The sequence below is a fragment of the Ornithodoros turicata genome, chromosome 3 (genome assembly GCF_037126465.1).
Source record: "Ornithodoros turicata isolate Travis chromosome 3, ASM3712646v1, whole genome shotgun sequence".
In the NCBI taxonomy this organism is placed as follows: Eukaryota; Metazoa; Arthropoda; class Arachnida; order Ixodida; family Argasidae; genus Ornithodoros; species Ornithodoros turicata.
In genome coordinates this window covers 92238003-92340248 of record NC_088203.1, presented here as the reverse complement: position 1 = coordinate 92340248, position 102246 = coordinate 92238003, and the positions used below count along the sequence as shown (strand labels likewise).

General features: G+C 45.1%; 5 protein-coding genes and 5 long non-coding RNA genes across 12 annotated transcripts; 6 read left to right on the top strand and 4 right to left on the bottom strand.

Moving 5' to 3' along the window:
* The first annotated feature begins 10872 nt into the window (after nucleotides 1–10872).
* Nucleotides 10873–18704, top strand: LOC135389745 (uncharacterized). The gene is made up of 13 exons (XM_064619777.1): nucleotides 10873–11082; nucleotides 11253–11309; nucleotides 11477–11533; nucleotides 11701–11757; nucleotides 11925–11981; nucleotides 12149–12205; nucleotides 12373–12429; nucleotides 12597–12653; nucleotides 13491–13547; nucleotides 15951–15987; nucleotides 16174–16230; nucleotides 17962–18018; nucleotides 18632–18704. Exons 1-13 carry the CDS (start codon nucleotides 10977–10979, stop codon nucleotides 18702–18704), a joined length of 786 nt encoding a protein of 261 aa, XP_064475847.1. The 5' UTR covers nucleotides 10873–10976.
* Nucleotides 18705–19753: 1049 nt separating this feature from the next.
* On the top strand, nucleotides 19754–20255 carry LOC135387473 (uncharacterized). The gene is made up of 3 exons (XR_010421138.1): nucleotides 19754–19805; nucleotides 19973–20029; nucleotides 20197–20255. It is a non-coding gene; the product is annotated as an uncharacterized LOC135387473 (long non-coding RNA).
* Nucleotides 20256–21540: 1285 nt separating this feature from the next.
* On the top strand, nucleotides 21541–22042 carry LOC135387472 (uncharacterized). The gene is made up of 3 exons (XR_010421137.1): nucleotides 21541–21592; nucleotides 21760–21816; nucleotides 21984–22042. It is a non-coding gene; the product is annotated as an uncharacterized LOC135387472 (long non-coding RNA).
* A 469-nt stretch (nucleotides 22043–22511) lies between these two features.
* Nucleotides 22512–30176, top strand: LOC135389744 (uncharacterized protein DKFZp434B061-like). Its single transcript, XM_064619776.1, has 14 exons — nucleotides 22512–22518; nucleotides 22653–22709; nucleotides 22876–22932; nucleotides 26647–26703; nucleotides 26870–26926; nucleotides 27093–27149; nucleotides 27317–27373; nucleotides 27541–27597; nucleotides 27764–27820; nucleotides 27987–28043; nucleotides 28211–28491; nucleotides 28662–28718; nucleotides 28889–28945; nucleotides 29963–30176. Exons 1-11 carry the CDS (start codon nucleotides 22512–22514, stop codon nucleotides 28270–28272), a joined length of 582 nt encoding a protein of 193 aa, XP_064475846.1. The 3' UTR covers nucleotides 28273–28491; nucleotides 28662–28718; nucleotides 28889–28945; nucleotides 29963–30176.
* A 10532-nt stretch (nucleotides 30177–40708) lies between these two features.
* LOC135387471 (uncharacterized) lies at nucleotides 40709–41046 on the bottom strand. Its single transcript, XR_010421136.1, has 3 exons — nucleotides 40976–41046; nucleotides 40818–40873; nucleotides 40709–40722 (listed from the first exon to the last, which is right to left on the bottom strand). It is a non-coding gene; the product is annotated as an uncharacterized LOC135387471 (long non-coding RNA).
* Nucleotides 41047–41122: 76 nt separating this feature from the next.
* LOC135387470 (uncharacterized) lies at nucleotides 41123–45597 on the bottom strand. 2 transcript variants are annotated; one of them, XR_010421135.1, is made up of 13 exons: nucleotides 45512–45597; nucleotides 43691–43821; nucleotides 43448–43585; nucleotides 43141–43194; nucleotides 42980–43035; nucleotides 42836–42884; nucleotides 42678–42733; nucleotides 42518–42573; nucleotides 42196–42332; nucleotides 41590–42085; nucleotides 41432–41487; nucleotides 41283–41351; nucleotides 41123–41180 (listed from the first exon to the last, which is right to left on the bottom strand). It is a non-coding gene; the product is annotated as an uncharacterized LOC135387470 (long non-coding RNA). The 2 variants fall into 2 exon arrangements; XR_010421134.1 differs by having other exon boundaries at nucleotides 41283–41336; nucleotides 42836–43035.
* A 1520-nt stretch (nucleotides 45598–47117) lies between these two features.
* On the top strand, nucleotides 47118–49834 carry LOC135387469 (uncharacterized). 2 transcript variants are annotated; one of them, XM_064616652.1, is made up of 4 exons: nucleotides 47118–47517; nucleotides 47939–48307; nucleotides 48590–48622; nucleotides 48911–49834. In XM_064616652.1, exons 2-4 carry the CDS (start codon nucleotides 48041–48043, stop codon nucleotides 48992–48994), a joined length of 384 nt encoding a protein of 127 aa, XP_064472722.1. In that variant the 5' UTR covers nucleotides 47118–47517; nucleotides 47939–48040; the 3' UTR covers nucleotides 48995–49834. The 2 variants fall into 2 exon arrangements, with proteins under 2 accessions (XP_064472722.1, XP_064472721.1); XM_064616651.1 differs by having other exon boundaries at nucleotides 47118–48307.
* A 5302-nt stretch (nucleotides 49835–55136) lies between these two features.
* On the bottom strand, nucleotides 55137–87035 carry LOC135387468 (uncharacterized). Its single transcript, XR_010421133.1, has 3 exons — nucleotides 86930–87035; nucleotides 55412–55685; nucleotides 55137–55343 (listed from the first exon to the last, which is right to left on the bottom strand). It is a non-coding gene; the product is annotated as an uncharacterized LOC135387468 (long non-coding RNA).
* On the bottom strand, nucleotides 62201–63962 carry LOC135387467 (G-protein coupled receptor moody-like). Its single transcript, XM_064616650.1, has one exon. The coding sequence runs from the start codon at nucleotides 63935–63937 to the stop codon at nucleotides 62801–62803; it is 1137 nt and encodes a 378-aa protein (XP_064472720.1). The 5' UTR covers nucleotides 63938–63962; the 3' UTR covers nucleotides 62201–62800.
* A 949-nt stretch (nucleotides 87036–87984) lies between the features above and the next one.
* LOC135387466 (prenylated Rab acceptor protein 1-like) lies at nucleotides 87985–88844 on the top strand. The gene has a single exon (XM_064616649.1). It carries the CDS (start codon nucleotides 88103–88105, stop codon nucleotides 88754–88756), a length of 654 nt encoding a protein of 217 aa, XP_064472719.1. The 5' UTR covers nucleotides 87985–88102; the 3' UTR covers nucleotides 88757–88844.
* Nucleotides 88845–102246: the final 13402 nt, after the last annotated feature.

Below are 102246 nucleotides of genomic sequence, written 5' to 3'. Positions count from 1 at the left end.
CGTCTGCTCCTGTCGTGCATTGCATCAAATTACACAGAAACTACTCCACTTATTCGTGTCAGAATTGATGTGAAACGGCGCTGCACAGGAAAAGCACAGCTGCATATCGACAAACTGTAAAAATATACTCTCACTCTTTGCAGTAACCTGCAGCAGCGAAACATGAGCTCATTCTCAAATGAGTTATGTGAAAACACAAAGCCAAGGAGCGACCACGAAATTTATTCCGCTGAAGCACACGCGACTTTCGTTGCAAACCATAGCACGCTTAATCAGACGGCACTGAAAGGCCATTTCCGATAGGCGTTCTGCGATGGCGCTTATCGGGGTCCGAACAAGCCATATTAGACCAATTTATATCGAGGAGATTCTAATCTCCCATGACCGTTACCCTGTAAAGCTGCTTAATGGAGTGTGACACGCAATATCGAAGGTCTGTCTCGGAGGCCGATAAGGAGCGCAGGCAATTAAAGTGGTATATCCAGTGTTAATTTCGCACCCTAGAATATTCCTGGCGGAGACAGTAACGAAGTATTGTCCGGTTTATCGTTGTATATACGAGTGTCACTCCACTCCTGCGCCAATAATCGTGGCCGTTATGAAACATTTTGTCACTCGGGGGAATCGTTCCAGAGCATGCTGTACCAGGCTACGCCAGTGTCTGCCTCGGAACTTGTGGAAGCCTACTGAGCACGGACGCTTCCTTTGACAATAGTAAAGGCACGCGAACTCAGAATATCACTCAGAGAATATAAAACGAGACAACGTTGATGTCTTTGAAGACACGCTTTTGACACTGCAGAAGTATTTTAATGTGTTAGCATAAGGAGTGCCAAAATGAAAAAAAAAAAAAAGCTATGTGTATCTGTCCGTCCGTCCGTCCGTGTATGAGATGGTGAAATCTCACCGAGGCAGCGGTCTGAGTGGACATGTAAAGGGGGTAAATGTAAATGGAGAGAAATGGTTTGAAACTGAAGTAGTCTAAGGTAATTAAGAATAAGATGTAAGAGTAATTGAAGATAATTAGAGGCAATTAAAGCAAGAAAGTTGAGTGAGAAAGGAAATGAATGTAAGATATATGTAATTAAGAGAAAGATTAAATGAAATAAAAGATTACCGAAATAACCGCACGTAACCGGAGGTAATTAAATATAATTAAAGGTAATCAACGGCAATTAAAGGAGAATTCGGAGTAACTAAAGCATGTGTAATGAGTTCAAGATTACCTCATGTAACCAGCGGTTACCTTTGGTAACTAAAGGGTAAGTTAAGTAAAAGGTACTTTAAAGTAGTTGAGGATAATTAAAGGCTAATTAAATGGACTTACATATAGTAATTGAAAGTGTCGAACCGGAAGTCAAGTATAGACGGGAAGTGGACAACCGGAAGTCAGGTTTAGACCGATAGTAGAAACCGGAAGTGGATACCGGAAGTCAAGCATGGACCGGAAAAGGCGCTTTATGTTAACGCATTTCTCTCGCATTTACCGCTAAATCCCCACTGAATTTTTTCTTCGCGTATTAACCGCTTTCAGCAGTTTCCGCTACCTTCTCGCCACAAAGATGGCGTTGTTCTCCGTTGATACATCACGTACATTCGAGTGCCGTTTCCGATCTACATATTGCGCTACTAGCTTTAAGTACGCCGGCAGAAATCCATTCCACAGAACAGAAGTAAAAACGCATGCATCATTACTTTATTTTTACTTTAACCCTTACTTTATTGCTTTAACTTTAGTGTATTCCCACACACATTCTCAGCTACAAACACGTGAACTGAAAGCTCCATATGGCCTTGTCTGCCTTCAAAGTGTGGAAGCCGTTTATTTATTTCGATATGTCTGCCTAATGCTATACAGCATTGTAACTTGGATCCTGTTGCAATTCCTGGCATATTATGAGCACAAGCATTGTCGTCAAGTGTTTGCCGTCGCTGCACAGGAAACAGTTTTAAATCGCCGCCTTATGTAAGCACTTGCATGACGATGGGTTATGCAGATATAGTGTGTTGTGCGCCTCGCAATGATATGTGCATTGTAATCTGTGTGATGTAGGACTTATTTGTTAGGCCGTAAGTGCAGTGTATTATGCAAGCTCTGCATTGTAGTTTGATTTAGTAAACTCTTGTTTGAGTAATCATGGCTTATTGTAGGTGGCGCAGTACATAAGTAATTGTTGTACGACTTCCATGTTGCAGCGCGTTGTTTGAGGCTCCGGTACTTTTTACCGAACACCGTTTCATCGAATGGTCATTGTATTTAATCAGGAGCACTGAATTCGTTAAAGATTCGTCGAGTACTTCACAGAAACTTGAACTGATGGGCCAGGTGAAATTAAATATATAAAAGAAAAATAGAAGGGATAATTGATTTGATGATTTGATTTGTAAAAGGAAAAATGGAGATGCTGTTATGAAGGTATAATTGAAGCGGGCTATTTGCTGATAAATTCTTTTACAGTCTTCCACGTGAAACGAACTACTCTGTTCGTGCGTCAACTGACTGCATCAACACTACCAATATCAACTGATATCGACAAGAAGTCGATAGCTCCTCGATGGAGCAGGGAACAGAAATTGCTGTTCTAAAGCTTATACCGAACTTGTCGCGTTATTCTAGAATGACAATACAGTAGCGTAAAGCGCCTGTTTACATACCGGCTATAGGTAACCTGATTAAGGTCGCCGGTCTCGCTAAAAAAAATGCTCCCTATTGTTTTCAACAGAGGGTCAGAAAGCGGCGACAATCAATTTAACGTACGAACCCTCATAAGCCTTCTCTATTCACAGCTGTGTCATGCGAAGCTCTAAACGAAAATCTGAAACACTGTCTTCCTGTGCGTAGCAGAAGTCCTCGTGAAATATCTCTTAGTGTCTGGGAGTGATGGCAAGCAATACCGTCGGAGCAATTGTTCACTGCGAAGTTTCCGTTCGACTGCACAGTGTCAACGGAGGGCAGGCGTAATGGTCGCTTTGTAACGGCTGTTTTTTTTTTTTTCGGTTCACAGTTATGATGACCCCAAGAAATGGTGCGTCCTTTTGTTAGAAACTTTGCTTCATGGTCAGGGTCGACGGGCATTCCATTGTCCGCGCCGGATAGATACAAAATTCTCGAGCTGTGGTGTGCGCGGTTGGTATAGCGTAATTATTCTTACATGTACACCCAGCACACGCCTTGTGAGAAATGTAATAATATACGGAAGAATAGAGATTGGACAATCAAACATCCTCGTAAGCTCACAAACTCCTGTCAATCTTCGTTCATTTGAATCAATAGCGGCTTGAATGCTTATTCATGTACCCAGTCTTTTGAAAACAATTGATCGCCTCGCCATTCTTCCCTGTTCGACTGAAAGAGGCCCAAAAATCTCGCCATTGTGCGTAGCAAGAAAGAATGAGGAGGAAGGAATGAAAAGAGACGACATTAGGACTACAATGCAGTATTTTTGCCACATGATTTGGATGGACGTATCATGTCTCTTCTGCTTCCGTTTCTCTCGACTTACTCCGTCTCTCATTGCACCGACGCCATCTTCGAGACTGTTCTTCAGCGCAAACTTATACGGACATGCTAAGTGGCACGTACTCAAAACACTGTATTTTAAATAATTTTATTAGTACCTCAGCATCATCTTCCTAGTGTTTTCTACTCGGCACTTCTTGCTGGTCTGTTTGTTTATATCATAAGTTTAGACTCACAGCAACAAGGTACCCTGCTCCCGTAGTGATGGTAAGAAGGGGGGGGGGGGGGAGGCGAGTCAATCGAACTGGCTACCCCAGTACACCCACTTCTTTCCATGGTCGTTTTCTTCCGTTCAATGAAGGACAACGATCATTCACTAACAATACAACTTTATTGCGATATGAATGGAGAGTTTCATCACCAGGGGCAATACTCTACCCCATTGCTGATGGTGATGCGGGGAATGAAATAATGAGCCCGTTTGCGCATGCCACAAACGTCGAGCGCGATGAAAATTGCATAAATGGTAAAATGAACTCCCCTATCACGGTACCATTATTAACTGCCTTGGGAGTAGTTTGTGTTGCCAACCGTGGGAAGCTAAAAGTGCAATGCATGCCTACATACTACTCTCGCCCCCCTGACAACGAAGAGCGCACTATACTTTGTCTCCCTTCCCTGCTATCATTAGAACGCAGATCTGAGATCACCACGAGGTCAGTCATGCCTGTTTCAACATTTTCGGCAACACGATAAAAACGCTCGGGTTGAGCTCAGCTTAAGTAGAACGTGCTCTTCGTTTTTCAGCTGGTATATGGAAATGGAAGAACCCGAAACTGGCCTCAGAAAACACTAAGAGGTTAGCAGATGGTCTCTAGACGGACCTCGGCTCGTTTGCCTAAGTGCGTGCTCGGTAAGGTTCTTAACCCATCCCAACGTGTCTAGCGGCAGCCATAAAGAACACAAGCAACACTCAACAACAACAATTTTATTTTTAAGATGAGGAATGGGGAGTTTCATCGCCAGGGGCGATACTCGACCCCATCGCTGGTGGTGATGTGGGGAATGCAATACTTAGTCCCTTCGTAATAAAGATAGAAGTCTTATTGTGTGCAAAAAGGTGAAATGAGCTTTGAGGGCAGAACATTCGTGGGTTGGACTTGGCCAGGGAACAAGCAATTTTGGTAAGCAACACTGGGGTTAACCAAGAGTACATTTATATGCATACCTCGCAGAAGACCCACAGCGTCGTAACCTGTCCACTGCCAGCGACAGTCATCAAGATGCATTTAACAAGCTTGAGGTTCCCTTGCAGTAGGGAAGGAAGACTGCACGTCTATAGGGGGCTCCCAGCGAAAACACCTTTCTATCACCATACTCAAATATTTTCAATCGTCTGGAAAAGTCCAATATGTTACCAGAAGGACAGTCAGCCAGGAGCTGCGGGCAGTATACTTGGACGGTCGTTTGGCAAGCGTCGCAGTCGATGAGGGAAGTCTTCTGACCTGTGGTCGCTATGTCTGGAAAGCGTCGGTACAGTCAAGTCAGGAGCAGCGGGTGTCCGAGGACTACAGAGGCAGTGCAGAGCTGTTGCGACAGTAGCGTACGGAGTTAAGTCATCTGCTGTAGCAGGTCCTGTGCCGCATGTTCGCCTCCACGGTACTGTCGAGGGAGTTGGAATTCGTCTTGTGCGGCATGACCGGCAAGACAGACGACGGGCATAAACGAAACGCAAAGAAAAAACAAGGATGAAACACTAGCGAAAACCGCTAACATCTATAGTTCCTCATGTTCCCTGCATAAGCCAGCCCCAGAAAGCACTAGCAACATTCAGGTTAACCCGCATGAAATAGCATAATTATTCGCTTACATCGACGTTCCCTGCACTAGACTACTGCCGTAACCTCTAGAAGGAATCCCTCCGCCGCTCGCTGCTTGATTGCTGATGCTGTAAACACAAGTCGTCTGGACGGCTGTCCTTTCTGGGCAGGTACCGCTGCAGGTTATATATGCTTCGAGTTCCCTTGCAGGAAAGAGGGAAACAGCATGTGTCGGACCACTATCGGTGACAACACCATGCTACTGCCACGCGCCTTATCTAGTTGGAGATAATTCTGAAAGATATTTCGGCTTTTGAGAATAAATGCGCGCATTATTTTTTCTGCACGGATCTCCTCCCGGTACCACCCCTTCCCCTGGTGAGTTGCCCAAGGATGAAACGTCAGATTTCGAAGCAATGCAAATCATGCATTGTATTTTCATTTTCACTTTATTTCATATAACATACAACAAAAAAAAAAGAACAAAAGGCTACAGGATACTGAGGAAGAAAGCTACATTATGTAGCTCGACATGCCCCAGTCCTGCTTTTCAGCCAACACAGCAATGGGTAAATGAGAGAGAGAGAGAGAGAGATTACGTACATTTCATGATATCGTAATATAAACGATAAAATAAACGATTAAATAAATAAACGATAAACGATAAAATATATACGAACAGAAATGGAAGAATACGCGCAATATAACACTAATCACAGCAACTCATGTTCGCAGAGAGAGTAAGGCAAAGACTATGGACATAACATGATGGATGCGTAATGATAGAAGATTGTGTAACTGATACGCATTTAATAATGGTAGTAAGGTGAGTGACAGTTCCAGTTTATTATACGAGAAAAAGAACATCATGGAACAACTGGGTCTGCAAGGCAAGACAATAACTCTGTGACCGCATTTCGTTCGCGGTCTTTGAATTTACCAAGTTGGTAATGTGCGCAAACATCCTAATTGATCATTCATTACTAGTTTTTCTAGGCCGTGGAAGTCAGGATAAATTAGGTAATGTGCGCGTCTATAAAGAGTTGCCGATAATCATACTGCTCTATCACCCTTATGAAGGATAAGCCTGTGATAAGTATTGTTTCTTTCTTGTTGTAAGACTACCTCCTGTAGTATTCAGCCTTGGGTCGAGAAGGCAAGGCAGAACACCATAGTTACCGAGTATTCCTGATTGTGTGTGGTTGATTTCGTTTTCTCTCTTTTTTTTTTCTTTTTAAGAGCACGTTCCCGTCCTTATTGTGAAGATGATGGCTGTGATGTCAGTGCTTTATTACCCTTCACCTTACTGGCTGCTACTTCTACAGCTTCTACAGTTACCCTTCCTGGGCTAACAAGAGTAGAAGTATCAAATAAAATATGAGGAACGGATGCTAGCTCTAAGGATGCCATTACATGCCCTTAAGTTCCCTTGTCATTACACGATTGGTCTTCCTCCCTGTCTTTGTAAAACATGGCATTTGTTAGTATCCTGTTCGCCTACTGTTCGTGCTGAAGTAGTCTTTTAAATCACTCAATGCTTTCACACTTCAAGCGTCATGAAACAGCTGGGCGCACCATTTTCCTTTTTTTTTCTTTCTACTTCTAATATCTAATCCGCTGTTTCTAAGGACGCCGGTAATTTGGTGGCCAGTTTGCTTAGAGACATGGTTCTTTTCGATTTGATGCACTGGTAGTCTTACGGCGCTGTGTGTGGGTCCTGTATAATGTCTATAGCCATGCTCTATTCTTGCGTGTAGCCGCATAGCAGCAGTTATCGCGTGTACGCACCTTCAGGCTATTGCCTGCTTATTCCCTTATAAGGCTTTACGCATTCGACGCAGGCGCTGAATTGAACATGGAAAAACCATTTAGTGTCTCATGGCATCGTCATTGCAATAAACCCATCTGAGCAAAAACATATAGGAAATGTATGGTATGGCAAAGCATATTTGGCAAACTTTCAGCTCCTACAAAGCATTTCGTCTTTTTCGCTCCATCTCTTTACGAAGGTTATCAGCAGGTTCACCCGAAAGGTTTCACAGGGCATTGTCGGGTTGTTATCTCGACGTGCGTGATCTTAATTGATTTGACAGGGCGTTTTGCGCGATTCTGTTATCTTTCTTCAGTCTGGCAAAGAACGGGACATGGGAACATGCGCAGTTAATACGTTTGTAGTACAGAAAATAATCCTCTGCACTGCCTCGGCGCACCTTCCAGCACAACAGGGAAAGCACTGATGTTTGGAGGTATTCTCTCGTTTTTTTTTTTTTTCGCATAACCAACACGGAATGGTCTGAAAGGCCTTCCGGACGCCATCATGTAGTCGTCCTTCTTCGCCTAATGGAAAGGCATATACCCTGTTCACCTGATGTCTAGACTAAGCCTAGCGTAAACCAATGCTGGCATATCAACGTTGTCCAGCCCATTTGGGAAAGTAATCTGTGTACCAAATCAACAGTGGGCGTAACCACAAATCTTGTGCCAATAATAAGAATCTTGCTAAACTCGTTCAAATGGCAGTAACTTTATAGGGCTGTCAGGAATGGCAATATATGTCACAGCGTCACGTGGTCATACGATGCACGTCAAGGTGGCTGTCAATAAAAGTATCTGTCAAATCCAGAATTCAAAATTGAAACAGAAGATAGTAGTAACATCAGGAAGCCCTCAAACTCGAGGAAATGTCGCCGTTTATTTCAGGGAGTTGTGTTGAAAGAGAGAAGAAAGAAATTGAAGAAAAGGGCACTCATTACAAGAGCCGGCAACTCCAGATCGCTTAAGGTGCTGTCACACTGGACCGACACGACACCGACACTGACACGGCGCCGACGCCCACGGAAGACAGACGTTGTCACCATACATTGCATTGCCAAGCACACCTGTCGCACTGCGCCGACGGACAGCGGCAGACGCAAGTCGACAAAATGTCGCTACAGTGTGACAGATTTCGATAACAAAATCGGCAGGCAGACAGTGTCTGACGACATGTCAACAGCAGTTTGATCGTTGCTCAAAAATGCGATGACCGACATACGACATCCACTGCGCGAAAAGATAATATTTTTTGAAAAATCCACGTTGTGGGTGTTGCGATTATTATTTAAACAGTCAGCGCCTCTGACGGAGGTGTGTTCGCGAAAACCGTTGTCTTTTGGAAAGCTTTCGCTGCGCGCGTCGTGTTGCCCCTCATCTATGGAGTTCACAACGGAAGATGAGAAAACGTTGATATCTACAATGGAGACAAAGCATGAGATTCTCGTAGCATCCCATGCTTTTTCGTCGCACGAGCCACTTCCTACTCCACAATGATCGTGGCTTTTTACTAGTTTCATCGTCGTCGTCCGAGTCGAGCGCAAGATAAAACGCCACGGCGCACATTCCCATACGCTTCTGCTGTGCAGGACGCCATCTTCGAACAAAGTGGTGGCGGCAGTAGCGATGTTGCTGTCGTTCAGTGTGACAGGCATGTTTGTCAGCGGCGGGTGCCGACAGCGTCCAGCCGTGACGGCCGGCAGACAGACAGACGCGTCGCCCGTCTTTGGTCTGTGCAGTGTGACAGGTGCAAGGACACCGTGTCTTTCGATGTCGGCATACAAATTTTGTCGGCTGTCGGCCCAGTGTGACAGCACCTTTAGAAAAACAAAGAGGTTGTACTCTATCCCATTCCTCGCTCATGATTTCGTTGTTGTTGTGACTTTCCCATTCATTATCATCAGTGTATTTGTTGTTGTTCGTTGATGAGCCAGACTATAAGGACCAATGTATCAGGTTCTCCAAAAGATTAGCTGTGCATGCTTTGGGCAGAGGGTTTGCAGGCAAGATTTGACCATGGAACAAGTAATTTGGTCATAGCGAGAGGGCGGGAGCTTAGTTGATTTAGAGGCACTGTAGTGGTCGAGAAAAATTGGAAGCGTGGGCGATAGAGAAGCATGTGTTCTATATTCTCCAAATCGCCACAATGACGGCATCTTGGAGAGTCAATTTGTCGCAGACGGTAACGCCACAGAACTGTAAAAGTCACGTTGAGTCATATCCAATGAGTTCATGCAGCATCCTGACGAAGTATTTCGTGGCATCCGAAAAGCGAGTGTTGGATCACTGTGGTTGGAGCGTTGGTGAATGGACACATATACCAGAAATTCACACAAGTAATAAAAGTCAGAAACAATCGGGAAGCAGTATCGGTAGACAGAAAACTCTACTCTGGAAGTAGAAATACTTGTAAGGATACATTGAAGTACAGAATAGAAAAATAAAGTATCCATGGTATCCATCGGAATGCAAGAAGGTATAAAACATCGGAAACAGTTAGAAGTGATCGTCAGAAACTGTCACACTCAATGGTCCATCAATGGTAAAATTGTAGATAAAACGAGCCAGACAGGTTGCTCGAAGCTCTCAGAGATAATAGTCAAAAGACAGTACCAATGTTGTAGTGGCAGTTAGAAATATCTTATTGGGGCTGTCAGAAAGTGGCCTGTACTATATGATCAACGGGGCCCAGCTAACCCCTTGACTGGTGCTTTGCTTTGACAACAGCACCCTTTCAACAACGTTCGTCATGGTCTTCCCCCCTCAAAAATGCGTCCCACCATGTTATACTAGCGAGTTTGTTACATCCGAAAGTGTTCACGGTGACAGTTCCGATGACATGATAAGCCTTCGCCGTGTTTCTTTGAAGTGGGTGACGTGGGACTAAGCTTCGATTTGATAACTTCACTTATCGTATCGTTTTCGTAGAGTTCCTTCGTCTGGCTGACCATTCCTTTCTTTTTCTTAATACACATATTCCCCCTTCCTTTTTTTTCCTGGTAAATAAATCACTCCATACTTGCCCCGCACGGCTGCACCACGTCCCAACGACCATATAGCCAAGGACACTGCCCTGCTAGGTATATTGGTCATTGCCGCAAAGAGCATCATGAGTTGTCCTAAAATTCGTTGATCTGCCAAGACGCGCGTCATCCGAAACCCAGGAACGGGTCACTTTATCGAGGACGAAAAAAAAATATTTATCCTGTATTTCTATGAACTGCCTCGATAATTCTACTGTGACAACAACTTTATTTCGAGCCTAATTTTAATGTTAACGCACTGTAATATCAACGAGTATGACACACATAGGATTGACATTGGCATGGAATGAATTCGGAACAGAACGGCTATAATACGAAGGTGTCAGGTTATGTGTATTTGGTGTCGCGCTTTCATAACAGGTGTACGAGCAAATATATTGCATATCTTTAAAAATTTTAGTTCATACTATATTCGCCATCTCACAATAAAGTTGTTGTTGTAGTTCATAGTTGCATGCATATTTCAGGAGCTTTTAGTGCACTTATCTGCACTGTAGTGAACACACTGTGCACACGCTATTAAAAACCTGTGTTCCTGGTAAGAGCAAACTTTTTGGGGACATTTTGTTTTCTCATCGACCTTTTCTACAGGAAACTTTCCTCCGGGGACATATTCTCATACACCCTGGTTGTACCACATGCATGTCACATATATATGACAAAGCTATAGAAACTTCTCCTTTCAGACCTCTCTAGAAAGCTAAGTGGTGGTTCCGTCTTTCTTTTTTCTTTCATTAAAACAAATCATCCGGCAGTCTTGCATTTCGTTTCATTTTAAAAGGGAAAATATACGAGCCACCCTAACACAAATTAATCAGTTTTGGCTCTGCTCAGTAAAAGATGCATTTTATTCTGCATGTGGCTAGGAAGCAGAAACTCCGAAGCACAGGTCTATCGAGAACGAGGAGGAGGACCTCCGGTATTGGGCCTGAGAAAACACCAAGAAGTTAGTCTTTTGTCCTAATTATCTTGATGGAAAGTAATTGTTCTGAGGCTGCAACATACAAAAGGAAAAACCCAACAGAAGCCTCAAGTTGCCTGGGAACATTAACAGTGCTTATATTGAGCTGAAATTAAGCACACAATGCTCCATAAAAGTTCCTCTTTATACTGCAGGTCTACTTAGAACAGGAAGGAGGACCTCCAGCATCAGGCCTCCAAAAACACCAAGAGGTTAGTCTTATCCTAATTACCCTCATGGAAAGTAATTGTTCTGAAGCTGGAACATACAGAAGGAAAACCGAACACAAGCTTCAACGTGCCTGGGAACACTAACTGTGCTTCTATGGAGCTGAAATTAAGCACACAATGCTCAAAAAATGTTCCTCTTTATTCTGCAGGTTTACTGAGAATAGGAAGGAGGACCTCCGGAATCAGGCCTCCAAAAACACCAAGAGGTTAGTCTTATCCTAATTACCCTGATGGAAAGTAATTGTTCTGAAGCTGGAACATACAAAGGAAAAACCCAACAGAAGCCTCAAGTTGCCTGGTAACATTAGCAGTGCTTCTATTGAGCTGAAATTAAGCACACAATGCTCAATAAAAGTTCCTCTTTATTCTGCAGGTCTACTTAGAACAGGAAGGAGGACCTCCAGCATCAGGCCTCCAAAAACACCAAGAAGTTAGTCTTATCCTAGTTACCCTCATGGAAAGTAATTGTTCTGAAGCTGGAACATACAAAAGGAAATCCCAACACAAGCCTCAAGTTGCTTGGGAACATTAACAGTGCTTCTATTGAGCTGAAATTAAGCACACAATGCTCAATCAAAGTTCCTCTTTATTCTGCAGATCTACTGAGAACAGGAAGGAGGACCTCCGGAATCAGGCCTCCAAAAACACCAAGAGGTTAGTCTTATCCTAATTACCCCCATGGAAAGTAATTGTTCTGAAGCTGGAACATACAAAAGGAAAACCCAACACAAGCTTCAAGGTGCCTGCGAACATTAACAGTGCTTCTCGTGAGCTGAAATTAAGCACACAATGCTCAATAAAAGTTCCTCTTTATTCTGCAGGTCTACTTAGAACAGGAAGGAGGACCTCCAGCATCAGGCCTCCAAAAACACCAAGAAGTTAGTCTTATCCTAATTATCCTCATGAAAAGTAATTGTTCTGAAGCTGGAACATACAAAAGGAAAACCCAACACAAGCCTCAAGTTGCTTGGGAACATTCACAGTGCTCCTATTGAGCTGAAATTAAGCACACAATGCTCAATAAAAGGTCCTCTTTATTCTGCAGGTCTACTGAGAACAGGAAGGAGGACCTCCAGAATCAGGCCTCCAAAAACACCAAGAGGTTAGTCTTATCCTAATTACCCTGATGGAAAGTAATTGTTCTGAGGCTGGAACATACAAAGGAAAAACCCAACAGAAGCCTCAAGTTACCTGGGAACGTTAACAGTGCTTCTATTGAGCTGAAATGAAGCACACAATGCTCCATAAAGGTTCCTCTTTATTCTGCAGGTCTACTTAGAACAGGAAGGAGGACCTCCAGCATCAGGCCTCCAAAAACACCAAGAGGTTAGTCTTATCCTAATTACCCTCATGGAAAGTAATTGTTCTGAAGCTGGAACATACAAAAGGAAAACCGAACACAAGCTTCAACGTGCCTGGGAACACTAACTGTGCTTCTATGGAGCTGAAATTAAGCACACAATGCTCAAAAAAGTTCCTCTTTATTCTGCAGGTCTACTGAGAACAGGAAGGAGGACCTCCGGAATCAGGCCTCCAAAAACACCAAGAGGTTAGTCTTATCCTTATTACCCTCATGGAAAGTAATTGTTCTGAAGCTGGAACATACAAAAGGAAAACCCAACACAAGCTTCAACGTGATTGGGAACACTAACAGTGCTTCTATTGAGCTGAAATTAAGCACACAATGCTCAAAAAATGTTCCTCTTTATTCTGCAGGTTTACTGAGAACAGGAAGGAGGACCTCCGGAATCAGGCCTCCAAAAACACCAAGAGGTTAGTCTTATCCTAATTACCCTGATGGAAAGTAATTGTTCTGAGGCTGGAACATACAAAGGAAAAACCCAACAGAAGCCTCAAGTTGCCTGGTAACATTAGCAGTGCTTCTATTGAGCTGAAATTAAGCACACAATGCTCAATAAAATTTCCTCTTTATTCTGCAGGTCTACTTAGAATAGGAAGGAGGACCTCCAGCATCAGGCCTCCAAAAACACCAAGAAGTTAGTCTTATCCTAATTACCCTCATGAAAAGTAATTGTTCTGAAGCTGGAACATACAAAAGGAAAACCCAACACAAGCTTCAACGTGCCTGGGAACACTAACAGTGCTTCTATGGAGCTGAAATTAAGCACACAATGCTCAACAAAGTTCCTCTTTATTCTGCAGGTCTACTGAGAACAGGAAGGAAGACCTCCGGAATCAGGTCTCCAAAAACACCAAGAGGTTAGTCTTATCCTAATTACCATCATGAAAGTAATTGTTCTGAAGCTGGAACATACAGAATGAAAACCCAACACAAGCCTCAAGTTGCTTGGAAACATTAACAGTGCTTCTATTGAGCTGAAATTAAGCACACAATGCTCAATAAAACTTCCTCTTTATTCTGCAGGTCTACTGAGAACAGGAAGGAGGACCTCCGGAATCAGGCCTCCAAAAACACCAAGAGGTTAGTCTTATCCTAATTACCCTCATGGAAAGTAATTGTTCGGAAGCAGGAACATACAAAAGGAAAACCCAACACAAGCCTCAAGTTGCCTGGGAACATTAACAGTGCTTCTATTGAGCTGAAATTAAGCACACAATGCTCAATAAAAGTTCCTCTTTATTCTGCAGGTCTACTGAGAACAGGAAGGAGGACCTCCGGAATCAGGCCTCCAAAAACACCAAGAGGTTAGTCTTATCCTAATTACCCCCATGGAAAGTAATTGTTCTGAAGCTGGAACATACAAAATGAAAACCCAACACAAGCTTCAAGGTGCCTGCGAACATTAACAGTGCTTCTATTGAGCTGAAATTAAGCACACAATGCTCAATAAAACTTCCTCTTTATTCTGCAGGTCTACTGAGAACAGGAAGGAGGACCTCCGGAATCAGGCCTCCAAAAACACCAAAAGGTTAGTCTTATCCTAATTACCCTCATGGAAAGTAATTGTTCGGAAGCAGGAACATACAAAAGGAAAACCCAACACAAGCCTCAAGTTGCCTGGGAACATTAACAGTGCTTCTATTGAGCTGAAATTAAGCACACAATGCTCAATAAAAGTTCCTCTTTATTCTGCAGGTCTACTGAGAACAGGAAGGAGGACCTCCGGAATCAGGCCTCCAAAAACACCAAGAGGTTAGTCTTATCCTAATTACCCCCATGGAAAGTAATTGTTCTGAAGCTGGAACATACAAAAGGAAAACCCAACACAAGCTTCAAGGTGCCTGCGAACATTAACAGTGCTTCTATTGAGCTGAAATTAAGCACACAATGCTCAATAAAAGTTCCTCTTTATTCTGCAGGTCTACTGAGAACAGGAAGGAAGACCTCCGGAATCAGGTCTCCAAAAACACCAAGAGGTTTGTCTTATCCTAATTACCATCATGAAAGTAATTGTTCTGAAGCTGGAAGATACAGAATGAAAACCCAACACAAGCCTCAAGTTGCTTGGGAACATTAACAGTGCTTCTATTGAGCTGAAATTAAGCACACAATGCTCAATAAAACTTCCTCTTTATTCTGCAGGTCTACTGAGAACAGGAAGGAGGACCTCCGGAATCAGGCCTCCAAAAACACCAAGAGGTTAGTCTTATCCTAATTACCCTCATGGAAAGTAATTGTTCGGAAGCAGGAACATACAAAAGGAAAACCCAACACAAGCCTCAAGTTGCCTGGGAACATTAACAGTGCTTCTATTGAGCTGAAATTAAGCACACAATGCTCAATAAAAGTTCCTCTTTATTCTGCAGGTCTACTGAGAACAGGAAGGAGGACCTCCGGAATCAGGCCTCCAAAAACACCAAGAGGTTAGTCTTATCCTAATTACCCCCATGGAAAGTAATTGTTCTGAAGCTGGAACATACAAAAGGAAAACCCAACACAAGCTTCAAGGTGCCTGCGAACATTAACAGTGCTTCTATTGAGCTGAAATTAAGCACACAATGCTCAATAAAAGTTCCTCTTTATTCTGCAGGTCTACTGAGAACAGGAAGGAAGACCTCCGGAATCAGGTCTCCAAAAACACCAAGAGGTTTGTCTTATCCTAATTACCATCATGAAAGTAATTGTTCTGAAGCTGGAAGATACAGAATGAAAACCCAACACAAGCCTCAAGTTGCTTGGGAACATTAACAGTGCTTCTATTGAGCTGAAATTAAGCACACAATGCTCAATAAAACTTCCTCTTTATTCTGCAGGTCTACTGAGAACAGGAAGGAGGACCTCCGGAATCAGGCCTCCAAAAACACCAAGAGGTTAGTCTTATCCTAATTACCCTCATGGAAAGTAATTGTTCGGAAGCAGGAACATACAAAAGGAAAACCCAACACAAGCCTCAAGTTGCCTGGGAACATTAACAGTGCTTCTATTGAGCTGAAATTAAGCACACAATGCTCAATAAAAGTTCCTCTTTATTCTGCAGGTCTACTGAGAACAGGAAGGAGGACCTCCGGAATCAGGCCTCCAAAAACACCAAGAGGTTAGTCTTATCCTAATTACCCCCATGGAAAGTAATTGTTCTGAAGCTGGAACATACAAAATGAAAACCCAACACAAGCTTCAAGGTGCCTGCGAACATTAACAGTGCTTCTATTGAGCTGAAATTAAGCACACAATGCTCAAAAAAGTTCCTCTTTATTCTGCAGGTCTACTGAGAACAGGAAGGAAGACCTCCGGAATCAGGTCTCCAAAAACACCAAGAGGTTTGTCTTACCCTAATTACCATCATGAAAGTAATTGTTCTGAAGCTGGAACATACAGAATGAAAACCCAACACAAGCCTCAAGTTGCTTGGGAACATTAACAGTGCTTCTATTGAGCTGAAATTAAGCACACAATGCTCAATAAAACTTCCTCTTTATTCTGCAGGTCTACTGAGAACAGGAAGGAGGACCTCCAGAATCAGGTCTCCAAAAACACCAAGAGGTTAGTCTTATCCTAATTACCATCATGAAAGTAATTGTTCTGAAGCTGGAACATACAGAATGAAAACCCAACACAAGCCTCAAGTTGCTTGGGAACATTAACAGTGCTTCTATTGAGCTGAAATTAAGCACACAATGCTCAATAAAACTTCCTCTTTATTCTGCAGGTCTACTGAGAACAGGAAGGAGGACCTCCGGAATCAGGCCTCCAAAAACACCAAAAGGTTAGTCTTATCCTAATTACCCTCATGGAAAGTAATTGTTCGGAAGCAGGAACATACAAAAGGAAAACCCAACACAAGCCTCAAGTTGCCTGGGAACATTAACAGTGCTTCTATTGAGCTGAAATTAAGCACACAATGCTCAATAAAAGTTCCTCTTTATTCTGCAGGTCTACTGAGTACAGGAAGGAGGACCTCCGGAATCAGGCCTCCAAAAACACCAAGAGGTTAGTCTTATCCTAATTACCCCCATGGAAAGTAATTGTTCTGAAGCTGGAACATGCAAAAGGAAAACCCAACACAAGCTTCAAGGTGCCTGCGTACATTAACAGTGCTTCTATTGAGCTGAAATTAAGCACACGATGCTCAATAAAAGTTCCTCTTTATTCTGCAGGTCTACTGAGAACAGGAAGGAAGACCTCCGGAATCAGGTCTCCAAAAACACCAAGAGGTTTGTCTTATCCTAATTACCATCATGAAAGTAATTGTTCTGAAGCTGGAACATACAGAATGAAAACGCAACACAAGCCTCAAGTTGCTTGGGAACATTAACAGTGCTTCTATTGAGCTGAAATTAAGCACACAATGCTCAATAAAACTTCCTCTTTATTCTGCAGGTCTACTGAGAACAGGAAGGAGGACCTCCGGAATCAGGCCTCCAAAAACACCAAGAGGTTAGTCTTATCCTAATTACCATCATGAAAGTAATTGTTCTGAAGCTGGAACATACAGAATGAAAACCCAACACAAGCCTCAAGTTGCTTGGGAACATTAACAGTGCTTCTATTGAGCTGAAATTAAGCACACAATGCTCAATAAAACTTCCTCTTTATTCTGCAGGTCTACTGAGAACAGGAAGGAGGACCTCCGGAATCAGGCCTCCAAAAACACCAAAAGGTTAGTCTTATCCTAATTACCCTCATGGAAAGTAATTGTTCGGAAGCAGGAACATACAAAAGGAAAACCCAACACAAGCCTCAAGTTGCCTGGGAACATTAACAGTGCTTCTATTGAGCTGAAATTAAGCACACAATGCTCAATAAAAGTTCCTCTTTATTCTGCAGGTCTACTGAGAACAGGAAGGAGGACCTCCGGAATCAGGCCTCCAAAAACACCAAGAGGTTAGTCTTATCCTAATTACCCCCATGGAAAGTAATTGTTCTGAAGCTGGAACATACAAAAGGAAAACCCAACACAAGCTTCAAGGTGCCTGCGAACATTAACAGTGCTTCTATTGAGCTGAAATTAAGCACACGATGCTCAATAAAAGTTCCTCTTTATTCTGCAGGTCTACTGAGAACAGGAAGGAAGACCTCCGGAATCAGGTCTCCAAAAACACCAAGAGGTTTGTCTTATCCTAATTACCATCATGAAAGTAATTGTTCTGAAGCTGGAACATACAGAATGAAAACCCAACACAAGCCTCAAGTTGCTTGGGAACATTAACAGTGCTTCTATTGAGCTGAAATTAAGCACACAATGCTCAATAAAACTTCCTCTTTATTCTGCAGGTCTACTGAGAACAGGAAGGAGGACCTCCGGAATCAGGCCTCCAAAAACACCAAGAGGTTAGCCTTATCCTAATTACCCTCATGGAAAGTAATTGTTCGGAAGCAGGAACATACAAAAGGAAAACCCAACACAAGCCTCAAGTTGCCTGGGAACATTAACAGTGCTTCTATTGAGCTGAAATTAAGCACACAATGCTCAATAAAAGTTCCTCTTTATTCTGCAGGTCTACTGAGAACAGGAAGGAGGACCTCCGGAATCAGGCCTCCAAAAACACCAAGAGGTTAGTCTTATCCTAATTACCCCCATGGAAAGTAATTGTTCTGAAGCTGGAACATACAAAATGAAAACCCAACACAAGCTTCAAGGTGCCTGCGAACATTAACAGTGCTTCTATTGAGCTGAAATTAAGCACACAATGCTCAAAAAAGTTCCTCTTTATTCTGCAGGTCTACTGAGAACAGGAAGGAAGACCTCCGGAATCAGGTCTCCAAAAACACCAAGAGGTTTGTCTTATCCTAATTACCATCATGAAAGTAATTGTTCTGAAGCTGGAACATACAGAATGAAAACCCAACACAAGCCTCAAGTTGCTTGGGAACATTAACAGTGCTTCTATTGAGCTGAAATTAAGCACACGATGCTCAATAAAACTTCCTCTTTATTCTGCAGGTCTACTGAGAACAGGAAGGAGGACCTCCAGAATCAGGTCTCCAAAAACACCAAGAGGTTAGTCTTATCCTAATTACCATCATGAAAGTAATTGTTCTGAAGCTGGAACATACAGAATGAAAACCCAACACAAGCCTCAAGTTGCTTGGGAACATTAACAGTGCTTCTATTGAGCTGAAATTAAGCACACAATGCTCAATAAAACTTCCTCTTTATTCTGCAGGTCTACTGAGAACAGGAAGGAGGACCTCCGGAATCAGGCCTCCAAAAACACCAAAAGGTTAGTCTTATCCTAATTACCCTCATGGAAAGTAATTGTTCGGAAGCAGGAACATACAAAAGGAAAACCCAACACAAGCCTCAAGTTGCCTGGGAACATTAACAGTGCTTCTATTGAGCTGAAATTAAGCACACAATGCTCAATAAAAGTTCCTCTTTATTCTGCAGGTCTACTGAGAACAGGAAGGAGGACCTCCGGAATCAGGCCTCCAAAAACACCAAGAGGTTAGTCTTATCCTAATTACCCCCATGGAAAGTAATTGTTCTGAAGCTGGAACATACAAAAGGAAAACCCAACACAAGCTTCAAGGTGCCTGCGAACATTAACAGTGCTTCTATTGAGCTGAAATTAAGCACACGATGCTCAATAAAAGTTCCTCTTTATTCTGCAGGTCTACTGAGAACAGGAAGGAAGACCTCCGGAATCAGGTCTCCAAAAACACCAAGAGGTTTGTCTTATCCTAATTACCATCATGAAAGTAATTGTTCTGAAGCTGGAACATACAGAATGAAAACCCAACACAAGCCTCAAGTTGCTTGGGAACATTAACAGTGCTTCTATTGAGCTGAAATTAAGCACACAATGCTCAATAAAACTTCCTCTTTATTCTGCAGGTCTACTGAGAACAGGAAGGAGGACCTCCGGAATCAGGCCTCCAAAAACACCAAGAGGTTAGTCTTATCCTAATTACCATCATGAAAGTAATTGTTCTGAAGCTGGAACATACAGAATGAAAACCCAACACAAGCCTCAAGTTGCTTGGGAACATTAACAGTGCTTCTATTGAGCTGAAATTAAGCACACAATGCTCAATAAAACTTCCTCTTTATTCTGCAGGTCTACTGAGAACAGGAAGGAGGACCTCCGGAATCAGGCCTCCAAAAACACCAAAAGGTTAGTCTTATCCTAATTACCCTCATGGAAAGTAATTGTTCGGAAGCAGGAACATACAAAAGGAAAACCCAACACAAGCCTCAAGTTGCCTGGGAACATTAACAGTGCTTCTATTGAGCTGAAATTAAGCACACAATGCTCAATAAAAGTTCCTCTTTATTCTGCAGGTCTACTGAGAACAGGAAGGAGGACCTCCGAAATCAGGCCTCCAAAAACACCAAGAGGTTAGTCTTATCCTAATTACCCCCATGGAAAGTAATTGTTCTGAAGCTGGAACATACAAAAGGAAAACCCAACACAAGCTTCAAGGTGCCTGCGAACATTAACAGTGCTTCTATTGAGCTGAAATTAAGCACACGATGCTCAATAAAAGTTCCTCTTTATTCTGCAGGTCTACTGAGAACAGGAAGGAAGACCTCCGGAATCAGGTCTCCAAAAACACCAAGAGGTTTGTCTTATCCTAATTACCATCATGAAAGTAATTGTTCTGAAGCTGGAACATACAGAATGAAAACCCAACACAAGCCTCAAGTTGCTTGGGAACATTAACAGTGCTTCTATTGAGCTGAAATTAAGCACACAATGCTCAATAAAACTTCCTCTTTATTCTGCAGGTCTACTGAGAACAGGAAGGAGGACCTCCGGAATCAGGCCTCCAAAAACACCAAGAGGTTAGTCTTATCCTAATTACCCTCATGGAAAGTAATTGTTCGGAAGCAGGAACATACAAAAGGAAAACCCAACACAAGCCTCAAGTTGCCTGGGAACATTAACAGTGCTTCTATTGAGCTGAAATTAAGCACACAATGCTCAATAAAAGTTACTCTTTATTCTGCAGGTCTACTGAGAACAGGAAGGAGGACCTCCGGAATCAGGCCTCCAAAAACACCAAGAGGTTAGTCTTATCCTAATTACCCCCATGGAAAGTAATTGTTCTGAAGCTGGAACATACAAAATGAAAACCCAACACAAGCTTCAAGGTGCCTGCGAACATAACAGTGCTTCTATTGAGCTGAAATTAAGCACACAATGCTCAAAAAAGTTCCTCTTTATTCTGCAGGTCTACTGAGAACAGGAAGGAGGACCTCCGGAATCAGGCCTCCAAAAACACCAAGAGGTTAGTCTTATCCTAATTACCCCCATGGAAAGTAATTGTTCTGAAGCTGGAACATACAAAAGGAAAACCCAACACAAGCTTCAAGGTGCCTGCGAACATTAACAGTGCTTCTATTGAGCTGAAATTAAGCACACGATGCTCAATAAAAGTTCCTCTTTATTCTGCAGGTCTACTGAGAACAGGAAGGAAGACCTCCGGAATCAGGTCTCCAAAAACACCAAGAGGTTTGTCTTATCCTAATTACCATCATGAAAGTAATTGTTCTGAAGCTGGAACATACAGAATGAAAACCCAACACAAGCCTCAAGTTGCTTGGGAACATTAACAGTGCTTCTATTGAGCTGAAATTAAGCACACAATGCTCAATAAAACTTCCTCTTTATTCTGCAGGTCTACTGAGAACAGGAAGGAGGACCTCCGGAATCAGGCCTCCAAAAACACCAAGAGGTTAGTCTTATCCTAATTACCATCATGAAAGTAATTGTTCTGAAGCTGGAACATACAGAATGAAAACCCAACACAAGCCTCAAGTTGCTTGGGAACATTAACAGTGCTTCTATTGAGCTGAAATTAAGCACACAATGCTCAATAAAACTTCCTCTTTATTCTGCAGGTCTACTGAGAACAGGAAGGAGGACCTCCGGAATCAGGCCTCCAAAAACACCAAAAGGTTAGTCTTATCCTAATTACCCTCATGGAAAGTAATTGTTCGGAAGCAGGAACATACAAAAGGAAAACCCAACACAAGCCTCAAGTTGCCTGGGAACATTAACAGTGCTTCTATTGAGCTGAAATTAAGCACACAATGCTCAATAAAAGTTCCTCTTTATTCTGCAGGTCTACTGAGAACAGGAAGGAGGACCTCCGAAATCAGGCCTCCAAAAACACCAAGAGGTTAGTCTTATCCTAATTACCCCCATGGAAAGTAATTGTTCTGAAGCTGGAACATACAAAAGGAAAACCCAACACAAGCTTCAAGGTGCCTGCGAACATTAACAGTGCTTCTATTGAGCTGAAATTAAGCACACGATGCTCAATAAAAGTTCCTCTTTATTCTGCAGGTCTACTGAGAACAGGAAGGAAGACCTCCGGAATCAGGTCTCCAAAAACACCAAGAGGTTTGTCTTATCCTAATTACCATCATGAAAGTAATTGTTCTGAAGCTGGAACATACAGAATGAAAACCCAACACAAGCCTCAAGTTGCTTGGGAACATTAACAGTGCTTCTATTGAGCTGAAATTAAGCACACAATGCTCAATAAAACTTCCTCTTTATTCTGCAGGTCTACTGAGAACAGGAAGGAGGACCTCCGGAATCAGGCCTCCAAAAACACCAAGAGGTTAGTCTTATCCTAATTACCCTCATGGAAAGTAATTGTTCGGAAGCAGGAACATACAAAAGGAAAACCCAACACAAGCCTCAAGTTGCCTGGGAACATTAACAGTGCTTCTATTGAGCTGAAATTAAGCACACAATGCTCAATAAAAGTTACTCTTTATTCTGCAGGTCTACTGAGAACAGGAAGGAGGACCTCCGGAATCAGGCCTCCAAAAACACCAAGAGGTTAGTCTTATCCTAATTACCCCCATGGAAAGTAATTGTTCTGAAGCTGGAACATACAAAATGAAAACCCAACACAAGCTTCAAGGTGCCTGCGAACATAACAGTGCTTCTATTGAGCTGAAATTAAGCACACAATGCTCAAAAAAGTTCCTCTTTATTCTGCAGGTCTACTGAGAACAGGAAGGAAGACCTCCGGAATCAGGTCTCCAAAAACACCAAGAGGTTTGTCTTATCCTAATTACCATCATGAAAGTAATTGTTCTGAAGCTGGAACATACAGAATGAAAACCCAACACAAGCCTCAAGTTGCTTGGGAACATTAACAGTGCTTCTATTGAGCTGAAATTAAGCACACAATGCTCAATAAAACTTCCTCTTTATTCTGCAGGTCTACTGAGAACAGGAAGGAGGACCTCCAGAATCAGGCCTCCAAAAACACCAAGAGGTTAGTCTTATCCTAATTACCCTCATGGAAAGTAATTGTTCTGAAGCTGGAACATACAAAAGGAAAACCGAACACAAGCTTCAACGTGCCTGGGAACACTAACTGTGCTTCTATGGAGCTGAAATTAAGCACACAATGCTCAAAAAATGAAGAAGTAAGAGCGCAGTGCGGCAGTGCGAAACAACAGGTTTAATGACAGGCTACGACAGGCTAGAATGAGTGCGCGAGACACAGTGCTCATGCGCCACAAGGCTGTTGTCGCCCTCTTCTAACACCCCCCCTCGACAACTAATGCTCAAAGAGACCCATGTGCTCCCTCAGAAGCAGTAGTCGCGGTCGCGGGATGGGTTTGGTTAATGCGTCGGCGACCATCCTGGCTGTTTCGCAGTATTGCAGGTGTATGACTCCGCGTTGGACCAAATCTCTGAGATGATGATGTCGCACGTCAATGTGTTTTGTTCGCGCGCTGTGTCCCTCGCGAAGTGCAAGCTTGATGCAGCCTTGGTTGTCCTCGTAAAGGCAGGTCGGCTGAAGTTGGTCATAACCAAAAACTTGTAAGAGCTGTCGAAGCCACAAAACTTCTTGTGACGCGTGTGCCGCTGCGACATATTCGGCCTCTGTAGATGACAATGCTACAGACATCTGTTTCCTCGTGGACCAGGAGACGGGACTGCCTCCCAGCTGGACGAAGTACCCGCTAGTCGATTTGCGGTCCGACACATCTCCTGCCCAATCCGCATCCACGTAGCACTCCAGCTTCATACCTGGCTGCCCGGAGAGCTTCAGCTTTAAGCTCCTGGTGTACTTCAAGTAACGTAAAAGCTTTTTCACGGCATTCCAGTCTTGCTGGCGTGGCTTACTCACGCGACGACAAAGAATTCCGATGGCACAAGCAATGTCCGGTCGCGTAGTTGTGCTCAAGTACAGCAGCTCCCCGACAGCTTGACGGTACTGATCGTTGGTCGGCAGTAAGCTGTGATCCCCACTAAATTTCAGGTAGTCGGGGTCCATAGGTGTGTGACTAGGCTTGACGTCCATGAGCTGGTATTTTTCCAGAAGGGTGTCGATCTTTTTAGCTTGGTGGATGTAGAAGCAACCATCTTCTGATCTCTCTATTTCGATTCCTAGGTACCGGCTGACATGCCCAAGGTCCTTGAGCTCGAAATGCTTGTTCAAACTTTTCCAGACTCCAGTAATGACTGAATCATCCTTGTGGCAAATCAGCATATCGTCAACATAGAGAAGGATATATATGCGACTGCCTTTTTCTGTCTTGAAGTAGAGGCAGGGGTCTGCCTCGCTACGGCTGAAGCCCTCTTCAAGAAAGACTTCGTTTGCCTTGATGTTCCATGCCCTTGCGGCCTGCTTGAGCCCATAGAGGGATCTCTGCAGCTTGCAGACTAGATGCTCTTTACCCACCGAAACGAAACCTTCGGGCTGTCTCATGTATATGTCTTCTTCAATCACTCCATTGAGGAAAGCAGTCTTCACATCGTAGTGACGAACCTGCAACTTTCGTGAAGCTGATACCGTGAGAAGAACCCGCAAGGTCGTAAGCTTTGCAACGGGGGCGAAAGTAGCGTCGTAGTCCTCTCCGTATTTTTGAGAGTACCCCTGGGCAACGAGCCTTGCCTTGTATCTCTCAACATTGCCGTCTTTGTCTCTCTTTGTTTTGAAAACCCATTTGCAACCGAATGGTCGTTTTCCAGGGGGAAGCTCCACAAGAGCCCACGTGTTAAGTTGGTGAAGTGAAGCAATCTCTTCGTTTGCAGCCTCAATCCACTTCACTCTCTCACAAGCTGGCAATGCTTGAACTTCTTTCCAGCTCCCAGGATCAGCAGTTGGCGCGGCCTGAGCGATGTAGGAAAATCGGTCTGGCGGGACGCCCTTATTGCTCCTAGCCGAACGCCGAAGCTCAGCTACGGCTGTCCCTCGATCCTCTCCCGGTGTACCACTGACCTCTTCTTCCCCGGGTGAAGATATGCTCGGCCACATCTCTACTTCTATCTCGCTGGGACTATCTGCACCCGCTTCATGACGTAGCCGGTGATCTCCTGATTCTTCGTGACATGGTGGAGACGATTCCGAGCAGAACTTCTGTATGATTGGAGCTTCATCGATTACCGCGTCCCGAGTCACCTTTATCTTATGACTCCCCTTGAGAAGTACTCGGTATCCCTTCTGAGTTTCTCCGTAGCCAACCAGTCTCCCTTCGACAGCACGAGCATCCCATTTAGACCGTTTTTCCTTTGGAACATGCACGAAGACGTGACTCCCAAACATCCTGAGATGTTCCAAGCTCGGCTTTTTGCCGTACCACAGCTCGTAAGGTGTTCTGTGAACTGCTCTGCCTGGTAGACGGTTTTGGAGGTAGCACGCCGTCACGATGGCTTCGCTCCAAAAAGTCGTTGGCATATCCGCTCCAAAAAGCATGCGCCTGGCACTCTCACACAGTGTGCGGTTTTTCCTTTCTGCTACACCGTTTTGCTGAGGGCTATACGGAACGGTGGTCTGAAGCTCAACCCCACAGTCTCGCAGAATCAGTCGAGATGTACTGCCAGTGTACTCGGTTCCGTTGTCCCCACGCAGGACCTTCGGGTACGTGCCAAACTTAGTCTTTACTAATGCAAGGTACTCTTTAAGTTTCGAAGGTACCTCGTCCTTGGACTTTAGCAAGTATAACACAGTGTACCGAGAGTAGTCATCGATAAACGTTACAAAGTACTTGTTCTTGCTCGGCGTAAGAACCCTCATGGGCCCGCAAACGTCCGTATGTACCAGGTCCAGTACGCCTTCCGCTCTTGAACCGCTCACTTTTGGGAAGGATGCCCGCTTCATTTTTCCTTTTATACAGCTTGTGCATTTGAGCAGCCGGTCGCAGTCTTCAATAAGGATTCCGTCTGCCAAACCATCCCTGTACAATTGCTTTACGGCTTGTGCATCTCGGTGCCCTAACCGATGGTGCCAAATGTGGATGCAATTCCTATGATGCGAAGCTTGTGTAATGTTAGCCACTTCGGTCTTAGCTGTCACAAGCCGGTAAAGGTCCCGCTCGAGCTTTCCTGTAGCCAAGACCTGCTTATTCTTAGCAACCGTGCACCGGTCTCCCCGGAAGGTCACCACGTTGCCGAGACCAGTTAATCTCTTCACGGAAAGGAGGTTACCCTCCAGAGAAGGCACGTAAAGGACTTCTGTCACAGGAACAGTCTTGACTACCGACGGCGATATCCGACACTGCAGGGTGCCATCTCGCACGCCTTGAGAAGAAACGTGCTGACCATTCGCAACTGTAACCACTTCTGTCTTCTCCCTGAAGTTCCGCGTGAAAAAGTTCAGGTCGTTGCACATATGACTTGTGGCGCCTGAGTCGATGTACCAATCCTTGGCAGAAGAATTTCTCGATAAAAGAAAAGCAATCTCCGACGAAGACGAGTGCTGAGATACTGCCGTCTTAGCACGCTGTCTGCTTCTTTGTTTCTGCGATTTTCTCTGCGCCTTCCAAGCAGCGCAGTTCCTTCTGATGTGTCCATTCTTCTTACAATAGAAGCACTCTCTTGTATCGCTGGACGTATTCGTGTCACGGGAGCAGTGCGAAACAACAGGTTTAATGACAGGCTACGACAGGCTAGAATGAGTGCGCGAGACACAGTGCTCATGCGCCACAAGGCTGTTGTCGCCCTCTTCTAACAAAAAATGTTCCTCTTTATTCTGCAGGTCTACTGAGAACAGGAAGGAGGACCTCCAGCATCAGGCCTCCAAAAACACCAAGAGGTTAGTCTTATCCTAATTACCCTCATGGAAAGTAATTGTTCTGAAGCTGGAACATACAAAAGGAAAACCCAACACAAGCTTCAACGTGCCTGGGAACACTAACTGTGCTTCTATGGAGCTGAAATTAAGCACACAATGCTCAAAAAAGTTTCTCTTTATTCTGCAGGTCTACTGAGAACAGGAAGGAAGACCTCCGGAATCAGGTCTCCAAAAACACCAAGAGGTTAGTCTTATCCTAATTACCCTCATGAAAGTAATTGTTCTGAAGCCGGAACATACAAAAGGAAAACCCAACAGAAGCCTCAAGTTTCTTGGGAACATTAACAGTGCTTCTATTGAGCTGAAATTAAGCATACAATGCTCAATAAAAGTTTCTCTTTATCCTACAGGTCTACTGAGAACAGGAAGGAGGACCTCCGGAATTAGGCCTCCAAAAACACCAAGAGGTTAGTCTTATCCTAATTACCCTGATGGAAAGTAATTGTTCTGAGGCTGGAACATACAAAGGAAAAACCCAACAGAAGCCTCAAGTTACCTGGGAACGTTAACAGTGCTTATATGGAGCTGAAATTAAGCACACAATGCTCAAAAAATGTTCCTCTTTGTTCTGCAGGTTTACTGAGAACAGGAAGGAGGACCTCCGGAATCAGGCCTCCAAAAACACCAAGAGGTTAGTCTTATCCTAATTACCCTGATGGAAAGTAATTGTTCTGAGGCTGGAACATACAAAGGAAAAACCCAACAGAAGCCTCAAGTTGCCTGGTAACATTAGCAGTGCTTCTATTGAGCTGAAATTAAGCACACAATGCTCAATAAAAGTTCATCTTTATTGTGCAGGTCTACTTAGAACAGGAAGGATTTCCTCCAGCATCAGGCCTCCAAAACCACCAAGAAGTTAGTCTTATCCTAATTACCCTCATGAAAAGTAATTGTTCTGAAGCTGGAACATACAAAAGGAAAACCCAACACAAGCTTCAACGTGCCTGGGAACACTAACAGTGCTTCTATGGAGCTGAAATTAAGCACACAATGCTCAAAAAAGTTCCTCTTTGTTCTGCAGGTCTACTGAGAACAGGAAGGAAGACCTTCGGAATCAGGTCTCCAAAAACAGCAAGAGGTTAGTCTTATCCTAATTACCCTCATGAAAGTAATTGTTCTGAAGCTGGAACATACAGAAGGAAAACCCAACAGAAGCCTCAAGTTGCGTGGGAACATTAACAGGGCTTCTATTGAGCTGAAATTAAGCACACAATGCTCAATAAAAGTTCCTCTTTATTCTGCAGGTCTACTTAGAACAGGAAGGAGGACCTCCAGCATCAGGCCTCCAAAAACACCAAGAAGTTAGTCTTATCCTAATTACCCTCATGAAAAGTAATTGTTCTGAAGCTGGAACATACAAAAAGAAAACCCACCACAAGCCTTTAGTTGCCTGGGGACATTACCAGTGCTTCTATTGAGCTGAAATTAAGCACGCAATGCTCAATAAAAGTTCCTCTTAATTCTGCAGGTCTACTGAGAACGGGAAGGAGGACCTCCGGAATCAGGCCTCCAAGAACACCACGAGGCTAGTCTTATCCTAATTATCCTGATGGGAAGTAATTGTTCTGAAGCTGGAACATACAAAAGGAAAACCCAACGCAAGCCTCAAGTTGCCTGGGAACATTAACAGTGCTTCTATTGAGCTGGAAGTAAGCACACAGTGCTCAATAAATGTTCCTCTTTATTATGCGGGTCTACTGACAACAGGAAGGAGGACCTCCGGAATTTGACCTGATAAAATACTAAGCGGTTAGTCTTATATCCTAATTTTCTTGATGGAAAGTGATTGTTCTGAGGCTGGAACATACAAATGGAAAAACCCAACACAACCCTCAAGGTGCCTGGGAGCATTAACCTTGCTTCTATTGAGATGAAATTAAGCACACAGTGCTCAATAAATGTTCCTCTTTATTCTGCAGGTCTACTGAGAACAGGAAGGAGGACCTCCGGAATTTGGCCTGAGAAAATACCAAGAGGTTAGTCTTATATCCTAATTTTCTTGATAGAAAGTGATTGTTCTGAGGCTGGAACATACAAAAGGAAAAACCCAACACTAGCCTCAAGTTGCCTGGGAACATTAACAGTGCTTCTATTGAGGTGAAATTAAGCACACATTGCTCAATAAAAGTTCCTCTTTATTCTGCAGATCTACTGAGCACAGGAAGGAGGACCTCCGGAAATAAAAGTGCATAGATTGCTTACAGTAGGTACACACAACCAGTTGAAGATACTTCTTATTGCACAGGTTGCGTGGGACTTGAAATTCGGCCTCAGAGAACACAAATGGGTCAGGCATATCCGTTTTAAGCAGTCTTGGGTAGTAACTACAAGTTCCAAGTAACTTGTAACTGTATCGAATTACTATTCTAGAAAAGTAACTTCGAACTGTAATGAGTTAATGGTTGCGGTTAAAGTAACTGCAAAATGAAGCCAATTTACTCAGGTACGGTAATATTTTGCGTGGACCTAGGCTTGAAGTACATTGCCACTTTTCCTAATCAGGGATTCCATGAATGTTGTTACCTCATACACGCCCAGTATGACCTAGACCAGTGCTTCCCACACTCTACCCTACTACCTCTCACCCAAAATATAAGGCACCGTGGAACCCCTCCTTCCCCCCACCTCCCAAACGAGCTTTTCGATTTTAATGCATCAGCAGTAGCAACGAAAGTTGTCGCTGAAATGTAATTTGGCGGTTAATATGGTGAGATATTAAAGTTATGTACTCAGCTGGGCTACAAGTCATTGCACGAAGAAAACTTAAGTATCTCAACAGGAATGGCTGTTCCTATTCGAGAAGTGACTTTGTTTGCTCCCAGGAGCTCTTCTGTAACGCATACTAGTGGTCAGATCATGGTCTATGGACATTATTTGTGTCTTTCTCTTCGTGCTCTCTGCCCCCCCCCCCCTTTGCTGAGTCTGTCGCGAAGCACAGTTGGGGAAACATTGACCTAGACTAAATCCCACCGTGCAAAAACTGATTTTTGCGTTTATTCGACTTTTTTTCCTTAGAAGTTACCAGTAGAGCATCCAAGTTACTTTACTAGTTACATTTCAAAAACAGTAACTGCAACTCAGTTGTCTTTGCAGGCTACCACTAACTTACTTACTTTTTGTAGTAACTTAGCCATTACTAGTTTTAAGTGCTTATATCGCGTTGTAATCATGCACATAGACTCAATAGAGGGTGCTCTTTATTTTGCATGTGGAAATGAAGGGAACGAAGGACCTTGGGTGCACAGGGTGAAACTACAGGTTCGTGGAATGAAGGACGAGAGGGGGAGGGAGTTTGAATGCTTTCTCCATTCTCCCCTTTGATTATGTCGGTTAGAGTTTCAGTTGTTCAGAAGCGTGAGTGTACATATGTTGGATTCTGCGAGGAATGCGAATGAATAAATAATGCGAATAAATATCTGGGTTCACACGTTGCAGTTTCGTTGTTATTCTCTGTCATCCATCTGTACTACATACGCTCATCTCAAGAGCGGGGAAGGACTTTGGAAATTTGGCTTCAGAAAACTCCGAGAGCTCTGTATTGCTGTATATATTGCTCGATAGTTTCTGCAGTTGGAATTATGCAGGAAGGGCTACAAAGACGTGCCATTACAAACTTCATTTGTCCGTTTTATTTTCTAGTAATGAATAAAATTTATTCGTAACACCGTGATGCCAAAGAAGATTTGCATAATTCAGAATGCTGGAAAGGTAAGCGGCTCTTGCCTATAGATTGCGCTAAAACTACTCCTGAAAAGTTCGCCCCGTAAAAGACTACGAGAAGGGCGAGAAGGATAGCACGACCCCTCTCCCATAGGACATTCTAGACTTTTTTCTAACCTGAAAATCTTGTTCGGATCCATTAAGTGAAATGGACTCGTCCTGCAGGGGTGTAAAGCACACCCCCATTGGACGAGTCCATTGATGTGCTCAGTAGAATAGGCAAAACTGGCAGTTCTCGCGCCCAAAATCCTGAATTTCCTGCGCAAAGTGCAGCGCCCCCTAGCGGGAACGTCCGGAACTAATTCAAGGCCACGTTTGAGGTCAAGCAAGGTTATTCAAGGTCAAACAAGGTCAAACGGGATTAATTTTTTTGGGCCGTTTTTCGACAAACTGTTCAGAGTTTGAAGGTCGCTTTAGAGGTCATGTAGAGGTCAGATAGAGGTCGTTCAGGGTCGTTCAAGGTCGTCCAAAGTGACTTCTAGGGAGTGGACTCGTCCGGGGAGGGAAAGGCCACCCCTTGGACGAGTTCATGAATGGACTCGTCTGAGGGGTGTCCTTTCCATCCCCGGACGAGTCCATTAATGAACTCGTCCAAGGAAAACCCTGACGCTGGAAGAGTCCATTTTTTCGCGTTTCTTTTGCAGGATTTTGTGCACAATTTTTGTAAACGGAGGCGCTGCAGTTCCGTATGAGTAGACTTTACAAAATTTGATTATGGGACACTCCAGGTGTTTAAAAAGTCCGGTTAGAGCTTCCTACAACCAGCACTGCTTAATATTAAATTCTGTAGGCCATCTACGATCAGATAGCTTACCTTTGATCGCTTACCGATTCTGCACTGTTTCGTCAAAACCATGCTTTATATGGCTTGGATTAATTTTATTAAACACTGAATCAAAGAGACACAGAGTTGAATGGCATATTAAATGAAACTGAATAAAGAACGAATTGACACCCGACAAAGGGTCTTCCGCCGTCAAATTCTCGTGGTACCACCGTCCTGTCCCTTTTGACAGTGTTTGCTGCGGCCAAATGTCTGCAGTTGTTATTCCTCTCGAATTCCATCTGCAGAATAAAGAGCACGTTTCACTGAGCATGTGCGCTTAGTTTCAGCTCAATAGGATAATTTTTACTATTTCACTAAACAGGTGAGAGTTTTCGGAGGCCAAATTTCGGCTCTCGTTCGTCCTCTCCCACTCTACCCGCAGAATAAGCAACACCTTTTACTTAGTATTTGTGCGTACTTTCTGCTCAATAGCAGCATTTTTATTATTCACTGAATATGTGAAAGGTAAGAAGAGTTTTCTGAGGGCAAATTTCGGCTCTCGTTCGTCCTCTCCCATTCTACCCACAGAACAAATAGCAGCCTTTACTGAGCATCTGTGCTTAGTCTCAGCTCAATAGGAACATTTTTTATTATTTCACTGAGCATGGAATAGAAGGTAAGACTAACCTCAGGGTGTTTCCTGAGGCCTAGTTTCGGCGGTTGTTTTTCCTATACCAGTCCATGTGCAGATTTTACCAAATATATGTGGCCATTTTCAGCTCAATAGGATAATTTCTCATTTCACTGAACCTGGAAAAGAATGCAAGACGAACCTCATGGTGTTTTCTGATGCTCAATTTCGCCTGTCCTTCTAGGTCTCACTCCACCTGCAGAATGAACAACCATACCTCCGTGCATGTGGGTTAGTATATGAGTGGGATGACGATGAAAAAGATGAGGCATACGCACTCGCACACACACATGAGATATCACACACGCAGGAGCTTCGTAACTGATGGGGATAGTAAATCATCCGGTCGGAGATGAAATGCTGTGAAGATCACATCGCCGCATTCATGGCAACAGCTCTGATGTCAGAGGAGTTCAAGCAGGTTAGAAAACGTCAGGAACACATAGAATGAGTGCAGGCGTTGACGGTGCTGCACAGGGTTAGAACAAGGACCCAAGATTGCTGCAAGGCTGAGCGGCTTTTTGTTGATACGGGTCAGTTGGGACTGGAGCATTGCTCTCTCCGAACTGTATAGAGTGCAGTCGATAAGGACGTGTCGAATGCTTGCCACTATACCGCAGTTGGAACACAAAGCAGGTTGAAGCATAACCTAGTCTGTGTCTGAACAGCGGGGTGAAGACCACATTGAGGAAGAAGAGCTGCAGAATGAAGGGTTGAATATGTGTGCTTAGTTTGAGTAGTTTGAGCTCAGTAGGTGCATCTTTATTGTTTCAATGATCATGGAAAAGAAGGTGAGACTAACCTCATGGTGTTTTCTGACGCCAAATTTCGGCGGTCGTTCTTCCTCTCATTCTACCTGCGCAACAAAGAGCTGAATGTGTGTGCTTAGTTTCGGCTCAGTGGGAGCATGTTCGCTATTGCACAGGGCATGGAAAAGAAGGTAAGACGCCTTGGTGTTTTCTGAGGCAAAATTTCGGCGGTTGTTTTTCCTGTACCATCCAGCTGCCGAACAAGGACCACATTTTACCAAATATGTGTGGCTAGCCTCAGCTCAATAGGGTCATTTCTTATTATTTCACTGAACATGGAAAAGAAGGTAAGACCAACCTCTTGCTCTTTTCTGACGCCAAATTTCGGCGGTCGTTCTTCCTCTCATTCTACCTGCGCAACAAAGAGCTGAATGTGTGTGCTTAGTTTCGGCTCAGTGGGAGCATGTTCGCTATTGCACAGGGCATGGAAAAGAAGGTAAGACGCCTTGGTGTTTTCTGAGGCAAAATTTCGGCGGTTGTTTTTCCTGTACCATCCAGCTGCCGAACAAGGACCACATTTTACCAAATATGTGTGGCTAGCCTCAGCTCAATAGGGTCATTTCTTATTATTTCACTGAACATGGAAAAGAAGGTAAGACCAACCTCTTGCTCTTTTCTGACGCCAAATTTCGGCGGTCGTTCTTCCTCTCATTCTACCTGCGCAACAAAGAGCTGAATGTGTGTGCTTAGTTTCGGCTCAGTGGGAGCATGTTCGCTATTGCACAGGGCATGGAAAAGAAGGTAAGACGCCTTGGTGTTTTCTGAGGCAAAATTTCGGCGGTTGTTTTTCCTGTACCATCCAGCTGCCGAACAAGGACCACATTTTACCAAATATGTGTGGCTAGCCTCAGCTCAATAGGGTCATTTCTTATTATTTCACTGAACATGGAAAAGAAGGTAAGACCAACCTCTTGCTCTTTTCTGACGCCAAATTTCGGCTGTCGTTCTTCCTCTCATTCTACCTGCGCAACAAAGAGCTGAATGTGTGTGCTTAGTTTCGGCTCAGTGGGAGCATGTTCGCTATTGCACAGGGCATGGAAAAGAAGGTAAGACGCCTTGGTGTTTTCTGAGGCAAAATTTCGGCGGTTGTTTTTCCTGTACCATCCAGCTGTCGAACAAGGACCACATTTTACCAAATATGTGTGGCTAGCCTCAGCTCAATAGGGTCATTTCTTATTATTTCACTGAACATGGAAAAGAAGGTAAGACCAACCTCTTGCTCTTTTCTGACGCCAAATTTCGGCGGTCGTTCTTCCTCTCATTCTACCTGCGCAACAAAGAGCTGAATGTGTGTGCTTAGTTTCGGCTCAGTGGGAGCATGTTCGCTATTGCACAGGGCATGGAAAAGAAGGTAAGACGCCTTGGTGTTTTCTGAGGCAAAATTTCGGCGGTTGTTTTTCCTGTACCATCCAGCTGCCGAACAAGGACCACATTTTACCAAATATGTGTGGCTAGCCTCAGCTCAATAGGGTCATTTCTTATTATTTCACTGAACATGGAAAAGAAGGTAAGACCAACCTCTTGCTCTTTTCTGACGCCAAATTTCGGCGGTCGTTCTTCCTCTCATTCTACCTGCGCAACAAAGAGCTGAATGTGTGTGCTTAGTTTCGGCTCAGTGGGAGCATGTTCGCTATTGCACAGGGCATGGAAAAGAAGGTAAGACGCCTTGGTGTTTTCTGAGGCAAAATTTCGGCGGTTGTTTTTCCTGTACCATCCAGCTGCCGAACAAGGACCACATTTTACCAAATATGTGTGGCTAGCCTCAGCTCAATAGGGTCATTTCTTATTATTTCACTGAACATGGAAAAGAAGGTAAGACCAACCTCTTGCTCTTTTCTGACGCCAAATTTCGGCGGTCGTTCTTCCTCTCATTCTACCTGCGCAACAAAGAGCTGAATGTGTGTGCTTAGTTTCGGCTCAGTGGGAGCATGTTCGCTATTGCACAGGGCATGGAAAAGAAGGTAAGACGCCTTGGTGTTTTCTGAGGCAAAATTTCGGCGGTTGTTTTTCCTGTACCATCCAGCTGCCGAACAAGGACCACATTTTACCAAATATGTGTGGCTAGCCTCAGCTCAATAGGGTCATTTCTTATTATTTCACTGAACATGGAAAAGAAGGTAAGACCAACCTCTTGCTCTTTTCTGACGCCAAATTTCGGCGGTCGTTCTTCCTCTCATTCTACCTGCGCAACAAAGAGCTGAATGTGTGTGCTTAGTTTCGGCTCAGTGGGAGCATGTTCGCTATTGCACAGGGCATGGAAAAGAAGGTAAGACGCCTTGGTGTTTTCTGAGGCAAAATTTCGGCGGTTGTTTTTCCTGTACCATCCAGCTGCCGAACAAGGACCACATTTTACCAAATATGTGTGGCTAGCCTCAGCTCAATAGGGTCATTTCTTATTATTTCACTGAACATGGAAAAGAAGGTAAGACCAACCTCTTGCTCTTTTCTGACGCCAAATTTCGGCGGTCGTTCTTCCTCTCATTCTACCTGCGCAACAAAGAGCTGAATGTGTGTGCTTAGTTTCGGCTCAGTGGGAGCATGTTCGCTATTGCACAGGGCATGGAAAAGAAGGTAAGACGCCTTGGTGTTTTCTGAGGCAAAATTTCGGCGGTTGTTTTTCCTGTACCATCCAGCTGCCGAACAAGGACCACATTTTACCAAATATGTGTGGCTAGCCTCAGCTCAATAGGGTCATTTCTTATTATTTCACTGAACATGGAAAAGAAGGTAAGACCAACCTCTTGCTCTTTTCTGACGCCAAATTTCGGCGGTCGTTCTTCCTCTCATTCTACCTGCGCAACAAAGAGCTGAATGTGTGTGCTTAGTTTCGGCTCAGTGGGAGCATGTTCGCTATTGCACAGGGCATGGAAAAGAAGGTAAGACGCCTTGGTGTTTTCTGAGGCAAAATTTCGGCGGTTGTTTTTCCTGTACCATCCAGCTGCCGAACAAGGACCACATTTTACCAAATATGTGTGGCTAGCCTCAGCTCAATAGGGTCATTTCTTATTATTTCACTGAACATGGAAAAGAAGGTAAGACCAACCTCTTGCTCTTTTCTGACGCCAAATTTCGGCGGTCGTTCTTCCTCTCATTCTACCTGCGCAACAAAGAGCTGAATGTGTGTGCTTAGTTTCGGCTCAGTGGGAGCATGTTCGCTATTGCACAGGGCATGGAAAAGAAGGTAAGACGCCTTGGTGTTTTCTGAGGCAAAATTTCGGCGGTTGTTTTTCCTGTACCATCCAGCTGCCGAACAAGGACCACATTTTACCAAATATGTGTGGCTAGCCTCAGCTCAATAGGGTCATTTCTTATTATTTCACTGAACATGGAAAAGAAGGTAAGACCAACCTCTTGCTCTTTTCTGACGCCAAATTTCGGCGGTCGTTCTTCCTCTCATTCTACCTGCGCAACAAAGAGCTGAATGTGTGTGCTTAGTTTCGGCTCAGTGGGAGCATGTTCGCTATTGCACAGGGCATGGAAAAGAAGGTAAGACGCCTTGGTGTTTTCTGAGGCAAAATTTCGGCGGTTGTTTTTCCTGTACCATCCAGCTGCCGAACAAGGACCACATTTTACCAAATATGTGTGGCTAGCCTCAGCTCAATAGGGTCATTTCTTATTATTTCACTGAACATGGAAAAGAAGGTAAGACCAACCTCTTGCTCTTTTCTGACGCCAAATTTCGGCGGTCGTTCTTCCTCTCATTCTACCTGCGCAACAAAGAGCTGAATGTGTGTGCTTAGTTTCGGCTCAGTGGGAGCATGTTCGCTATTGCACAGGGCATGGAAAAGAAGGTAAGACTAACCTCTTGGTGTTTTCTGAGGCAAAATTTCGGCGGTTGTTTTTCCTGTACCATCCAGCTGCCGAACAAGGACCACATTTTACCAAATATGTGTGGCTAGCCTCAGCTCAATAGGGTCATTGCTTATTTCACTGATCATGGAAAAGAAGATACGGCTAACCTCTTGGTGTTTTCTGATGCTCAATTTCGCCGGTCGTTCTTCCTCTCATTCTACCTGCGGAACAAAGAGCTGAATGTGTGTGCTTAGTTTCGGCTCAATGGGAGCATGTTCGCTGTTGCACAGAGCATGGAAAAGAAGGTAAGACTAACCTCTTGGTGTTTTCTGAGGCCAAATTTCGGCGGTTGTTTTTCCTGTCCCATTCCACCTGCAGAACAAGGAGCACATTTTACCAAATATGTGTGGCTACCCTCAGCTCAATAGGGTCATTTCTTATTATTTCACTGAACATGGAAAAGAAGGTAAGACCAACCTCTTGCTCTTTTCTGACGCCAAATTTCGGCGGTCGTTCTTCCTCTCATTCTACCTGCGCAACAAAGAGCTGAATGTGTGTGCTTAGTTTCGGCTCAGTGGGAGCATGTTCGCTATTGCACAGGGCATGGAAAAGAAGGTAAGACTAACCTCTTGGTGTTTTCTGAGGCAAAATTTCGGCGGTTGTTTTTCCTGTACCATCCAGCTGCCGAACAAGGACCACATTTTACCAAATATGTGTGGCTAGCCTCAGCTCAATAGGGTCATTTCTTATTACAGTCAACCCCCGTTTATCCGGACTTCATTTATCCGGATCCCGCGGTATCCGGACAAAAGGCACGGGAACGGATTTTCCTCCATGTATTTTGTTCTCGTTTATCCGGACTTCAGCTTCCGGACTCGGACAAGAATTCCAGGGAACGAAAGTCGAAAATTCTTGTAATCCAGCTTCAGATATCCGGACTACCGTGAGTAAAAGGAGACGCTGACCCCGCTTCGTCACCCTTTTCGCCGTGTTGGGGTTATTCCCGCCACACGTCAGGGACCTACATTCCTCCGTAGGGGAGACAACCGTGCACGATGACCCCCTTTTCTATTTGTGTGCGTTGGGTAACGTTGACCAGTCGAGTCATTTGGAAATATCTCGAGCACTGTGCGGTTCTAGAGGGGAAAACTCCAACCCGACGGCCTGCTGCTTACGGCCCGTTGGCCGATGAAGACATTCCCTAGCTGAGCTGCGATCCCTGATGCAGAGGCTCACTGCGACTGCCGTAGATGATGCTGCGATTTCTGACTACGTTGACGATGATAAGGATGATGATGCGTGTGCAGCTATGACTGATGACTGTGTGATTGCTGCTGTTGCCTCCGATGATGTGCAGCAAGACGGTGCCGATGACGCCAGTGAGAAACAAGGCTCCGACATTGACACTTTGCGTCTGTACTGACATTCTTCGAGCAGCGCAACAGCGTGGCTCAACTCTATGCAATTAGCAAAAGTCTGCAGGAATCGAGTGCCTACACTACTATGTAACAGCTGTCATTGACGAGATCTCTGTGTTTTAATTAAACCTTGCTCTGTAGGACGTTTCTATTCGGTCGTTTCATTTATCCGGATGCCCCGGTATCCGGACGATTTCGCCGGGAACGGCACCGTCCGGATAAACGGGGGTCGACTGTATTTCACTGAACATGGAAAAGAAGGTAAGACCAACCTCTTGCTCTTTTCTGACGCCAAATTTCGGCGGTCGTTCTTCCTCTCATTCTACCCGCGCAACAAAGAGCTGAATGTGTGTGCTTAGTTTCGGCTCAGTGGGAGCATGTTCGCTATTGCACAGGGCATGGAAAAGAAGGTAAGACTAACCTCTTGGTGTTTTCTGAGGCAAAATTTCGGCGGTTGTTTTTCCTGTCCCATTCCACCTGCAGAACAAGGAGCACATTTTACTAAATATGTGTGGCTATTTTCAGCTCAATAGGATCATTGCTTATTTCACTGATCATGGAAAAGAAGATAAGGCTAACCTCTTGGTGTTTTCTGATGCTCAATTTCGCCGGTCGTTCTTCCTCTCATTCTACCTGCGGAACAAAGAGCTGAATGTGTGTGCTTAGTTTCGGCTCAGTGGGAGCATGTTCGCTATTGCACAGGGCATGGAAAAGAAGGTAAGACTAACCTCTTGGTGTTTTCTGAGGCAAAATTTCGGCGGTTGTTTTTCCTGTACCATCCAGCTGCCGAACAAGGACCACATTTTACCAAATATGTGTGGCTAGCCTCAGCTCAATAGGGTCATTTCTTATTATTTCACTGAACATGGAAAAGAAGGTAAGACCAACCTCTTGCTCTTTTCTGACGCCAAATTTCGGCGGTCGTTCTTCCTCTCATTCTACCTGCGCAACAAAGAGCTGAATGTGTGTGCTTAGTTTCGGCTCAATGGGAGCATGTTCGCTGTTTCACAGAGCATGGAAAAGAAGGTAAGACTAACCTCTTGGTGTTTTCTGAGGCCAAATTTCGGCGGTTGTTTTTCCTGCACCATTCCACCTGCAGAACAAGGAGCACATTTTACTAAATATGTGTGGCTATTTTCAGCTCCATAGGATCATTGCTTATTTCACTGATCATGGAAAAGAAGATACGGCTAACCTCTTGGTGTTTTCTGATGCTCAATTTCGCCGGTCGTTCTTCCTCTCATTCTACCTGCGGAACAAAGAGCTGAATGTGTGTGCTTAGTTTCGGCTCAATGGGAGCATGTTCGCTGTTGCACAGAGCATGGAAAAGAAGGTAAGACTAACCTCTTGGTGTTTTCTGAGGCCAAATTTCGGCGGTTGTTTTTCCTGCACCATTCCACCTGCAGAACAAGGAGCACATTTTACTAAATATGTGTGGCTATTTTCAGCTCCATAGGATCATTGCTTATTTCACTGATCATGGAAAAGAAGATACGGCTAACCTCTTGGTGTTTTCTGATGCTCAATTTCGCCGGTCGTTCTTCCTCTCATTCTACCTGCGGAACAAAGAGCTGAATGTGTGTGCTTAGTTTCGGCTCAATGGGAGCATGTTCGCTGTTGCACAGAGCATGGAAAAGAAGGTAAGACTAACCTCTTGGTGTTTTCTGAGGCCAAATTTCGGCGGTTGTTTTTCCTGCACCATTCCACCTGCAGAACAAGGAGCACATTTTACTAAATATGTGTGGCTATTTTCAGCTCCATAGGATCATTGCTTATTTCACTGATCATGGAAAAGAAGATACGGCTAACCTCTTGGTGTTTTCTGATGCTCAATTTCGCCGGTCGTTCTTCCTCTCATTCTACCTGCGGAACAAAGAGCTGAATGTGTGTGCTTAGTTTCGGCTCAATGGGAGCATGTTCGCTGTTTCACAGAGCATGGAAAAGAAGGTAAGACTAACCTCTTGGTGTTTTCTGAGGCCAAATTTCGGCGGTTGTTTTTCCTGCACCATTCCACCTGCAGAACAAGGAGCACATTTTACTAAATATGTGTGGCTATTTTCAGCTCCATAGGATCATTGCTTATTTCACTGATCATGGAAAAGAAGATACGGCTAACCTCTTGGTGTTTTCTGATGCTCAATTTCGCCGGTCGTTCTTCCTCTCATTCTACCTGCGGAACAAAGAGCTGAATGTGTGTGCTTAGTTTCGGCTCAATGGGAGCATGTTCGCGGTTGCACAGAGCATGGAAAAGAAGGTAAGACTAACCTCTTGGTGTTTTCTGAGGCCAAATTTCGGCGGTTGTTTTTCCTGCACCATTCCACCTGCAGAACAAGGAGCACATTTTACTAAATATGTGTGGCTATTTTCAGCTCCATAGGATCATTGCTTATTTCACTGATCATGGAAAAGAAGATACGGCTAACCTCTTGGTGTTTTCTGATGCTCAATTTCGCCGGTCGTTCTTCCTCTCATTCTACCTGCGGAACAAAGAGCTGAATGTGTGTGCTTAGTTTCGGCTCAATGGGAGCATGTTCGCTGTTGCAGAGAGCATGGAAAAGAAGGTAAGACTAACCTCTTGGTGTTTTCTGAGGCCAAATTTCGGCGGTTGTTTTTCCTGCACCATTCCACCTGCAGAACAAGGAGCACATTTTACTAAATATGTGCGGCTATTTTCAGCTCCATAGGATCATTGCTTATTTCACTGATCATGGAAAAGAAGATACGGCTAACCTCTTGGTGTTTTCTGATGCTCAATTTCGCCGGTCGTTCTTCCTCTCATTCCACCTGCGGAACAAAGAGCTGACTGTGTGTGCTTAGTTTCGGCTCAATGGGAGCATTTTTGCTATTGCACAGAGCATGGAAAAGAAGGTAAGACTAACCTCTTGGTGTTTTCTGAGGCCAAATTTCGGCGGTTGTTTTTCCTGCACCATTCCACCTGCAGAACAAGGAGCACATTTTACTAAATATGTGTGGCTATTTTCAGCTCCATAGGATCATTGCTTATTTCACTGATCATGGAAAAGAAGATACGGCTAACCTCTTGGTGTTTTCTGATGCTCAATTTCGCCGGTCGTTCTTCCTCTCATTCTACCTGCGGAACAAAGAGCTGAATGTGTGTGCTTAGTTTCGGCTCAATGGGAGCATGTTCGCTGTTGCACAGAGCATGGAAAAGAAGGTAAGACTAACCTCTTGGTGTTTTCTGAGGCCAAATTTCGGCGGTTGTTTTTCCTGCACCATTCCACCTGCAGAACAAGGAGCACATTTTACTAAATATGTGTGGCTATTTTCAGCTCCACAGGATCATTGCTTATTTCACTGATCATGGAAAAGAAGATACGGCTAACCTCTTGGTGTTTTCTGATGCTCAATTTCGCCGGTCGTTCTTCCTCTCATTCTACCTGCGGAACAAAGAGCTGAATGTGTGTGCTTAGTTTCGGCTCAATGGGAGCATGTTCGCTGTTGCACAGAGCATGGAAAAGAAGGTAAGACTAACCTCTTGGTGTTTTCTGAGGCCAAATTTCGGCGGTTGTTTTTCCTGCACCATTCCACCTGCAGAACAAGGAGCACATTTTACTAAATATGTGCGGCTATTTTCAGCTCCATAGGATCATTGCTTATTTCACTGATCATGGAAAAGAAGATACGGCTAACCTCTTGGTGTTTTCTGATGCTCAATTTCGCCGGTCGTTCTTCCTCTCATTCCACCTGCGGAACAAAGAGCTGACTGTGTGTGCTTAGTTTCGGCTCAATGGGAGCGTTTTTGCTATTGCACAGAGCATGGAAAAGACGGTAAGACTATCCTCATGGTGTTTTCTGACGCGCAATGTCGGCGGTCATTCTCCCTTCTCGCTCCACCTGCAGAATGAAGAGCTGAATATGTGCGCTTAGTTTCAGCTCAATAGGAGCATTTTTTGTTAGTTCACTGGCATGGAAAGGAAGCTCAGTAACCTCCTGCTGTTTTCTGACACCCAATCTCGGCGGTCGTTCCTCTCATTCCACCTGCAGAATATTGCTGAATATGTGTGCTTAGTTTCAGTGCAATAGGAACACTTTTACTTTTCCAGAGAGCATGGAAGGAAGGTAAGAGTAACCTCTCGGTGTTTTCTGAGGCCAAATTTAGGAGGTCTTTTTTTCTGTTCCAGTTCGCCTGCAGAATAAAGAGGAGCTTTTATTGGGTATTGTTCGCTGAATTTCAGCTCAATAGGAGCATTTTTATTTCTTCACTGGAAATGGAAAAGAAGGTAAAATTCTTGGTACTTTTGTAAGCCAAATTACGGAGGTCCTTTTTCCGGTTCCAGTCCATTTTGATTATTTCACTAGATGGAAGGTGAGACTATAAGCTCAAGGTGTTTTCTAATGCCCAATGTCGGCGGTCGTTGTCCTTGTCACTCCACCTGCAGAATGAAGAGCTGAGTATGTGTGCTTCGTGTTAACATTGCCTTGAGCTTGAGGGAAAACACAGGGCGAGAACGTAACGAGAAGACAACCTCAAACCGTTCTGTTCATGTGTGCTTACTTTCAGCTCAATAGGAGCATTTTTTGTTATTTCACTGAGCATGAAATAGAAGGTATGACTAACCTTATCGTGTTTTCTGAAGCCAAATTTCAGCGGTTGGTTTTCCTCAAGGATTCCACCTGCAGAATAAGGAGCACATTTTACCGAATGTGTGTGCTTACTTTCAGCTCAATACGAACATTTTTAGTATTTCCCCGAAAATGGAATAGGAGAAAAGGCTAACCTCTTGGTGCTTTCTGAGGCCAAATTTTGGCGGTTGTTTTTGCTGTACCATTCCACCTGCAGAACAAGGAGTCCCTTTTACTAAATATGTGTCACTATTTTCAGCTCAATAGGATCGTTTCTTATTTCACTGAACATGGAAAAGAAGGTAAGACTAACCGTGTTTTCTGACGCACAGTTTCGCAGGTCGTTCTCCCTCTCGCCACACCTGCAGAATGAAGAGCTGAATATGTGTGCTTAGTTTCAGCTCAATATGATAATTTTTATTGTTTCACTGATCAGGGAATAGAATGTTAGACTAACAGCTTGCTGTTTTCTGAGACCGAATTTCTGCGGTTTTTTTTCCTACACCATTCCACCTAAAGAACAAGGAGGCCCTCTTACTAAATATGTGTGGTCAGTTTCAGCTCAATAGGAGCATTTTTTTATTGCCTCACTGGCATGGAAAGGAAGGTAAGACTAACCTCTTGCTGTTTTCTGACGCCCAATTTCGGCGGTCGCTTTCCCTCTCGCTCCACCTGCAGAATGGAGAGCTTAATATGTGTGCCTAGGATGAGCTCAATAGAAGCATTTTTATTGTTTCACTGATCATGGAAAAGAAGGCAAGGCTCTTGGTGTTTTCGGAGGCCAAATTTCGGCGGTTATTTCCCCTGTACCATTCCACCAGCAGAATAAAGATCACGTTTTACTGGGTATGTGTGCCTATAGTTTCAGCTCAGCACGAGCACTTTTTATTATTTTACTGAACGTGGTGAAGAAGGAAAGACTAACCTCTTGGTGTTTTCAGAGGCCAAATTTCGGGGGTCCTGTGGGGTCTTGCACCGTATTGTAGAGCATTGAGCAATCACCCAGCCTCATTACATACGACACAAAAGATACCACAGGTCCTCGTTCCTATTCTCAGTCCACCTGGAGAATAAAGAGGTCCTTTTACTCGGTAAGATTTGCCGAATTTCAGCTAAATAGGAGCATTTTATTTCTCGACTGAAAAGGGAAAAAAAAGGCAAGACTAACCTCCATGTTTCCTGAGGACATATTTCAAGGTTCCAGTTCCTTCCCAGCTGCAAAATAAGCAGCACCGTTTACTGAGTATATGTGGTTAATTTCAGCTCAATAATAAAGGTCCTTTTTCCGTCCAATTGTACCTGCAAAATGAAGAGCATATAGTGCTGAGTATGTGTGCTTAGTATTATCTCAATCTCACTATATCTATTCTTGGCTTTCAATTCCGAAGGCACTTCTTTCTGCAATGTTTCTAGTGGATGAATACATTCCCCTAGAGAACTGAGCCAAAAGTGAGCCAAAGAAGCTCGTATATTTTCGCTCTGAAAATGAAACTAAATGCAAGACTACCGAACGTTTACATCGAAAAAAAAAGAGAGAGAGATGCTTTCTCATGTATCTCACATGCATGTGGCACAACCGTGATGAACGTTGTTGAAAGGGTACCGTTGTCGAAGCACCAGCAAAGGGGGTTAGCTGGGATATGTTGATCATATAGTACAGGTTATTTTCTGACAGCCCCAATAAAATATTTCGAACTGCCACTACATTAGTACTATGCCCTTTGACTACTACCCCTGAGCACATCGAACGATCTGTCTGGCTCCTTTTATTTACAATTTTACCATTCATGGACCACTGAGTGTGACAATTTCTGACGTTTACTTCGAAGAGTTCCCGATTTTTAGACCTTCTTGCATTTCGATAACCTCTCGATTATTGATACTATGGATACTTTATTTTTCTATTCTGCACTTCAATGTATCCTTACAAGTATTTCTACTTCCCGAGTTTTCTGTACTAATATTGTTTCCCGAGTTTCAGTACTGATATTGCTTCCCGGTTGTTTCCGACTTTTATTATTTGTTCGACTTTCTGGTATGTATCCATTCTTCAACGATTAGTGTCAGCAACGGCCAACCAGTGGTCCAACACTCGCTTTTCGGATGCCACGAAATACTTCTCGTCAGGATGCTGCATAAACTCATTGGATGCGACTCGAACGTGGCTTCTACAGCTCTGTGGCCTTACCGTCTACGACAAGTTGACTCTCGAAGATGCCGTCACGGTGGCGATCTGGAAAATGTAGAACACATGCTTCTCCATCGCCGACACTTCCAACTTTTCTCGACCACACTTACAGTACCTCAGTCAACTATACGCCTTCTCGCTATGACAGAGCTGCTTGTTCCATGATCAAATCTAGCCCGCAAACTCTCTGCCATGAAGGCATCCAGTGCTAACCTTTTGGAAAACCTGATACATTGATCCTCACAGTCCGGCTCATCAACGAAATCACAACCTCTTTGTTTTTCTAAGTGATCTGCAGTTGCCGGCTCTCGTAATGAGGCAGCTCTCTCACGAAATCTCTCGAGCTCTCTCAACCCAACTCAACTCTCTGTAATAAAGGGCGACATTTCCTCGACTTTGAGGGCTTCATGATATTACCACTTTCTTCGTTGTCAATTTTGAATTGCAGTTCTGACAGATAATTTTATGGACAGCCGCCATGACCCGACTTCCTATGACCACGTGACGCTGTGACACAAATTGCCATTCCTGACAGCGCTAAAAAGCTACCGCACTTGAACGCGTTTGACACAAAGAAACAGTATTATTGGTTTCAATTTTACGGTTGTGCCTACTATCGATTTAATTGGTACACCTCGGGCTCGCCAACGCTGTGTCAGCATTGGTTCACGTTAGGCTTAGTCTAGACAGCATATGAGCAGGGCATGCCTTTCCCTTAACAAGGACGATTACATGCTGGCGTCCGGAAGGCCTTTCGGACAATTCCGTGTTGTGTATACGAAAAAGGTGGTGGGAAAATACCTCCAAACACCAGTGCTTTCCCTGCTGTGCTGGGAGGTGCGCCGAGAGAGTGCAGATGACTGTTTTCTGTACTGCAAACATATTCACTGCGCATGTTCCCACGTCGCGTGTTTTGCCAGACTGGAAAAGAGATAACCGAACCGCGCAAAACGCCCCGTCAAATCAATTCAGATCACGCACGTTCAGATAACAGCCTGACGATGCCCTGTGAAAACATTGAGGTGAACCTGCTGATAACCTGCGTAAGAGATGGAGCGAAAAAGATGAAATGATTTGCCAATGAAACACTGAAATTTTGCCAAAGCACTGAAAGTTTGCCAAATATGCATGGCCATGCCTTGCATTTCCAATGTTTTTGCTCATATGGGTTTATTGCGACGACGATGGCAAGAGACACTGAACGGTTTTCAATGTTCAACTTCTAGTCCAGTTGTTAGCCCAGGAAGGACTGTAGAAGCTGTAGTATAGCAGCAACCAGTAATACAAAGGGTATCAAAAATTGAGAGCACAGCCGCCATCTTCACAATAAGGACGGGAAGAGTCTGTTGAAAAAAAGAAAATACATGAACTGAAATCAACCACACACAATCAGGGAAACTCGGTAAATAGTGTCCTGCCCTGCCTTTTCGACCCCAGGTTCAATAGTACAGAATGCAGTACTACAGAAAAAGACTTATCACAGATACATATCATTCATGAGGGTGAGAGAGCAGTATGATTACCGGCAATTCCTTATAGACGCGCACATTACCTAAATTATCCTTACTTCCAGAGCCTAGCAAAACTAGTAAAGAATGATCAAGGACGCTGTTTGCGCACTGCCGACTTGGTAAATTCAGAGACCGCGAAGGAAATGCGGTTACACTGTTATTGTCTTGCCCTGCAGACCCAGTTGTTACATGATGTTCTTTTTCTCGTATGATAACCTGAAACTGTCACACACGTTAGTACCGTTATTAAATACTCATCATTTCATAAGCACCCGTCATATCAGGTCCATCGTCTTTGTTTCGCTCGCGATTATTATTATTATTAGTCTTTGCCGCTGAGGGTGACCCTATCTACTCTGCCTACGAATATTAGTTTTTGTGATGAGTTTTATATTGTGCTTATTATCCGTTCGTGTTTGTATATATCTGTTGTATTGTGGTATCATCTCTCTCCCGCTTTTAACCACTACTGTGTTGGTTGAAGAGCAGGACTGGGGCACATCGAGCCACATTATGTAGCTTTTTGCCCCCACTGTCCTGTAGCCTTCTGTTTTTTCTTGTACTGTATATGACATAAAATAAAAATAAAAGTATTATGCATGGTTTGCGTCGCTCAGAAATCGTCGTTTCGGGTAACTCATAAGGGAAGGGGGTGGTACTGCGAGGAGAACCATGCAGGGAAATGCACGAGCATTTATTCTGGGACAATCAAAATATTTTTTAGAATTATCTTCCGCTAGATAAGACGCATGGCGATAGCAAGACGATACCGCCGATGGTGGTTTCACACGTGCTGTTTCCCTCTTTCCTGCGAGGGAACCCGAACCGTATATAACCGGCAGCGGTAGCAGAGCAGAAAGGACAGCTAGCCTGACGACTGGTGCGAGCAACGAGCGGCGGAGGGTGTTCCTTCTCCAGGTTACGGCAGTGGTCTAGTGCAGGGAACGTCGATTTATGCGAATAATAATTATGCTGTTTGTTGCTGGTTAACCTGAATGTTGCCTGTGTTCTCTGGGGCTGGCTTATGCAGGGAACATGAATAGTTGTTAGCGGTTTTCGCTAGTGTTTCATCGTTGTTTGGTTTTCTCATTGCGTTTTGTTTATGCCCGTCGTTTGTCTTGCCGGTCATGCCGCACAAGAGGAATTCCAGCTCCCTCGACAGTGCCGCGGAGGCGAACATGCGGCAGAGGACCTGCCACAGCAGATGACGTCACTCCGTCCTTGGACACCCGCTGCGCATGCTTGCCAAACTGCTGTCAGAGTACTGCCCGCAGCTCCTGGCTGACTGTCCTTCTGGTAACATATTCGACTTTCCAGTAGATTGAAAAGGTCTGAGTGTGGTGATAGAAAGGTGTTATCGCTGAGAACCCCCTAGACGTGCAGTCTTGCTTTCCTACTGCGAGGGAACCTGAAGCTTGTTAAAGGGACTGTCGCATCCGGAACCGTGGTTACGAATCCAATACCAATGTGTTCGGTACACTACCACCGAGCTATTTGCCAAATTTTCTCCTTCCAAAACGGACCAGGTGATGAGGAATCGAATTTAAAAGATCCGGTTTCGTTTTGATCCTCGAAAGCGCCAGCGCCAACAACATCGCGTGACGCAAGGTCGAATCTGGCTAATCCGCTGTGAAGGACGCTGTCGTCTGCCGCCAAGTCTGGGGCTGCTTTGTTTTTTTCCGGCACGTCGCCCGTATTCACATGTGACACTTTCTAGTGACTCGGATACTATCGCTACGCTTGCATCCTTCGCGTGGGATGTCGTTTGGAAACCGACGCAGCGTTCCCGACTCCAGGAAAACTTCCTTCGAAAACCTCGATGTTTGATTTCGCACGCCAAGGATACAGCTACAGCCAGACCACAGACGAAGCGAAAGTTGGAAGCAGCTACATCACTAGCGGGTATCCAGATGAAGCAAGGAGTGTTCATGCTGTCCGTGTATGCTCCTTGCATTTCACCGATAATGTGTACCTGGATGAGAACATCATGGAAGTGCAACTTGGATTGACACAAAAAAGGAACGAATTGAAACTTGACGCCGTTCCGACAGTGTTCCACGAACAAAGCGAGCCAGCAACTTCGACAGTAAGTCACAATGTCTATGTAGTTTCCCAATCGGGTCTGTCACTCTTGCGCGTGAGTAACTAAGCAGCAAAAGATGAAATCGGTACAACGTAAGGTATCCCCTAACCTGTGATTAATAACTAGATAAATAAAATACAATAAACAAGTTCAAGTGATGTCATTCATATGAACGTGATTGACTTTTCTCGTTGTCGGACGCGTTATCATGAAACTTTCACTGTTACTGAACCTGTGACTTTTGTGGAATGTGGTAGACATGATTGGTTTTCATGTGTATTACAGCTGCAGGCAGTTCGACAGGGTCAAGCGCAAGTGGTACGTATATTACTTAAATACATATAATGTATTTACAATTTTTGGACACAGAACAATTCGCAAACTATGAACCCCGATCACTAAAAGGAAGAACTGACGCTGTTTGTGTGCTGGTGTTAGAAACAGGCACTATACAAACAGTACCTCTGTCCGTAACATAAGCGCCATAACCCACTTCCCAGTTACCTTTTATCTCTCTGTTTGTGAACTGTTTGTGTGCTGTAGGGCGGCGGTTTTTGCGGTTGTCGCAGCCAACTTGAGGTGCACTTTTGACGTTCTGTGTTATAGAAGGACCAGGTGCTGCTGATCAAGTCCCATCCATCCATGAAACGGCATCAAACAATGTACGTGTGTGCACGGCAATTTTGCTGAGAGACCTGGTTTTTACACTAATGCCTTTACGACGCCTCTGACAAATTAGGATCTTCCAGAACAGTGCTTTCTTCATCCAAGTTCAAGAAGTAAAGAGAATGACTTCATGGCTTCTACTGACATCTCACAGCTACATGCCAAGACAAAATAACTTGATAGCAGGAAATGAAAAGAAAAAAAAAAGGTCCGTTTCAGGTCCACCCAAATCTTTGTGCAGAGGCTGACAACAACAACGCTATTGTGAGATGATGAATGATGCTGATGCAGCGTTGAGATTAAGCCCTTGTTTCCTTTTTTGCAATGCTATACATTACTGCTGGTTAAATGTAAAATGATGCACCTACCTCCAGACATTAAAGGGGCTACCAGAGATGTAGTGTCAATTCAACAGAAAACCTGCATGTTCTACGAGGCACTGTCACATAAGCATTGGCCAAATTTGCTGTCCTGTGAGCTTTGATAGGATATGCCGTAGATAGTAAGAGGCCTCTTACTGTAAAAGGGAGGTGCATTAATCGAGTAGTGGGGTCTGAGGCATGAGGGCCATTTCAGGATGTACTAACCCTTCTAAAATTTTACACTTGGTTATGCCCAGAGATCGATCCAGATCCCCCCCAACACCCCGAGTTTTTTTCCTGTGTACCACTGTTATAATGAAACCGTCCAATTTACTGTCCAATCGTCCCGTTTTCATTGCAATTGAAGTACTTACAAAACTGTTTATTTTATTTTTTATTTTTGTGAGTCCCCGCTTCAGATCCCAAGGGACATTGCCAGTGTGGTGCACGCTGATAACTGTCTGTGCATAGCAAATAATAAATATCTGTGCGTGAAGAGTTGGATGTGGACTTGTGCAATGGCTCTTGAATGGACAACACTCGGTCAACACACAGATTTATTCACATTTGCGTAACTTATTGCCTGTCATTATAATAATTATAATACATAGACAAGAGGTAATGCTCTGCCAAGGATCCCTGAAGTTACAGTCTTAAAAGCTGTTTTCAAGACAGTGGTGCTAAAAAATTGGATCAATGGCAGGTATCAAAATTTGTTTTGCTGTATCAAGGCAGAACAATCTTCCGTGGGAATGACAAATTTTGGACATTCCCAGACAGATGTATCACTTACTATGATAATGAGGTGTAACTGTACCATTAGTGAGTTATGAAACGTTACCTGAAATTATTTGACGTGTTATATCCCTCACATGCTATAATACTGCCAACGATAAGAAGCATTACACTACCATTAAAAGTATAACTGTCACTTATGGCCAGGTAGTTTATTGCTCCTGCCTATTCTTTTGCACTTCTCGGGATTACTGTGGTAACACAGATTCTGTTTCACACTTCTCAATTGGAAACTACGCAAATCTATTATGGTGTAGGTGTGAACAGGAAATGAGGCACACTAAAGATGATAGTCCTGATAGGACCAGGATGGAAAAACGTTGGCGAATCATGCGGACGACACACCCAGGTATCTGTCGTCTGTTTTTCGGTCCAAGGAATCTCCAAACTCAGCTTGTAAACACACAATAAGCAGTGAACCTGACGTAGCTGTAAAAAGAAAGGACACTTTCCTAAACACGTAGCATAGTTAATTTCCTGACAATCATTCTAATTCTAACCCGGCCCTTGAGTTGCACAGTTGGTTAGAGCCTTCGTAACTTTCATGGGGCATTCGTCGTGTGTGGAAACAACGACGACAACTACGAAAATAAGGATTGCTCGACGTGCCTATCTATCGTGGGCACAGTAGGCGAAGACTGTGATCGTCGCTGCAATACTGCGGCAGATACACCACTAGAAGTTCTGGCCGATGACAGGGAGCTGGGAACAAAGTATGATGCGTGCGTGTGGTGCGTGCCGTCATTGCACAACTCTACCACTTCACCAGCACTGCAGCATATAGGTACTCATCCAGTTCCTGAGGAACACAGACGCCGCACAAACACTTGGATTGTTTCCTGCGTCGTAGTGTGAATGTCACGGGATTAAGTATTGAGCACTCCGATCATGAACGTACCTAAAGCAGTGGTCCTGAGGCTCGTTCTGTTGTGCTAACGCAGCTGCGGCACGTACATCACCAGCGACTTGCAGAATAAGCGGATCCGTCGAATATGGGCCGTCATCAAACATGTATATTCGTCACGGGAGCTATTACTAAAGGCATTTGAACAGCACGATTCGCCACTTCCGCGTTCCGAGTCCGCCATCTCCGTATGTGCCTTCGCCTTCGTCTCCCTGACCTTGCTCATGCAAGCTGCAAGCCGCGGGGACTCCTCTGGCTCGCCGCGTTCTTATTGGTCAGATTCCATGTGACGTTGCTAAAGATTATCAGCAGGGAGTTCCGCTTGACGCCCGCTTCCGTCGTCTGCTGTAGCGCCGCTTACACACGAATTATGCAAAAAGTATTCCGTCGATCGGAACAGGACTTTCGGAGTTATGGTCAGTGAAGGACGGGGAATCTCATTTCACTGTGGTTTCGGAATCGATCTGTGGTCGATGCGACTGTCCCTTTAAATGCATCTTGATGATTGTTGCTGGCGGCGGACATATTATGAATAGATGTCGGCGATTTTCGCTAGTATTCATCATTGTTTCTTTTTTTTTTTTTTTGCGTTTTGCATTTGCTGTTTCCCGCAGTTTCTTTTTTGTGCCGGTAATGCCGCCGAAGAGGAATTCCAGCTCCAACAGTGCCGTAGACTAACCTGGACCTGCTACAACAGATGACTTCACTCAGTAAGCTACTGTCTCAAGAGCTCCGCAGTCCTCGTACACCCGCTGCACCTGAGCTTGACGTTACCGACGATTTCCAAACATAGCGACGCAAGGTAAGAAGACTTCATAGGCTTGGAAGCTTACGACGTAGTGGTCTCCTGCAAGGGACTGCGGTGTATGCAAATAAACATGCTATTGTTGGTTAACCTGAAAGTTGCTTGTGTTTCCTGGGGCTTCAGGTATGGATGGGTGGAGGTTCTAAGAACCTCACGGGCTTTGTGGCTTTGTTGTTTGTCCCTAGATGGAGGTCGCATCGGCTTCTTTGCCGATCTGATAACCTCTTGGTGTTTTCTGAGGCCAAATTTCGAGAACCTTCTTCCAGTTACATACCAGCTACAGCATAGTGTACCTTCCACGGTAGCTGAGCTCAATCGGAAGGTGTTCCCCGAGGCCAAATTTCGAAGGTTCTTCCATGCTACCTGCGAAATAAGGGGTACCTTCTACTATATTGCTTTGCCCCATGGAAAAGTCAATTTTTTTATCCCGCGAACTTTGAATTATACCTTGATGTACCGTTAGTTCTACGAAGCCGGAACATGAGTTCTGCTGTTCAATAGGTCACCGGTAATTTCGTGCAGAAATGACGTCTGTGTCCTCGCTTCCGTGTCAAGCGCCTTACGGTTCCGATAGGCAAGGTGCTTTGGGAAACTAATTTTGAACACTCAGCGATCACAGTGTCTTCTGAAGCAGTATTGGTGGATGTTGCGTTGTTGTGAAGGGCTATTCCCTTCAGGACTACAATGGCAGGCATTGGCACAGCCACGGAATGCTGCGTACTTCTCATACATATGAATGTATGGAAGAATATGAAACCCACAACATCAAAAACTAACTTTTGGCATTTTTATTTTGACACATTTATTTTCAGCTGCAGCTGAAAACCGCTGCTTACACACGTTTGAAGTTTACTTGTTGCAGCCGTTATACTCAATAGTAGAGTTTTAGCAGACCGTTGATAAGGTTATCGTGTCTATCGGAACCAATCGTAGTCGCGCGTGACTCAGAATCTTATCCACTGATTGGATCCGGTTGATACGGTTCGACGCAAGCCACGTTATCAACGGTCTGCTCAAACTCTGTTACATTGCGTGCGTGCTTACCGTCGGTAAATTAGTTTATGTACACACACAGCAAAACAGTCTATTAGTCAGGTTCTGACAGTCACGCTTTACCGCTTTCTAGAGATGTTTCTGGGGCCAGGCACGTCCACCTCCAGCACCCATAGATTGCGTCGTCCGCTAGCGTAGACACGGAAGTCGACCCTTTTCCCAAGATTCTTAGAAAGTACCGGTAACCTATTACAAAATATATAGTTTATTTATTGGGTTAGTATATTATTTAGGTTTGAAATTGAGTTCTCGAACTCATATACGATTACTTTTGTGGCAGATCTGGGAGATCCTTGAGAACATCATCTTGTCCGTAGCCCCAAATATATATTCAGAGCACAGAGAGACAATTCGCCACATTTTTCTTACCATTTAGGGAACACTTGTGAGGAAGCGAACTGGTAAGGGCAAAGGACGCGGATGTCCCGACACTGTCACCGGGGTGAGGGGTGGGTTGGGGATATGTTTATTGAGAAAAAAAAAACAAGGAAAGGTTAGCCAGGCAAAGGCCGACTTGCTATTCTTTCGTAAAGAGGAACGGAAAAGGAAAGGGGACGAAAAGGTAGGAAGAAAACGAAAAAAAAGCGAAAGAAAGAAAGCGAAAAAAAAGGGAGAAAACGAAAAAAAAGAGAGAAAACGAAAAAAGTAAAAAAGAAAGAAAGAAACGAGAAAAAAAGAAAGAAACCAGAAAAGGAAAAAAATACACACACACACATACACACAGACAGATACACAAAAGTGCCTTAGGGGCTGGTCGAGAGACCGGTGGCACGGAGAAAGCTCAAGAGGGCAGTCGTAACTGCCCCCTGGTTGTGCAGGACCGGGCCGAGCAGGGTGGCCAAAGATACGTTAGGGTAGCCAAGTTGTCGCAAGGGGCGTTGGAGGACGAGTCTTTCTGGGAGGTACCGGTTACAGGATAGGAGGTAGTGCTCGATGTCGGCTGCCACATAACAAGTTGTGCAATCGGGGGAGTTCGTCTGGCGCATTTTATGCAGGAGTGAGGGTGTCCGTGCAACATTCATTCGAAGGCGGTGGAGGAGTGATTCTTCAGCTCTATTGCAGCGGCAGGCAATAGTGAAGTGCTGCATGGGGTCAATGAGACGTACGAAATGATGATATGAGGTAGAGTCCGCTCGGAGCTGCCGGGTACGGACACAGCGCCACCGGCGAATGGAGTTTGACGCAAGCGACGTAAGGTGCTTGGTGGTATCATTCCTTCTAGTGTATGGAAGAACATTCCTTCTTTTCTGCGTCAATGTAACCTCCTTTCTTCGCAGCTTTGCGCTCAAACTACGAGCCGTCAAAAAAGAGGCGGAGCGAAGGGCTCATTTTTGGCGAATTTAATTCGGCAATTGCCATTGCATTATGAGTGGGATTTTGTGCTATACTGAGTAAAATGACCACGGGGAACCCATTTCCGCAAAGAAAATGTTAGTTTGCCTTGGGAAATTTCGGAGTTCAATTCAAGAAATTAACTTTCCGTCAATTGAAATGAAATAAAAATGTTACCATTATGTGGCAAAAGTTATTGGCAGAAAAAAAATCCCTTGACCGCATGTCTCTCCGGGGCCTACGTTTTTTACTATGAATTTCTATCATGGTTGGTGGACTACCCTGTATATACAGTGGAATGAGTTTGTAGGAGTAACAAAAGCGTGATCAATTCTCGTTTCATTACATCCTGCCTGATGGGATAAAAGAGTCTTCTGCGGCTTGCTTAAACTACCAACGCTGTATGGAGTAGAAAGGTTCTGCGTAGTCACGGTATAGCGTCGAGCGACGCACGATTTTCGCCCTCATATGGCCAGAGTTATTCGCGGGAATTTCAATTCGCGATTTCGGAGGAATGAGCAAAAGACGCGAAAAATAATTCCACGCGAAAAGAAAAGACTTCTCCATATCCAGCGTCACTACGAGAATATCTGTGCAAATTTTGGGACAGTCGTAAGCATCTTAATTTTTAGTACAAAAATATTCTGTACAAAATAATAATACACTGATCGTTAGAAGAACGTCTGTGAATAACTTGTGCTAGGTATCAGCACTTCGAGCTTTATTCACCGAGAAAAGGGAAGGGAAGAGAAACATCTTGTCGCCTTTCAAGCCAGTATGTGGAAGGTGCTCCTGTCTCACCAGTTCCAACTACAAAATAATTATCATCATTAGAAAAACGTGCGTGGATAACTTGAGCTAGGTATAAGCACTTTTAGCTTTCTTCGCCCTGTAGAAAAGAGAAATGAATGCGTTTGTCGTTTTCGAAGTCAAAATATGAGGATGCGCCTGTCTCTCCAGTTGCACCCACAAAATTAAAATTATCATCAAGAGAACGTCTGAGTAATTTGATGTAGGTGCAAGGCGCTTTTAGCTTTCCTGGTCGAGTGGAAAAGTGAAGAAAACCATCTTGTGGGTTTTCTAGCCAAAACGTGGAAGGTGCTCCTGTCTCCTCAGCTGCATCTGCAAAGTTATAATCATCAAGACAACGTCTGTGAATAATTTGTGCTAGCACTTCTAGCTTTCCTCACCGAGTGAAAAAGATATAACTCTCTTGTCGTTTTTCACGCCAAAATGCACGTGTAGAAAATGAATCCGTGGATGTCAATGTTTCCGCTACGTGTTACTTCTAGCAGTCCTGAGTGCCACTGAAGTTTCTGGTTTTTCCGGGCAGCGCCCTGGGAGAGGCCACGTGCTTCTGACAGCCAGTAGGAATGATCGGTGCTCCCATCCCTCGGAGTTTATTCTTGCTATGTGCTATATATATCTATCTGGTTGCCTAAGTCACGTAGGAGAATCCAGCTGCTGAGGATGATATGAGAAGAAAATACGAATATAGAATAATGCTGTTTTACTCACTAATCCGGCATGCTGTAGAAGGGGCATTTCACGAAATTAATCATTAATATACGCGTGAACCCAATTAAGCTAAGAAAAGTAATTGAGCTCGGCATTTGGAAACGTGCCCCGTGACCATGTGCTTTGCCTCATGCTTTCCCTGTACGGCGGCAAAGACTAACTTTCAGCTAAGCAGAAAGTGTTCTTCCTGGAATAGCATTCAAATGGTAAGAAATACCAAGGGAATGGGAGATAAGTCACGCATGTAATCGTTGTCACAGGAAAGCGTAGACAGATTTATTGCTGATACTTTTTGCGTCTCACAAATTTCGTGAACTTCGATTACCTGATCGCCCTGTGTACTGTTTCTCCGTGATTCACCACTCATCATCCGAAAGCAGTAATTAAGCCTCTTAGATTTTGCGCGTCCTAGAATAGGACGCATTACTCATTTCCTGGCCATAATCCCTGTAATATTCCACCAGGGAGAAACAATTACGGTTCGCAAAGGACAGTCACTAAGTTTGCCGGGGTTGAATAATTACCCTGACAACAACAGCCTCAATGTAAATGATATGTGCCCACAGAAATATATATCAATGCTCGTGAAACAGCGTAATGTGTAAACATCGTCTGGAGTATTTCAATTAAGTTTGTTCCTGACGTTCATCGATATGTGAATTATATCCTTATACGTTGTATTGTATTGTATTGGATTGGATTAGGTGAAAAAACAAGACAGTGTGGTTGGGCGTGTCACGCGACGATTTTTGCTACTCCTTGCGCGTTGTACGGGGTGTTCTCTAAGTTGCTCTCGGAGCCGCTACAGGACTCTCCGGCGTCATCCTGCCCTAAACTTTAGTGCAATTGAATTTACAAAATGTGCAGCTAACAAAGCAGCAGAATATGCTGAAAGTTCAAGCAAAATAGGAGTTGGCAAGCATGCGTCTTATTGGTGTGATGTTTCATTTTCCAGATTTTTCTTTTTTTTCATTCCGTGTTAGCACCTCGAAGCAACTGTGGCAATGAGCGGCGTCCAGACGTCGACATATGGAGAGAGGATATCAGGAAGGAGTAAGGGACAAGGGGTTAGTATCACAGGGCCGACACAAACCCGCCATTGTTGTAACTACCCCCAAGCGGGTGCTTTTCGCAAAACCGCCATCTTGTCCTGGCCACACGTCATAGAAAACGTCATTTTGGGATCACGTGACTTTGCTTAAATGTCGTTCTAGCGCTTGCCAAGATATTCTCGTCGGCATAAAGCCCAGAGATGAACGTATTTTCCCAGCGGAAACTATACGGCGCTTCTTACGCGACATGGTATCCGATTTCTCCTTAGCCTAAGTACGTCTCATCGGCTCATGTGTGTCTTAAAGCGGGGTAGTCACCACACCGTTGGAAGTGGTCAACAGTACGAGCCCGCGTGCACAAAACTGCGCGTTTTACTGCGAGGGTATCGGATAAAAATAATTACCAAGATCGAAAAACGCCCAAAATGGCGCGCACAAAGGGGCAAACACGTTGTTTACAACCGGTTTGGCCGCCGATCACGGGCGCGGCAGTCTTTAAGGTCACGTGTACGGTGACGTGTGACCATGACCTGTCCAGAATGCATTGCGTTCGCCCAGCACGCTTTCGTCTATGAAGCAACACGTTGGGTTAGTATGCACCCCTGTGGTTAGTACGCATCCTGGGCAGACCCTGGGGAAATTGTGCCGACATCCGCCTGGAAAGTCTTCCGGAAAACCCGGGGTAAACCTCAGACAGCCCAGCCGGTCGTAGGATTCGAACCCACCACCTCCCAGTCTCCAGGACGACCTTGGTGTATCCAGCAACGAGCAGATGCTTTTATTCCAAATCTATCCCTCCCCCCTCCCCCTCCCCCCCCAAAAAAAGGAAAACACAAAAAGAAAAAATATACCTACCCGTGCACCCCCACGCCCTCGCACTTTCGCTACATTGTGCTGTTTGGGGAATACTCCATGCTATAAAAGGCCTGAGCGTGGGAACACGACACGCACAGCAACACCCAACTAGGAACGAACATGACCGAGACGTCTCTGGTTGTGTTATTCGTGTGCCCACGCTCAAGCCTTTTCATAGTATGGACTTAGGAAGCCTGTATTTACAACACCACTAGCAACCACCACTAACAACCATCATTAGCGGACACCACTTCGTCAGAAATCGTTCTGTTGTGATGTGGCGTCTCAAAGTGGAATTATCACGAACAGGTATTAAATTAGGTTGTACAGGATTTACCAGGTAGTCCAGTGGCACCCTCATGTCCACAAGCATGTGTAGGTGTGACAATTGGAGACTCTCGCCCTAGGTGCCAGCGCAGCGAACTAGTGTGGAAACCGAAGAAAGTGCAAGAAAAAAAAGAAGGAAAAAAAAAAAAAAACTCGGATAACATCGTATACCAATTTGCGGTAGCGGAAACCAGCTATAGAGTTCTTGCAGTGTCATATTTATCTTCATCTTTTAATGCACTAAAATTGTTATTTGAAAGTTTAACAAGCTAGAATTGTATTTTGAGTTGGTAATACGCTATGAAAGTAGGTCAGCCTTTCGCGCCGGCGTCTGCTTTCGGCAGTGCCATTGCCCGCCTGAAAGGGAGCATTCCATCTCCCGCGTCTACACCATCCTATGCACCGGCGATGTGGACTCTTGAAAGACCCTGTATTCACTCTAACATCCCTGGACTCCAACGCAAGAAAGACGTCCCCACAGTCGTGGCCCACCAGCTCACACTGGAGCACCTCGCCTCAACACATCGACAAAGTCGCCATATATACACAGATGGCTCGGTAACCGAAGGTAGTTCGAGCGCTGCTTTCTACATTCTGGATGAAGACCTGGGCCACGGTTTCAAACTCCCCTATACAGTGTCCTCGACAGAAGCCGAACTGTCTGGTATCCTGGCAGCACTGGAGCATATTACAGAATCCGGGCACGGAACGTGGGTCATTTTTACAGACAGCAAGGCATCACTAGATATGTTGTCGTCATCTCGCCCCAGCATAATAAGCGATTTGCATACCATGACGCTTCAAAAATTCAATGAACTCTTCGCCACTGGTTACAACATCACGTTTCAATGGGTCCCTGGCCACGTAGGCGTGTATGGAAATACCCGAGCAGACGCAGTAGCGAGACGCGCTGGGTCTGATGACACTTCGGCCCTGGCACCTCTGCCGCTTACAGCCTCAACATGCCGTCTATACATACGCCGTCGGTGTGCCACATGTGCTCAGCAGTTCCGTGCCGAAACAACGACTTACAACACATTCCTACGGTCTATCGACCCATTGATGGAGTTCGTCATCACTTGCCACCGCAGCCGTAAAGAAGAATCCCTTCTCCACCGCCTACGTCTCAATGTTGCCCGTACACCCTCACTTCTCTTCAAGATGGGACGGCTAAATTCACCAAACTGTAATGTCTGTGGAGTGGAAGCGGACATCCCACACCAACTCCTGTATTGCCAGCAGCACCTTCAACATAGGGACACCCTCCGTTGCCGTCTGCTCCAGATTGGTTGTAACGACTTTTCGTTGGCCGCTCTTCTTGGCCCCGTCTTGCACCCCAACCAGTGGGCTGTCACTGCCGCTCTCCTCGGTTTTCTCCGAGTCTCAGGACTCGTGAACTGCCTGTAACGTTGTGCTAGTGTTTATTCTCTTCTTTCTTTCTGTTTCTCTTTTCTTTCCTGTGTTTCTCTTTTCTTGTTTTCTCTCCCTTTCCTTTCTTTTTGTTTCTTTTCTTTTCCTTCCCTTTCGTTCTGTTTCCTGTTCTCTTTCCCTTTCCTTCCCTTTCTTTCTGTTGCTTTTTGTTTTTCTTTCTTTCCTCTGTTTCGATCCCCCTTTTTCTTTTTCCTTCCTTTTCTTTTTCGTTTGCCCCTTCCCCCTTTTTTTTTCGGAATAGCAAGCCGGCTCTTTGCCTGGCTAACCTTTCCTTTCTTTTTTTCTTAATAAACATATCCCCCCCCCCCTTTCGCGCAGACCCTCAGCTTCCCCTCGTGCACGTAGAACGGTCCGATTGGATCGCTCTTAAATAAGGTACCTCAACAACTGCACGTGGGGTCCACGTGGTTTCGTCTTTTTCACCATAGTGTTGTGACCCGCCTGCGAATGCCCCGTTATTGCTGCTTATTCAGTGGACAGACACTTTCTCACGTGCTTTCTGCAACCTTTCCTTTATCTCATGGCCGGAGACATACTGTCGTAGCGTCCACCATGCCCGACGTGCTTTGCGTCGTGGGAAGCGAAATATAGGTACGCCGTGGCGCTGCGATGTTTTACAGCCGTTCACTATGCATACCTTACCCATGGGGGTGAAAAAAAAAAACATGAAAATGTGCGACACCGATGTGCTAAATCAGCAGAAACATCACGTACGTCAACGAAATAACCGCAGCCACAACATCGAGCACTTTGGCAACTCCGCGCCGACCGGGGAGTGGAGGAAGGCTGCCCACATGATTTCTCCGCCCAGTTTCGCCTCTGCGCAGAAGTTCAACTTGCACAGAGTATAGCATGGGCCTGTTGCTCTGGGCCAGGTGGAGCGAGTGAGCAGCAACGTCAGCGCCCCAAATTATGCAACACGCGGTAGTTTAGCAGACGACGCGGCACTATCAAATACACGGTCTCGAGTTGTTCGCACTTTTCAAGAAGCCCCGCTTTTTCTGTGGATTTCCTACAGGTTTTGTAGCTTTCCTTGGCACCATACCGTTTGAAGCACCATGCAAAACCCGCTGATGAAACGACCTACTGTTGGGGTCCGTGGCCGTTTGGGTCCGAAATGACGCTGTGCAAACTTCACTGCAACAGCCCTATAGGGTAACGTTGTCCTAGAGATGTGTGTCAGATGCTTTGACAGGGGCGCAATCACACTGCTTGCCATGAGCATCTTTCTTCGTGTACCGGGTGTTTCACGAAGGTCTCCCGGCTGAATAATTCGCAGACAGGTGGTGCTATCGAAAAGCTTTCTTTTCAGTGAGCATCCTTGAGACACTGGTCAAGAACTGAGCAGTGAGCGGCTCATTTGCATACGTTCGCCTAACTTAAGATTTACGAGTAACGCAGGAATGGTACGTGCGTGGCTGTGTGAAAGATCTTAGGTCCTTTGACTCCCGTAGCTGTGTCACAAAAAAGAAACAACAAATACCAACAATTTGTAATAATTAGGATAAAGTGACAATATTTCTCCGAAGCCAAGGTGGGACGTCCGCGGTGACGGCCGGCCGGAAGGGTACTGTCAGTCAATAAATCAGACTATTTTTATTTCACCTATGCGAAACGCTGTTATTTTATTTATTTATTTTCACTTTATGTTCTGCCCATTTACTTTTTTCTTCTTTTTTTGCGGGTGATGGTGAGGGATACAAGAAACAAAAATGGGGAGGTGAGTCATGACTAATTCGGACTTGCTACTTCAGTACACCTACGTACACTCTTAAAAATGGGGGGGGGGGGGTAATGGCAGGATCAGCGCGCCGTTGTTGGCCACACAGAAGTGGGCGCCGTCACGACTATAAAAAAAAAAGAAAGAAAGGAAAAAAAAAACACACACAGCCCGCTTCTAGCCAACCATCATCCAAGGGGAGACGCAGCATGTTTTGTATCTGTTATGCCCATATGTACCCCTTATGTGGTGAAACTCATTCTTAAAGTGTAGAGCAGAAAGAAGTAATAAATAAGAAGGGGAATGGTGAAAGAAACGGAAAGCCACAGTCATGCCGTGTGTCAAGCACTGTGTAAGTCACAACATAGCGTCACGGTTGTCGATCACTAGTCAACGCATTAGACCGCAATAGACCCATTTTGACGTGTCACACAGAACGCACATCAGACACATTGACCGAAGCGCATCCTGTTTAGTGTGTCTTCGTATATCTGATATCAAGGGAAAATCTCAGCCGAGACTCGCTGACCTTGTATTGTCGTCATTGTCGTCAGAGCTGCTCTCAATGCTCCTACTGAGACAGCAGCTTGATGAGCAAAGCGTGTATTCACGGTGGGATGGCTTGGTAGCAAAGACGTCTGAATGTTCCATTGGCTAGACCGTAGAGAGATGCGAGCCGGAAGAAGGTCAAGGAGAAAGCTGAAAGCTCCTCCGCGCCCCACTGTGATGGCGATGTGATAAAGAAAAAAAAATGGGGATGTGAGTTTCGACGATGTTGAACTTGCTACCCCAGTACGCTTACACACAGAAAATTCAAACAGATGATAGATGATGAACAGAGATGAACGGAGATGATGGAGTTCAACATGTAGTTCAAAAGTTTCGACCAAGTGAGTGTAAAATGTCGGAATCGCTGGGGGCAAACACAGCACATATTCAGTGAGTCATAGAATGTCCATAAGCCCGGTTGCGTGTAGAAAATCTTCTAGTGTCCTCAGCGCCTTGTCGGACGACGGAGAACCTAACAGTTTCGCGACGTCGAAGGCTCGGGAGTCTTCATCTTTTCTTCCATTCGGGGTTCCAGTAGCTAAATGCGGTACAAGACGCCGTCCCACTAGTAGGCTGATGAGACAGCGGGACTATGACTGTAAAAGTGGGACAGCCTAAACCTTGTCGTCTGGTCACATTATCCTACATGGATAAACGCCACTTGTTCTGTTGATCACAACAATCAGTAGTGAAACAAGCAATCACTGCATTTCTGTTCCTTTAAATGTACAGTCTTCATGAAAAATTACGCCCTCACTGTACAAGAAGCTGCAGCGTAGAAACACAAAAATACACGTATTTACATACGACGTACAAAAATCCATTGAGGTATTTAGCAGAAGCTGTCAAGTAGATGCTTTTCCAGACAAAACTTCCGCGGAGACTTACTGTTCAATAATCATCAGAGGAGAACCTCTCGACCTGTAGTCGGTCTCTAAGATCTATAAAAGTATTGTTCGTGTCTTGAGACATACTCTAGGGGTCCTTCAGGGTCAGTCGCTTCGACCCTCTCTTATGGGACACTGCAGTCTGCGTCACTGCATTTCCAGCATGGGTCACCCCCAGAGTTTGTCGATGCCTTCGGACCTCCTAGAACGCCTACATCTCTTGTAGCTCGTGTTGCGCTTCTACAGCGGCGTCTCGCGACAACCCGTCGTTTCCGCTAACGTCGTTCCTTGCGCTCTTCTGAACAGATCAAAGTAGGACTTTCTGTACTCCCGACTCATACAGATGTAAATAATTGGATGCACACAACCAGAAAAGTAAAAGGTCAAGTACGCAAAGACCTGCACTCCGGGGTAGTCATCCAGGAGCCTGAACGCCTTCAGCACAAACAACGGCAGGTAGCACAGAGTGAACGTCACAAAGATCACCAGCACCATCCGCAACAGTCGCATGTCTTTCTCACCAGTCCTCTTTGCTTGCTTCTCAGCTTGCAGGCTATTCAACTCTCTGATCCGTCTGGTTAAGTCAGCGACAAACTCTGTAGGCTTGCGTCTTCCACTGCTGTACTGTTTCAAGCGTTGGCGCGCCCTCCTTACGACGTAATAGATCCTGCTGTAGCAGGCGACAAATACGACAGTCGGGACGACGCAGGCGGACATGAATAAGAATGCCTTGCTGCTCCTGCCCCTGTAGGGAACCACGGTGCAGGATCCAATTGCGGCATCCCAAGCGAACCGCCCCCAAATACCTCCAGTTGGCAAGATAAGCAGAGCTAACGCTAGAAGCCACGTTCCAGTAACGAACAGCAAGTTGTTGCCAATAGTGAATATCTGCTTGCACCGTGTGGGGTACGATATAATAACAAGGCGGTTTATCGATATCGCCATCGCGGTGAAAATAGATGCGCCCACGTTGAAGCCTCTCGTGATGCCATAGATGACGCAGATGTGGTGAGGATATATCCAGTCACCGTACCAGAATACAGTCACGGCGAACGGTGTGCTCACTCCGCTGAAAAGTAGGTCACAGAAGCACAGGTTCACCAGGAGGGCTGTTGTGGCATTCCTAAGTTTAGAAGATCGCACCAGTGCCAACATCGAGATGGCATTGGCGAAGACACCGAAGACTGAGAAGATGACGAGAAACACGAATCCAGTGGTCAGGACTACCCGGGGATAGTTCTTGAAGGCAATTAGAGGAATGGTAGTATTAGGGACGGTTCCATTGGTGACCTGTTCCGTGAAGGCTTCCCTGAAGGGTGCTGTCGAAAACGAGAAAATAGTTGCGTCGGAAGGTGAAGTCTCGTTGAAGGCATCCATATGGTGCCTCGACGAAGCGAACACCTCGTCGCATGAATAGAGCTTGATAGACTAGACGCATGGTCTTTTGACTCCTGTTGCAGTGATAAGTCATACACGGAAGGTTGACAATGTATCCCGGAAGGGTGGCTGTTTCGCTACTTCCGGTGTTTCGCTTTCCGGAGCCGCGCTTCGCCGAACGAGTTCTCGGAAAAGAAACCAGATCGGAGCCATTGAAAAGGATGTTATGAAAGGATATTTTAAGCACCCGTGTTATTTGGTGAGTATTGGATGCAAAAATATAGAAACTTTCGATACCGATAAATATAAACATCGTAAAAAAATAATTGATAAAATCGATTAAAGTATCGACATTTATATCGATATTTTATCGACGCATCTGTATTTTGAAAAGAAATATCCATATATATCGATATCTGAAAAGCCGTCGCGCCATTACTTTAACAACTTGAAAAAGTTAGCCCTTGTGTTATCATTTTCCACGCTTATTACCGCTGAGGCACACGATGGAGGCGCTACCAGGTAAAATATGTTCATGTCATGTCATATGTTCATGTCATGCCTTACTGCAAAACCGTAGCCTTTAAGCCTTTAAGTTTAACTTCACCGTACTGTTACATTTTCATTTCAAATAATTCATCTATACTAACTAACATTGAAATTATCGATCGCGACACCGCTCGACAATCACAAACAATTGGTTTGTCGACACACACACACACACACACACACAGAGAGAGATACGATGATGAGATGGGGCTGATGCCAGCCAGCAGGCTGGGCGCTGCCCCAGTGCCGCTTGTACGTGATGAGAGATGATGATGGAGATGATAAGGGGTCCGGTAATCAAAGCAGGGTGGAGAGGCCTGTTGATGACAGGAAATCCCAAAGGTGACGCAGACCTTGGCGTGTATGACCGGGACTGGACCATGGGCCCAGCACCTTGCCTACGGTAAATGGGCGATGATCGATCGCATGCAGTTCGTGCTGCAAGATCTCACACTCCCGCTGGTAGTCCGGGCAGTCCATAAGTAGGTGGTGCAGGTCTGCACGCACATTGCATGCTGCACAAAGGTCCCAGGGCGCACGGCCAAGACGCTGCCTCATAACCAGGGTGTCGAACCGCAAAAAATACGGGTACGGTTCGGGTTCGCGTTGTTTTGATTTCGTTCTGGTTCGGTTCCGGTTCGGTCACGCCAAGAATCGAACCGGTTCGCAAACCGGTTCGCAGCCCCGAACCGGTTCGCGAACCGGTTCAACGCTTCCGTTTTATATGTTCCATAAAACTGCTTTTATCAGGGCATGCGTGGCTAATAGCTTACTGCTGTTGTCTGCATTGACGTCTCTAGTGGTGAGGTAGCCCTTTAGCGAGAGAAATGAGGAATGGATTAACACTTATTGCAAATAGAGTCCACGCTGTTGAAGCGGTGTAGTCCTGCTACTTTCTGTTCCCTAAATCTTTTTTTCACACGCACAGTGCCAGCAAGATACACTTAAAGGAAGCCTAATAAGATGGACAGCGTAACATAGACGACAGTACTAGCCGGCACACTGCCTTCGCAACGTGAATCGATCTGAAACCGTACTGAAGCATGTCGAAAATAAGCCTGCCAGCCTTACTCTGTCCGAGCTCACAGCAGTGTACTAGTTAATCCACAACACAAAGGCAATATGTCACGACACAACTGCACTACCAATAAGCAGAACCACATTTACTTTTCAAGCCACGACCAATCAAACAGGCACCGTTCTGCGTACGCTCCTTCTCCACTTCTCATGATTCTGACTTGTTTAATTTGTACTGCTCACGTGTAAAGGGAAATCTTGGGCGCTTATTTGATCGCATATTCGTCCTGTAGAGCTACATAACTGGCCTACTCCATTCCTGTTTCATTCGTCCGCGTGGCACCTCGTCTCTGACGAGTAGATGCCGCACCGCGTGCGTGGGGCGCTAGCCGCGGCGCTCACAAGGACAACTGCGCTTCAACATGTTAAAAAGACGCTGAAAGTATACTTACTATACGTCGTCGTCTCACTGCTAGGTGAAAATTTCTGAAATCCATGATATAGGCGCGTGATGATGATACCAACGTGTCTTCGTTCGGGGATAGAGAGGAACTCTTATGCTGACTTCTTTTATGTCCGAACCGTTTTGTTGCGAACCGGTTACCGCTATTATTTTTTACGGTTCTGCTCCGGTTCGGGTTCAACAGTGTCATGAAAATTTCGGTTCCGGTTCGGGTTCGGTTCCGGCAAAAATAACGGTTCGGGTACGGTTTTCGGTTCGGGTTCGGTTCGACATCCTGCTCATAACTGTTGTAAATGCAACATTCAGCCGCATGCGGTGAAGAAGGGATGCGTAGTATCGCGGAAGGCGATGAGGAAGCGCCAGTGAAAGAGAAGGCCAGGTTTGTCGACTTTCTTTCTAAAAAGCGGCTTCTAAAGTACGTATTTCCCTCAACGCAATAGACACAGCCATTCGAAAAGGACTGAAAGTAATATACACGCGAAAAAAGAGCACGCGTCTGATATACCCCAGCTTGGCGTTTGCTATACCCTCGACCAATAACTCGACGCGGTTCACAAATTCTGGAAAATCAGCACTGACATGCCCCTAACGTGCATCACATCTTTACATGAAATATCGACATCCTGTTGTTTAACGGCCTCGCCATCCTCAACCCTTTCTCACCACCAAAGCAAAAGCAAATAAAGAGGGCCAAGAGAGTGAAAAAAAAGAATGTTGTTTGGTTAATAAACTCGTTGACGCGCTTTTTTTCACATCCTGTTGGCGCGCCGAAGCCGCCAGATATTTCAGCATGCGTATAGGTATCATATCGATGTAATATCGATATTTATAACGATGGAGTATCGATAAATATCGATATTTTAAAAGTATATATAATATGGCATACATAAATGGATAATATCGATAAGAATATCGATATCGTTCCATCGCTACTCCAGAGTTGGGTAGATCACGTGAAAGGTTTGCACCACGTGGCCCTATAGAGTAGCTAACTAATCGAGTAGGTTTGGGAACGCATGTTACGCGCTCATAGAGTAAGCTTGGAGGCGAGCAGCTTCTTTTTTTTTTTTTTCGGAGATGATGGGTGGGAAGACGTTATGGACCTCCTACAGGACGACTACATCGTTTCTAAAAATAATATAACACGATAAAGCCAACAACTATCCAATCCCAATTGAAAATGTCGTAGCAATATTTAGTAAAAATAAGCAATCGTGACTTTTTTTTTTTCCATGTTAGCGCCCCGAAGGAACGCGCGTCTATGAGCGGCGTACAGATGTGGACAGATGAAGAGAGGACAGCAGGAATGAGTGGGGGACAGGGAGGTTAGTATGCGTCCCGGGCCGACTTCAGGGAGAACTGTGCCGACATTCGTCTGGAAAGCCTTCGGAAAACTCAAGGAAAACCCCAGCCAGCACAGCCGGTGATAGGATTCGAACCCACCACCTCCCACCCTCCAGCACCACCTTGGCTACCTCCAACGAGGCAATCGTGATTCTTTTCCTACAGTTTAGGAAGCTTGAAACGAAGAAAGGAACGATAGAACATGACGCGAATTTTGCTCGGATGCTTTGAATGACATTCGGTGAGAATGTCATTCGCTGGGAATGCCATTCAGTTTGCCGTGCGACGGGGGTACGTTTTACCGATCGGGGCCTCAAGCGAAAAATAGTGCAGAAAAAAAAAAACGCGTCGACACTGAGATTTTTAGAGTACTTAATTCGTTTCTGTTTACATATTGCTTGCGCGAAGCAGCGCATCTATATGGGCTCTTTCGTTCAGCTATCCGTCTGCCAGTTACGTGTTCATCCGCCTGGTTTACACGCGGGATGTGACGGAAGATAAGGGAGAGCCGGAAGAAATGACGGTGCATTCGTCATCATCACATGAAGGCACGCTGCGCGGCTGTTCCTTATCGTCCGTCACCCCCGTGTGTAAATTGCGCCGATGAGCACAATTACAGCCGGATAGCTGAGCGAAAGAGGGAATTGCCCCTCTGCTCCGCGCAAGAAATATTTCATTTCATTTTCATTTATTGGAAACATTTGTAGGAACCTGTATATCAGAGGGTGGCCAAAAAGCAGCAAAAAAGCTGTTTGACTAGGGCACGACCCTTTGTCACACAGGAGACAACAATTCAGCATAATCAGCTACACAATGCACCACGTATGCTTAGTGTCCTTAGGAAGGACAATGACGCATCATTAACGTGCAAATTCAGTGCGGAAAACCTGTTTAGTATATGGTGGAAGGCTATCGGTTAGCGACTGGCGTCCGTAATCAGTTCTCAACTTAGGAATCTTCCATCTTGCAGTGTGGCGCGTACGCTCGTCGAAAGAATGAAGTGAAAAAAGCGATAGAAAAAAGGTATTATTTTGCTTTACAGCAGTTACATAAGTTTTTAACAAAAAATAGCTATATAGGTTTGTTGCCTTGATGATGTTAAGTGTAATGAACAGTGCGTCAGTGTGACTGTCGAAAGGTACATCTGCTATAATTCTAATAGCGCGCTTTTGTGCTATGAACAAACTGTTAATGGAAACCTGGGTTCCCGTACCCCAAACCAACAGGCCATAACACAGTACGGAAGATATCAATGAATTGTAAATGATCAAGTTAATCCTTTTTGGCAGAGCAACGCGGAGCCGATTCATGAGCCCAATGGGTGTAGAAATTTTTACTCTAACATAAGATGTATGATAGTCCGAGGAAAAATTTTCTAAAAAATGCACTCCTAGTACTTTCATTGACTTCACAACCTCAATGCGATGATCCCCAAGAAATATATCGGCAGGGCAGAAAACAGGTTTATTTTTTTATCTGTATAAAACTGCCTTCGTCTTAGTTACGTTTACTACTAAGCCATTAACACTGTCCCAAAGCCTTATCTCATCTAGAGCAATATTCGCTTTGTCAACGACTTGCTTCGCATCGGCACCAGACACAAAAATGGTAGTATCATCAGCATAAATGAGGAATTTGTTATCTTCTGATACGGCTACAATGTCATTAGCGTAAACTGAGAATAACAGTGGCCCCAGGATACTACCTTGCGGAACACCAGTCGCCACCTCAAGCCTGGCAGAACAGTCAGTATTTATTGAAACATACTGTTGTCGTGAGGACAGATACGACCTGAAAAACGACAGACCTACACCACGGATCCGTATCTCTCCAATTTGCCCAGGAGCACTGAATGGTCAACAACAACAACAAATAAGTTAATGACAATGAATGGGGGAATTCGCCTGAATGGTCAAGAAGGTCGAAGGCCTTAGTGAAATCTATATAAATCAGTAACGTGAGTTGTTTGTCCTCAAGATTACGAATAATTTCTGATTTTTTGACATAAGAGTGCTATTTCCGTGGATCTGAACTTCCGAAATCCGAACTGCAAGTCACTAATGACACCATGCTTTGAAAAAAAATCTGTCCATCTTTTGTGAACAATGCGTTCAAGGCCTTTAGAAAACACAGGGAGCAGCGATATAGGCCTGTAGTTTACGAATACATTTGGATCACCTCCTTTGCTCAGGATAATTACCCGTGCAGTTTTCATTTTGGAAGGAAATACACCAGTAGAAAAAGACAGATTGTAAATATGAGTTAAAAATGGGGCGAGAAACTCGATGGCATGCTTAATTGGTTTAATTTGAAAGTCATCACAATCCCGCGCCTTGCTATTATTTAAATTCAAGAAAGAAGAGCACACCTCTTCAACTAATATGTAATAATTCTACGTACTAATTCAAAAAATATGTAATCCGAAACCAATTAACTACGAAAAAAAAGAAACACTAAGTATCGACGCGTTTTTTTTTTTCGGAGCATTTTTCGCTGAAGGTCCCCGTCGGTAAAACAGAGACGACCAAAGTAAATTTTAAAAGTTAGGGGTTTCATTTAATTAATGAGCGTATGCAAATGAGCCGCTCACCACTCAGTTCATGGCCGATGACCCAAGAATCTCAACCATGCAGAAAAGAAAGTTATTCGATGGCGCCACCTGTCCACAAATTATTCAGCCGAGGGACCTTCGTGGAACACTCCGTATACACCGCAGCCCGTATCTGGCGTCTGAACGTAGAAAGAACATTCTGAAATGCAGAAACATAGATGTACAAGTGAGGTACTAGCGTTGCTCAACGAGACAACGTCGTATACTGCACTAGTGCGTTCACAAACCCGTCAACTTCGCACACCTGCTGCTCCCGGAGTTTCACGATATGGCACACTCGTGAGATTAAGGTTCAATTACAAAGAAAACTCGTCGCTTCTTGAAAGTCGAAGGATGGTAAAACTGATATAAAATGCTTAGTGTGTCAAGGCGGAATAGTTGGTGACTATACCTATAACACTGAGAGTGAGCAAGGAGACGAAGGTACAGCTTGTGTGTGTGTGCTGTACGTTCGTCCGCTATCGCTCTGCTCACTCTCAGGGTTATAGATATAAAATGCATCCCATGATGTGACGCAACTTTCATATTGGCCACGCATATTGTACAAAGAATTAGGAGATAGGATTGAGTGGTTAAGCAATTTCTGCTCAGAAATCAATATTGTATGCGATGCATAGTTGCGGCACATCGTATGTTCGGTGCGCTGTGTTTATGAAAATTTACTTTCGTTCCGGTGCTGCGATTTTTTACGGCGAATAGGTTTAGTAGGCTGTCATGATATGCCATGCAGTCTCCACTTGTAAATGTGGGAGACGCGTTGCGCCGTTACAGGGGCATATTGTGCGACAGATGTGCAGTATAACAGACGGTGCGAAGAATGGCCTCCAACCCCAAGAACCGCATTGCGCAGCATGCATGTATACCATCAGTCATATCACATAGCCAGGTTTCGACATTGGTTACATGCTTATTTAGAATTTATACCTCAAGACGCCGAATGACTGTATTCCAGATTAGTGGCATAGCCACATTTCCAAAGTAGTGGGGGGAGGGGGGGCTCGATACAAAAAACCACTCTCCTCCCCTCCCACATCGCTGATCCTGGGTACGCCCACACACTCATCCGTATGCATACAGCGAGATGAGAGATGAAACTACAGAATATTTGAACGTTTAATGATGCGTTTACAAATGAGCGCTGAGGCCGCCACACGAGATTTGAAGTAGCCCGAAATTCTCATAGTATCAAAAGTATTCAAGTATGATTCTTATATAGACGCCTGTAACTGGAAGAACTTTTGCGATCGTCACGCTGGACCCCCTCCCCCCCATATAGATTATTTTTTTCTCTTCGAGTTTGCACGATTTGCGTGGGTCGGCCTGTGGCAGGTAGGAGGGGGACTCGAGTCCTTCCCCCCCCCTTGCCCCCCGTGGTTACGCTACTGTTCCAGGTTGTTTTCCAGCGGGGGTTTTGTCGTGGACGTGCTTGGCAAAGACGGCAAGAGCTTGGTTGTGAGCACAAGGTGCGGCAAATACGGGCACCCACAATTCTTGGAAGAAAATACTGTGTGTACATATACTAAAGCTACGGCATACGCGACAGTCATCTCCAAAGAACGATTGTCCACACGTACACCAGCATATAAGATACCATGTAGAGCTAGAACAGTCACAATGTCCTCAATAAGATGTCCTGCTATGACTACCACTTATTCCAGGTGCCATTTTTTATAACACAGCCACTTAAGGTTCAATATGAGACAATGAACTGCCGAGCCATAGCCTCCCATATACTTCCTGCTATATAAGTATATAGGAGGCTATGGCCGAGCACTTAAACATTGAATGCTGAGAACAACAATCCCATTTTCCGTGTATCCAGATCGTGATACATCGTCTTTAGAGATAGCTTTGAGATAAGTCTATTAGCTTACTTGATTTTCGCAAACTCCAACGATTCATGTGTACGTTTAAACGGGTTCCTAATGGACTCAAATGCGCGTCAATAGAAACGCCGGCACCATTCAACTGTCTGCGTCAGAGGAACCAGTGCTTGAAACAGAGCCCTTCCTTTCTGTGACCGGAAGGTGCTGTGAAATATGGCAGCATCTGTAACAGTGGCCTTCATGCAGCTTTAGCTTCTGAACCACGTAGCCCTATGATACCGTTACGTTCGAAGCGATAACTGCCCGCGGTGCATGATAAGAGGGAGAGAGAGAGAGAGAGAGACCAGACACCCCCCCAAGCAGCACAATGTACTGGAAGTCGAGTGCATTAGGGGTGGACGGTATGTGTCTTATCAATGTTCTCTAGTTTCATGAATCTCTTCAAGGCCTTTCATCAACCCATCCACTCCTATTGCACTCGACCTTCAGTGCATTTTGCTGCTTGGGCCTAGGTACAATGTGAAAGTTTAGGGATGGATGACCAGCGTCTTATCAGTTGGGCGTTTATTCCGCAGACAGGCACAAACACACACACAGAAGGAAAAAGACGGAACGAAAAAGTAAACTTCCGCAGACAGGCACAAACATACACACAGAACGAAAAAGAAAGAATGAAAAAGTAAACTTAAATTCTCGATGGATGACATTGATTGCAGCTGCAGGCGGTACGCTATAAATGCCGCGATCTACGTTTGTCGTGCTTAACATCCATAGACCCTTCCAACTACGCATAAATGATGTCCAATCCGACCCAGTCCGTTACGGTTTCATTAGGGCCTTGCTTGTGTTCCACCACAGTACGGCATTGCGAGTTGATACTCTTGCTTTCATAATTCACTTCCATCAGCCAAAATAGCGTAAAGAAAATGAGACATATTGCAGTTGTCCATATAATCCTTCGTCGGTGAATGTGTTGTATCCGGGATGTGATAGGACTAAAGAGGATTAGGAGGATGATTACGAGAGGATTAGGAGGAGCGGCACTTACAAGTCACGTACGAATGTGGAACCGAAACTTCCGCGAGGGTTTACCTCTGTCGACAACGAGGATCTCAAACATCGGGGCGATGCCTCTCTAGTTCCATCCTACAACGTATTGTGAGATATTGCTATCTTGCCGATTACGGTTTGAATTTTCTTGCTGGACCTTTTCTCCGTCATTCTTTTTTCTCATTTGCTACATATACACAAAGTTGTACATTCAAAAGTAATTTTGCCCGCGGCTGCGAGCGATGACAAGCCGACGATGTCAATTCTCTCCCTCAAGTCGCTCCACCTTGGATTCTTATTACTCTAGTTTCTTATCTGAGAGCCTTATGGCCTCCTTGTTCGAAGAGCTAATATATCGTCTCGCTCACATACTCTCACGTCCTTACAAAAATAGCCCTTCTTTCCGTGACCCTCTAGCTCCTCGCAGTTCGTAGTTGGCAGAATTCGCTAATGTTTACAGCACAGAACAAAACTGCACAACCACCGAAATAGCAGTTACTGTATTATAAAAAAAGGTTTCACAAATATTCAAAAACAACACTAAGTTTATTTTGCGCGAGCTTTCGTGTGGAGGCCCGTGCTTCTTCAGGTACTTGAACAAGTCGACCAGGACGTCTTTCTTTCGGCGGCCGGCCTGCCACGCTTTCTGCGCACTTCCTCTTCTAAAAAGAATAGAAAATAAATAATGGAGTAAAGTAGGAAGTAATTACGGCTTCTAGTCCTCTAGCTCGTAGTCACTCCCAAATTTAGTCCCCTGACCTTGAAATTTGCTCTCCAGCAATGTAGATTACTGTCCAAGCAACTTATGCATCTTATCACCAGAAGCTACTAGTTGCTAATTTGTTTATTAGCGTGTGGTTCCGTTGCCACCAGTCTCATGTTTATGGGAGCAAAGCGATAAACAGACGCAGGTCATGCAACTTTGAAGAATGGAAAACAACGCCATTCAATTATAGCAATTATTATTCAATTATTATTCAACTATTATTCAATTATTATTCAACTATTATTCAATTATTATTCAACTATTATTCAATTATTATTCAATTCAATTCAATTATAGAGATTACTATTCAATTATGCAAGTGAAAAGCCGCTGGATTGGAGCTGCGCCTATACCGTCGTGTGGACGACTCGAAACACAGACGATGTTTAATAATAATTCGTGTCTTTTCGTCGCGATACAACTGCGATCATGAGCGACGCCCCTTTGTTGGTTTCTGTGGATTAATTTTGCCCACCTGAGGGTCCTTTAACGCACGTCGAAATCTTGACACAATGCACACCACATTTAACGTCCTATGCGGAAGACTGCGTGTCTAAACAACTTGCACCCTTCCGCCAAGGTGCCACTGTCCTCGGCCGGGTTTGACCCCGCGACCTGGAGATCAGCAGGTGGACACGCAATCGACCGAGCCACCGAGGACGGCAGAGACGATTTTTATGGGGGCTCCACTTCTTCGGTGTATTTATGTCTGGGTAATATGGAAGTTGACTTTTCGGACAATGGACAGTGCATTAAAGTAGCAAATCGATAGAGTCATATGTGTCTCTGGCTCGTTATTACTGTCGTCATAGGAATGCAGAGAATTTCGGCCACCATTGGCCAAACATTTCGCTGCATGCAACTCAGGAATAGGTTTTTTTCGGAGAACAAAACAAGGAGGACATATAGTTCTGAACGGGATGTTCCCCACTCATAGATGGCCACTTAACTTGTCTGAAGCATGGGCAATTAAATTACATTGAGTGCCACAGGCGTCTCGAGATTAGCATCACGCCTGTCATGGGTCATAAGGCCCTGCAACAGTACTTAATTTTTTTTTAAGGTATTGTAAAGCAGTCGAGGTGGAACCTCATGTTTTGTGTGCCCTGAATTGTGTACGTCCTCAGGAGTAAAATGCCGCAAAAATTTCTCACATAGACGTTATAGCTCCCGAGAAAATGCAAATTGAAATCTACTGGCAACACTGTGGCGAAGCAGACCGACGAAACGGAAACTCCGCCAAGTACGGCGGCGAAAATGTCTCATGCGCACAACCATGGGCCGAACAGAGCGACGAACTATAGCAGCGCAACGATGTTGAAACAAGGCCCAGGTATAGACGTTTAGCTACTGAGTGCAAGATTCGGCTTGTGTTTATGTTCTTTCACACAAACTACCTTTTCTCAAAAGGCAGTATTTGCAAGTCCCAACAGGAAAGCCATCTGTTAATCGGTCTCCTTGTTTACAGGGTTGCTTGACAAATTGGACTTCTTCCCACCGTGCGTCGCTCCGACATTCTTGGCTGCGTTTTTATTTGTCAATTAAAAATACTTAGAGTAAACTCGTGCGCATATTACTTGTTGTGCTGAACTTTTGAATCTAGCAGTCTCACGTCATGCTGATTGCATAGGTTCGACATCGACTGCTTCATATTACCTTTAAGGACAGTGGCGACCAGCACAGTGTACTCCTTGGTGCCGAGATTTTTCTACTTTGAGTTGGACATCGTTATGCGTGTCAACAAACCCTGATTACTGCTTTCCTTTTGCAATAAATTTCTTTCGTTTTTCTCTAATGCCGATAACACAGACTACTCGCTTTATGACAACAATATCAATAATAACGATTCTCTGTATTTCGAAGAGTTTTCAACTTGTTCCGGGTCGTGCTCATAATGTGCAGCGTCTGCTCCGCAACCTCCTCTAGCAATCAAGAAATTCAATATTTGCGAGCAAGGCGTCATCTGTCGCATCATTGGCATTGCAGCACGGCGGAACCTGCCCGTTTGTTGAGCCTTTGTAATCAGCGATAATGTTGCCTAGACATCAGCTATAACAGTAATTGGAACGTCAAACAATTTACGCAACGTCCGCTATTTGGTGGCGTGCTTTGCGATTATTTAATATAAGTTGCCTTTCACGAGTGGCATTGACGTAAGTCTAATTTGCTAGTATGTTCAGTAGACGTGTGGAAGCCTTGGGTGAGCGAACTTATTTCACAGATTGGGTACTGCAGTGACACGAAAGAGTGACAACAACAACAACAAATAAGTAATGTAGTGGGATGTTTCGCCGCTAAGGCTGAGTGACAGCCAAAGGCGTTATCTACATAAGCTCATTCCGAACGATGCTAGCAGACGACACTTAGCAGATGACACAGTCAGCGTCTTTTCCTGTCGTCTGCTAGGGAATATCTTGTGGTATTGCAGTGACACCAAAGAGTGACACGAAAGAGTGACAGCCAAAAGAGTCCTCTGCATAGGCTCATTCCCAACGATACATCCTTCCCTCGGTTTCTTTTCTTTTTTCTTTTTTTTTTTTTTTTGTAAACGGGACAGCACAGAGTATGATGCTCCGTCCCTCGTGTCTTCATAATACTGCAATTAATCTATGTCATGTGCAATCTATGTTTCTTCCACTGTTATTCTTCCAAACTATTTTTGTTTTCTCTTTGTGAGGCGGAAGAATCGGGAGTATTAATTTATACTTTTCACAAGTATGACGTCAGAGTGGGCGTAATCTGCACTCTCTCTTGCAACATTGTTCCTCGAGGGTGCATTTTGACGTGAAAACGTCTGAAAGTTCGGTTCGGCAGCCAGGTCAAAATTTACAATGCAACGAAATTATGCCGAATTTCATGACGCGATAACTCGGTGAGTAATAAACGGGCGGAGACCAGGAGGGTGCATTGGGCTGTTGCAGCGAAGTTTGTACAGCGCCATTTCGGGCCCAAGCGGCCGCGGATACAAACAATAGGGAGTTTCATCAGCGGGTTCCGCGTGGTGCTTCGAGCGGTATGACGCCAAAGAAAGCTACAAAACCTGTAGGAAATCCACAGAAAAAAGCTGTGCATCTTGCTCAGTGCGAACAACTCGAGAACACGTATTTCAAAATGCCGCGTCGTCTGCTAAATCCCCGCGTGTTGCGTATTTTGGGGCGCCGATGTTGCTGCTCGCACGCGCCACCTGGCCCGCAGAAACAGGTTCATGCGCTGCTGCGAGATAGCCTCCAGGGCCTCCAGGGCTCGTGGTGACGTCAGCTAGTCTTGTAGTGACATTTTGCGGATTATTTCGAAAATCCGTAAAAGAACGCAAGGTTCACTAACGGCATCTAGATTTTGGGTACTGAGTCCACTGAACGAGGTTGAGTTAGAATACGAAATAAAACAAATAGCACTTTTTACCATGCCTCGACACCGCTTAACCTGATTTCCCTCAGGGAGGGTCATGGGCGATTTGAACACGGAAAATGCACCATTAGGTTCCGAAGCCGCTTATTTTTTCTTTCTTCGTCTTTGCAACGCCCACACACCACAGCAAGCCACACCCTTATGTTCTACCTGCAACGTTGAGGCGAACGTTCGTCACCTTCTTCTCGACTGCCGCCTTCCAAAGTCCTTCCGCGACAAGGTTAACCGCCGTATTCTTGAACGAGACTCGACTCGAAACTCGACTCGAGCTGCTCCTCGAGGCCGGTTTTGCGCTTCATAAATCGACATTGACTCGAAACGCCCCTCGAGTGGAGGAATTCCTCCGTGTATTCCTCGAAAATCTCGAGGTAGCATCGGTGCTACGGCTACCTCGAGAACGCTCCTCAACTCGAGTTTGGCTGTTGTCATGGCGGAAGACAGGTCGTTCGCTGCGTCCATCGACTGCGTTTTGTGCCACGATGGCATTTAACTGGGTGCTGACAACATTACCACTGAGCGACAACGTTCAATAAGGGGCCATCAAACTCCTTTTGACCATTTTGATGATCACGAGTTCCTCATATGGTATACGGTACTGCTTCATGAAGAAAACCGTACGAAGCCTTTTGGATCCATTGCCAGTGGAGGAAAATGTGTGCAATCGTGGGCTACCTCTACCTCCTGTGCTACAGCTGCCCGTCGACATGTGATTTTATGGCGTTAGGACTTTTCGAACTGCCTCGGGAGCAGTGTTGCGGATTTGAATCCGTGGATTTGATTTAAATCCGGATTTAAATCCACCGGAATGCTGGCGGATTTGATTTGCGATTTGATTTGCGCAAAAAAATATGGGCAGGATTTGGATTTGGATTGAATCACATTTTCCACTAATGATTTGGATTTGGATTCAATCGTATATTCCAGGTATGATTTGGATTTGGATTCAATCGCATTTTCCACGAATGATTTGGATTTGGATTGAATCGCCCCTTTTTCAGCGGATTTGCGCGTGGATTTCACCAAACTCCCTCACAAAATGCATGGATTTGAAATTGAGCGAAGCGCCGTTTCGCATTCTACGCGAATCGATGTGACCTTGTCTGAAATCTGAACACGCACTACCACTGATCTCTATAGTAATAGGCTGGATAGCGGATTGAGGGTGCAACCGTACGGTCACCGGCCGCCATCTTGGGAAGCTCAAAACATTGCCATCCGCCACTCAGCTGCTTTATGTGCATGCGCCTTTGCGTAGCATTTTTGTGGTGTCATGCCCGCATGCTGTGGTTCTGGGTGTGCTGACCGTACTGGCAAGGCACCGGGGACGTTATTTCACAAGTAAGTGACTTGGTTTTACAAATAAATGCGATTTATTAGTCCACGAGCGGGGTGACAAAACGTTGCTGTTGATGCATGTGCGCGGCACTTTGGGAATCGTATCTCAAGATCTAAGCGTTAAACTTTAAGCCGTTTGTTATCTGGATAGAGTCATTGTGATAGTCTAGCCTTCCTGCAGTTCAAGGGTATGGTCTCGGCACGCAGCAGGCGTTGAAGTGCGCTTGTCAGCTGTGGTATCTGCGGCTCAGTTTGTTGGTCACGGTATCGACGATTGCTTGCTTGGATTAGCCTTGTTATCCCTTCCATAATTGATGGTATAAATTGTTCAATGCAGGTTCCCTCACGGCCGCCCAGAACATTTAAACAAAATGTGCGGTAAATGTCAGGCGAAAGGACTGGACGCCGTCGACGACATCACTGGTCTGCAGCAAACATTTTAAAAACAAATGCGTCGACAGACGCTGTACCCAACGAGTTCGACTTCCCAGAACACCCCCAGAAAGTAATAATGCGTGCGACATATGTAGAGGCCGGATTTATATGCACTAAAAGCTGGTTGAACACACATGCATGAAAAATTCATTTATCTTGCTCAAAATATGCACCTCTAGGAATTCACTTGCATGCATTTAAAAACAAATTCACTGGGGCAAAAGTATCTTACTTTATGTAGTGTACAAAAAGCATGCAGAGTTGAAAGCATAGATCGAGAAGTTGCCCGTCAAAAGGAACTCGTTACAAAGTTACCGTGTGAAAAATGCAACTAAGTTAAGAACTAAAGTTATTCAGCCCGAAACGTAGCTTGAAACGTTAGAGTTACTTTAAAAAAAGAACGAATTACTCCCAAGTTACTTCGGACACAAAATAACACTACACAGGTGCAGTTGAGTTCGACCCTGAGTTGCCTGCGTTGAGTTTTCGTTTATGTCCAACAATCTGAACACGTTACATCTTATTCCCTGTGGGCACACGATGGTTCAGCTTCATTTCAATAGCAGCAGTTATTACTTCCTGAACAGAATACTGTCATTGACTGGACATCACGTTTTATGACATAAAATGCTGTGGAAGAACCGTAAAGAAAGCAAGGAAATAAGTGGATGTGAGTGAAAACGAATTACTAACTTGGAACGTAGCTTAAGTTACTTTGGCAAAGTTACCTGAAAAAGGAGTTCCTCTGAAAATTACCACAGCGCAAAAGTAGCGAGTTAAGTTATATAGTTACCAAGAAAAGGAACAGTAACGAGTTACCTCGAACTCTGGTTGAAAGTGTGTATTTGCATGAAAATCTAGCCTCTAGAATCATGTTCCCTAGTTAAGAGTTCCATGCGATGGTTGATGATTGGAATCAGTACTGCACGAAGGGCACCTTAAAGCTGCAGCTTGTCCAATATATGAAAATACTCCTGAACTCTTATTAGTGGGACATACAAACACACCAGCCACATGTCTCTTTGGTGCGTTCCAGCATGTTTACTTTACTTAGTGACAATAAATAATTTTTCAACCTCGAATGTCTACTCTTTATTCTCGCTGCTTAAGTTTGCGACAACACATGTTTGAATGCAGCCCATCCGATCAATGTATCCGTCTGATCAAAGAAGTTTCCCAGTGCTACAGCAGTATCGGACTGTTCCACCTTGCCAAGGAATATACAGAGAAGGTGACAGCCAGGCCTCAGCTGCGAAAGAAATTGTCAAGGTTGATCATATTCAACAACCAGTAATGCACTCTGCCCACTTACCTGCTTGACTGCTTCAAACTTGCTGTTGCAACTGGACTTGTGATACTTTGATGTTGGAGCTTTCAGCACAAGACCTTGCTACTTAGCCTTTTTATGACTTATTCACTCTACCTCTAGTCATTTTGAACTGTCTTTACCGCCATTTATTTCCCCAGTGCACATATTTCTAGTCGATATGTTTTTACCGTCACATAGCCTTTATATCACATATCATTCTAGTCCTTTGGAAATGCTTTAGTGCCGTTCGGCATTTCGTGTCATAACTAGTCATATCTAAACTTCCTGTGCAAAGCATAATGTTTATACCCAAGCATATTAAGGTAGTTACATAAACAAACGTGCCAAACATTCCCTGGCATTCCACACCCCCGGGCAGAAAGGAAATGGGAGAAACACGGGAAGCAACACGCTGCACACACTGACAGACGACAAAGGAAACGTAACACAACAAATACAACACCACACAAAACCAGCAAATCACATAATCGATGTTCAAAGTACAAAATTGGGACGACACGACCTCCCACGAGTACAAAATAGACAGGAAATAACATGTATGTGACGGGATTTCACACAAAAAACGTAAGGAATCCAATCACGAGGGATTTCTGCAGCGATCCGTGGCAAAATTTTAGCGAAGAAGCAAGGGAATCGCTCACAAACAGCAAAACTTGTCACAGCTTACATGCATTCCTATGGGCAGTAATCGCTCTTTTGAGCACCGCAATATGGCGGCCGGTTGTCGTACACTTTCCCGCGATACCCTCACCCATCCGCTATCCAGATCAGTGCGCACTACCGGCGTCCTCTCTCCAGAGCGACAGGAGTAGCCGTTTTGTTCCAATCACTTCCTCTCACCGCACCGAGGGAACATCAGGTGCAGTTCTTTGAACGCAGATAACGTTATTCTGCCAATTGGACGGCACCTTTTCCGTGGACCTCTAGCTGAGTCTTCAAGCACGACCCGTTTCAAGCTTGCCAAAGCATGTCGCGAAATTCTTGGTCTTGGCCATCATATTGAACGCATACATGGTGTTCAAAATTAAGCTTTCACTAGCATTTTATAAATAGGCGAACAAAAGAAAACTGGTGCTACTTTTTCTGTTCCTTGAGTAAGAAACAGGTGCTACATAATTAGCAGCACCTGTTTCTTACACAAGTAGCGTCAAGTTATCATCCGGTTTCCTGTTATCGCTGTGTTTGCGTAGCGCTCGTGAAAGCTTAATTTTGAACACCCTGTGTAGGTACACGCATTCACGTCAAAAGAAAGTAAAAACGAACAATAAATATATCACATCCTATCATTTCGTGAGTTCGGGAAGGCAAGCCTTTCCTGCTCCCAAGGACAATCATGGCACAATGTGCTACTCTTCCTCACATACACTTTTTTTCCCTTGATTACAACAGTCTGTACTGCGCGAGGAAAATTTTTTTACAAAGCCCCGAAACGTCAGCATTAAAATAGACCCATGGGCTACATGTTCAGTATAAGTATTAGTAACATGTCCCACGATTTATTAACGATCCATTTAATTGTGACCCCCAGGGTATAGTAACCAACGACCTGTAGTTTTTTGAGTACTGATGGTAGAAATCGACGCAGGCGTGTGTTTTTGGGCGTGGCTGAGCCTAGGCCCGCGATATGAATTCCTTCACTCAGGCGTGTTCGCCCGGTGCTAAATGACGAGGAGGTTCCTGACCCAAAAATCCGCTTTTGGGAAGGTGTACCATACCTACCAACGCGAAAAAAGTCCCGTGACTCCTACTTTAAAGGGGCGCTACGAAAAAAATTCCAGAAAACAGCACTTCCGGCGAAAAATGTACGAATTCGAACTTTTCTTGTTCATGAGTGGGTATACGCATTCCCTTGAAGGTAGATTCATTAGAACCGCTAGCTCATTCTCTATCGAATGGTATAGATATCATTTATATAGCTCCTGTGGTAGAGCGAGCAGACGACTGTAAGTAGAAGCAACTCGCCAAATTGCTCCCCCCCAATCGCCCCCCAAAACGTCAGTTTATACCTTTAATTTCCCTCTCCCCACTCCCCCGCTACGCGCTCCGACAAAGAACCCCCCCCCCAAAAAAAAAAAAACAACAACAAAGAAACAAGCGTCTGGATCCGCCCCTGACACAGGCTGATACGTGGTGACTGATAGTCTGGTACACGCCGAGCAGGCGTAACCGAGAATGTCTTTCTAACTCAAAAATTTATGTCCTAAAATATGAATAAAATTTCGGCCAGCGGATTGATAGGTTGGCCCTTTATATCCTCGTCAATCAGACGAAATTTGTTGCTCTTTGTGCCACGGCATGCTGTTATTTAAGCGTTGTTTAGTGAATACGTGCAATATTAGTAATTTGTAGACACGTTTATAGGTCTAGTAATACTACTGCACGAATTTTGGCTCCCGGATTTGTCAAAAGATTCGATAAATCCGGATTTAAAAGCGGATTTGATTTAGGTCCGGAAAAACAAATCCGGATTTAAAAGGATTCGATTTAACGTGTCAAAATTAAATCCGGACTTGCTTTGGATTTGATTTACTACCTTCAGAAAAAATGCGGATTTGATTTAAATCCGATTTGAGCGGCCAAATCCGCAACACTGCTCGGGAGACATTGTGAATGTGTCAGAAACGACGGTGTGCCGCGTTGTGGAAAAAATCCCACACCTTCTCGCAAGCACACTTTTCAAGACAAGGTGTAATAAATTTTCATTCTGTCGCGCTATTTAGCACAAAGAAGGTGTGTTTGAAGGATGTTCTCACGCAAAAAGTGGTGCAAAAAAAGAAACAGTGCATATTTTTCTTTCTTTTCCAATCCAATCCAAACCACAGTGCATTGACTGGACATCTAAAAAAAATAAACATCTGATCTGCTTCCTCAATGTTTTTCCGTAATCTTTATACTGTATCAAGCTGGCCCAACCCCTGCTCCAGCTATCACCGAAACGGCTCAACAAATCTTCCATTCATGTTTTTTTTTTTTTTTTTTTTTTGCAATTGTTGTTCCAATAGTACGAATTCCGTTTGTTGGGTGGGATAACAGGCTCCACCGTTTAGGCAGAGCGCGATTGAGGGCCATAAAATTTCGTACGACATGCTCGCGGTGACTCCCAAAGAATGGTCTCCCCGATTCTTTGCTCGGGATGCTGTTGTAAAATCTGTTTTGTTTGTTTGATTGTTTATAGCTACCCTCAAGGCGTTGGGTAAACGTATCCATCCGCAACAGTCATTCACGCCACATATTGTAACATAATAGAAGAGTGAGAAGCAGTGACATCATCTTTCATATTATTTGATACGAGGTGACCATGCCATTAAGCTAGCTGCTGCCGTTGTGGTTGCAATTGCCAGACCAGAAAACTAGGAAACCTATCAGTCTGTTTCCCTGTTCGAAACACCTGCACCCTTCTTCAAACAACACTTGCAGACCTTTGTGTTTGTATTTGTAATGCACGTTGGTCGGAATAAAGTAAAGAATTACATTTATTTTTCATGCCATAAGTGTGTTTTAAGCGCGATAATTAACATTTTCGAGTGGTCCCGAAAGACGGCTGGGGACGAGACTACAGCTTTATTCGAGGACGGTTTCTCGAGGAGCGCCTTGGCGGAGGAATCCCCGAAGCGGGTTCATGAAACGCATGGGCTCTTCGAGTGGAGCAGCGTCACTTTCCTCCACTCGTTGGAGTCGAGGCGGAGCGTCGAGTCGAGGCTTGTTCAAGAATACGGCGGTGAGTTTCGCCTGACCAGCCTCGGATACTCCATCTCTCTCGCAACACTACTTGACACACGGAGCAGTGGTGTAACCGCGGCGCTTCTCCGCTACTTGCGTGATACCGGTCTCCTCAGCAGCCTGTGACATCGTGGGTGGGACGACGGAAGACCTTTGACCCCACATTGCCCTACTCTTAACTACCCCAGGAATACGCACTAAAGACAAGGTATAGCAAGCCATCCCTTCTGGCTGACCTTTCCTGTCAAAATAAATAGATTCCACCCCACCCCCCTTCGTTACAACGGTAATGTTTGCAATGCCCTATTTTGCGCCAGCTTATTATAGCAAGCTACGATCTGCACAATTTTCAGTTGAGCGAAACACAATTAGCTTTTCAGTTTGATGTTTCCCACGTGAAGCCTCGTTAACCGTTGCTCTTTCTTTCTAATTTATGACCAGGCACGAAAGCACTCTTCTAAATTGCGGGATAGTAAACAGATTCGGACATCCATACAGGTACAAAAAAAAAACAAAAGGTTTAAAAAAAAAAAACAAGGGGGCAAAAAAGGAACGCGAGGCTGAGCGGCAGCGGCACTGAAAGTCCGCCAGCTACGTATAGTACACTGTTATAGCACAACAGTAGAAACACTAGTATAAAAATAACTGCCCCCTAGTGGCGTGGTTACAATACTGCAGGGCACGTTGGTTATTGTGCAAAGTGAGGAAAGCCAGAGAAATGCCGCTTTTACGTCGCGGTGCTTTGTGTAGAGCTAAAAAAACTCGTGAATGTTATAGTTTCCCACGCACAAGCCATAACCCCCCCCCCCCCCCCATAACAGTGGCGACATTTCGTAGGAGAATAATGGTAGATCAGTAGATCACACGGACGTGGACGGCACGCAGTTTGTGGTAGACATACTTTGTGAACTTTTATAATGCCTATACTGCAGCGTGATCGTGATGTGATAGAGCAAGAAAACAAGAATGGGGACGTAAGTCACGACGAAGTCAGACTGGCTACCTTAGACCATTTAGCCACAGCTAGGTGGGAAAAAAAGAGAAGAAAACCCAGTAGTTGGGGAGGGAAAGACAAACATCCCGAACCAGTGGGAACACATGCCAAAAACGAAGGATTACAAAGTGTCACAGTGTATCAATTAGATGCGTTTCTTCAAGGAAATGTAGGAGCGCTTTTAATGCAGTCGCTTGATGATTGAATGGATGATGATCCCATTGCTTTACATCGTAACATCTCGCAGAAAGAACAGTTGGTGTACGTATACGTTTAATCCAGTTTTATCCAGGCTTATGGATGTAAGGCACTGAAGTCAGAACACCATCATGGAATGCCCTACGCAGGCTGCTGAACAAGGCCGTCCTGCTATGTCATTGATGAAAGCTAATCTGGTTGGCCGTCATACTGGATACCCAAGTCCGGGCAAAACAGCCAACCAGCCACACACGGGCTTTAGATTTCCCCAGGATAGAAAGAGCTCTTGGATAGCTGGGTTGATGAATCACGAATGGGTGGGTGTGTAATTCGCAACGGCTATGATCTACGGGCAATGCTCCCTACAGTGAAAGACTCAATTCTTTCCTCTTTACCATCCTGGCATCCTCCCATTAGATATGTATGCCAAACTAAACGACAAGAACGCTGTGTAGGACTCCACAGTTCCCCGTCCTTGTGGTTGATTTTTTTTATTTCGTGTTAGCGCCGCGAAGCAACTGCGACTATGAGCCGCGTATAGATGTGGATGGAGAGAGGACAGCAGCAAGGAGTGGGGAGACAGGGGGGCTTTCTGGTTGAACAGTTCGATATCGTTACGCAATGACGTGTGCATTCCTGATGAGGAGCGTCCGTACAGCGAATGCCCCATCCGACTTTGTCCATTATCAAGAGCTGCGTTCAAATGAATGGTACAAAAGCGTATCGTATCGACTTATCCCAACCACTCGTCTCCGACAGGGCTACGTTATCTAATCCATTGATCGAGATAGGTGAGGGGAGGTGTGATAACTCTATGCGATGATCTTCTGTCGCATTCAAAACACGTAAGGTTTGTCTGCCTTGTCTCATTCATGTAACCACGGCTAATGATAACGTAATTCGTCTTGTTTTGACCAAATGAACGGTGAACAATGCAAAAAAAAAAAAGAACGAAGAAGAGAGAGAAGGAAGTAGGGGAGGGGACGAGGCACGATATTCAGCAACAACAACAACGACAACCTGAGCTAATTTGCACGTATTGCTAAAACGTCCAAGTATTGCTAAAATCACGTACGCAACAATTGCGATATATTGTTCAAAACTGAGACATAGGCTCTTTCCTGATGCCCTGCACAAGTTTGCAGTCAGTGGCACGAAGCTTTGCTGCTCCACGAGTGATCCTCCCCGGACGAACGGGTGAAAAGGCTGTCTGGAGCCGTTCACTGGCTTTAAGTTTAGAGTCTTTTTCGATTGTGAGCTATACCTGCATAAGCCGTGCAAAAAAAGAAAAAAAACAAAAACAAATAATACATACTTATAGGGACATTTCATCGGGGGTAGTTTTATAGGTGCAGAAGAAATACGAACCATATGGAGATCTAGTTTTCATTTTTATGGGGGCGTCAGTATGAGCAGGGACTGTATTGCAAATGTAACCGATAACGGCGGACAAGGTGGTGCTGATGACGATGGTGATGTTAATGATGATTGATGAGGTGGACAAATAATTAATGCAACAGGCGCCAGTGAACACCAGATCAACAGAGCAGACTAAGACCCACGTCACAGTGACGTTTTTGTAGTCAGTTTGCTTCAAAAATAGAACTTAAGGGCAATGGAGCCCCCCTAGGTTCCAGTGGATCCGTTTTGACTCCGTGAAAAACGCGGGCGCGAAAACGTTAGTGTGAAACTGGCCTAAACTAAACGTTTTCTGCGCTTTAAAACTTTGTTTACGCCTATCACTCTACAAATCGGGCTGAACTCGCTGTTTTGAGGCTGAACTTTATGGCTTTCGAGACTTTCCGGTTAACAAAAGCTATGGAAGGGGTGTCGTGTGTTTATTTTTTATCGTGTGTTACGTTTGCTCCTTCCAGCTCCAGCCAACAACCGTACGTGCGAGCACACGTATCCTAGTGAGCAACATTTAGAAACAAACTATTACTTACCTTGTTAGGGTCATGTGTACAGATAATGCAAGAACAGGCGTGGCGCAAACCTTCCTTCCAAGCCGCGCCGTTTGTCTTTGGCTAGAAGTGAAGTGGAGCGTACATATCGTGACCGGAGAGACCGAAAACCAAAAGTACTCTGCAAGGTTACTGCGCATCGGTTTCTTCCCTCGCCTTCATGAACGAACTTGGGTTTGGCATCTACTATCTGCACCGTTATCAGTGTCAATGTAAACCAGCAAGTCTTTCCATAGGTACGCTCGAAATAAAATACAGTCAAACCTCGCTTTACGAACACCCTTCGTTTCTCAGAAAATCGTTCGTAAATCGAGGTCCGAGGTGTGCAGTGCACAAATACCTCGCAAACCCACGGGAAATTGATTTGAATAAGTTTTATTTTCGAAAATACTGCGTAATTGTGCTTTGCACCATACTTTCTGCAGGGTCTATCCTGTTTAGAAGAGATGACAGAAGTCTGACACTTGACTCATCCACCCGGTCCTCAAAGTACCGTATCGCTCGCGGATGAGAGTGTTTCCAACGGCAAATATCACGCTTGTCACCGGCTGTCAGGGCTGAACGCCTTCTCTTGTAATGGTGTTTCCATCTCGGAGACCTGGTCCAAACTCACAACCGTTCGGCTGTAAACGCCGGAATTATTCCTTCAGGAAATGGTGAATCGTGTTTGTGGAATGTAGTGGCGTTGGGACATTGTATGTTTGACCTTGGCAGCATGTACTGAGGAACTTTCATTATCCTCCGGTCCATTGGCCTGTCCTCTGTACGTTCATAACGCCCGTTCGTATATCGAGGTCAGAATGGCTTGGCTACTTTGGGTCCGTTCCCTAATAATCCGTTCATAGTTCGGATATCGAGGGTTCGTAAAACGAGGTCAAAATACACGGAAAAAGTTTGGTTCTCTGTGGAGTCGTTCGTAAGTTGAGGGAATTCGTATATCGAGGGTTCATAAAACGAGGTCCGACTGTAGTGGCTTTATGTCACGCAACGCAGCCACAGTCACAAATATCAGCCAAGGCATCAGCAGTGAAAAACGACGACGACGAAAGACTGAGGTCGACCACTACGAGCCCGCAGCACGCACCGCGAGCAATCAGGAACATTCAGCGTACCACCTTCGAACTGGAAGCACAACCCAGCACAGGCTACCGTGATATGGCCCGCGAACAAGGCGATGCCGGCGACTCGCTCGCTGCTTCTTCGGCTCCGAAATCCATCAGCGAACTGACGCCAGGAACAAGAACCCGGACACCGACGCCTCCCAAGAAGCGAAGTCCCCAGAAGAAAGATGACTTCGACCCTCGTCGTCTTGTCATATCTTGGACCTGCGACCAAATAGCCCGCATTCAGCCCTGGAAGGAGTTCTTCGACACGAACACGGTAACGTTGCCCAACACCACTCAGGAGATAGGGCGAAGAATTCCAATTAACCTTGACCGTTACCGAAGCAACTATGGAGTTATCTTCTTGTTTTTGCTTGCATTCTGCTTCATGTCTACTCCTGCGAGAGCTGCCGGGGTTGCTGCTGTGGTAGCACTATGCGCAGCTCTGAGGCTTCATGTCGATGAAGATACAACGGCAGTTCTGGGGACGGGATTGGTTCTCGGTAAGCTACATCGAGCGGGCATAGCGTTGTTCGTATCGCTGCCGTTGCTATACGCCCTGGACTTGTGGTCATCGCTGGTGTGGTCCGGGACAGCATGTCTATTTTTGACGTTGGGCCATGCGTCCTTGCACCAGGCGGCTCCCTTGGCACCGGCCAAGAAATTGGAAGACATTCCTGAGGAAGGAGATACGACCGCTTTCTGAAGGACTGTTGTTGGCTGTGGGTTTCGTGGTTCGCCCATGCAGACTTGTTGTAAAGTTGGGTAAATAAAGACGTTGGCTATAAAGTTGAGAGTGGCGGTTTATACTGGTTATCGTTCGAGGTGAACAGGCGCAACGTGGCTGCTGATGAACTGTTCTGCAGCACTGGATATCGTGGTCGCCGAGACGTCTGCGTGGACTGCAAGGTATATATAGACAAGTAGCGAAACTCTCATAGTCCCCTGAGTCTTCAGAAGGACGGCATGATAAAGATCGGCTGCACCATCCCTCCGCTGTGCGGACTACTGTAAATCTACGTCAGAGATCAGAGAGGCTTTATCAGGATGAATAATCAGTGAATATTTCGACCTTGTGAATGATGACCACACAGATCAGGAACGCCCATTTCTCACCCGTAACCCCGAAGAACACGAAGCACGGCAGCTAACAACGAACGAAGTAGACGATTATTCTTTACATTTCATAGTGAACGCCGTCTTCGAGCAGCCTCTGTCTCAACACCCAGCAGACGCAGAAGGCTGAGAGCGGCACTGGCAACACTGCTTGCTGCTTGAACCTAGAGCACTACTTGAACCCTTTCACAGGGGAAGGAAGCAAGGGGGGCGTGTCAGCACTTGCGACACGGGTGCTACGCGTATCAATGCCGGTATCAGCCTCTGATAATCCCTCCACAATATGTGTACAAAAGGGACAAGATTTACTTTTTTCCTACACTGAAATTACGAATAAGTTGTTACTACACGCACAAATCATGCGCATGTCGTAAGTATTTTCTTTTTAAGATCGTAGTTGTACTACCGCCAACATCCAGGATCGCTCGCGCGTCTTGACGATGACCGTGCCGATAGGTCAGACTTGGTATTGTCGCTACATTTCGCTATCACAAAATGTCCTTTTTTGTAGGTTCAAGGAGCCCGAAAGGGCAACGGCCGTAGAGACGAGTTCACGCTTGGAACATAAGCGTGTAAAAGCTCTTTACGGCGTGGGTGACAACTGCATAAAATTTTCTTACAGCAGTTTTGAATATCCCGCGCTTTGACATCCGAAAAGGGGGCGTTGTAACCGCGCTTTCCCCAGAGCCGTGTATTAAAAGGGAGTCTGGACATTGAGAGGAGCCTATAAAGAGGATCGGCTTGTCAATCACAGTTGCACGCTTCTCATTGGTTTGCCTTTTACCACGAGGGCAGCTATGACACCTGACTGCCACTGCAAAATGTCATACCATGTAACGTCATGTCACGTGCCATGTCATGCCATGTCACGTCGAGACTGGGAGGTACCCGGGTTCGAATCACGGTGGTGGCTGTGCTGTCTGGGTTTTTTCCTGGGTTTTCCTCAGACGGGGGATTTCAGACATATGTCGGTAGAGTTACCTTATTAGAAGTTGGCCCAGGAAGCACATTCCCCCAGCGCGTGAGTTGTGACGTTGCCCACCTTTGTGAGGCCGACAACGGCGAGTCCTTTCACCACCATCCAAAATGGCGACGAAGGCAAACACGGTGAAGCGGGAATTTCGGGACAAAAAGTTGTCACAAACTACTTTTGATTTTACGCTGCAGATGTACATCCTCTCATACGTTTCTCTAGAAACAATTTCTACGTATTGTTCTGTACAGTAATTTCTACTTCTGTTCTGTACAGTTCTACTTATTGTTCTGCGAAGTACTTATGCTTCTGCAATCAATATCTAACTGAAAATATGTTCCCTCGTCGTTGTTTAAGCCTCGTGAACACGCGGGCACGACGGAATTATGAAAAAAAAAAGAAAAAAGAAAAAGAAAAGCACTGTGCTGCACGATGTTGAATTTAATTACTGAATTTTATCAATATAGTGAATCATAAACAGTGTTGCCTTTTTATTCCAACTGGATATTTATTTTTAAAAATTGAACCGACCACCTGATGTGCACAGCATGTGGTTCTGACGGCAGCGGAACAATGACGGACGGCAGACCGCAATTCCCGATGTACCTTGCGTCGTCTATAGGTGACGCTTGCGTCGAATGGGTGGCTTTCAAGGTGAGAAATGCCGCTACGCATGCTGGGTCTTCGAACTTCCGGTCCCAACTTTATAAACTCTGGTTTAAACGACAACCAACATGTGTTCGCTTGGGAACGCATGCCCCCAAAGAAGTAGGGTACTTTGGCAAATACTTCGCACGTACTTTTCTTAAGACAAAGTTTAGATTTCGTGACGCATATGTTCGGTTTCGTGTGGCGTGCGCTTTGAAATCGCGATCTTTTGCAGTGCGAAATGTTCTGTTACAACGCGGTCAATTTGACGCTTCAGATAACAAAGATAACAGGCAACATTTCAGATATGGCACAACAAAATGTACAGGCAGTATTTGACGCAGCAATCCTCCGCACACTGAAGATAGTAACCATGTAGACATTTCTTTTTATTTTGGGACGAAGCTGTGACTTCAGTGATATTCTTTTCACATTATGGGGGGGGGGGGGGGGGTTGATAAAGTTATCACAGTCACGCACGATTCAACATGATAAGTACACAGCACGGCATTTGGTGACAAGTGCCTACACCCCTTAGTTAAATTTTCGTTTAAGCTGATAGCATTTTTCCAAAGGCGCAGGATTCCAGGGTACGCGATCCATTTTGTCCGATACATGTCCTTTTTCCGCAGAATTAGTGCAGTTAAGCGCTGAGCATCCGCTTCTTTATTTGAAATCCGCATATTTACGTTGAAAACACGCTGACTCACCCTCACGACCCTCACGCGAGACTCTCACTAGGGGCGCCATCGTGCCGCCTCTTGGTGGGAATTCTCGTTTTGGTTCCGCTTCTGTTACGTACAGTAAAAACTGTCATATTGGAATGAAAATTCGACTTACTTGGAACACATACTATGTCGTTTCCGTCAGGCATTACCAGAAAATATCAACGCTGGACAGCGCCTTACACGTGCAATGCCTTGGTAAGCAATGCAATGTAAGGATACTGCCCGGGAACATCCCCACGACACGGTTCGTTCAGTGAACACCATGGGGGCGACTTCCAGACTTCTCGGCGCCAATACGACTCCAGTAGAACTTCGGACCGGAAGCGTAAATCCATGTGACATTGGAACTTCCCTTACGTCATTTTGACAGGAAGTTGCAAATCGCAAGAAGTATTCATTTCAATCCTATCCAATCCACTTGCCACCAAAAATGGCCTTGCCCATGCAGGATAGGGCGACATATAGTGAAGATAAGCTGAGCGATAAGACAACGTTTTCAGGACGTCATTGGCAGGGATTTTCACGCCCCCTCCTCCCGCACATCAAAATGCCGCCTCCTAAAAAAGATGGTGCAACACCCCCACAAAGTACTGGCCAGAAAGGCCAAAGCCGTCACCAAACCAGCAGATACGAATCTCACTCCCCCCCCCCCTCCACCCTCCACTACGGAGCAACCCCTCCCCCCATAGATGAAAATCCCGGGAATATCACTGGTCATTGGTCAGACAGTTCAAAAAGTGAGAGGGGCTTCAGGTATAGGCAGGCCCCATTAATGGCCAGGCTCCCTTTTAGTATACGGCTCTGGCTTCCCCGCGCTGATGACTGTGCACTCCTACTGTCTGTTGCGTTTTTTTAGAGTGAGAGTGTCGTCTGAACTTGCTGCTTCCCAGGCGCATGATATTATTGTTTGTTTGTTTGTTTGATGTGGGATGTAATAGGATTTAATTCCTCCTCGACCGAGGACGGGTACTATACGTACGGACTGATCTCTCCATCTATCCGCGTTTGCTTGCCTCTTATAGCCACAGTTCCTTCGCGGTATTTACACAGATCTTTTAAAAAAAAATCTGCCACCAGTCTATATCTTATCGGAGCGAGACCTCGCCAACATCATTCAGAGAATAGAAAAGGGTACTGTACCAAGTAAGGTACGTTCCAGAATAGCGTAGGTTGAATCTTGGGAACAAAGCAGACGAAGCCCAGAATATCACCGCACACTCAACAGTGAAGCGTTGAGTTGAAAACCCGCACACAACGTCGCATCCCGAAGAAGCAACGTGGGTTACGTGGATACTGGAATACAGCAGATGACAAAGCCGCACGAAATACGACCTGTGTTGCATCTTTCTCGGGCTCTGTCACATATGCCAATCTTATTCTTTCACATGGAAGCCACAACGGGAACAAAGGGAAAGCAATGCTGACTCTCCCTGGTAACATGATCTGTACCACGAAGGCATTCATGGATGGTTGACTTCTCAGTACAAATTGGCCCTGATGGAACGTCGGTTTCACCCTTGTCTATACCGGCGAACGCTGATATTCGCTTCCTTCTTCGGACTTCCATTACTAAAGTGGAAAGATGACGCCATACTGCGTATTTCACGAACTCTGTGTGGCTTTTTTGTGCATCCAGGGGCATCGATGCACGCCTGAATAATTCACGTCAAAGCAGCTTTCGTTGAGTGCGTGGTAATGTGTCAGAAAAAAAAAAAGTGCTGACGTTCGTGGTATGGGTGGCATGCTGTAATATCGTTGATGCCCTCGTCAGTCTACGAAGCCTGTAATGCATATCTCAACGCACAAGCGACGATGTTCGTGTTCACCGGAAGCTCCGTTTTTTTGCGTTGGCACTGAGGGCTTTCGTAGCGGTTCGGTAACCACATACGGCGTTTACCCGACGAAACTGAACAAAAAAGAAAAAAAGAAGACACGTAGACGTCTTATGTCAGCCAATCGCCGTAGACAATTTTGAAACACAAGCTCTCTGTGTTTACCTGTGGCTGCTGACGGCTTGTCTCCATATCTACGTGTACTGTCGTGATTGGAGGACTCTTAATTGTTACGTCACGTGGCGTCAGACGAACAGGCTTTCTCTCTACACTCTAAGAAAAGTAAAAGGAGCAAAAATGGGTAGTGATTCCAGCTTTTAGTCCCCTGGATTGCATTTATTCCGCATTTCAGTCGCATGACCCCGACACTTACTCCCCACTGCAAATCGAGGACTACACAGTAAAAACAGAGCTTCACCGCATAGCACGCTACCCGCCAACCTTTGCCACGAATGACTGTGTTATCGCTGGTGATTGGAAGACAGAGGGGAGCGTACGCCTTTTTGTGGCAATTTTCATATATCCAAATTGCCACAAAAGGGCGTACGCCCCCCTCTGTCTTCAAATCACCAGCGATATCCCTATCATTCGTGGCAATGGTTGGCGTACAGCGTGCTATGCGGTGAAGTTATGGTGTACAAAGAGTCACTGAATTTCGCGAACGGACTCCAGAACGCAACAGGCTACTTGAATACGAGCTCTTCGTGAATTTGATGGAATAAGGCTATATAACCGCCGCATGTAACAGGCAGGCTATATAACCGCATAACTGCCGCAAGGCCCTTGGAGCACCGCAATAAATAAATAACTGAGCTAACCTAGCAATTTTATCCACCCACACAGGGGAAGAAATAGTTAGCTGTTCATTCTTGGCAAATTGTGTACTACGCATGTCGCAAAATTTTATATATCACTCGGCATATCACGGTTCACGGTGTATTCTCATTCGTGCACATAAATTATGTGCACACACTCTTAAAAATGAACTGCACCACGTAGCACGCTCCTAACCAACCATCATACCGAACGACAGCGTTCTCGCCCTAGAGTTGTTGAAAACGGGAGGCGGAGCTTATTTGTTCATTATGCACGGCACAGAATAGGCTCCGCCTCCCGTTTTCAAGAAATCAGGGGCGAGAACGTTGTCATTCAGGATGATGGTTGGCTAGGAGCGTGCTATGTGGTGCAGTTCATTTCTACCTCGACCCCCCCCCCCCCTCATTTCTAAAAGTGCAGCGTAAAGTGCAGTCCTCAATCTATGACATTCACTTAGTCCCATGTATTTATTTATTTATTCCCGAGATGGACTGATTTTTGTAGCAATGCATTTAGTCCTCCTCCTGTTTTTCATACACTCTTAGAAAGAAGGGTGGAACAGCTACACCTTTCAGGAGGTAATAGTTGTCGCATACGTTGTGCCTAAAAGGTTGCAAAGTTCTACCTGCTACCTACGAATGATAGGGTCACAGGTTCTGATTCGGTGAGCGATGGGGGCGTATGCCTTGTTGTAGCAATTTCGATATATGATAATTGCGTTTACCATCCTTTTTTCACTCTTTATCATACGCTATGTTGACCTAGGTGGTAACTATAGAAGTTACCACCTTTTCACACCCTTTTTTCTTAGAGTGTAGAGTGTATACACTCTTAAAAATGAACTTCACCGCATAGCACGCTCCTAGCCAACCATCATCTTGAATGGTATCGTCATCTGCCCTGATTTGTTGAAAACGGGAGGCGCACGCCTATTTGTGACACTTATGCTGTTTATATTTGTCAGAAAGAAGGCGGACGTCTCCCGTTTTCAACAAATCAGGGGGCTTAATCGCTTCATCGTCGTTACGGTCGTTACAACCTAACCAGTGGCGGGAAATTCGAAAAGGTGCGCACGTGACACATTGCACGTGACGTGTACCACGGCCTTCACGTATTGCGCGAAATGCGCCGTGCACGTGTTTTATCACGTGCCCACCTTTTTCCTTTTTAAATTTCCAGCCCGCCTTCTTGAATTTCCCGCCACTCGTTTGCTTGTAACGACCGTAACGACGATGAAGCGATTAAGCCCCCCGTGCAGATAACGATATCATTTGAGATGATGGTTGGCTAGGAGCGTGGTATGCGGTGAAGTTCATTTTTAAGAGTATAGGTGGTTTTGGTACAGCCGACCCACAATAGATAAACCAAGCAACGACGTGACATAATCCTTAAGAGTTCGCCAATTAAAACGCACTTTCGGCAGTCATATAGCTCTGTGGGGGGGTGGGGGGGGATGATGGTGATGGTGAAAGGGCTCGCCGTTGTCGGCCTCACAGACAGACAGGCCTATGGGGACAAGCCCCACTATCAATCGCGTAGGCAGCCACTGGAAGCCACAGAAAGCCTGTGTTCGAAATCGTCTGCGGTGATTGCAAGGTATACCTAAACCGGTAGCGAAAACAAGCGAAAATACCAAATGAGACCCATCGGCGGTGCTACCAGCATGACGCGCAAGCGATCCTGGGTGTTGGTAGTTGAGGTGCGATCGTAAACAGAAGAACTTTACAACGCGAGAATTTCAATGTAGCGTTTCTGTTGCCCCACTCGTGCACTTATACGAAATCATCTACCACCCGAGTACATTTCCGTGTCCTGCTCCCTCTGCGCATGTGTCACAGTGGACGTGTTTTTCTGTGCATCTCTGTATCCGTGCTGTGTGTCCATGTATTGTAATATAAAGTTCGTACACTTTTTGGGTTAAACAGAAAGCGACGTTCACATCTCGGAGCTGTAGACTACGATTTACACGTGCGAACAGATGAATACAATGCATCCCCTGTTGCTGGCCCCACCAAAAAAAATTTCGTCATGGGACGAGCGGCCTTGATAGCGTGAGTGTTAGCAGGAATCAGCTGTGCACCAACGATGTCACGTTTTGTTGCACTGTACCTATAATGACCACTCACTGAATAAATGCAAACGTCTGATCACTGCGTGTACGTGAGTAATGGACCTTAAGTCAACCTTCCTAATTTCTGTGTGGTCATCACGATTCCCTTCTGTTTGGAGTTGTCAAAATCTGTGATAACTGTACGCATTTCGAAATGATATGTTTATTTAAACCTGATATGTTTTATTTTTCTGTGTCCTCGTTTGTGGTGTTGTTGCATGGGTGAGGAAAAGGGAATACAACGTAAACGAAGTGCGCGAATGTACGTACCATGGCTAATTAAGCACTACGTATTATTCATACTGCTGACGTATTTATTCATCCCTGACGTCATTTATTTACAATCGTAGTAGCCCGCGCAACGGATGGATGGCGCTGACCGTCTTTATCATGGCGTCATTCTGAAGACACAGGGGCCTATGTGAGTTGCGCTACCTGTTTAGATATACCTTGGGCTATCTCCAGCACGATTAGGTAAATTCATAGTGTTTTGTTTTGTGTGTTCTTGCTCACCTTTGCGCTCTGTGTACACCTTTCGTACTCAATTTTGCCTTGTAATTGTAACTTTTGTGTACTATAGAGTTCACCACCTGTTTCGGCCCTCTTGGGCTGGCAGTATTGACGAAATAAAATATACAAATAAATAAATCAAAGCCACACAAATCGAACAACAACAAACAAAGCCAGTACTATCTCTCTCCACAAACATCTCCACATTTTTATTCTCTTATTCTAATCCATAGCTGGGCGAACTCACTCATGAGGGCCCTCATGAGTGCCCCTCACCCTCACCTCACGCCTTTGAGGTGAGGGTGAGTGAGGGCAAGCCCGCGATCAGGCCATCCGTGAGTGCACTCATGAGGTTCTTATCCTCACGAAGTCTCCTGTGAGTGCACTCATGACGTTTTGCCCCTCATGAGACCTCCTGTGAGTGCACTCATGAGGTCTGAGGGCCGCCAGGTCTGTGTGAGTGAAGTCACTGGTGAGGCCTGAGGGGTGTGAGGTCAGTATGAGTGCATTCAGAAATGAGGTCAAATGACACTTACGAGACGTGGGCAAATTGTGAAGGCACTAGTGATATGGTTCCAGCGATCCAGCTAACAGCAGGGTGCACTTTAAATGGCTGGTGTTCCCATTTTTAGCAATTTCGTCTACGTCGCGCTGGGGACACAGCAAAGCGTCCTGAGCCGACTCATTACTTGGTGATATGGTTCCAGTGACCCAACTACCGGCAGGGTGCACTTTACAGGGCTGGTGTGCCGGTTTTTAGCAATTCCGTCTACGTCGCGCTGGGAACACAGGAAACCCTCCGGAGCTGACTGATCACTTTGTGCTATGGTTCCAGCGACCCAACTACCGGCAGGGTGTACTTTAAAGGGCTGGTGTGCCCGTTTTTAGCAATTTCGTCTACGTCACGCTGGAAACACAGCCAAGCGTTCTGAGCTGACGGATTAGTTGGTGATATGGTTCCAGCGACCCAACTACACGATGTGTGCACTTTAAAGGGCTGGTGTGCCCGTTTTTAGCAATTTCGTCTACGTCGCGCTGGGAACACAGCCAAGCGTCCTGAGCTGACGGATTACTTGGTGATATGGTTCCAGCGACACAACTACACGCAGTGTGCACCCTGCCGGTAGTTGGGTCACTGGAACCATATCACCAAGTAATGAGTCGGCTCAGGACGCTTGGCTGTGTTCCCAGCGAGATGTAGACGAAATTGCTAAAAACCGGCACACCAGCCCTTTAAAGTGCACCCTGCCGGTAGTTGGGTCGCTCGAACCATATCACGAAGTAGTCAGTCAGCTCAGGACGCTTTGCTGTGTTCCCAGCATGTAATATGTACTGACCTAACCTGACCTAACTTCACTAAGAAATTTGGAAATAACAGCGCAATTCATTACTAGCGTACGTGCGACTTCCGGTTGGCCTCCTTCCCAGGGTCAAGATGGCGGCTTGCCCTATCTTGAATATGTGTGATATTCTCACTCACAGAGACCTGGCGCCCCTCGGACCTCATGAGTGCACTCACAGGAGGTCTCATGAGGGGCATAACTTCATGAGTGCACTCAGAGGGGACCTTATGAGGGTAAGACCCTCATGGGTGAGGGCTTTCGTTTGCGAGTGCCGTGAGGGTGAGGGCGAGTGAGGGCATGTGCCCGTGAGGGCCGTGAGGCTGAGGGCGAGTGAGGGCATGTGCCCATGAGGGCCGTGAGGGTGTGGGCGAGTGAGGGCCTGTGCTCGTGAGGGCGGTGAGGGTGAGGTCGAGTGAGAGCATGTGCCCGTGAGGGCCGTGAGGGTGAGGGCGAGTGAGGGCATGTGCCCATGAGGGCCGTGAGGGTGAGGGCGAGTGAGGTTTTACCAAAATGCCCACCTATGTTCTAATCTAATCGAAAGCCAACATCTCCATATTTTTTTCTTTTTTTATACCAATCACGAACCGCACAAACCACAAACAAACAAACAAATATCCCAGTTCGCAAGCGGAATGTTACGCCCCTCAATCTACAAACGAGCTTGGGTGGACAAGCTGGGTTACATCCTTGTGATGCTGGAATTGGCGTGAGCTTGGAGACGTCAAGATATGTTGCATTTGATGTTATTGTGCCGGAGTGTACTTTATCGACTGAAGTCTCAGAAACCTCAGGAGACATGTTTACTGTCAGGATTGCTGTGTAATGTCGTCTTTATAAAAACGGCACGTGTCTCCAACTATGCGGAAGGAAACAAAACAAAAATACGACATTTCTCCTTTAAGATTTGACTCCTTGTTACTGAAGAGCACTGGATATGAACTACGACCTTATCTATAGATACTTCACGAAAACACAGCGCAGAAACAGGACGGAAAAAAGGAAATGATACTTATCTACTTCTTTATGGTGTGTATTTTGATACATTGCCCACGACATCCTCGTGTATCAGTAACCACTGAGCGCCAAGCCGCGTGACGTAGCTGTAAGGAACCTTTTCCTTATGATAATTCAGCTAGGAGAGGGTTTGTTTCAGATCATAAGTAAAAATACACGACACTCTGTGTCAACATGTCGTCTAAAATTACCATTTCTTAAATCACATTACGCATTATTTTGCGTGGACGAAAGGATATACATCAGCATTGGTCCACATACTCGAAGACGGATACCATGCATGTGTCTTTACTGCATGGAAATGGATCGCTGATTTCACAGTAGCATGAAGTCGTCTTGAGGGAAGACTACTAAAAAATGTATCGGGAAAGTGAACTGGATAACATAGGTATCTAAAATCACAGCTGTCAATTTAACGTACTGCAAATCAGCATTATATTCCTTGCATCCTGAAAAGGAGCCCATAACAACGCAAAGCGGAGGAAATAATGCAGCGTTCACAAAGAGAATTAGCCGAGACAGGTCACACGCATGGGCGACACAAACACAGATAACCGCGCTGCTGCTTAGGAATATGTATTTGTTTTATTACTTAGGAATTTAGGTTTTTACTCAGGCACATTTGCGACGTTGCTGAAGTATCTATTCCTACTAGAATAATTACGCACATTAATTAATGCCAGGAATGAGTTGTTGAATGATGAAGCGTCCATTTGTGCAACTTGTTCGACAGGTCCTTCTACACATCAGGCTCTGCTCGGTATTGCATACTCAGCAAAAAATACGCAACACTAATTGTCTCGGCTTGAAAATATATGAAGCCCATACTGGAACTGGAAATAAATTCTATTTGCTCACATAATTGGCGCTCGCTCAACGTCAGCAGCCAAGTGTTGGTAAATTCTCCCGCTTATTTCGCTGCACCCCAACTTTAGAAGGATAACGACACTACTGCACGGCGGCGGCCACCGTGGCGTACAGCGAGCGCCACTTTTCCTGGCGTAAATAGCACACCCACTTTACTGCGCTACTTTTTTTTTGGGGGGGGGGGGGGTTTAAAAGGTGCGTCAGTTGTACTAGTAAACACTGTATACTTGATCATCGTGAAGGAAGACACGCAGAGTGATGACATCCGCAGGATGATAGACAAATGCACCCAACTGTTTATTAACCCTATACGGCATTTTCATCATGCCACAAGCCCAAAACTGGCTGTCACGTCCTGGCACTCTCGGCCAAACATGCTCGTGAGCACGCGTGCGTGCCTTGCGCAAGGACCTTCACTCTGTGTTTACTGACCCATTACTCAATGCTCAAAGTACATCCTACCAATCGCGACACCTACCCATCCAATCACCAATATTCGTGTCTCATTCCTTCTTCTCATCACGTCTCATTTCTGTTAGAGTTCAGACCAGTGATTTATCCAGACCACCCCTACACACCCAACACCTCCCCCCCCAAAAAAAAAAATCTGGAGGAGACTCCCTAAAAATTTGGAGAGACTGCGCAATATCTCGTCAAAAGCATGTAAATACACCCCCTTGCGGAGCCCCCCAGCCCCACACACCCCCAGGACGAAATTCTCGGTAAATCACTGGTTCAGACGCCGCCTACAGGTGTGAACCCAACAACGGCAGCCGCCATCAACGCTTCCCATCCCTTCTCGACGACAAAAGGCTCGAATTGTACACACAACTGACAACATTCCTATAGTGCTCTATAGATAGAAACGTGCGAAGCATTTGAACCGGGCTCTCGAGATTATCTGCTCTGTCTTCCGTCCGGCGTACTCGGTAGCTAGGCAAGCTCCTTATCCTAATACGTCATACAAAGGATACCGTTAACACTGCGAAGCAGCACCGAAACAAAGAATGAAGTGACAGCTTCCCCGACCGGAGCAGAGGTCTGTTCAGTGTGTTAACATCTCCTTGGCTTCCTATTAGGAAGAAAAGGTCCTTGCCCTCTATGTTCCCATTACATGTCGTTTGGGGAAGAAAACGGGGGGAAGTGATTAAAAGGGAGCTTCTTCTGGATTGTGGTGCTTGCTCATTAGGTCCAAAACGACTCGTAGCGCAAATTAAAGCTCTTGTTGCACGGCTCAAGGAACTCCGATCGGACCAGTGAACATGTGCGGACAAAGCACCGTGCCAAGGTTCCCGCGATTCGAGGGCACTCATGCGAGAAGAGCGAGGAGGCTTAGGTAGCTGAGAGGGAGAGAGAGAGATGTAAGGTGGATGGGTGTTTCGTCGAGTGGAACGTGGTTGATTGGGGAACGGCAGGTTATTCGCATTCAAAGTTTCCTTTCTTTTGTTCTGAAAACGATGTGTTAAGGAAGGTTGGACGGGCTCGCAAGTGTGGAAGCTAAGTTGGCTAAGTTTGATAGTGAGTCGGAACTGTTTTAATTCCAATGGTTGACGAAACCATTCGTTGCAGCTTTGTCTTGACACCAGGCTCCGAGATAAAACACTAAGCATGAAAAAAAGCCTGGAAAATGAAATTGTGGCTCTCTTTTTTATCGCGTAAATTGTCTTTGCGCCCATCAAACACGAAAGCCGCCCGTTCAATAAGGTTACTAATAGTATGGTGTGTAAAGGTTTCTTGTATTCTGCTCATAAGCTCAAAACTACACAAGAACCTATACCGTAAAGAAAAACACCCACAAATACTTCGTCGCAGCGTGACGCCATACTTTAAAGCACCCAGCAGAAACAAAATCATTGAGCTTTTAACAATATTAATAACCTTTCAAAAGATATACCTCAATAGGCTCTCATTAGCTACTACTGCCACAACTGAGACGGACTTGGTGGAACTTTTTACTCGGTTCGATATGGCTTACGGCCGTATTCTTAAACAGGCCTCGACTCGATTTTCCACTGGAGCTGCTCCTCGAGAACGGTTTTGTGCATCAAAAATCTACCTCCACGCGAAACGCCCCCGACGGGAACAAATGCTTCGTGTTTTGCTCCAGTACTTCCCGACATGGTTTCCGTTTCTTTGAAGCCCTATGATTTCATTCTTCTTCTTTTATTTTTCAAGGAACAGGAGTAGCGAGCCTACCGTAATATATGGCTAACGGTTCCTATGCCCCCCCCCATACCAA

Bases quoted from the DNA above. Each gene is read 5' to 3' on its own strand.
- LOC135387467 (XM_064616650.1), bottom strand. From the start codon at position 63,937: ATGGATGCCTTCAACGAGACTTCACCTTCCGACGCAACTATTTTCTCG.
- LOC135387469 (XM_064616652.1), top strand. From the start codon at position 48,041: ATGTTTGATTTCGCACGCCAAGGATACAGCTACAGCCAGACCACAGAC. The intron at 48,308-48,589 runs GTAAGTCACAAT...TGTGTATTACAG, and splicing joins GCGAGCCAGCAACTTCGACA to CTGCAGGCAGTTCGACAGGG. The intron at 48,623-48,910 runs GTACGTATATTA...TCTGTGTTATAG, and splicing joins GACAGGGTCAAGCGCAAGTG to AAGGACCAGGTGCTGCTGAT.
- LOC135389744 (XM_064619776.1), top strand. The intron at 22,710-22,875 runs GTTTGTCTTATC...TTTATTCTGCAG, and splicing joins GTCTCCAAAAACACCAAGAG to GTCTACTGAGAACAGGAAGG. The intron at 27,821-27,986 runs GTTAGTCTTATC...TTTATTCTGCAG, and splicing joins GTCTCCAAAAACAGCAAGAG to GTCTACTTAGAACAGGAAGG.
- LOC135389745 (XM_064619777.1), top strand. From the start codon at position 10,977: ATGCATTTTATTCTGCATGTGGCTAGGAAGCAGAAACTCCGAAGCACA. The intron at 12,654-13,490 runs GTTAGTCTTATC...TTTATTCTGCAG, and splicing joins GCCTCCAAAAACACCAAGAG to GTCTACTGAGAACAGGAAGG. The intron at 18,019-18,631 runs GTTAGCCTTATC...TTTATTCTGCAG, and splicing joins GCCTCCAAAAACACCAAGAG to GTCTACTGAGAACAGGAAGG.
- LOC135387466 (XM_064616649.1), top strand. From the start codon at position 88,103: ATGGCCCGCGAACAAGGCGATGCCGGCGACTCGCTCGCTGCTTCTTCG.